Source organism: Hypomesus transpacificus, unplaced genomic scaffold (assembly GCF_021917145.1).
Source record: "Hypomesus transpacificus isolate Combined female unplaced genomic scaffold, fHypTra1 scaffold_159, whole genome shotgun sequence".
In the NCBI taxonomy this organism is placed as follows: Eukaryota; Metazoa; Chordata; class Actinopteri; order Osmeriformes; family Osmeridae; genus Hypomesus; species Hypomesus transpacificus.
Window position 1 is genome coordinate 266711 of NW_025813724.1, and position 113372 is coordinate 380082.

Genomic DNA, 113372 nt, shown 5'->3' on the forward strand with positions numbered 1-113372 from the left:
TCATACAGCATCACATACCTGCATGTCTTTCTTTGGATGTTTGTCTGGTTTTTGCATTGTATGAGCAAACATCTGTTCCTCTATCACAGAGTTCAGTGTCACCAAGTCTTCCCCTTATTTAGAACACTTCTTTCTTTCTTTCCTGGCTTCCTTCTGACCGTCCTTCCTTCTTTACTGTCTGCCTGTGTTCTACATGCATTCCTTCCTTCCTTGCTTTCTTCCTGTCATGGGGATTAATATGACACAACTTGATTTAACAGTTATTGGATTCTGTACATCATTCATCAGACTAACTAGCCTGGCTGCCAGCCAAACTTATCCCCGCCCACAAATATAAGTTGGTCGGGAAGTTGGGTCTGGAGGGGCTCGATTGCGGAAAAACTATATCCGAACAGGAGCTGTTCGGACCAATTAAATTGTCAGGGCGGGCTGTATACGATGATGGACAGATGATCAACCGTAACGTAATCAACAACGTCACCAAAGAGCGCTTGGGTTGAATTCGTTTTCAACAAACAACATATTACGTTGTTCTGATTGGTTGTAGGTCTATCCAATTGAGCGAAGTGGCATTTGTTTTACGAGCTCGGTTGACACACGCCCCATAGTCATTATGAGTATGACAACGTCAGGCTACAGACTAACCTTTCCTTCAAACAAAGAGACAAGGATGCGTGAAATATTTTTGTATTGGAACAAGCTCCATTGCATGTCTGTCTCAACTGTTTACTCCAGGGGAGTATGCTGATTTGCCAAAACAAAGTTCCTTACTTACACATACAGCAAGTTGTTGTTCATTCAGAGATGCTAAGCATCCAAATAGATCCAGATAGTTTAAAGATGATCAAAAAACTATCCAAAACACAGTAAACTAAGTTGTTTTTCACAGAACAGGTCAGCTTTTGATCACTGTGATTGTTAGTCTTGCACTTCTGTGGTCTACCTTGAAAAATAATGTTTCTCCCTGGGTTTAAAGGAGTCATTGATTGCGTAACAGATTTTACGTTGTCATAGGTGAATAAAGCCAGTTTGGTGGGTAAAATGGACATACAGTGAACCTCAAAGTCAATTGACACCTCTTTCCTATCTAAATCTCAGCTGTAAAACGATCTGTTTCAAAAAAGTATCACCTTTGTCATGCCCCAACGTTTACATACAGACCAGCCCTCTGGTGTTCTAGCCCAGGATCTCAGACACTAGTTTAGCTGCGTGCTGCTCTGTGTACTTCCACGCGAACAACAAAGGAGAACATTTGAAAGTTAACGTATATAACTACTTTAACTTTCAAAAATATAAAAGTATATTGAAAATCGACCATCGTAATTCAGAATTAGAATCAGAAAGGGATTTATTCGCCATGAAAGTTTGCACTGACAAGGAATTTGCTTTGGCAGGAAGGTGCATACAATAAACATATAGGAATCTTACATTTAAATATGTGGTCTAACTATACTAAAACGAGCAGTAATAAGTGGAATACACTAAAATAGAATAAAAGTGGGCATAAAATAAAATATAATTTGACAAATTACAATATAAAATACAATATAATTGTCGTGTTCCATGCTGTACTGGGAATGCTGACACTTTTCATAATCTTCCCAAGGAACCAGACACTCGACGGGCATGGCTGATGTTTATCTATGATAAGATCCCTGGGAAGTTCGACACTCATTTATTAATTTGCTCGAACTGTAAGTTTGATTTCACCAAAGACAGTTTTGAATGAAAACCTTGGACAATTTAAAGAAGGATTTGCTAAGCCGCTGTTGCTGAAAAGAGGTGCTGTTTCAGCAGTATGCTCATCACAAACGCAAGCTGTAAGTATGATTTTGTCGCTAACAGTTAGCCTATTAGCAATGCTAACGTCTCCTGCATCTAGCATAGGTAGAATGCTAAATACGTTTCTAAACACATCAACATACCTTACTTAGCAAATGACTCTAGCTAGACTAGCTGAAGTTGGCATTAGAAGGGAAGCTTCCAAAAAAATTGCCAGAAAACTAATAGCAGTCCAGCCTATTTCTAACGCCTATCTAGATTTTCTATTTGAAAGAACTGGAGAAAGGCAGGTGCTACAGGATACGTTAGCATTCCTAATAACTGTTACCGACAAAATACTACAGCTTGCGGTTGTGATGAACATAAGGTCAAAACCCACCTCTTTTCAGCAACAGCTTCATAGCAAATCCTGCTTTACATTGTCCCAGGTTTTCAAAACCATCCTTGGTGAAATGGTTTGCGCAAATGTGTCAAAGGTCGAACTGCACAGGGATCAGTGTATCCCACACATAGACTAATTTGTGGTGTTGCGCCACAGAATCAACACCGGCCGCTATTAACATTATTTCGGTTAAAACACGCAGCTGCATTTCCTTTCCCTGCCCATCAGCACACGTTAGCAACAATGCATATGCTTACCCGGCATCATGGAGCCAACCAGTTTAATAGTTATTTAGTAGAGCTGTCAAACGATTAAAATATTTAATCGCGATTAATCGTATTAATGTCATAGTTAAGTCGCGATTAATCGCAATTAATCGCACATTTTTATCTATGCTAAATGTCCCTTAATTTATTTTTCATCCATAATTTTTTCAAATTTTTATGTTCTTGGCCGGGTTTCCCAGATTCGTGAAGAAGCTCTTAACGCTAAGAGCCTCTTAAGAACGTTTTAAGAACGCTATAGAACGCTCTTAGAACGTTCCTAAGAAGCTCTTAGCGTTAAGAGCTTCTTACCGAATCTGGGAAACCCGGCCCTTTTCAACATGGAAAAGTGGTTTGGATTGCTTCGTGCAAATGTTTTTTTTTTATTGAAAACAACATTGCAATCGCCTGGCTTTGACGAGCGGGAGGAGAATTTGCATCAGCTGTGTGCTTGGCCATCAAAATGGTATTTTAGACTCCACGACGTGCTGCGATGATAGCTTAGTTCACAACGACAGAACACACTGATCACTTTGGTCTTGTCAATGGAACCATTTGGCAACCTTTTAAAAGTAAACTTTCCATTCAGAATCTTATTGGCATCCATTTTGGCGTCTGGCGCTGGCAATCAACTCAAAACGTAACATTAGCCTACTACCAGAGAATGTCTCATATCCGTAAGCGGGCTCTGCTACTACTCTTTAGCCGGCTCGCAAGCCCAAACAATTGTGTGTGACGTGCCTGTTGTTTTGTTTCCGGTCTAACTATATCCGGTGCGGTATTGTAGGTTTTCTAACGTCAGTGGTTGTTGCAACAGAATGTGAAAAAACTACAAAGTTTGCTAGGTCAAAAAGAGCGTTAATCGCGCAATAAAAACATTTACGCCGTTAATTTGGGTTTGCGTTACCGCCGTTAATAACGCGTTTAACTGACAGCCCTATTATTTAGCACTAGTGTTGTTACATTTGCATATGCAGAAATTATTTGTTGGTTGTTGTTGATTTTGTGAAGATGTGAATCATTTTGTATTAATATCTAATATAATAAAGTTCTGTCGAATTATTACCAAATTAATTATTTTGAACCCCCCCCCCCCTCTCTGACATGGAACAACCCCAACCCCCCCGCCACAAATAGATTTCTAATCTGTGGGAAACACTGGGGATCTTCAACGCTACGGTATAGACAAACATCAGCCATGCCCGTCGAGTCAATGTTACCTAGACTCTAGCTCTTCTGCTTTTTATTTACCCTGATTTGCAAGGAATGCAAAAACAGTTGTTCCTGACTGTGTTTCATTCAAATAAATAACCCATGTTGTCATGTCAATCTACAATCTGATCTATTTTTCAGCAAGATAGCTGGAGCTAACTGAAGCTGAGTTGAATCACGATAGTTTGTTTGCTAAGCTGTAGTGCCAACGTTACCCACCTAAGGCGATCCACAATAGATTTATTTGAACGTTTTTATTTCAAATCTCCAACTTTGTTGTTTCAGTGAGTGCTGTTGGCCATGTTGCGTCTTTGCTCCGCAGCTTCACTCGTTGTAAACCAACCAGTCAGCGCGTAGCTCATCTACATATTCATGAGTATACCCTAAAAGGAGAAACCTAGCGTTTTTTCCCGGGAAAATTTAACTGAATTTATCAGGGGGCATAGAACAGCACCCGAGCCATTTTCAGCCCAACCAATGTTACATACCCTGTTGGGAAACCTTAAGGAAGAGTGAAATACCCCCAAAACCCAGTCAATGACCCCTTAAAAATAAATTGAAATTACAAATATAGCTGCAAGCAGCAATGAGGGGGCCAAGCAGATCAAATGACCCCCAAAAAACATTTTGACATCTTCAGAACAAGGTGCCGAGTACAGCAAGTGTTGTGTGAATCCATCAAAGATTTGCTGAGAAACGACCCAACTTACTGTTTAGTGGCTCTGTTGCCTAAATTGACTGTATTTACTGGACAAACGGTTTCGAAAATCAAAAAACCTTGTGACAACTTTTGTGAGGTTTGGTTTGACTTTTTTTCATGAATTGCCAGCCGCATCAATATGGCTGATATCACAAAGTTAACATGCCAGATATGGGATCTCCCAAGACACAAGACAAAGGAAACACTTAAGTAAGGCAAACAACTCAAGAGTTCAAATCAAATCAAATTTATTTGTATAGCCCTTTTTACACGCAAGCATGTCACAGAGGGCTTCACATGCGCCCATAGAACTGCCCCTCAATCAACCTAAACCCTCAAGGAAGACAAGGAAAAACTCCCAGAAAAACTCCCACCGGGAGAAAACTCCCACCGGGAGAAAAAAGAGTTATTGGCCAAAACACATTTTTTCAAACTGTTGTTGAGATATGTACTGTAAATTGTATAGATTGTATATCCTCTACATCTATCTCACTCTCTTGAATAAAATTGCCATGACAACAGCTCATTCTACGTAACTGATATTTTGATGAATTGACAGATGGCCATTAGAGTATTATATTAACATGATTTGGGGATTGAGAAGGCTGCCTTGTGGATTTGACCTACTTCGGGACCCTGTCTTGGTGTTATGCTCCTACACTCGATGTCACCACCACTCCCCAAATAGGAAGGGCTCCTTGACCCCTTCCTGTCAAAGCAGGAAGCTGCATTGGTTTGCATTTTCACAATAAGGTCATGTTCATATGAATGAATATTTTATAGTGTAAGGTCAAGCAATGCTTTTGAAAGAGGCTTAATGCTCTAATGCATTGCTTGTCAAACTTGTTTAAATACAAATGTCAAATACCTTAAAGTATAATTTTCCTCAGACTATAGGGTTTTTTCCTTTGTCTTCAATAAACTAAGAATACTTTAATACCAGATTAATACTTAACTAATGGTGTTTATAAGTTGTATTTGACCCAGGTCTAGTTGTTTGCACATGAAATGGGCACATGGCACACAGAGTATGAGTCAGATTTGTCATACTGTATTGTGTTGCTTGACATAGGTCATTTTCCTTATTATTAAGGCTTAGGACAAGATTTTGTAAGAAAAAACGTTTATCCCAAGCCTACATTATGCATACCGGACTGTTAAAAACAAATCAATAATTTCTTAGGGTGAAATTTAGGGCTGCTGGCTCATTGGAATTCTGTGAACAGCATGATTCAGTAATAGGTTTGCTGGAAAACCTTACGTAGAGGGTTGATTCAGAGATAAACAGTTTTGCAAATGCATGGATGACTCGTGTCATGTTAACAATGCAGTCGACTTTTGGGTTGTTCTAGTTCAGAATGATTGTCATGGTAGTCGTTATCTTGCACAGATGGGATTTTCTGTACAGTGCATTGTAGTCCTGCCAAAGCACCAAGTACTTAAAAAGTGTCAGTTTAGGCTACAAATGTGGTCTTTCTGCAGTGTTTGTGTGTGTTTTGTGTGTGTTTTGTGTGTGTCACACTAGGTATGCACACAGACTCAATCATTTGAGTAAATCTGATTAAGATTATGTGTTTGTCTCTGTACTTGCATGTCAGTGTTTATGCCTGTTTGCTAGGCTTTATGTACTTGTACTGTACATGTACTCATGTGTTCATGTCCATTTTTATGCCTTCGTTTTGTTGTGTTTGTGTGCCGACGCGCGTGTGTGTGCATGTCACATCCCTGCGTGTCTGTTTATATTAGACTTTCTTATCTGCCCTGGATCTCGAGATAGCGGCCACAGCTGTAGCCCAGAACGCTTTGCGCACAGCACTCTGGGACACACAGGGATTGCTCCCTGCATCTTTTTTCTCTGCTCCCCGTATAAATAACCTCTGAATATATGCAGAGTATCACACAGTTGTACCAGGAGGAAGCCTAAAAGTAAAATAGCACAAGGCTAGGTTATGGTGCCATGGCTGTCTTATTGAGCTGCTCCATTTTGCGTCATAAGATGAGAAAGAAATGCCTTATTGTACACACAGGGTGCAACTGTTGAGTGGAGACATGTGGAGCAAACCCCAAACCAGGAATCTAACTCTATATTTATATATTTTATCTTCTTAATTTTGTATTGTGACAGATACTTCTTAATAAAACAGTGCTTATTTGGTTGGTGCTTGCCGCATGTAGTTTGCAGGTTTCATTCAGTATGAGACCATACAATATCAGTCCATACTATTCAAGTCCTTCTGTTCCTTAAGGCCCCGTCACACCATAACATTCTGTTCGACGTTCTATGATATTAGAGGAAACGTTGCTAATCGTCCATGGTCACTGGTGTAGCGCTGGTATAGTGCCAGAAGAGCGTTGTGTGGACGCTGGTGATGCCGGTAATTGGCGGTCATTGTCGGTGATCGGCGGAGAACGCTGGTTAAAAAAAAAAGTTTTGAACATGCACAAAGGTTCTCATTGAGACCAGCATTTTTTAAACGTGCAATTTTAAACGTTGGACACGGTGTGGAACGTTTGACAAACGCTGCACGCGTTTGGCTATCGTTAGTCAGTCGTTACCCTAGCGTTACTTGGTTGTTATTCATCTTTTGCTTTGTTTTCATCGTTTGCTTTTGTCTCATGTCGTCGCGACTCAGTGACACGTCATCACACGCTAATAGTTTTCAGGGGTGTCTTACTTGGTCGCTGTTACACGCTCCTCATGCGTCAGTCCCACGCTAGTCATGCGTTATAGTCACACGTTAGTCTTACGCCAAATGTGTCCACCTCGCCCTAGAACGCTCAAAATTGAACTTTCAGAGAACGTTTACCACAACTTTATGGTGTGCCTTTAAAGAAAAAGTACTCTTTTGATTTTCTTTAACAATTTGTATTGTAAATAGGGCTGTCCCCGACTAAGATTTTCTTTGGTCGACCAAAACTCGACTAGCACTTCTGAAAATCGACTATTTGACAGAATTTGAAACTTCTATACATGTCACAATGTTTTTTTCATCAAACCATTTTGTGTGATGTTTTACCTCACTGTTTTAAGAGATAATATGAAAGAAATACATACGCAAGAAGGAAGATTGACAACTCAACAAACATAAATGTACAAACATTTTCCCGATCTGACTCACTTTTTGCCACTAAAACATTGTAACCTCCTAAACCGTGCAACGGAACGTAAATAAAAATACAAGCAACTCAATCGAGACCAAGACGAAACTTTTGACACCTGGTTGTCTATGTAGTCCAAATATTTTAATCATTAATCAATAAATCATTTTATAGCGGCTGAATTGGGATAGCTGAATAGCTACTGCTGGGCATTCCAAATTAAGCCCCTATAAAATAAGGTATTACAAATAATAAGCCTCATGTCACCAGTCCTGTTGTTACCAAATGCCGATATAATACAAAATGCCTGATTGGTTATTATTGGGTGTGCTCACACCTTCGGCGAGCACAACCATTGTTCTCTCAAATATATATTATTATTATTCTTTTTGCCCCCCTAAGCCTCAGTCAATATTTGGACTACATAGACAACCTAGGTGTCAAAAGTTTCGTCTTGGTCTCAATTGAGTTGCTTGTATTTTTATTTACGTTCCGTTGCACGGTTTAGGAGGTTACAGTGTTTTTGTGGCAAAAAGTGCCTTTAGTCAACGAAGGGTACTCAGTGCTAGCTACGTCACCACGTCAGCACACGTTAGCAACGACGCATGGATACAACATGCATAGACGTGCTGTTGCACAGCAAGTATCATGCCGTGTTGTACAAGCAGCACATGTACATTTAAGCAAATCAAGACTTGCATGTACAGTAAGTAGTGTCACATTAAAAAATGTATTTAAACTCAAGCATGTGTGGTGCGTCGCTGTCTTCAATGCCATAGCCTAAACTTTATCTAAAGAAACATTCTAATATCTGGCGCTTTCAAATAATCCCCTTCGAGACGTTTGGCTAGCAACAGCAGCGAGCTAGCTTGCTCGTAGCAAACTTCTTTTGAATTAGCCATTTTTCCCTAAATTAATGTCAAACTTATTTACGTTTTTGGGGGCATATTTTCAGTTAGCAGACGGTACTGTTTGAATCGCGATTCCATCTGAAATACTGCCGGTGACAACGTTGTTACAGTACTTTGTTTCAAAGGGGGTTTGCTTGTTTCACGGCCCGTATCAGATTCAAGACCCTGGTACTGACCTTCCAAGCGGTGAACGGGACTGCACTCGACTACATCAAGTCTCTCCTCCAGCCTTACATCCCCACCCGCCACCTACGGTCTTCTTCTGACAACTATCTGGTGGTCCCACCGCTCAAGAGCGCCTGGTCCCAACACAAGCTCTTCTCCTGCCTGGCCCCCCAGTGGTGGAATCAACTCCCCACCTCCATCAGAAACACTGGCCGGGTTAGGAACGTTCCTAAGAAGATCTTAGCGTTAAGAGCTTCTTAACGAATCTGGGAAAACCCGGCCACTGACTGTCTGCCCACCAAGAAAAGGCTCAAGACGCACTTGTTCCGGGAATACAACGCTACCTATAGTACCTAGGAACGATTTGCTGGACATGATGTTAGTTTCCTCCAGGATCACAATGACTCTTACTTAGAGACTTGTTGCTCTTGTTGGTTAGCTGTAACTGATTAAAAATGATTGTATTCGCTGTGAAATATTTTACTATTGCTTGCTTTTCTACAGGTACACTCTTGCACTTCTTTGAGGTTCATGTTGTTTAATTGTAACTTGTTTAACTACATGCTCTTATAGTTCTTCCCTTTGGCACTTATTTTGCTTTTTTTCACAATGTATGCTTCATGTTTGGCTACCCGCAATGTTTGGGGATATCTTGGTGTTAGGATCAGTGACCTATGCACTTTTGTAAAGCTCTCTCTTGGAAATCGCTTTGGATAAAAGTGTCTGCTAAATGAATAAATGTAAATGTTTCAAAGGGGGTTCTTAATGCTTGAAAATATCACTAGAACTGAAAAACTTAAGGGGACGGTTTTGTTATAAAAACGATAAACCACTTCGAAATATAAACCGCACCACCACAAGAAATATTTAAAATCAGGTTATGAACTGCGGTTTTGACCGGTCTGACCCGTAAAGTTAGGTTTGTATGGCTGGGACAAGGAGGGCAAACAAAGGTTAAAGAGAGTTAACTGACACATGCAACCATGTTAAATGGTTAAACACACTCTTCCGTTGAAATACAAACCCCTAAAGCCAGATATATACTTAGGTCGCCGACACTTTTGAAATGGTCGCCGACAGAAATGATGTAATGGTCGACACTTTGAACCCTTGCTTGGAAGTGTCGGCTACCAGGAGAAATTTCTACTGGCACTGATGTCGTCATATAGTGTCGTGCAAGTGTGATTAGCTAGATAGACAGCACGCGTCCTTGACTTCATTGTTTGAATTTTCAGCGAGCGCTCAACAGCTGTTCCCCCCCCCGGGAGCGCAAATCGGAGAGACACCCACCCCACCTCGGCGCCCTCTGCTGGTGGTGCGGGATGGTTAATTAATGGACACATTTCTGTATTTGGCGCCCCCTTCTTCATGGCGCCCTAGGTGGCTGCATAGTTCGCCTACAGCAAACGTTGGCCCTGCCCAAGACTTAATTCATGGGGGGAGATTTCGGAAACAATTGACTTGACGGTAGTGGAAATTCGCTACAGCCATTTTCTCTGATCATCACCTACAAGGCATTGACAATGTAACGGAAAATAATTCAGTTGACGTTGTCCGCCTTCGTCAGTACATCGAGTGTCACGCGAACGTTGAGCACAGACGACTGTTCGTCGAAGACAACATTGTTGTCGTGTTCGACGAAATGTTGACACATTTGCAACACAGTATTCCTACAGAAATACCTAGAATTTGTATTGATGACACTGTATGGTGTCCAAACTACATTTGAACACTGTTGCAAAATTAACCTATTGTATAGCACTTTATCAGTATGGAACAATGACTGTCCAGTAACATTGCATGTACTTTTTCAATCACTTGACTAGCAGAAAGGTTCAATGGTTGCTGAGCCGTATTATCTTCATCTGATAACTCCAAAGTAACTTTAATCACACATGGAAACACTATTGAGATTGTATGTCAACGTCACACCATTTTATTTAGAGAAATAAAACTAGTTTTTTGAGGGCACAGTGAGGTATGTCATCCCAGTGGCTCTGTCTCTCAGTGACTTCTTCTCAGCCTTGTGGTCTTCAGAGATTGGCTAAAATGAGTGGGGCATCTATCACAACCGAGGAAAAAGTGGTAAATTTATCACTCTGAAAATAGGGCAGAGCCAAGTACCAAAGAAAGAGAGTAGTTTAATTAGGCCAAGGTTAACTTGTGCTAGCCTCAGACACACATAGCATTTTCACCAGTATTTTGGCAGAAAGGATTGGGATTATGTCAACCTTATCCTTGGAGGCTGATGTCCCTTTAGACTATTAGCTAAATGAATTATTCTCCTTCCTTCCTATATTTTCAATAATTTCCTTCCTTTTTCTCCAAAGATCTGTGTCTGTGAATAGTTGTTTGTAGCCTGGCAGCAGCAACACCAACTAATTGACACTAAATTCTGGGGATGCTCTTTGATACTGTACCAATGAAGGGAACGCCTTCTGTGCCAATGTGCTGACTGACTTGTGTGTCACCCATGTGAGTTTATGTGGGTCTACATGAAATAGGGTTAAATGACTTCAAAACCGATCGTGCAAGTCCCATTGCTTCAGACTCTACACAGAGGAGCACATACTGTGTAGTATTCCTTTCGATTTTTTTATCCTCACTTTTACATCCTCACACTTCTTAAAACACATACATAGCATACATCAGCACCTTTATGTTTTGTCTCCACTTCAGTCAGCACGAGACAAATTCTCCCAAAATCATACATAAACTTTTCCCAAAACATTTGGTGGCATTATTGTATGCATCTTCTCATCACCTTATCATCTTAATTCCTCTTATTGCGACCCTCCTTGTTTTCTCATCCTGTCACTTCATTTTTTCTCCCTATCATTCTAAACCTCTCAATTGTCTTTAGTGGTACACACATGGGTAAACAACATGTGTTGTACATTTTCACACTCCTACCTCCCTTTAGATCTGTCTCATTTTCACCAGCATTGCGCCCCACACATTTTATGTGTTACTCCCCCACCTCTCTATCATTTTCATGGTACCAGTTTCTCTGTTATGTGGTGAGTTTATTCACATCATTCATGCACATACACGCCTTCAACTCCACGCACTCTACCTCTCACACGCACATGGTGCCCTCCCCTTTTTCTCACACTTTTTTCCTCACTCACTCCCTCACACACACATGTACAAAATCTCTCCATCTTTCTCTTCTGCCACCATGGTCCTGAAAGCTTATAAAACAGATGGGTTCTGAGCTGGGTCACTGAGATGTGTTCTGAAAAACGTCTCTGGTTGTACAGTTTTGTTCAGATGTGACTTTGCCCTTCTAGGGCTGTGCTGTTTCTCATGACATCATACACAGTCCTTCTTATCTGCATCTGGCAACCCAGAAGCCCAGCAGTCAAGAGCAGACCACATAGAGATCCACAGTGTGGATTTGACATAGGGGTTTGTAGTGTGCAACCCATGGGCTTGATATCTTCACCTGGCAACCAATTGTGTACTGCTCTGGCAGGGTGTTTGGACAAGAAACATATCAAGCGGTACTAAATGTACGGTCAGTTCAACAGTACTTTCAAAGTGCACAGTTGCTGTTCAATCATTTTCAGGTTCAACTCTGCGACACCATCATCAGCTTTCTTAATGTCTTTCAAAACGGTTTATGAGCACATTCTGCTGCCTCTGAAGACACTGGATTTTAATCCTACACCTGGATTGATCAGAGCTGTTCTTACACTTTGTCCGTGTGCCCCTCTTCTATCGTCAGGGTGAATAAATAGCAAAACAATTATGGGTGTGAGCTATGGGTAGTTGTGTCCAGAGGCAACACCATTATTTTTCATACTGTACATAGGTCAGTATTTTTGTTTGGAACCTAGCACCCCCCAATGGCTGAAAGGATTTTATTTTCCTGTCCCGGTGGTTGTGGATGAAAGGATGATGATCAAGGACTGGACACCATCCCAAACTCTTCTCCCCATTGGACAAGCAGATGGCAGCTCCCCAGTGCACAAGGGAGGGTTATTCTGCCCCCATAAGTTCAAAGCAGGGTGTACTCACACAGAGAAAGACACACAAACACACACAGACATTGCCTATAGAGGGACACTAACATGCAAAGTCTAAAATGAAAGGGGATTGTGAATGCATTAACATGCATAGACAAGGCCAGGTTACATAAAGTGTATCACAAAGCAACCAGGATCAAGTACTGTCTTCTGGCTTTGTTGTGTTCACCCTTCAGAGAAGGACAAAAATAAGAGAGGATAATTGTGGTAGATAATCTCTGTCTTGCTGATTTTTCCCTTAGTTACGTTTCTGAAGTCTACTAAAAAGTACATTCAGACCATATTGACCTCACTTCTCAATGGCTCATCATAAATAGAAACCTACTAAACCACCCAATAAAAAAAAAAATCTACAACTACTGCCTCAGTATGCTTTCGAGTGAAGATTTTTACACGAGCCGCATTTACAGTTTTTCTCGATTGCTTTGACCACACAATTGTCCACTCACATTTCCAAAACGGATTACATTCAGGCTAAAACTGAAGCTCAAAGGCTAAAATGGCTGTAACACTCACAAAACATTAATAACATGCAACAAAACTAAATATTTCCATCAAACACCACAACTTGTGATGACATTTATTATATTCATTACACAATGGACAACAAAAACCAAAATACAGCTATCAATATGAAATATATGATACAAACTCAGAAATGCTAATACTGTTAAAAATATCAAACAAAAGAAAATTTACAAAAACAAATAAATAAATACTCGGAACTTTAGATTTACTCCATTCGTTCCTGACTATTATGCCACAGGTTCTCATCAACATCACACTGGATGTTTTCTCTTGCAAATCACCAAGTGAAATGCTTCCTTGCATGGTGTATTGATCCCTGGCAGTCCTCTTCACCTATTGCCAGGCAACCAGTATTCATTGCCTCCAGGAGGGACATCTGCTCATATGGCTGGTGATCATACAGCTTCTATCTCCAAGCAGAGAAGAACTCCTCAGTTGGGTTCAGAAAAGGAGAGTATGCAGGGAGGAATTGTATCATCATACAATCGTGGTGGTCGTGCTGCAAACCATTCATTCACAAGGCGACTGTTGGAAGGCTACATTGTTCCAAATGAAGACATACAGTCCAACAACAGCCCTCTCTCTTCAGGTGGAGCCAGTCTTTCATTCAGTGCATTAAGAAATGTGATGAGGTGTTCTGTATTGTTTGGGCCGATAGTTGGTATGTGGCAAAAGACACCATCATTGGAGATGGCAGCACACATGGTCATATTATCACCCCTTTGACTCGGCACTGTAACAGTGGCCCTGATTGCTGATTGAAGAGTTGTACAAACAAGTTTCACACAGGTGCATTAGAGATTCATAATTATGCAAGTACTTTCTCTCAGCTGTGAATATATGTTTTCCTTTTGTTCAACACTGTTAATCCAATAGAGTTTGGGGTATTTCAATGAGATCTGTGGTAACTGTTGTCACAAAGAGTGAAAAAATGTGTCAAATAAATTAAAAAGTGTGCACGACATTTCAAGAGAAGACTTCTGCTGTGCTAAGAAGGTGATGATGAAGATCAAGTGAATCCCAGTTTCATTAAGCTTGTCTTAGCATGAGAAACTGTAATAATACATACAAACAAACATTTTCGGCTGCTTTGAGTGCTTCCAGGTCTTTATTATAATTTCCTTACTTCATGTTGGGCAATTATGAATGATCCAAATGAACTAAGTATATATACAGTATTAATGTATTCGAAGAACAGTCTAACTTAACAGTCTACTACAGATTGTTATTATACAATTGAGCCTAATATTTGTCAATGACAACAGGACAGCATTCTGGGAGTCTTTGTGGCTAACGTACAATGAAATACAGTAGGATGACAAACTAACTGTGTTGTGATGGTAACCTGGCCCTGGCTTTCAATAAAGTAGTAAATTAGTGTCATTATGTACTAGTGATATGGGGGAGATTTTACATATGTGTAAAGATGTATGCTAATCTAACAGCGATTAAACTGCTCATGTTCTTTCTGGCTTGTGAGTGTTTAGACAGGCATGTATCTGGGTGCCTTGTGTGTGCTCGCAGTATTGAGTTCTTAGGACAACTCAATTGTACCATTCCCTGTGGTATTCTTCTATATTTTTATATTTTTATAACAGGGGTGCTATATAATTTAACAGTGCTGGGGGATAACTGAATTAAATGAGTTTCAACATATTTATTGCTAGCTTTTACCACATTTAGTTAGCCTAGCTGCCAGCCCAACTTCTCCCCGCCCACCAAAAAATTTGGTCGGGAAGTTGGGTCTGGAGGGTCTCGTACAACTACAGAAAACCAGAATCGGGACGGACCAATGAAATTGTCAGGGCGGGCTTTATACGATGATGGACAGATGATCAACAGTAACGTAATCAACAACGTCACGAAAGAGCGCTTGGGTTGAATTCATTTTCAACAAACAACATATTACGTTGCTCTGATGGTTGTAGGTCTATCCAATTGAGCGAAGAGGCATTTGTTTTACGAGTTCGGTTGAAACACGCCCCGTAGTCACAGCCCAACGGAGAGTTTTCAGACTCATATTCTGACTAGAATTATGAGTATGACAACGTCAGGCTAACATTTAGTAGCTCCAGACATCATGCAATTGATCATATTATTTCAACCACCCAACTGAGAGTACTGTGCAATGCTGTTGGCATTTATTTGCATAATTGAGAGCAAAATGTATAACCTGTGTCATTTGTCCATTTTTACATTAATACATGAATCAATTTTGTGAGATTAATTTGCCCTTTGACAAATGCAAACCATGTTGGGTCATCTCATGGTCTCAATCCCTTGCTCTCATCCCATACTCTCAACCCTTTCCTCAGTAGGCATTGACTGGTTAAACATTTTGTTGCTGGAGCCAATATAACTTGACAATGCCAGTTGTGTAGCCAACCAACTAGGTCTTAACACTGTTGTTAAGTTACAGTGGTTGACACCTCTGCGGATGACACATGAAATATTAAATTGCTTTGTAACGTTGGTGGCAAAGAGTTACCACAGCTTTGCCTCAAGGTAAAAGTCAGAGTTTCTACTTTAATCTGACATTGTGATACCTCAAAATCGTTTCATCCTGCACAACTCTTTAACACTGCCATGTTTATTTCATGAGACTATACAGACTGGAGGCATTTCCTCTCCTCCTCCTCAAGCATTGCCACAGCAGGTTTCCAGATTAATACTTCAAGCCTCCTCTCATTTATTTTTTTATTTCTGTAGACAAGCAGTGTTTAAACATTAGGAAGTTTGTTTTGTGTGGGAAAATTGTGTGTGGCATTTTTCTTACACAAGTGTTGAGTGTATGTGGATTGGCTTAACATTGTTTTTCTAGGTGTACAATCAAATCATTGCTCAATATTATTCATTTACATTGCAATTTGTAACTGTCATACCACTTTACCAGGGAGGGCACTAGCACAGACTGTCTGGGCAACAGGGAGGAGCGACACTGGCACCTGCTGACCCAATCCTCTTTATTCACCTGCCGGATGCCAGGTTGGCATGCATTTGCACATTAGTAAAAGAGAGAAAGAGAGACAGATGGAAAGAAAAGAACCTGGGGGGAGGCTTTTCTGGGGACTCCTGGAGAGATCGGGCTGGTTATGTGTTCTATCCAGTGCCTCAGGGGCGATGCACTGGGGCTTATTTAATACTTTTCTAGCAAAAGAGGTTCTGTCAGAGCTGATCTGGTTTTGATGGTAAAATCCACAAAGGCGTCATATTTTATCCTTTCTCTTTCACGACATAGTCATGCACGAAAATGAGCCCATAGTTTGATCATCACTGAAAAAGGACGTTGTTGTTGTTCCATCCATTTCCAACATTTTATTGCAGATGTTTACTGTGGGAGGTGGTGGGAAGTTTGAACGTTTATTGTTTGTGTGCAACGTATGTGTGTATGTGTATATGTGTTCATGTGCAAAGTAAACTTCTCTCTCTCCCACAGGAGTCACCTTCTAGGCAACTTGTCTGTCCCTGGCTGGGGAGTCTTCTAGAAGGAGGGGGCTCCTCCTTTCTCCGAACATCATGAAAGGCTTGGGAGCCAATCGCAACTGCCACTTGTCAGACTCCTGTGAGCCCACCTCGGGACTCCCAGAATCCCTCTACCCCCATAGGGCCACCTCTCCAACAAAGAGCCCCTATCTCCGTAGTCCTACTATGGACCACTACGGAACCATGGATCTACACCAGTACCAAGGCCATAACCAGGGCCCCCTACCTCCCGACTACATGTTGCCTCTCAACAACCAACTTTCCAACAGCAGCACCTTCCCCAGGATCCACTACAACTCACACTTTGACGAATCGGACTTCTCCCCACCAGGAGGGGACAGCATCGGGGGCATCACTACTGGCACTATGGGCACCTCTATGTCCATGGGGATGGGCACGGCTGGGTTGAGTGGACGTGGTCCGACCATGATTACCAGTGGTTCGGCAACCATCTCACATGGTTCAAAGAATCGCTTGCCACCAAACCTCCTGGACCAGTTTGAGAAGCAGCTCCCAGGAGGTCGCGACGGTTTCAGCACATTACAGTTTCACCGGTCGTCTGCTGTGGCCACTGCCAAACAGCGGACCGACAGTCCAGGGCGTATCCGCTACATGCTTCACTCGGTCCAGAAACTCTTTGCCAAGTCACAATCCCTGGAGAGCCATAACATGAAAGGTAGTGTCAATGGCCGCTCCGCCAACAGTGGTACGTCGTCTGGAACTGAGGACAGCGGGAAGCAAAATCGTCGGAGCAAAAGCAAAGATCGGACCACTGCCAAGTCGGACGGAACCGCCAAACGGCGGCCTCGATCCAACATGTCTGGATACTGGAGCTCTGATGACTTGGACAGCAGCGACTTAAGCAACTACCGTAACCCCATGGCCATGATGACCCTGGGGCGATCCACTGGTCCCGACACCCAGGGTGCAGGGCAGGAAAGGTACAACGTCCACGGTGCCTACAACACAATCAGTTCTTCGAGGAGCAATGTTGAGATGAAGTACCAGGCCTTGCCGGGACCTGGGGTAGGAAGTGGGGGTGGGGGTGTTGTTGGGGGAGGATATGGGGGAAGCATGACTGTGAATAGTGACTTTATGAAGGGAAGTTCCTGGTCCACTCTGACAATGGGCCAGCCAAGACAGGTTCTCCAAAAGGGGTCAGCAACCCTGGATAGGTCCCTACTCAAGTCCAAGTCCTGCCAGCAGGATCTAGCCTGCCAGTACCTGCAGGTGCAGAGGAGAGTAAGTACCACGTAGAAAAGTTGGCACCAAAATTGTAATGATTACTCAAATTATTAATGTTATGATCTATTTTGCTTGAGCTTGTTATTGTGCTTCAGTTATTCTTTTAAAGAGGGGATAGTAAAGTACAAAATTGATCAATAATTAGATAAATAAATAAATAATTTGTAACACTTTTTGGGGAATTTGATTCATTACTTTAGATAAAAGGTCTCCGACACTTTTCCCGAAAAGCTACCTTTGTGGAAGTTTTCGCTCCAAGTATCACACACTTAATTAATCTGGTGTCTTTAGGGAGACTGGAGCAGCACATTGGGTCGTAGCAGCGGAGCCAATGAGATTCCATGTCGGCGGATGCGGAGTGGCAGCTACGTGAAGGCCATGGGCGACCTGGAGGACAGCGATGACTCAGAGGGTAGTCCCAAACCATCACCAAAAAGTGCAGCTCGTCGGCAGAGCTACCTAAGGGCTACTCAACAATCTCTGAGTGACCAGCCACCCCCACGCAAGTAAGTCATGAATCTGTCAGCTGTTCAATCAGTCTCAGATTTTAATTGGTACGCATACATATACGAAGCTACGCACAGGGTAATGTACATCAACATCCATGTGAAAGAATGAGCTCAATTTAAAATACAGATCTATGAATCCAGTTATAAAGGATTAAAGGAAAGAAGGCAGGATAGAGAATGGCACCCTTCCCCTTTAGACATACACACAGCAAAGCCAAAGGCACTATTCCAAGTAGAGGTGTGACATAAAGAGGGGAGACTGCCAGGCTTTATCTCTTGGCATGCTAATGAGCAGTCCCCTGCACAGCATAATGACTACACACACAGTCAGGCAAGCTGCGCTCTCTCATGTGTGGGATTAAGCACTGACACTCAACTATATGGTTTCCTCTACAATCCTTTTCCTGCAACGTAACTGCTTGGCTGGAATGATGCAGACACCCCAATTACAGATTCCACCATGTGACACTGCCTTCTGCTTAAGCATAGACATTGAATCACCTTAAATTTGCCATGTCTCCCCCAAATGACTGGGTTTTTGTCCCTTTGTCTTTCAATGACATGCTCTCAGAAGGATGCATATGTAAACTGTGTTGACCTCACCGTTGGATGATATCAATGAAGAATTGAAGTCACATTACCACCTGTTCATTCTTTAAATGTCAATTCCAAATGTGTTTCGGGCAATGAAAGTTTATTAGGGACCTCCACCACAAACAGCAGAAGTGAGATACAAATAAGTAACTTAGTACAAAGAGGCCGCATCAGCAAAGCAAACACAGCCCTAATCCATAAATGTTTTATTTATTTTATAACAAAGTTTTTGGACATATTTTTGGGAAGTGCAGGGGAGCAAGCAAATTTCAAAAATAAAATGTAAACTATTTCAGTGACTCAAATTCGACATTAACCCTACTTTCCCTGCTAAAAACCCAAACGTCCACTGTTGCTATCCCTCCATGGCATGCCCCACCCTGGTTGGCATAAACAGCAGAGCCCTGGATTACGCCATGCGGCAGGGGGAGCTGGAGGCTCTGTGGGCTCCTCTCCAGAGTGTGTCCTCCCTCCACCAGCTGGGCAGGTCAGTGCAAGACTAGCCAGTCACCACAAGGGGGCCTGCTTACGCTTGCATCTAATTGGATGATGTTAAATTGATCAATCAACTATTGAATAAATCAATCAAACATTTGTCTTTGCCCCTAAACAATGCCATGCCAAATGTCATGTAATCTGCTGCCCACTTGAAGCTCTATCCACCCATGTGCTTTTCCTACCCCTAGATGACTCAAAAAGCAAATGGTCCAGTCTATGGCCGAATCCCATTTCTCTGTCTTACCCTTACCCCTTACCCTTAGTTTTATGCGTTCACGTGAGAGTAAGGGCTATCCCAAATCTCGTCGAGGGTTTTGATCGAGGGTTAGGGCTAAGGGGAAGGGGTAGATACCCCTTAAAACCAAGCATTTTCGGGAGCTTACTTGAAACCAAGAGGTACCCAGAATACACTGCACAACCGGCAACAATGACGGCCAGATCATCCAGAGTCCCATTATGGAGCCCCCCCAAAAGTTTTATTAGCCCCCCCAGATTTTTTCAGATTTTTTTCTTTCATATTTTAAATCTAAATGTGTTCATTTCTCTTCCTAAAGCCCACTAGAGGACACTATTTAAAAATATATTTTGAAAAATGTATTCTGGGGAACATGCCCCCAGACCCCGCCAGTTTTGCTGGGTCACCGGAAAAATTACAGATTTTATCTAGGAGCTTAGTCCCCCAAAAGTGGGAACCTATATTTGCCCCTGGGGCCGACCCTGGTCCCATAAATCTATTTTCGGCTTAAATAATAGATAAAAAAATTACGACAGTCTTGTTTTGTGCTGTACACAGTCCTGTACATTTTGCAACCATGTTCTCAGAGCTGCCAACTCTCACGCATTGGCCAGCAGACACGCATTTCAACCAGTTCACACGCTCTCATGCCACACCTTGTATTTCTTACGCTGAGAAGGCAAGGCCAACCAAGTAGTCCTGCCAACGTTGTAACCAGTAATCGATGAGGCGCAGGTACACGGAGTGAAGCAACATAGATGCACAAACACCCGTGAAAGCTTGTCTTGGGGTTTTTTACTTAATTGAAATCGCCAGTTTGCCATGTTAACGTTACAGTGCCGATTTGCACAACAGTCCCGCAGTTCTCTGACTAGCCTTGAATGGACTCCATGCATATCTAGAGTTTGAACTAAACTCCATTCGTAGCCAATTTCGTTTGATATCAGTGAATAAAACTACTTGCTATGGAAACATCGATACGTGCTAGATGACTTAACCGTAACCAAGTGGTGTCTCATTTCATAGGGGTATGTTTTCACCCATAGCCCTCCTCAGTTTCGAGGGACAAGGGCTAGGGGTAAACTAAGGGGAAGGGGCGGATCTACTGGGGTGGCATGGGGTGGCAAATGCCACCCTAAAAATAGCCTTGCCACCCCAGCTGCCACCCCAGTTGGCAGCTTTAAAAACAAAGACAAGTTGTGGCTCATCGGACATTTGCGAGAGCAAATTTCTAATATCCCCCTGCAGTGCAAGTGAAAGCAGCACTAGAGACTCCAACCACCTTCCCCACTCCGCCGAGTCGGACATTTGCAAGAGCTAATTTCTAGTATCTGAATTTCAAGTAAATACAGCAGAAAGGACTCCATCCACCATCCCCACACCGCCATCGAAGTTGCTTTCATTTGAACACAAGGAAGGCGCGAACTGACCATAAAAGGCTCCAACTCGGCACGGACAGCAGACCACACCGGAGGAATGAGATGTTAAGTAATTATCTATTGATCACTAATAGTTAGAAAAGTGCAGGGCTTACGTTACTTTTCCTGCTGAATTGAGGTTAGTAACGTTAACTTGTGAATGCTTTGGGAAAGCAGCAACAAAGATGACTGTGGTAAAGTTAGTTTGAAGTTCGATATTAAACAGATATTCGGACGTCCAGTATTGTGTTATTTCAACCGGTGTTTAGCACTGCTACGACCGGCCGCTTAGCCAAGGCTTTTGGCTGCCTAAACAACGCGTAAGTTTAGGGACCGTCAACAAATTAGGGGAGAGGTGGGCCGAAAGTACAATTTTTCAGAAAAACGTAATTTTTAAAGAGAATGTTTTAGACATAGATATATTTTTGCTTGGGTCTATAACTTATAAGTGTGGTCTATCAATACCAGATGGTATTTTGTACAAATGTCGAACAACTTCAATATAATTTCATTTTGAACACATGTTGCACATTGTTACTTTCGACCCCATAAGTTGGGACGAAAGTAACACAGGTGTGGGTCAAAAGTAACACAACGATACAAGCTAGATTTTTTGTGTTACTCTGGTTTTTATTACATATACATGACTATGACCTTGTTAATAAGTAACTGCAAACATATTTTGTCCATTAGTTTTGCAAAAAAATCATAATATTTGTTATCATTTTTTACTGAATCAGACCTCTGTCTGTCCCCCACTCTTGGCATATTCTGTTGATATAATATGACATAAACATGTTTTAATAAATGCTTTCCACAAACAGAAATTCACCACATACTATTGCATTAGCAATAGCAAAAGTGTTACTTTCGTTCCGACAGGAACTTTTAAACCAGATTTACTTTTATACTGAAAAAGCTCTGACAAGGCAACCCTCAGAATGTATTAGAGCACTAAATAACCTGTAGATTGATCTGTGACTGTGACACATGAAACAGGAAACACAACTTCTAATTAGCAAAAAAGGACCGCCTCAGTAATTTACTTTGCGCACTTGAAAAGTGCTTTCCGCACCTAACAGCGGCAAACGATGACGAAATCACGTGAAATTTGGCAGTTCCATCAATGGTTGCATGCTGAAGGTGCTGTCATAACTTGGAAAGCAAATGAAGCCAGGGCTCTGAAAGAAATCGCTTTGTTACTTTCGTCTCGTGTTACTTTCGCCCCCGCTCTCCCCTACACATTTCAAAAGTCAATAGCTTTTCATCAACATGAACTAGGAGTGTCAAAATTATGTCAAACTGTTGAAGAAGTATGCATTCATGCTGCACAGCCTCTATTTTGTTCATTTTCATCTCAGGTTATTACAAAATATTTTTTTATTCAAAATAAATCTTCAAAATTCCATTGCTTTTTGGTCATGTGACCTATAATCCTCAAAGTCATTTCAGTGTTCACTGACAATGCATACATGTTGCACAGCCTTTAGTTGTTTAATTTTTATCTCACTCACTTTTGCCATGGGGTGCCACCCCTCAAAATCTCCTGCCACCCTCTTGCCACCCCATGAATATTTTTCTAGATCCGCCTCTGGGAAGGGGTAAGACAGAGAAATGGGATTCGGCCATATATGTCGAGGATTCTGACAGGACAGAATGGGGTCATATGATTATCGCTTTCTGCCAGATAGCTCTTTAGCCGAGACGTCTTTCACAATTTCACTGTTAATGGATTAGGATTAGTTTTTTACCTAACTCTCTCATGATTATCATATGGACCTGAACATCAGAACGCTTCACCAGGAATCATCAGCTTTGCACGCTTGGGGCAGTACGGGGGAATGCTGTAATGAAATGTAAGAGAGATTCATAGACTTCAGGACCTGACGACAGGTGTTCATGAATACGTTAATGAAGTTATTAACTTAAATGTGATATTAACGTGATAATAATGTCCCTGATTTCTGGTTATTCTCCTCTACCCTTGGACCTTTTTCTCTTCTTCCCTCATCCAGCTGTCTGCCCTCTTTGAGGGAGCTCTCCAACAACCGTAGCCTGGACAACCTGGATTGTATTGTGAGTTCGGGGGGCTCTCCATTCAACCACTGGGATGAAGAGGACTTCAGTCAGGCCTGCAGCACGCTGGGAAGGAGCAGCTGCATGGGGCAGGTCAGAGGTCATCAACAGGTGGGATAGGGTCAAGGTCTTACACTTGAAATTGATTTCCTTTCCTTTGAGGTTCCTGTCTGATTTGATATCCCTATTTTTTGTTTTCAACAAAACATTATTCTAAAGGTAATAAATGGTATTCTGATATTACAGTAGTGGCAAGGTCACTAGAATAATGAGGATTCACATTCAGAATACAGTCCCGTTTCTTTCAAAAGGGGCTTGTCATATTAGCTACTACTTGTCTTATAGTACATGTTACAGATCATGGGGAATTGTAATTTAACTTGGAGACATTCCTCTGAGTGACCAAGTGAACACACATATAGGTACAATCAAACAGTTGAATCCAATTCAAACTATACTTAACTGGGTGCTTTTCACTGCTGTTTATTGCGATGGACAGTACTCTAATGAATGAGAAAATTCACCCTAATACATTACGCCTACACTGTAGCCTACACTCAGGCTTTTTTTTGTCCTACAGGGCTATGTGAATTATTCAGTTAACAAGATATTTTGAACAGTCTATGGAGTGACTGTGGTTCTTAAAATATTAATGAATATCACTATTTTTCAACATCTTCAACAAGTTTAATCACATTTCTTTGTTTGACAACTTGATACAAATGTGATGCAATCGGCTTTAAAGTGAAGGCCTTAAGATTCAGAATACAGTTCGTAGGATTGTTAGGATACAAATAGACTTATTTTATCATGTTATTTTCTGAATGGGTTAAAGTCTCATATTTGTATTTTGTCCAGAAAAACATTTCTTAGTGTGTGTAGCTCAATGAATGGCAGTGTACTTTTGGATCCACTTTATTGCCCTGAGTTCCCATCTGAACATGTCACCTAGATGTGGCTAACTATTTACCAGACCCTCAGCTGTACTGCTCCTGTGAGAACCCCAAACCACTGACATGATAAACCTTCCCTATCTTACCTTACTCGGAACAGCCATGCAATACTGTGCAATTCTTGCCCCTCAAGCCATCCTGCCAACCTGCCTCTCTCCTCGTTCCAGCTACGAGACTTGGAGATGAGCAATCGCTACGAGGAGCACTGCTCTGAACCAGCATTTAGAGATTCTCGGACGCATTCCCAGGACAACATCGACCCACCGGATCTGCCCACCCCCACGTGCTTCCGCTCCCGCAGCCATAGCTACCTGAGGGCCATTCAGGCTGGCTGCTCCCAGGACGACGACACTGCTTCTGTGGACTCAGACTCGCCCCCACCCACCGCCACCACAGTTCGCACCTATAGTAATAACACTGGTGAGTACTCCAACACTAGACTTAGTTAAAGCCATTATGTTTTCAAAATATTTGAAATGCTTAAATTGTCCTATGTTCTACTTGTGGGAATACAAAATATATTTGATTGTTCCTGGAAGGAAAACAGCACCACAGCACAACAGCATTTCACATATTTGAAAAAGATATGTATTTGACCCAGGTTAGGTAGGCTAGGACTTTTAAAAAAGGGTGGTAATCATGAAATAACTAAGCGAGTAGTGGTATGTCGGGAAGTGATACACTTACCTAGACTATCTTGATGTTACATTCTTCACACACTTTATTTTGAAAATTGTCTCCCCGTTGGATGGAATTCAAAAGAACTGACGAAGTAGCCCTCCCCACCAAGTTGTGGTTCGTTGTTCTAATCACACTCCTTCAAGTGGCGCCACGTTTTTATATGGAACTGACTATGTTTGTCAGCCACAGCGCTCAAAACTGAGCAGATCAGGGATTTTTGGCTCCAATGCAGCCTTTTTCACCCGCGCTAGGAGACCTTCCCCTCCCATGGAAGATATGGAAAGAACAGTTTGGCTCTTACCTGATAGCCTCCGGATTGGATAAAGCCCCAAAGGAGAAACAGCTTGCAATTTTCCTTCAACGTTTGGGGGCGGAGGGACAGCGCATCTTTGCCACTCTCCCAGGTAACAAAGTAACAACTTGTGTTGAACAACTTGTGTTGAATCCGCCCCCCCCCCCCACACACACACACACACACTTCTCTTGTAAGCATTCAATTTGCGTAGAGCAATACACTTTGAAGAAATTCATCTGGCCAAAAGTAAATGGCACTATTGACGCAACTCTCTGTCTTCTATGTCAAAAGTATGAGTATAACTGCTGTTTGTTTTTCACAATGTGAAATTGTACCATAAAGCCAGATATAATCGTGGGGATACTTCCGTACTGTATAAAGCTTTCAAGAGCTTATAATAAGATATATATAATAACATTCAAACCAATTTTCTGTCTGGCCTCCAGGCACTCATGTAGGTAAATATACTGTAATACTTTACAACTAAAGTAGATTTTTTTTAACTTCCGGAACTTAAGAAGATTGCTTTTATTCACCAGCAAGACAGAGAAGAAGTGAACAGTTTTATGGTTGATCGACTTGCCAAGAATAAGACTCAGAAGACAAACACAGAAGATGGTGATTGAATACATGTTTTATACACCAAACCATGTGAATGGTTCAACACAGATTTCATGTGCTGCCCTCTTGAAAGCTCAAGTATTGTAAGTATTTGGGGATTTCTGTTGTTGTTGGATAGTAATATTTAGAACAATATAAAAGCATGAAAATGTTATTTTAGACTTATTACTTTATCTGCCATTGTAACATGAAATGGTAATTGAATAGGCTGATAGAGTAGTACCAGATTCCTTATTCTTCATGCACATCACATCTGACCAACCTCTCTTGTTGCATTAGTGAGTGTAGAGTGGGTGTGGGTAGTTGGTTCCACTATCTATCTCTCTTTCCCTCATACACATGCAAACATGGGCGACATAAAATTGTTTTGGTTAAACTGATTCATTCATTTAACTTAATGTAAATGTTATACATTCATGAATGACTTTTATCTCATATTTTATCATTTACTTTTAGCATTTTTAAATATTTCGGTTTCATATTTCAAATCTAAGGCTGTTTAATTGTGGGGTTAGTGCCGTCAATGAGCTATTTTACTGGGTGTATTATTTCCTTTCAGAAGTCTAATCTTTATGTCCAAGATCAGTGACATCAGTGCGAATTGCTTTAGTAAAAAGTAAATATATGAGAAGCGTGATTCTTAACCAAATGCTGGAACAGATTCCAAATGTATGACTGACGCCCTGTCGCCACAGTTATTTTTCTTATGGTACCCTTTGCAAAAGCAATGTCCTAGAAGTAGCCGTGCGTCTTTGACCCGTACTGGCGGGTTAATTCAAAAGGCGCTACAACGTTACAAATAGTCTCATACGCGCACGTGCTCTGAAATATCGTTTTAGATCCAGACAGTGGCGCTACTCAGCAGAAATCGCCACGCCTCCAACCTTGTCGCGTCAGTTTAAATTAACCGTTCTGTAGGCAAAACAAAGGCAAAATCAGCTGATCTTGTTATGGAAAGACGCTGTGTCGACACGGGTTGTTTTCAAATGCTCAGTTCTTTCAAGCTGGTCACGCCATATCGATGCTTTATTTTGTTCTCTTACAGGGTGAGTGTTCACGCTTCCTGAATCTGTCTTGTCTTGCCCATAATACCTACAATGTAGACATTCTCAGTGATGTCAGCAGCTCTTGACGGCTTTATACTGTATGTGTTTTACAGTTATGTTTTATATATTTTTTCTGATGTACATCAGTGTAATATTGTAGGAATTATTGTTACGTAGACTCTGTGATTTAATTGTGGTTATATTCTGAGACACATAATCGGTGTAACAAATGTAGTAGGTACAGTTAACTTAAGCTTTGTGTAAATCTACTTTTGTGTATTAAGTCTCCGACTAACACAGTCAAGTTTGCATATGCTCAAATGTCTTTGTTACTCCCAGAGATTGAATATGCTTAGAATTGTATAGCCTATTAGCAATCAATACTGGGAAAAGACAACTTTAGTCAATTGAATCATGTAATACGGCGGTAATATAAACAATTCAAATATTTGTATTGAAGATTGTTTCATGGAGTTATCAATGTCATTGTCGTAGTTTGACATAGGAAGTAACTTATGACCTGGCAATTTAATAATTTGCTTTACTACCCATTTTTAGTTGTATCTATAGCATGTTGCAACAGCTCTTCCATCCAGCATTCTCTTCTCACTCCTCCACTATTAAAATAATGCTGTTTGTGATTGGTGGCAAGATCTGCTGGAAGGATCTCCCTCCTATCACAGGGCTTTCTGGTGCTGACAGCAGAAACACATGTGCCCATTTGTTCATTTTAGTGTATGTAGTGTAACTACTGCCCTTTCGCCTAGTATGACACATACAGTGCTTTGTCAAAGTAAGACAGTACAGTATCCTGTGACTTTTACTGCAAAGAGGACTAGAGGAATAGAGAATAGTGGGAGGAAAAATCAACGGTTTCCTCCCTGTTGCCAAACGGCCCACTGCATCTCTATTGCTGTGGTATTAGGAATGGAATGTGTTGCTGATTGTTTAAGTTGGTTGATCTGTGAGCATCTGTGAAGCCCGCTGTGACATTGCTTGTAAAAAGGGCCATAACATTTTTGTTTTTTGTAAAGTATTATTCAAGCCTTTTTTATTCTGAAAGCTAACCGTTTTGGCAGATGTCTGATCTGATCTGATGTTTTTGGCAGCCAGAGAGCAGCATAAGAGGGATGGACAAGGCTGGCAGTGTATCGTGGTTGTTATTAGATTAAATGACACAAGCGGGTCAGCAGGAGAGGCAATGGGCCACTTGGCAACAGGGTGGAAACCGTTGATTAGAGAAAAGAGAGGGGACATAATTTTTCACTATTACCCCCACCATTCTCTTTTAGTCTACTCCTCTCTGCAGCAATATGTCTACTCCAAAGGACAATGAATACTGTTCAGCCCTTGAATTGTTGGAAAGCACTGTCTAATGTGGATAACGATGTGGTTTAATTGAAAATATGTTGTAAGGTACATTAAATGAGCCATTACACCTTTGTCCTGTGTAGTTTCAAACTGAACTGTGGAGGTTTATGAATGACTCTCTCAGTAATCCTAAATACTTTATTTCTACCATAAATTATGCCCATCTTTGTGCACACTAGCATGCACTATAGTTGTAATCAGATCGAGGTCAAGGGTCAACAGCCTTCCTGGTGAAATGTCTCAACTGGTGTAACGAGTGGATGAGCATGAATAAAACAGACTTTAGACAAATAGTTTATTTGACAACAATTTTTTTCATGCTAAATCTACATATGCATTTGTAATTACATGGGACAAGCTTTCTAATGGTACTGAACATCTGAAGATGGATACTAACATTTAAAAAAAAGATTCTGTATATTTTCTGACTCTGGACCCAAACTATTTCTGACTATAGTCTCAATCCCAAAGGTATGATGCTTCCCTTAATACCAGATTTATATTTTAGGCCCTTTTGGTTGTGACGCTACAGTACATTGCATCAGCTGTAAGCAAAGCTGCAATTCAGGAGACCAACCCCATCTATAATACCACCCTCAACCAACCTCCAACCAGGTTTTCTGGCAGGCAGCTCATCTATTCATGGTCCTGAATCAGATAATCCTATTTCTTATTGGATCACATCTTCCATGAATTGGCTGGAATTTCTTTGTTTGGTATTGTACTAGGACACATTTCTTTGTTTGTTATTGTACTAGGACACATTCTGTAGCCCAGACTAAAATGGTGTTTGTTTTGCTGATGGCTGGGGTTGGACTTTCAGTCAGTGGATTAAGGTCTAAGTCCTTGCCATCTTGAGGCAGCTTGGAGTACTTTGAACCAGTTTTGACCAGAACATATTGCTTCCGCACAGTGTTACGTCTATACTCAATAAACAAGTCCAATTCCATAACCACTATAAGAAGCATTAATAAAGTGAAATACTTAATAACATATTTTAGGAATGATGAGAATAAACAAATCAGAATAAGTGTACAGTTTACTGTACATGTTTGAAGTTTGTCCCATTTGTGTTAATTATTTGTACTGACAGTGTAAAAATTGCTGGAAAGCTAACACCAACATCTGACCTCCAGTTCTGAAAAGGTGATAAATCTGCTTGTTGTTGACAGTGATGGTGGCCACAGCCGAAGAAAATCAAACATGACTGCTCCAGGTCTTATTCAGAAATTGCTGAGCTGCGGTGAGAGATAGGGAGTGTTATGAAAACAAGAGGGGATTAAAAAAAGACATGCATAGAGGGAAGAGGAGAGCCTGGCTTGGTTGTAAACTTTTAGACAGGGGTGTTGTTAGACACTTTTTAGTGGGGCATAGCCTGAATACATGCACACCTCATTTTTTTAAGGAGTGGACCATGATGAAACTTTCTTGCATCAAAGATCAGAGAATGGTCCATAAAGTAAACATCTGTCCTTTGTTGCTGCGAAGCCAACTGTCAAGTAACACAGAGTCAGTTAACAATGTGTAATGTATGCCGTTCTCATTGCCTGTGCACCAGACATATCTTCAAGCTCAGGCTTTATTTGCTCTGGCAAATGGGTCTGTAAATCCTCGCATTCCAAAGGGTTTCCATCCGACTTGAATCTGGTCCGGCCAATCCCATCTCGTTAATCTGAGAGGTGACGGGTTTAATACAAAGACTTTACAGAGGAGCGCCATTGAGGCATTTAGGTAAATAACTAAGATTATGTTTTGTTGTCCGGATTTGGTGTATCAATCCATTTGTGTTCAGAAGAATTTTGGTCTGCACCTGTTGATAACGCCCCTTAGAATTGAACGTAATCAGAGAGATTCCAGACCAAATATTAATTTGCAAATTGGTCTAGCGAGGCCAGGCTACAGCTCTTAGGCAAGCATTGAGCTATGGGCAAAGATATAGGGAACAATAGACAAGATGAGACCAAATGTATGACTATTTTTGTATGATAAATGTTTATTATACATTTGTGAGTATTTACCAAATTACCTGTATCTATCCAGTAGTATTTGGTCCATTTCAACCAAACTGCTGTCTTGTTGGTGATGAACTTCATGGCATGTGAAACAGCATTGGTGTCAGGTGACTTTCTTGTTAAGAGGCAATGGCATTTCGACAGGCATTCCGGACCATTGCTTAGGCTTAAAATTCCATGCATCCCTCTGTCAGGATCAAATGAGATTTCCAGAAGGGTATCAAATGATGTGTCATATTTTAATGATAAAATGGCAATCTGTGTTAAAGACAATAACAAAACAAATATATCCTCTTGTCTCCTGTCCTCTTTTCCTTTCCTGTAGTCTCAACATGCATAACGACTTGTAAGAAGGCAGCACCCCCGCCGGTGCCCCCCCGCACCACCTCCAAGCCCTACATCTCTGTGACGGTGCAGAGCAGTACTGAGTCGGCCCAGGACAACTACTTGGACCGGCACAGCGAGGTCAACAGCCAATCCAGCCACGCTCACAGCAACTCGTCCGACAGCCTCGACAGCACCCGTGCCAACAGCCTGGCGAGGGGCATCTCCCGTGCCCCACAGATCATCCCTGTGCCCATTGCCACTCCCCGGGACCACTTTGTCCCCACTGTCACAACCAGCACTTCCACAGACACATCTGACGTCGGGCACGAGCCACTGAAGACGAGCACAGGGAAGCTCCATTTGGCCTCAGAGGATCTCCTAGTGGACTTGGTACCCCGGAGGAAGCTCTCCTCCATTGGCATTCAGGTGAGGTGGTTGTGGTCAGTCCTGGTTCGGTAAGCCAATAAGGGTGTCAGTACCATTACAGGGTAGTCTGTAAGGCTGTATACAGTCGTGGCCAAAATTATTGGGAACGATATACATTTTGTGTTTGCAAAGCTTGCTGGGCCTTGGCATAAAATGACTGCTAATATAATTTCAGTAAGTCATATCATCAGCACAGGGGAAAGTGTGAACTAGTTCTAGCCAGGTGAAATCTATGGAGTTACATTAGTTTCATAATTCAAACAAACAAACGCAACACGATTCAAACAAACTTAACACGATCCAAACAAACGTAACACGATTCATACAAACATAACACGATTCAAACAAACAAACGTAACACGATTCATACAAACAAACGTAACTCGATTCAAACAAACAAACGTAACACGATTCACAAATAAATGAACCTATTACATTCGTTTGCAACCTGACAAACACAAGTTACAAATCCCTGCATTCGTTGGTGTGAATCCCTGCATTCGTTGGTGTGGATTTTTGGAACTTTCCAAAAGAGATTCACAAATGTATTTTTCTAAAAGATATCCTCTGCAGCCTATCAGATGTCTCCAATTTTAGCCAATCACCGGAGAATGTCTAATATGGGTAGACGGGCTCTGCATTAGCCTAGGAAACACGGAAAATGACTAAACATGAATCCTGCCATTCTCAACAATATTCAATCACGTATGATCATCGGTTTGATAGAATTAACAAGCAACATTTCACCTGCACGCTACCAGACGACATTGCTCGTGATCTGAAGGAGCTGATGTCCGTCATTATGGTAGGTTGTTGAAGACCACATAGGCACGTTAATGTGATTGGCTAAAATTGGAAGAGACGATCTGATAGGCTGCAGAGGATATCTTTTAGAAAAAATGCATTTGTGAATCTAAGCGCGTCAGGAAAGTTCCAGAAATCCACACCAACGAATGCAGAGATTCACACCAACGAATGCAGGGATTCACACCCACGAATGCAGGGATTTGTAACTTGTGTTTGTCAGGTTGCAAACGAATGTAACAGGGTCATTTACTTGTGAATCACAAACAAACGTTTGTTTGTTTGTTTGTTTGAATCGTGTTACGTTTGTTTGTATGAATCATGTTACGTTTGTTTGGATCGTGTTAAGTTTGTTTGAATCGTGTTGCGTTTGTTTGTTTGAATTATGAAACTAATCTAACTCCATAGAAATCACTCTATCATTCTAATTGGATTTTAAGAGCAGGTTCACTGCTGTAAAAGAGGGGACTATTTGCATAGATTGAACATTTTCACCCCAAAAAAGCTTTGAAAAATATGAAATGTGCCTCATTGTATTCCAGTATTCTATACAAATATGTGAAAACATTTTCCTCAAATACTGAACCAGCAAACTTTGCAAAACACAACATTATGTATTGCCAAAACTTGCCACGACTGTACTATCACTAATATACATTTTAATTCACAGATGATTCAGACCTGTTACAGTGTGGTGCAACAAAATACCCAGACATTGTTTTTGAGACAAAAACAAACAAAAAAGACACTGTTTTTGTGAATTTGATTATAATCCTTTAGAAAACTCTGTAAACTGTCAATCCAGATTTTGTCTTTTGTTTTTTGTTTTTTTTGCAGAAAAAAAAGAAGAAATATCATTTAATGTTTTGGCACTTTACGATTGTTTGTTAGGTTGATTGTATTCAGGAAGTTCAGCGAGAGGAGACACCACCATTGGCCAGATTCCAGTCAATCGGAGTGCAGGTGGAGGACGGGTGGCAGTAAGTATGAATAGGCCATCTATAATTATAATATACATAATTACTATATGATAAGATTTTCATTACGGTTATTCATTGCAGAATAACTTAGGACTCCAAAGATGTTTTGAATGCCAGGAAGTCCCTCATGGCACACATAACATTCCTCCCTTATTTTCCTAATTTTCAAACATCGCTTTTGCATGCACAATAGTCTGCAACTAGGTATGATAAATCTCCCATTAATTTGAAAGCATCCAAATGTGCTAGTTTACACACAAATGCATAGTCATTTAATGAACAAATATCTAATTAGCTCTGCCTGTATTATTGAACGACTACTGAAATTGTAATCTCGATAATCTATGTTGTCTTGTTTGCATCTCCAGGCTCAGTCGCTCCAGTAGCATGGCATCCAAGCAGGAAACTGACTCAGACACAAATGACATCCCTAGCACCTCCTTCCAGACCAACTCCATCACCTCCAAGCTCACAGAGAAGAAAGTCATGGTCAACAGTGCCAGCCAATCCATGGACTCACCAGTGGACCAGAGTCCCCTCAACAACAGGGATCCTTTCCATGAATCCTCACCACCACCTCCCCCTCGTCAGATCCTCAACCGCTCAACAACACGGAGTAGCTCATCTTCATTCTCGGAGAGCCTTGATCCGGCACTGGACCCCTCCTCCCTGCCCCCTCCCGATCCCTGGCTGGAGAGTGGAAACGGGAGTGGATCTAGTGCGGGACCCTGCGTTGCCTCTCAGGGTGGTGGAGGAGGACCACCCTGCCGGAGGGACGGCCACTGGTTCCTGAAGCTGCTGCAAGCTGAGACGGGTCGCATGGAAGGGTGGTGCCAGCAAATGGAGCAGGAGACCAAAGACAATCAGCTTTCAGAGGAGGGTGAGACTGAAATACTGTGGGCCATCCCTTACTGGACATTCATCCATTAAAACAAGGGGTATTTATGTTGAAGAAATTGGTTTGCTCATATAATCAAGTATCTTACATACAAAATGTTGGCCTGATCGGTAGGTTTAAAGGAACGGAAAATAGGTTTATTCTCTGTAGACTCTCTTCACTCTCAGACACACAATCACCCACAATTTGTTGGATGAGGCATTCATATATGGAGTTAGCACACAAGCAGGCCTAATCTTTTGCATTACAGTACACTAATCTAGTCTGGACCTGATTAAACCACCAGATTAGATCAGTGCTTTAACATAAGACTGATAAGTCAGACAGCAGAGCATACTGTAGACAAACACACACACACGCGCATGCGCATACACACATACTCTAACATGCAGGCCTGCAAAGCATGCTCGTATCAGAAAATCTAGACCAAGAACATAATAATGCTAGTACTGTCTTCGCCAGAATGTGTGTGATAACATGTTAACTCATTTTAAGACTATAGATTTGTAAAACAGGTCTTCAAAAAATACCCCATATTATGATTGCCATAAAGCCAAAATCCCAGTGAATTGTTTGTCTGAAGACCCTAGATAGATACATCATTAGTAGGTTCAGATGCATTGTAAGAGGATATTACTGTCCATTATACTGTAATCCTCTTGAGTGCCACCCAGTGGAGTCCTTATGACCAGGCAGTGGAAAAGCCAAATCGTCTATCTGTTGTCTAGACATCATAGCTTTGTTTTTGTTTTTTTGCTTGTGTCAAGCACAGTGTTAAATCTACCTCTTCGGAACTGAAAGATCCTTGTCTGGTGTGCTAGTTGCATGCCCAGTGTAGACCACTTGGTAACTGGCTTGACTGCAGTAGAATCAGAATTAGAAGGGATTTTATTCGCCATGAGTGTTTGCACAAACAAGGAATTTACTTTGGCATGGAGGTGCATACAGTAAACATATAGGAATATTGAAACTTAAATATGTGGACTAACTATAAAAAAGGAGCAAAGTCTAGCTAATACCAAGGGGGGTCTAGGTAATACTAAGGGGAATAAGAAATAAAAATATAAGTAGCATAAAAATATAAGTAGCAATTTACAATTTAACCTAAGAATACCCAAAATACAGATAGTGCAAACGATACAATAGTGCAAATTGCAATGTACAGGGTGTCATTGTGCAGATTGTGATTTAGAGTCAATGTGAGTCCTTGGCCTTGTTAAAGTGGCCAACATCGGATGGGAAGAAACTGTTCTTGTGGCGTGAGGTTTTGGTCTTGATGGACCGCAGCCTTCTGCCGGAGGGGAGTAGCTGGAACAGGGAGTCTCCAGGGTGAGATGGGTTGGCCACAATCTTCCTCGCTCGCCTCAGGGACCTCGAGGTGCGCAGATCCTCAAGGGAAGGCAGATTGCAGCCGATCACTTTCTCAGCATTGCGGATGATACGCTGCAGTCTGCTCTTGTCCTTGACAGTGGCATCAGCGTACCAGATGGTGATAGAAGAAGTGAGGATGGACTCAATGATGGCTGTGTAGAAGTGCACCATCATTGTCTTTGGCAGGTTGAATTTCTTCAGCTGCCGTAGGAAGTACATCCTCTGTTGTGCTTTTTTGGTGAGGGAGCTGATGTTCAGTTCCCACTTGAGGTCCTGGGAGAGGATGGTGCCCAGGAAGCGGAAGGACTCCACAGTGTTGACTGGGGAGTAACTCAGGGTGATGGGGGTGAGTCCCCCAACCATCTCCACTGTCTTAAGAGCATTGAGCTCTAAAGGCCGATTTATACTTCTGCGTCTCCGTTAACGGACAGACGCACGCACGGAGTCGGACGGAGTCGGACGGACTGGTTGAATTTATACTACTCCGACGGCTCTGCGTGCTGAAAGCAATTCACCGCCAGAACAGTAGATGGCGCTGAACTGCAATGCTAGCTAGGTTATCGAAAGGTTGGAGCAAATTTACAAATGAGCCGTTTCATCAATAAAATAAGCACATTTTCAGCAACTACACTGCCCATTTCTCGTTACATTTGAATTCAGATGCTGATTTACATGTACTGTTTAGCTGAAATATGAATTGTAAAAGCTTACAACAATGGCGGTCAAAGGATTCTGTTCTCTTGTTGGTCACGGCAACCCCGCCCCCACCCCTGACGCAAGCGGTTCTTAATACGGACCAATCACAGCCAAGGGGTATCGTAAAAAGACGCACGGAGAGACGGATAGTCAGGAAAATCAGGAGGCGCACGCAGAGCTCTGCGAGGACACGCAGAGGGTATTTTTTACGGAGAGGGAGTTCCCCGTGTGCATGTGCGTAAAAACGCAGAAGTATAAATCGGCCTTTAGTTGTTCTGGCTACACCAGGTCACCAGGTTGTCAGCTTCCCACCTGTAGTCAGACTCTTCCCCGTCCGAGATGAGCCCAATGAGGGTGGTGTCATCCGCAAACTTCAGGAGTTTGACAGACGGATGACTCGAGGTGCAGCTGTTGGTGTACAGGGAGAAGAGCAGAGGAGAAAGGACGCAGCCTTGAGGTGATTCGGTGCTGATGGACCGGGAGTCAGAGACTTGTGTTCCCAGCTTAACGCACTGCTTCCTGTTAGACAGGAAGTCTGTGATCCACCTGCAGGTGGAGTCGGGCACGTTCAGCTGGGAGAGCTTGTCCTGGAGCAGGGCGGGGATGATGGTGTTGAAGGCAGAGCTGAAGTCCACAAACAGGATCCTGGCGTAGGAAGCTGGGGAGTCCAGATGCTGTAGGGTGAAATGGAGGGCCATGTTAACGGCATCATCCACCGACCTATTGGCTCTGTAGGCAAACTGCAGTGGGTCCAGGAAGGGGTCTGTGATGGATTTGAGGTGTGCCAGCACAAGACGCTCAAAAGACTTCATTACCACAGAGGTCAGGGCGACAGGTCTGTAGTCATTAAGTCCTGTTGGCCTTGGCTTTTTGGTCACTGGGATGATGGTGGAGGACTTGAGTAGTAGGTCAACAATATGGTCTGGACTAAAGTTTAAATAAAACACATCAACACCAACTGGCAGGTACATAAAATATCTTAATAATTATAGCTGTTTGCATATAGTACATGTGCAGAATATTGTATGTAAAAAGTGTGTTACAGTACATTTTAGGGTATCTGTACATTACTTGACATTAGTATTTGTGCCTACTTGACATGTTTACATGTAGTCAACTACACCTTTTACATAATTACATCAGCTTGCTGTTTGTAGGAGAGTTGGTGTATGCAGTTTACTGAATAGTGTTTCCTGGTGTTGAAGTGTCTTAAAGCATGTGTGTCTGTGTTTCAGTTTTGCTGGCGTCTTTTCATGTGTGTTTTGTAAATTGCAGTGTTGGGAAAGGTCCGCAGTGCTGTAGGCAGCGCTCAGCTCCTCATGTCCCAGAAGTTCCAACAGTTCAGAGGACTGTGTGAGCAAAACTTGGTAAGGACCAGCTACCTCATCCCAGCACATTCATCATCACATCAGAAGATACATCACATGAACATTCCTTCACAATCAAACCAAACCATTTCCAACAAATCTATGCATAGAATCTGATCAAACTTGACAGCTGATACACACACAAATTATGTTTGTAGTAACTACTGTTAGATGTGTATTTCAAGGTTCATGGCGATACTGATATATGAAGACATTTGTCAATAGCCAATATTCAAGATGTTTACATGTTGAGTAATTTAACTACATGTTTACGTCAAATTGCTTTTAAAACAAGTCATCTTATTAGTTTATTATTATTATTATAAGTAGATGTTCTACTGGTGTAGAATATAATCAAAATGTTGCTTTTCATAAACAGCAATAATACTCATTTATTATATACTTCCAGATTAACCACTTTCTAGATTACTAGAAAAGTAGTTAATTTCTTTGCCAAACCTTTGTTAAAAGATTGACAGTGTCAACCTTCCTGATTGAAACAGGAAGTTGGTTTAATTTGCAGTAGTCGTGCAATAGTCCTTTACATTAGATGTACCTGGCATTACCTGGCTTCCACCCACAAAAATCCAATCGACCAATTACAGATTTTGTCTAATACAGTGAAATTGACTTTAGTCCATTACTCTTGTTTAAATCAAAACATAAATCGCACTGGGGTGCAATCATTGTTTGAAATAAGTTGTGAAGACGTTAAATATAAGATTTTTAGGATATCAGGACCAAAATAGAATACGATGTCAGTCTGATGTTGTGTGCATGTTGATTAAGTGTAGTGTGAAATGTGAAGTGGTGGCTCTGTGTCAGAATTGTCTAAATACTATACTTTTTACACCATTCAGAGATAGAGGAACACCCGTGGGAACTCAAAAATAACAACAGCTAGTGTAAAGAAAAGAAGTTGGATGAATACTAAACGCAGCCCTTGTATTATATTACGGTGTAATATTTAATATATGGTCCTGACAGCTTTCTTTCCAGTCTAAGCACAGGGCACGGGTAATACACACTGTGTAAAAAGGGGCCTACCTTCAAGACTGCAAAATAAAAAATAATTTAATTCAACATTGCAATATGTAGAAACAATGGATATTAGAATGTTAAATTTCTAACACACTACTGTGGTTAGATCTTGGTTAAATCAATTGAGAATCATAGATTACATACATGGAAAACCAGTATAGTTAGGTCCATACATTTTTGGACAGTGACACCATTTTCATTATTTTGGCTCTGTACGCCACCGCAATGGATTTGAAATGAAATAACCGAGATGCAATTAAGCTGCAGACTTTCATCTTTAATTCAAGGGGTTGAACAAAAATATTGTTATGTATAATAGCCAAACATGTATCGTGAATTGTAGATTTACATGACAACACAGGTTATTTATTTGAATGAAACACAGTCAGGAAAATGAAATAACGTCGGCCCCATTGCCAATAAACTAAATCATCACACGTTCTACCTAAGCTAGAAACTGCTAATAACTGTTATAACTGTTAGCGACAAAATCATGTTTACAGCTTGCGGTTGTGATGAGCATACGGTCGGAACAGCACCTCTTTCCAGCAACAGCTTCTTGGCAAACCTGCTTTAAATTGTCAGAGGTTTTCAAAACTGTCTTTCGTGAAAAGGTTTGAGCAAATGAATAATTGAGTGCTCTTCAGGGATTTCACAGGGATCTTCTCATAGACAAACATCAGCCATGCCCGTCGAGTGTTTGGTTCTTTGGGAAGACTATGAAAAGTGTCAGCATTCCCTGTACGGCCTGGAACACTGCATTAACAACCGTGGTCCATTTTCAATATAGTTGAAAAACTTCCAAACCTTCTTCTTTGTAATTCCTGTGGAAGTACACAAAGCAGCCAGAGCTATACTAGTGTCTGAGATCTACGCAAACCCTGAGATTGGGGTGTGACAAAGGTACAGACCAGAGCCAAATAGGGTGGAGCTTTTGAAACCGATTGTTTTACAGCAGCAGTTTCAAATTGTGAGATTTGCATAGGAAAGAGGTGTCAAGGTTCACTGTATATCCATTTTACCCACTGAACTGTTGTTATTCAACTATGACAAGGTCAACTCGGTTTTGCAGTCAATAACCCATTAAAGTTTAGTCTTCAGCAAGTGAAATTCATGCTCAATCAGGTTGAGATCAGGTGAACCTTCTGTATTTGCTATCATGAAGTCTTCTCTTTATGGTAGACTTGGATAATGTTATGTCTACCTCCTGGAGAGTGTTGTTCACTCGGCTGGATGTTGTAAAGGGGTTTCTCTTCACAATGAAAAGGATGCTCCCAGTGGTGCACAGGAAATTAATTAATTAATTCTCAATGCAGATACCACAACCTGGAATCAACTCCAGACGTTTTACACACTTAAAGATCCTGTAAAGTGGAATTAAAAACGTTAATTAACAAGTAACAAGTTCACCACACCACAGAATAATGTGTTTTTAACTACACATCCAAATTCGAATGAAAAAAAAAACACGGACAAGTATGTTAAATTAGGCTTTGAAATCGTAAGAAAATCAGCAGTCTTCTCTGTTCGAGACTGGGGGGGGGGGCGTGTCGCCTGAAGGAGCTGAAGCTCGGCCCCCTCGCCTCTAGGCGCCGCCTCTCTCAAGTAAGCTACCAACGACCCAGATAATGGATGCTACGTCAAGCCGAACAAAACAGTATAGAATTATAATGTATTTGTTCAATGAGTGAAACATACAGATGCATATAAATGAAATGTTCCCCTGAGCTGTAACCAGTGTTGGGGTAGTTATTCAGAAAAAGTAACTAGTTACAACTGAAAATTGTACTAGATTACTTTACTAGTTACTGCATTTGAAAAGTAACTTCACTACTAGTTACTTTACTTTCAAATTTTTTAAGCAAATGTCCAAATGTACCGCAAAGATACATGGATAAACATCATGGACCTTTCATTACTTTATTTTTCAATTTTCAATAAAGGGCATCTCTTAGCCTTTCCACATAGTGTATTGTAATTCTAAACGTATAAAGCAAAATGGCATATATAACTCAGCAATTCACCATTAAGCCTGTCCACACTATCTGACCAAAGAAATATGTCTCACCCTAAAATCTTATTGAGTTGACAGCAGTTGAAAGACACCTCTCGCCTGGACATAGAGCACATTTTACTGTAATATTTTTGACCAGCAACTCCCTTAAATCACTTAAATCGGTCTCTGTGGCAACGGTGCCCAGACAAGCAAGCATGCAAGCGCCACTACTGAGGGTTTAGGTTGGTTGAGGGGCAGTTCTATGGGCGCATGTGAAGCCCTCTGTGACATGCTTGCGTGTAAAAAGGGCTATACAAATTAATTTGATTTGACTAAAAGAGAACTTTTCGGACCAACAAAAATGGCTTGGGTAACGCAGGAAAGCGCGTTCCTGAGGTCTAGTAAAGTAGTGTAGTTACCAATATTTTTAGTGTAATGCGTTACCAGAGCCTGTTTAAGGAGAGCTTGCCCACTCCCTATTAAGCCCCATTGTACCGAATTTTGTTGCAGTTCCACCAGAGTTCCACCGGGAGTGATCGCGGTCAAGTGCAAAATGAATGGGAGTCTATAGAGCTAAACGGCTAAATTTGTCTCTTTCGCCTGATTGTCGTTGATAAATCTCAGATTTGATTATAGTTTTTACATGTTCAACATGGATTACAGGTCAAAAGTTGAATGAACGAGTACTTAGGTCCTTTCGATTTCTTACGGGGTAAGTCGTTGTTGCCCATAACACACTAGCATTCTGCTAACGAATGTTGATTGGTTAGTGAAGGACTGACTACGACCAGAGATCCCGCTTGATGGCATCCAAAGCAGAACCAGAATGTCAGAGCATTAGCAACATTAGCAACAACATTAGCAAGCCAAAACTCTTTCTAGCATGTGTATTGACAGGGAGAGCCTAACCTGTCAGCTGTGTTGTCGATGCCTCGAGAGTAAAGTGGAAGTAACCAGAGCTTCCTGTCAAGCAGTAGCTCTGGTCGTACGATGTGTATGACGTCAATGCCATTTTCAAAGGCTTTTTAGAACAGAAAGGCGACTTTAAAAAAATATGACACCCGGTGGTGTGTTTTTTTTGCCTCCCCTTTCGATTTCAGAATTCAAATTACTAGACAAAAAATGATATCCTGAGAAAAGTGGATTTTGAGGGGTATAGCTCCATAGACCTCCATTCATTCTGCTCTCGACCGTTAGCGCCCTCATATGGAACTTGAGTGGAACTGCAACCAGTTCAGAACCCGGAAGTTTCCCGAGAGTGGGAGTTCTCTCTTTATTAGACATTCTCTGGCGTTACTTTACTTCTTTTCCAGTTAATAGTAATATCGTTACTGTAATTCGTTACTTTGTAAATCGTTACCCCCAACACTGGCGGTAACACAGGAGTAACATTTACACCAGAGACAGCATAAACAGTAAGCTCTCCAACTAGGTACTTCTAGCACATTAGCTACCATTTCACCAAAATACCATAATTCTACACCGAGTAGCCTAATATCAAGTTAGCAGTTTGCACTAACTCATAGCAGAGATACCTCTGGAAAAGTTATCTAGTATAATTATAACAAGCACACAGAGCTGAGTGATGAACTGCTGGCGGCGGTGGATGGTCCAGGTGCGACCGGAGGATGAACGGCCGGGGGGGGGGGGGGGGGGGGGGGGGGGGGCGATGCTCCTTATGATCATCAAATGATGATCATAAGTCCTTGAAAGAAATCGATGCCATTCAATATACGAATGATTGGAGTGGATAAGCGTCTTCAGACGGGTACGTTGTTAATGACACATTATGATCACTTCTAGTAAACTTGTTATATTAGCCAGTTTTCCAGAAATACATTTCAAGCTAATTTATGTTTTGGGGGGCATATTTTCAGTTTGCAGATGGTACTGCTTGAATCACGATACAGCTAAGATACTGCCAGTGACAACATTATTAGAATCCTATTGTTTCAAAGGGGGTTCTGAAGTAATGAAATGCAGTATTAGGAGGGGCGCCGGCAGGAATTTTGGGCCCCATGAAAAAAGAAAAAAAGAAAAGTATCATTGGGGTGTGCTTGCCTTTCGGCGAGCACAAACCATTGTTATCTCACATATATATTATTTTTATTATTGTTTATTTTCGCGCCCCTAAGGCTCAGTCAATATTTGGACTACATAGACAACGTCGATGTCAAAAGGTTCGTCTTGGTCGCGATTGCGTTGGTTCTATTGGGATTTATGTTCCGTTGCACGGTTTTGGTTTTAATTAAGTTTTTGTGGCAAAAGTGAAGCTAACGGTGGCTAACTTGCTAGCCACAGTCACTGACGCTACTGACGTCACTAACGTCACGAAATATCGCGTGACTACCTCTAGCAGAACATTAGTTTAGCAGCTCGTTAACTTCTGGGAGATAGCTAGTAGTGATGGGAAGTTCGGTTCTTTTTACTGATTCGGTTCTTTGAATCTCGTTCAGTAAAATGAACAAATCTTTTTTCGAGTCATTTGTTCATTTCAGGGGGGGGGGGGGGGGGGGTTGGGGGCTATACGTCCACTGCAAAGGACGTATAGCCCCTATACGTCCACTGTAGGTTAGTGCATGACATGTGCACCAGCAAATACTATTTCAAAATAAATTCCTGCATTAAAATAATGTATCATGAGTTTGTATGATTTGGTCATGTATTATCACACTAGCATTTAATTATCACGTCAAACAATTACACTGCACTAAACTGTAAGTGTAAATGTAAAGTGAAAATAACAAAACCAGTCAGTATGATGACTTGAGCGAATATCATTCATTCACGTCTTACTAAAACAGCGGCCACGCGAAAGGGAATAAGGAAACTGTTTCCTCTACTAAAAAATACAATGCGGGTCACGTGAAAAAAGGATCCAAAGACTCGTATAAAGACCGAGTCGGGGAAGGAACGAATCATTCGTTTCCTCTAGCTACAGAGCCTATGCAGGTCACGTGAAAAATGATCCAAAGACTCGTAGAAAGACCGAGTCGGGAAAGGAACGAATCGTTCGTTTCCTCTTGCTACAGCCTATACAGGTCACGTGAAAAATGATCCAAAGACTCGTAGAAAGACCGAGTCGGGAAAGGAACGAATCGTTCGTTTCCTCTAGCTACAGAGCCTATGCAGGTCACGTGAAAAATGATCCAAAGACTCGTAGAAAGACCGAGTCGGGAAATGAACGAATCACTCGTTGAGAGGACTCGTTACTCCCGAGTCCTTATAAGGATTCGTTCAAAATGAACGAATCGTTCACGAACGACACATCACTAATAGCTAGGCTAACTGCTTTACTGCAAGGGAGGAGCAGAAACGCCACAAGCAAATAGGCCAGGGTGAAAACTATTTAGTCATTTTACTTTGAGATACTTTTACTTTGTGATATGAAACACAATTGTGAAGTGTAATGTACAATATAAGCTGATATAAGGAAGTAGTTACGTCTACTTTCGGAAACAGTAGTCTACTATTTCACTGAAGCATTAGCATCATGACATTAGCCTCTGTTGCCCGGGCAACACATACTACAGCGGTCTATGATGCATCTGTTTTCAATTGTTAAAATAAACATTCTTCTCCAATACATTTTCGTTGTAGGATTTATTATGACATTATATTACAAGTAAACGATTTTTGGGTGAAATTATCATTACCTGTGGTTTCAAACTAGTGTAGCTCACTGCAACACTGTACAGTAGCCTAGTAGGCTACTAACAGACCAGCGCTAGCGGCTAGGTAAAGACTACTAACAGAACAGTGCTAGCGGCTAGGTAGCCTAGTAGTAGGCTACTGTAGCTAACAATAACATCTCCACAGCTGTTTACAGTACTGTAGGAAGTCAAACGGCGGCACATGTTTTTGGTGAAACTATCTGACTAGTGACTACTAACCTGAACTCCATTGCCACAGCCTAAACTTTGTCAATCTGTTCATGAAAATAATTCATTTCAGCCTAGACCGTACAATGGAAGTAACGTTAAATCGAATTCAACCAACGCAATCGCTACCAAGACAGTCTAGTAGTAGTTGTAGCCTACAATCTACCGGGGCAGCTTCTCCACACAGCAGGGCTATATATCGCATTTTGCCTTGTTACTGACAATGATCGCTACCACTGACATTCTTATGAATGAGTGATTTTCCCCTAAATAAAGGTCAAGCTCATTTACGTTTTTTGGGGCATATTTTCAGTTAGCAGATGATACTATTTGAATCGCGATTCCATCTGAGATAGCTAGCTACTGCTGGTAACGTTGTTGTTAAAATACATTTCAAAGGGGGTTCTTTATTAATGAATGAATGTAATATGAGTAGGCTAAATGCCTGAAAATATCACGAGAAGGGAAAAACTTACAATGACGTTTAAATCATAGAGATTAGGTCAATTTTTACACCGGTCTGCCAAATGTATTCGTTTTGATTCAACTATGAGGTTGCTAATCACCATTCCCTCTTGCAGGGGAAATGAGAAGACAACTATTTCATCCTACTCTTCACTCTTAGTATTTTGAGTTGTAAATGAGCAGAAAAAAATATGCTTTTAAATCTATGTAATCTTTATAAATAATAAGTAGGCTATGCATTTTAATATAAAATATACAGAAATGTAATTTAAATACGGACCCCTGCAACCAACACAAGTAAGCAAGCACACACTACAATTTCCCCAGAAATTGTACCATCTCTAGTTTCTATTATTTTTTCCAATTTTTGAGGCCCCTGTCCGTCAGGGGCCCTTTCCCTGCTATACGGCACCCCTGAATATGAGTAAATGCAAAAAAAAGCGTGAGAGGAAGTTTAATTCATTATATAGGTTAGGACCATTTTTACAATTGGCCAATTTCTTCATTTTGATGCATCTGTTTCAAATATGTGAGGCTGCCACATAGCCTGTCACCATTCCCTCTTGCACCAAGGCAAAATGAGAGGAGAACCTTGTTTCATTCCAAGTGTAAATGAGCAGCAACAATATATGCTTTTATGCTCATAATTAATAATAAGTATGCATACTTATTAAATATATACAGAAATATTAGTTGTAAAAAATGAAAAAAATCTGACCTATCTGCAGCGGACGCAAACACACCTCACAATTTTCCCAGAAACTGTACCCTCTCTAATTGATGAAGAAATAACAAAGAATAGTTCACACCTGTCCATGTAACAGCTTTTGAGTCAATTGTCCAATTATTTTCCCTTGAAAAAGGGGGCTACAAATTACAGAGCTGTAATTCCTAAACCCCCCTCCAATTTGGATGTGAATACCCTCAAATTGAAACTCTGCGCTCTAAGCCTATATTCATTATTTAACTGTAACTTAAATATATTTTGACAAAAAACTTGTATCAGTGTCCAAATATTTATGGACTTAACTGTACCATACCCTCACCGCTGAAAACACTACCTGATTTCAGTGTAACGTTTTGGCTGCAAACTATGATCTTTGATCTTGAGAGTTTGAATGAGCATTATAAAAACCTGGTTTTGCTCCCCCATCTCTCTCTCTCTCTCCCTCTCAACCTCCCCCTGCAGAATGTGAATGCCAACCCTCGGGCCACAGCTCAGGACCTGGCTGGTTTCTGGGACCTGCTGCAGCTCTCTATCGAGGACATCAGCCTCAAATTTGACGAGTTGTACCACCTCAAGTCCAATGACTGGCAGCCTGCGCCTACCTCCTCGGCCGCTGCCCACTCGCCCCCAGAGCGGAAGGTACTGCCCACCTCTGCTGCCCAGTGCCCTGGCTGGGGTAGGAAAGCCGTCGAAACCGGCCTCTCTCCCCCCCACCAATTCCCTCTTTTTCATACCTCCCCCCTGCCCAACTCACCACCTCGCTGTGTGGTGAGCCCTTTAGGGCTTTGTACCTCAACGTAAAGGGGGCGTCTGGACAGAACCAGTTCCTTCTTACGCATGCATGGAAGTTTGTGTGGTGTCTTTTTTGGGGTTAGAAACCCCACTTTGGACATGCATGCAGTGGTACAAGATGTTGGTTTGCAGTGGAGAATGGCAAAGATGTATAGCCTCATGGAATGGAATATTCGCTAGCTTTCTGTGTTGGTTGGGAGATTGTCTTGTCTATTGGCATTCTCAGTTTTATTTGAACATCTGCTCTAACATGTTGTCATTTACTGTATGTCCTTCAAAAAATTGTTAATATAATAACCATGTTTAGTCTAAATGATTTGTTCTGCGTACTTTAAATGTGTGTCTTTTGTATGTATGAATGTATGTATCTATATGTTTGTTTGTATCTATGTTGTCTGCCATGTTTTTCACACTTTAAGCCAACTTAGTAAAAGGCTTAGCACCAATCATCACCATTGTCCTGCATCTTCCAATTTTATTAACAAAAGCTTCTTATTACTACACTCCCTTGCATCCTCTCACTTTATCATCTCTTTCCCCTCTCTACCCCTTTTCTCCTTCTCACCCTCTACCACCCCCTTGTGGTCTGGCTGTTCTGCTGCAACCTTGCAGGACGACCAAAAGCAGGTTCCTCCAGTGCCAAAGAAGCCTGGTAAAGGGAGGCCAGTGCTGGGCCGTGAAAAGAGCGCCGACTCTGTCTCCACCTCCTCGTCGGCCTCAGCCGAGAAGCAGCGACAGGATGCTCGCAAGCGGCTGCTGGCCGCCAAGAGAGCCGCCTCTGTCCGTCAGAACTCCGCCACAGAGAGTGCAGACAGCATCGAGATCTACGTCCCTGAGGCCCAGACGCGCCTCTAAGAGGAGACCGAGTGACCGAGCGAGAACTATCTTCATGATGGACGTAGGAAAAATGGAAAGAGTGGGGATTCTCATCTCAGTGGAAGCAATAGATGGTTACAAGGAGGCAGAGAAAGTTGAGAAGGAGACCACCAGGAAGGTTTCTCAGAACATGGGTGGCGAAGGGTGTCATGGTTACACATGCAGGTATAGGCTGTCCTGGTGGGAATATTGATAGTAAAATAAAGTGAGAGAAAATTAAAAGTACTTTGGGGGTGTAGATGAATATGCGTGAAAACTCTTCAGGCGGCCATTGAAAACCACAGATAATGAACTTGGTTATAAATTGTTACTATTCTTGATTATTAAAATTATGAAATTACTATTGAGAACAATATTGTTATCATTATCTGCTAAAGAATATATATAAAGACTGTTTTAGATATTCCTGTATCATGGCTATAAGAGATCTTCTAATAAGCAGACCGAGTTTAAAAGCGTTCATGCTTAACCTTCTTCCTGATAGACTAGTTTGCACAACGCCACTTTGGGGCCATCGCAAAGTTTTACACATTTACTCAGAGAAGCACTTGCACATATACACACATACACACACAATACAAACTACATATGCTCAGCTATTAATGTCTTCCCAATCCTTTATGTTTGTTTACTCAAATTATTTTCTTTCTTTTTTTACATTGTATGATGTAAAAATGCTGAAATGCTTGCACCCAGAAGCAGGTTTTTTTTTTAATGTATTTCTTAAGTGAGAGTGAGTTGTGAGCATTTAGACAAGAAATATTGTTTTCATATAGTTAATTTTATTTCAGAAAGTCTACCAATTCAGTAGTCCTTTAACAAACAACACCATGTCATTGATCATCTGTCCATGGCCAAATTGAGGTAACCTAAAACATATATATCTTTACCCTTTATATAGAGTACAAAAGACCGACTGACGGATGGGCAATGAGCATAAATCCTACACTCTTTTACTAACCTTAATTACTTTGTTAGTTAATTTAATAATTGCACACAAAAAAACTACTTTTGAGCAGCATTTCCCCCATCATTTCAGATCAGAACACATATTTGTAATAGAGTTAAGTCAGTTGGGATATGCACAGTACAATTGAACACAATGATTCTTCATAACAAACCAGTTTATTTCAGACAATCTCCTTACGTTAAAACAGTATCACAGCAATATTCTAAGTGCATGTCAGGGCTTAAGAAGTTCTGCCTACAATCAAAACTGGTGTGGTATGGCCAATTTAAGGAGAGGTGAGGGAACGGCTTAATTCAAAGTAAAACACAATACTTCACTAAGCTTGTGTGTGTGACAATTGCAACTTTATCAGTTATATCAACTAAAATCATGCACGCTGTGTCACATTTCTCTGCTTTGGTTTGCCCACCAGAGGATTGTTTTTGTAACTAAAGACCCTCAGTTAGAAAAACATTGCTCCGCATAATTCACAGTTAAATTCATAAGAAGTCATTTAAAAACAATAGGTCTATACTGCATTACACCACTTTTCATTATTTTGAGACAATTAGTTGTTGGTTGGAACAGCACAACAACACAATGCCATCACCGTTTCCAGAGCATACCATTCCAGAACTGGTGCACATGAGTTTAATGAGCAGAAAATCAGGCTGCTTGGAACAGAATTATCTCAGATACACAAAAACATGTATCTTCATTCAGCACTAGTGGGTGCTCATGTACAATTAGTATCGGTAAATTCAATGTTATTTGAGAGGGAAAATTTAAGTGAAAAGTGTCTTTGTTGTGTTTCATATACATTATTGATATCACAGATGGAAATGTTCCTGCAAAACCAATTGATTCCACATTGTGAATCAAATTTTATAAATTGTTTGTTTACATACTATGTTTCTGACTCCTCCAATATTGCTGTCTTTAAAAAAACAAAGCACCTTAGGGGCTCAAATTTACAAAAACGAAATAGCTGAGTAATTGAAATAATTCTTGAAATAGTAGTCGCAATAATTTATTTGTTACATGACATTAATTTATACTCTGGGGAAATCCCTTTTGTTTAGTAATTACCTTGAAGCAGAGAAAACAGTGTCAACAGTTTTCACACAAAAAATTGATCAGAATATGTATCCTTCTGATTTCAAATTTGAACAGAACCAATAAGAGCAAAGGTTCTTTAAGTTTATTTCAGGCAACTCATGTTGCAACAGTATCACAACAATATTATAAGAGCATGTCAGGGCTAAGGAAGTTCTTCCTACAATCCATACAATTTCCATACAATTTCAGAGATCAGTTAGGGCATCTATATAACCACTGTATTCTAAGTATTGCTTTGCTTGACTTGAATTGCTTGAAACTGACTGACTTTGCTCCTGCAAATAAGACCCTTTGTTATTATAGTGCACCTTTAATTTACACCCAACACTTTCCTTTGTAATAGAGAGGTTTGGCCCAGTGGGCCTATAGGTCACCATTCTCTCCTTGCACGCGATAGCCGTCTCTTGATTGCTGTCTATTGTCTGCTGTCGTGTGTTTGCCTGCAAGAGAATGGTCCTTGCTGTTGCTGCTAATGGTGGGGTTGTTTCTTGCCCCTCTTTCTAAATCTTCGTCTTCCATCCACCATTTGAGACTGGCGTGGCTGTTGTAGGATTGCAGCTTCATGTTGATGTGATTCCTTACCAGTAACCAAGATACTTGACATGGTGAACATTAAAGCAGTGGAGAAAGTGGTAAACACAGTCCTGATATTGCACATCTCTTGTACCCTGGGTTAATTTGGCTGCCACTGGAACTTAAATTTAAGTCCTTGATTATTTAGAAACTCAGATCAATCAAAACAAATTAGTCCTTAACCTTGGTTTGAACCATGTGATTGGCTTGGAAGCTAACTAGAAGGACATGTAAGTGGTGTGGAGTTTCATGGCTGACTCCTTTAAAGCCTTAGCATCCAAGTCTTACCTGGTTTAGTGTCGCAGTTTAACTATCAGTAGTATCAGTTTCTGTTGCAATAATTTAAAAAAGGTTGTCAGTTTTCTGTATTGAATTCTAATTTAGTCTCAATATACATTATGCTTTGTGAGGTGTAAAGGTATGTTAGAGTCAAAATATGTCCCATAACTCTCCATATTGTAAGTCTCATATGCAGAAACATTCACGAGTCTTACTACTCTTTTGATGTGTAACAAACTGCTTTAATTTGTAGCAGAACAGATTTAACTCCAAGGTTCTGCCGATTCATTATGTGATAACGATTAGGTTTTATGTGGCTAACCATCAGCCATATAGGTATTTAGTGTTTCTTGCATTCTACCTATTCTATTTTATCTAAATTATCGAGGCAAACAATATTAGTTCTTACTTGTACTTGATATGGAGTTTTTGAAAGTAAATCAATTACAAGAGACTTTGTATTGATCTATTGTACATCAAACTGGCGGCTAGCCCAAGTCAAGTGACTTGTTGGGTTGTCTAATACGTATTGTACCCGAAGAAAAATCTGTTAATTGGTTCAATTCATCTGAGTACCTGGTCCATTGGCTTGATTAGTCAAAAGATGTCTCTTTTCACTGTATTGTCTGCCTTTCTCTATAATGTCAATGATGTTTTGGAAATGGTGCAGGAGCACCAATGTTCTTACCACATGATATAAAATGTAGCAAAAATGACTATAATAATGAATATTTTATGAAACAAGCACATATTTTACTGATGATTAATTGATTTATCTGCAATTGATAATGTTGTAAAAATAATCAATTAACTGTGTGTTTGGGTTTTCAGTTAAGTATAGAATATTGAGATAGATATGAATGAATGGATGTTTTGTTCCTAAAATGATGATGGTTCCAGTCAATATCTGCTCTGGTTACATTAAACTCATATCATGCAATACAAAAGTTTAGTAAACTGGTATGTTATTAGGATTAACATGAACATTTTGCAAAAATGTAGCCTAATTCCCTACATTCTCATCATAATAATCTGCTTTAAATAGAACAAAATGCAAATGAAGAGAATTAATCTTTTACAATACTGTAGATTTATTTATACAATTTCTGAGAGCTTGTTTGTTCAAATATGTACATCATGTATGATCTAGAGAAGTATCATTCAATAAAATGCACATAATACTTTCTCAAGATGTTTATCATGGTCATTGCTTAAAATTATTGCCTGGATTGGTGCTAAATTATTGTTAGGTTTGTTATTTAGTTTTTGCTCTGCCCCCTGCCTCTAAAAAACATTTTGATAAGCACATTTTACTCTCAGGGATTTTCCATGACATGTGATGATGGTAGATTGTTTGGCTGCAAGCCATTTTCTTACAGTAGCCATGATTTATGCTGCATTTACAATGTATTCTGGGCATACCGTCTCATGCATTGAGACCCGAACAAGCTGTCTCCCCCACAGGCACTTCTTTTTAAGGAGTAAATTCTTGCATAGGAAAGAGAATGTATATATCAGAAGAATGAGCAACCGTGCGAAAACACATTGGGGCTCCCCTATTTTTTTTGAGCATTTACCATTTACCGTAACATTTAATTAAGTAATCCACCACAATCGTTTTCTGATGGTTCGTATTCTATGCCATTTATGTAACAACACAGTCTCCGTTACATAAACGCATTTACCGACTAGACCACGAAGATTAAATTACACAATTTACATGGTCAACCTTAAACGTTGTCAAAACAAAAGCGCGGATGTCTAAACCTGGAATTTCTGCAATGTCGGAAAACTAACATTCTTCAGTCAAGAGTTGCAGTGAATTTTGAATGAAATGCTTCTCCTGTCAGTCAACCAGCAATGATGACACAACCCCATCTACTGGGAATAAAACGCCGTCATTGGCTAGCAAGTGAACCGGAGGCGGGATCAATCCAGTTTCGACTGTCAGATTGGCAAAGAGTTTGTGTTGCTGCGTGCAGGTAAAGAGCCGAGCGACACACAAATAATTTTATGTGACCACAAAGGGAACGCGATGGGAAGAAATTGCTCCACCAAACAACATCACATGTATGCTACAAGAAAGAGGAACTGAAGTAGTGGAAATATAACTCGTGTGTAATATCTAGATAATCTGGAAATTAAATCCCGTTGTGTCAACGTTTGGCCCAGGGGGCACACATTGTACAAGGAACTTCGACAGCTGCGTGTTTTCAACCAAGCCATCAACAAAGAATGAAACCTATCAAACGAGGTATATTTAAATTGAGCAATGTTTTAAATTATGAGGTTTATATTGGCTGTGCAATAGCCTGTCTCTGGGCTTAGTGTGTCTGACTGTTGTTTTTAAATGGAATGTGGTTTTTGTTGCGAGCAAATGCAGCGTGTGTTTGTCTTTGAATTTGGAGGGACAGCTAACCAGCTAGTTATCTTTGGAAGCATGGTGTCCATCTGGCGGAGCGACAGAGAACAGTCATGCATGTGGAAGGGCGTGCGTTCAGGGTTTCTTTGTATGCTTGCAAACACGATGTGAACTCAAGATTTTGCTTGCCCAACTTCAACAACCCAACTTGGTGTTATAATAGCGGCTATTTTTAAATTGCTAATCAATCAGAATGAATATACCGTGGGAAAAAACGAGGTTGTATACGGAAAACCAGAAGGCGAAACTGAAAAGAATGTTGAGTCGAAATTTGATTCGAATTTCGAGCCATTGTGTGTTGGCTAGCTAGCTAGCCTTGTTTTAAGTTTGATGTTGGTCAGTACTTTGTTCAGAGCCAGTTCGCTATAGCTACTTAGCACGTCGAGCCATCATGGTGATTTAGGGGTAACCACAGTATCCACAATATGATCGATCAGCTTTATCCAGAAAAGTACTTTTAGTTAGCTTAACTTGACGAGTGTCAACGCATGGCGATCTTTTATCCAAAGATTGTTTTTTTCGAAAACATAGGACTTTATTTTCTCTTTCTTGATCGCTCAAAACAAATCATTTTTTGTCAGTCTATCTAGCAATCCAACATAATTGCCACTGGAGAAATCAACTTGCCTCATATTTAAGATGTTCAATAGGTGTCAAATGTAGGTAATCTTTTCTCATTGACAAAAGAAATGCAGTTATATTTTCAATTGGCTTTGCATGTGTAACAGGAACTCTTATCCCAGCTAGTGTCAGGACAAACTGGTCACATGTGGAAGTATGTGCAGAGCATTACTTTCATAGCTAAACTTAATATCACAATTACCGTGGTAAAACATGATCACATTAATGATCCGACTAAGAACAAATTGTTTATACTTGTATTACCTTCATAATGTCTGAGCTAAACAATTGAAAACGGCCCCCTTGCATGGTCAAGACTCCTAAAAGGCCGACTGCAGGAGATGGGTGATTTGCACACAATCTCCTTTGTGTGACCAGGGGCTGCCCCAGGGGTCAGATTTCACCCAGGGGAAAAGACATTTGCTGCATTCTACAGCCTGGCCTGCACCCCCAGGAGTGCATGCTCCATTTTGAATTTACCGAAGTTCTAGACAAGAACATTTGGCACCTTTTGCTTCAATTTTAAACCAAACAAGATTTTCTTATTTTAATCTTAGTTGTACAGCATATGTCTTTGGATTGGCTGTTGCCTGGCTATTAGTTGGATGGTGTGATCTATGGTGGTCATTATATCAGGCAGTTGTATATTATCTACAGATGGACTTTCCAGAGAATCATTCAGCAGTTACTCACACTATCGTTGTCTCTCCCTTCAGCTCTAGAGGAAGAGCGTCTTCGGGAGCAGGAGTTATCCTGGACCATGTCGGACAGCGACCCCTTCGAGGACGATGGCTTTCCCCTTGACCTATCAGGAGCAAGGGGCTCGGCCAAGCGCCGTCGTCGCGGCAACCTGCCCAAGGAGGCAGTACAGGTGCTGCGCAGCTGGCTGTATGAGCACCGCTTCAACGCCTATCCCTCAGAGCAGGAGAAGGTCAGCCTGTCAGGCCAGACTAGCCTCTCTGTGCTCCAGGTGAGACAAGCACTCAGCCTCCCTCTTGAACCGTACTTCAGTATAGGAACCTGCACTCGTACTGCATCTGTCCATGGGTCTGGCCCAGAAGACCATTATTATATTTTGATGCTGGGCTTATGTGGTATATTATCTGGTAATTTGTTTTAAATCCTTGCATAGTACATGTTTTAGTCTAGTTCACCGAAGTGCATCAACAGGGCTAAATCAAAACAGAAGGTTTGCTAGTTACAGGGGAACTCTTTATGGGGACAGGCCTTATGAAAGCTGGCAGAACATGTGATCATAGCCAAAACATTTCCCCAGACTGGTCTACATTATTCCAGTGTATAGGATATACATTTTCATCGGCCTTAATGACTTCGATGATGATTTTTTTTTACCTGAATTGGCAGAAATATCTGATACTAGGAAGAAAATGTATTGAGATATGTCATAAGATTCCCATAAAATCTCAGCTTTAGGCTGTCCTGAGAGGAGCAAAACTGTGTTCAAATATCATGAACAGTACAGTTGAGCATGATATTTCCACAGCCATCCCTTTTCACAGCACGTTTAATCATTTTCTCTTGTCCCTTACACACACAGAGAATGGATGTGATTTCCCCTTGCAGGACAGGCAGAGATGTAGCCAGTGCAGTCGAATGCCTTTGCATGTGCTGGGTGGCTCAATATTTTTAGCTGAGACTTCAATATTTCCAGCTGTCTGAGGTTTCCCTTAGCTAGGTCTGTGTGGGAGGTTCCTCCACCAGAGGGAGGCCCAGTGGATCCAGAGATGATGGAGACCTGTGCGGGTGGAAGCTGATGAAAATGGTTTTAACCCGTAGTCATGTTATTGGCCCCGCTAATTAATTAATTATTAGTGTCTTGACATGGCTAAACCGAAAACTGATGAAATCTGATGTTGTTTACAGAACTCCTAATTTGCTCAGGCAGAGAAAATGGCTGTTCACTTGTGTTAATTCAAATTTAAGGATCCTACTTTCTTCCATAAAATTATTTATGCAAATTATTAATAATTTTGGGGGTTAAGCCTCATTAAATGTGGTGGATATGTTTACCAAAGCAGAAAGAAAAACAATCTTTAAACCTCCCTGTTTCCTTCAGATCTGTAACTGGTTTATAAATGCCCGGCGGCGCCTCCTTCCTGACCTTCTCCGTAAGGACGGCAAGGACCCCACCCAGTTTACCATCTCTAGACGAGCCTCCAGGGGTGAGGGGCGCCCCTCCACAGGAGGAGCCAGCGAAGCCAGTTTACCTGGAAGCCCATCGTCTGCCCCTCCACCGCCCCGCCCGTATGTCATCTGCCCTGGCCCAATGTTGGACTTGAGTCTGCTGGGCAGCACTGCCACAGCCATCCTAACAGGAGCAGGCTACCCTGGCCCTGAAGGGTCGGTCCAAGCGCTGATGCGGATGGATACGCAAGTCCTGCTGAATAATGAAGGTGAAGGGGTGACTGGAGCTAACCACCCGGGAGGGCTCTTTAATACCCCTCCCCCTACTCCTCCAGAACTCTTCCCTACGCACGACTTCAGTGACCTGAGGTTGCTGGTGGATGCTGCGCTGCAGAGGGCCGCAGAGCAGGAGAACGTGAAGAGGCTCCAGGAGAGCCAGAGCAGGGCTACAGAAGGAGCTTCGAGAGCCAGACAGGTCATGGAAGTGCAGAGAGTGGATGGCAGTGATATGGGACTAACACCCCCGCCAGAGGACACTAATAAAGGGACCAACTCTCCCAGAGAATCAAGTTCTTCAGAGAAGGCTTTTCTGGTGCCAGTTTCAGTTCCAGTGAAAGAGTCTCCAGCATCAGCCTTGGTTACACCACTACAATCACTGTCTCCAATCCCCTTCAGTGAAGTCTTATGGAGTCCAGTGAAAAAGGCTATTTCATGCATGAACCAAATGCAGCTGAACCCGGCCCAAATGCCAGCTGTATTGCCATTGTCAACTACAGCGTCTGTCTTGGGTCAGATCCAATCCCCTACCCCAACCATTGTCCATGCAACAACTTGTAGCTCCATGTTTCCAGTGTTAATCCCGGCTTCAAATGCATCCCTTGCCACAATGCCAACTACATGTTCTGTTTCAACCCTGGACCAAGATGCGTTACAAAGCATGGTGTCCACTGTTTCCACAAGCCCAGTCTCTGCTCCTACAGTGGCCCTGACCCAAACCCAAGCTCCAGTGCAAGTTTCCACCCGTACCCCAGCCGCAGTCCCCATCTTAAGTTCGGCCCATGATGCCTCGCCCAGGTTTCCAGCTCCAGCGTTTGCTCCTTTCCGGGGACTGGGCCCCCAGCTTCCTGCTGCCCTTCAGCCCCTGGCTCCCTTGCCAAGCAGCAGCGGCCAGAGGCCCCCTCCGGTCATCCCCAGTGTGTGGAGCGTGGTCCACAGTGATGTCCGACAGCCCACCCAAGCCGTCCAGATGCCAATCTCTACGGTGTGGGGGCCACAGCACACCATACGGGCTGTCAGCGAAACGGTCAACTGAGGCAGATTGACTACTATTGTCTACTGGCTAAACCTTGTGCCTACGTTCGGAATTCTGGCAAACGGTTCCTACATCAACAACTCCTGTATAAAACTGTTTTTTTTTTTTTGGAGGACTGGCTTTTTGGCCATATTTTATCAGGACTTTTCCAAGGAGGCTACTCCTGGGTAGAACATTAAAACATGATTTATCAAGTAGCGTTCCAGGATGTACGACACATGGTATATACAACATGTCTTTTGATGGTTTTTAAATTCCACTTTTCAAACACTTTCTTATGTACAGTTGGTCTGTCTAGAAGCCACCACCAGCAGAGGAAGCGTCTTCAGTAGCAGGATTAGACTTTGTTAAATAGAGTGGGGACAATTTACAAGACTGTCAACCATTTCCTTCAAGGCTATAAAGGTGGCCTGCAGCAACTTGTGAAAATTTTTTATTTGACACTCCAGCGCCATGCTCCTGTACAGTTGTGCACTTTAGATTTTCTTTTTTCGTTGGCCTGGCTTTAAATTGCAAACATTCCACAGCCACTCTTTTCCCCACACCATCTTCACATTGTGTGGCAGAGGCGTGCGTAAGGGAAATTGGCTGTACTGTAGTAAGCCTCACTGCACAGGTAAACTCCGGTGTCTGTGATCTCTCTCCATTTTTATGACTTTCCTCTGTTTGCCTTAAAGCTACTCTGATTCAGGAGCCTGCATGGACTCAGAATTTGATGGATTCAGATAAATACCACTTGTATATTTGACAACAATCTACCTTGGTGGTTTTGTTATCCATTCCCATTTCCAAAACAGTTTATTAGCAGGTAAGCAGTATTCTCTATGTATATATGAAAATGGAATGTTTTATATGTTACTCTGTGCTGTCTTAATGCATTGTGTATGATTTTCCAGGGTGTATTTAATGTGGATGTTAAATGTGGACTCTGTATTTGTGAGTGAGTGAGTGTGTGTGTGTGATAAAGTAAGAGGTCACGTTGGTGCTGTTGCAGAAGTCAGTTCAGTGGCAACGGGGGGGGAAAACACTTGGCTACGATCTGGGTATTTGCTGTGAAGTGACCACAGTGTCATTTCCTCTACGGATGCAACCCAATTACTAACATTTCAGTCCCCAACTTTCCCCGTTGTTAAAGATTGGAACCATATGATTTGTTCGTTTTGATTTAAACCGCAATGTCTTAACGGAAATGCCTATAGGTGTTGTTTTGGATATGTCGAGTGTCTTGACAAACTTTGTTCACACAGCCTATGTATTGAAGGAATGGAACCGTGAGAGCCCACTATATCTAAAGTAATTAGACCATTTCATTCAGAATCCCAACCATCCCTTTTAACAGTGTATATAAAAAGTATATTCAAGGTTACACACCACATAGCATGTCAATACTTCAGGTGCACACAAGTGGTTACGTTGATCTTCAGTTGGAGGCCCAGGTATGACATGATCTGTATACTGTATTGATGCTGTGATTCTTATGTTGTCGTTAAAGGCCAGTCAAAATAGCTTTAACTTGCAATGCTTATCTCGCCTGTATTGTTTACCAGTGCCATGCATGTTGTTGACAACCATGGCCCATTTTTATTCGTTTTTATAATCTAATGCTTGGTAAAACTAGAGAGAAAGGTGGAATCCTGTGTAATGTTTTGTCTAGCTAGACAACGAGCATCGAGCATGGATCACCTTGTCCTCAATGACTGAAGGCAGATACTCATTCATATTTGATTTTCATGTCTTGATATTGAGCAATCCTTTGTTCATAAGGAGGAAGCCTGGTCTCACAGGTACTCAGTATTAGACGTGCTTTATATACCTCAATGTTCACATGGTTAGGAAAGGACGGTTCAGGCTTGGGTCATACTGTACACGAAGCAGAGAATGTTTGTAAATGTTAGGTATATACTGTATAGAACACAAACAATCCAATCAACTGTTTTCAGTACCATGTACGCCACTGTGACTAGACTGGAAAGGTGAAATAATATTTAGAAAAGGCAGGTTTTTGAAACATATTTTAGATGCAGAATAAAACTCGGGGGCGTAGCAGGTTTTTGAAACATATTTTAGATGCAGAATAAAACTCGGGGGCGTAGATGTCAATGTGAAAACATGTAAATATCAAGGTCACGCTATTTTTGTTTTGTTGCATGATTTGTCTTGGAAAATGCAATATATAGCATCTCTGTAAGACCAAATGCATTCTAAAGTATTTGGACATTTGGTTGTATGAATCATGGCTGATGTGCTTTGGACAGTATAACTGGCTATTGTGCCTTAAACCGGGGATTAAGGGAGCATACCCCCTCTACATAGAATTTGATTAGTCTGTGCAATATATGCCTTAAACTTTAAATGTGTTTTGTACATGCATTTCAGAGAAATAAAAGTTACGTTTTTTCATAGTAAGGGTCTATCCACTTTTCTTTTATTGTACTGTAGACAGATGCAAAACTACATTAAGCTATACTGTCATGACTAGAACCCCCCCACCAGATGAATGGAACAAATTTAAGGCACTTCACAATATTGTGATGTGGCAGATAGCAATTCTCAAAGTATTTACTGGTCAGTGTCGCCTTGTTGTGTTATCAAACCCTTTTAGACACCTTGAAGTATTTGCAAAGACGGTAAAGCCTGGGTGCTGTTGCCATTATAGACGGTGTGAGTGGCCTTCAGTTTTACAGCTCTGGAAACGATTTGCACAAATCTTAACATTCAAGCTACAAGACATGTTAAGTCCTCAAACTATTCAGATTTTTTATGACAGTTTGACAGTCGTACTTACATACATACAGGTATATTTTAGTAGACGTGAAAGGATACACACAATGAAGGTACATTATGGCATTACCTGCTCCGTCCAAGCATACATTTGTATAGCTGTCTTCTCAACATGATACAGCTCAATAATGGATGCAGAAGGAGAATTTATGATTGCAGGTCTGTTTATTAGTTGTGGAAACTGATGTCCACATACAGGTTCTGGATGTAGTTCAAAAGTCAACCTGGCTTCCTTAGCACATAATGTCACGTATATTTGAATACATAAAAGCCATTTGTTTTTATGTTGTGGGAATGCACCTAAATATTAAGCCATGATGCACCACTCTTCAATAGTCCACACTTTGTACATTTTAGCAAAACTAAAAAGGCAATTTAAAATATTTTCTTATGCAATTGACTGCGTTGGCCTGGTATGATGGAATACTCTCAGATGTAGAACCCATGACAGTCCTCCTATCTGACCAGGTTAAACCAGAATAATTTCCGATATTACTTGACCCCGAGTCTATACTGAAGAGGGTAGGGTCACAGCTGCTCAAGCACCTTCATGTATGTGAAGCTGTCAGAAATGTGTCCTCTACATGTCGTCCTTGTCCTTAGCGCCGTGCTTGAGGATGCGGGTGAACTCTGCATAGTTGAAATTGCCCTTCTTGTCGATGGGAGCTTCACGGAACAGCTCGTCCACCTCCTCGTCGGTGAAGCGGTCTCCCATGGTGGTCAGCAGCTCTCGCAGGTGGTCCTCGTGGATCACACCTGCGGAGCATGCAAAGCTGTCAGCCTCCTGATCCATCACTCTCTGCAAATTATTTTGAAATACAGCCTTCCCTCATGCACTTTCATGTTTAGTTCTGCTCAGATCATTAACTGCACAAGTCTTTTGACATTTTCATCTTATTTTATAAACTTGTGTATTTGTTCAGTGCACCTGGATTGCCTCCAATTTCGTTGTACAGTGTACAACGACAAAGTTATTCTATTCTATAAACTAGATGTAGACTTGGATTTTTGAGCATTTCACCTGATCCTTCCTCATCGAAGCAAGCAAAGGCATTACGGATGACATCTTCTGGGTCAGTTCCGTTGAGTCGTTCTCCAAACATGGTCAGGAACATGGTGAAGTTGATTGGCCCCGGTGCTTCACTCATCATCCCCTCCAGGTACTCATCCGAAGGGTTCTTGCCTATGAAGAACCCCATATGGTGTTTAGTTAGTCTGATAGTTCAGTCTTGGTGCTCATGTTGACCAACAATGAAAGTATGAATAATACAAATTTTACAGCAGGATGTTCTGTATTATTAGTGTGGAAGTTTGTATTACTTCCTGTGGTGATTCTACTACACTAACCAATTGCTTACTTTTGTGAAGTCAATAGGGTGAATAGGAGTCCCTTGACATGTGCCTTACCCAGAGAGGCCAGCATATCATGCAGATCCTCTTTGTCGATGAAGCCGTCACGGTTCTGGTCGATCATGTTAAAGGCCTCTTTGAACTCCTGGATCTGGGACTGGTCAAACATGGCAAAGACGTTTGAGGTGGCCCTCTGCGGGCGCTTCTTTGTGGTCTTTCCCTTGGCACGTTTGCTCGACATGGTGGCGGTTTGGATGGAGCTGTTGACAAAGGTTGGATGACATATAATATCGAAAGTCAGGACAGTCAGTGAAAATTGTTGAGGGACTGGCTAGTTACACTAATGATTAAAATACTTATTTCAAAATATGCCAAACATCACAAAGAAATCACTCAACAATGGGACATATTGTATGTCCAATACTGATACTCAATGTTGCAGAAAGACTCATGCATTCCTAAAATGCCTTAAAAAAAACATGACTTGTGATGAATCTCCACGACTTTTCCAGGCTTAGACATTCTTTTCTTACCTTTTCAAGTTAACGTGATTGCAGCATGTGTAATACAGTCTGCATTCAGGAGTTATAACAAGGAGAATTTGTGTCACGACAAGGAAAAGTACCTTTGAGTTTGAGCGATCACATAAAACAACACATTTAAGTTAATCTTTCTTCTGTTAGAAATGTAGGAACCACTCATGTCTGCAGTCTGCCTCGTGTTTATAATCAGACCACAAATTATTACATATTACTCTCCAAATAAGTATGTTCAACATCGCAAACCATGTTTCTCATCTTCAGCTATAAATTATATAGTTTTAGGATTCGTACTTCATACACTAGATGTTTTGACAAAAATGTATGATTTATTTGTATCATTGTACTTTAATATTTGGTCCATATGTCCTAATATTATAATCTAAATATTATAACCAAATCTAAATGTACCCATGAAACGCAAACCTTCCAAACCCCCCCTCAAGTCAGGAAATACAGCCGTGTACTTTAAACCTGATGCTGATCTATTTCTGGACTTGTTCATTTCAAAAGGATTGAACACCCATACATACCTGTGCACTATACTATAATAAAAAAAAATTAATTGTATGTGATGATGATGTTGGTGATAACATGTATGAAACACCTGAGACTCCTCTCTACCTGCATTCACAGCTGAGCCATTTCGTTTGAAGTATTTCAAATGGATCCTTTTCTTTGTGTGTTTATTTAGCCAGTATTAAGGATTACATTTAGAGTTAAATGGTATTTCAGAGTTAGTCAACTCTGACATAAAATAACATTTCATGTAGCATGTCACAGATGCTTTGACTGCTGGTGAGATTGAAAGTACAAAGTGATTAATAGTACACACAGCATCATATCAGTTATGAAGGTAAGGATCTAATGATTAGAAATAGTATCTATTTTGTCATGAGCAATTTAATTCATCTCTCACTATGGTATTGTTTCCAGACTTCCATAACTAGATCTTCAGCGTGCTTCAGCAATATACTGAAGACAGGCTATACATCTGGTAGCAACTTACCTACAGTAAGTAAAAACATTACTGTATTTCTTTGAGAACCTGCCAAAATTAGGCTTGTCACTCAAGTTTGGATCTCATGTCAGAGTAACTATGTGAGTACCCAGTGTTACATAGCTTCAGGCTCTCTGTGATGACGGAAAGAATACATCAGAACTGTAATTACAGTGGAGTCATTTGGAGTTCTAAAAAGAGCAATGACAAAGTATGATATCATTCATAACAACTTACTGTGGCATTGGTGATCTAGAGCATCCACTTGGAGTGACCTTTACACACACAGCTAATTATGTTTTGTGGAAGGATAAATGTACTTTAATTCTGCATGTATGTAAGGAAATGCAAAACAATTGCTATAAATGTATTTTTGCCCCTTCTGGTAGTTACCGATTGCTTGGTTATCATGTTATTCACAGTTAATTAACCTCAAGCATGTCAAATTCTGTGTCCACACTATTGCTTCAGTATAGAAGACAAAAATATGGTTTCTCAGGCAAACAATAATATAGTTGTACTGGGTGATTTAATGGTTTACCTTCCTTTACAAATGGAAAGCTCTATCTAGCCAATTTGTTCCACGGAATAATAGTCAGTATTATTATTTACACGGTAAAGGTTTCTTTACAGTGTATAAACCATCTTTTGTGGACTGATCAGCTTGTTTGACTAATGGTTCTTTATCAGGTTTGTTTGATACAATGGGCCAGTCTTTCTCCATGTACTATCTGTCAAATTAAGTATCCAACATCTACTTCAATATAAGGCCACAATTCCACCTTGGTCTATCTCCAATGCAAAGCAGTCCAGTGTCTAGGGTTATCAGTTACTAAACTGTACTGTAAGACATTAAAGAATAAAGCCACAGTGTGAAACCTTAAAAAAAAAAAATGGATCCAAAAACTACTGAGATGACAACATTGCGCTGCTATGTCCTCCACCCATAAATTAAGGCTATCAATATATATCTACACCAGGTGGATATTTGTTCTTTTAATGTCTACAATGGCAGAGTTGTCATTTGCTTCACTTGCTAGTTCTTTGTCATTTGTATTTGTTTACCATTGACTGTTTGAGTCTCTCTTTAAGAGATCTGGTAATGTGTCCCCTTTCATACACTCCATGCTTTTATCTAGAAACTCACTATAATTACAGTTATGTGTTAGAATGTCTACATAGTCTACCTTCATGTACTTGTCTCTCATAAAATATCATTATTTTTGTGAATGTTTAGAGTATGTGGATCCAGAGATAAGACATAATCTCACTCTGACAGCTACTACTGTATTTTTTTGTAACTCAGGCTCCTGGTGTGAAATGTACTATCCTTGGCTGACCAGTGATTAATGTTTAAATGTGAACCCAATTTGGTATCACTCAGTTGAACATTTGGCTAGCAAATAGCATGACTTGTACTTTGCCTGATTTGTGTCTGTCTCCTTCCTTCTGTCAGCTAGGGTTCAGACACACATAAGTGCACATACACTTATGTCATCAGACCATCACTATTGACCCTAACCTCTGACCACGCATCAACACTCCGCACTCTCCAGAGCCAAACCCAAAGAATGCCAAAACCAAACACACTCAAATGTAATTACTTCTTTCAATAAAACAAAACACTTACATAATGACAAGTGAATTACAAATGATTGCAAACAACAAGAGAAAGAGAGCGAAAGAAAAATGTATCTGAATGGGTAAAAGACCCCTGTCTAACCTACCATGATAAGAGTTTGAGTGTAGCCTTAATTTCCATTTTAAGAATCCTGGAGCCCTACCTTGATCAGCAGCTGATTCTAAGGCCAGGGGTGGTAAGTTTGGGTATTGCTTAGAGGAGGGTGAACTATTTAACTCCATCTCTCCTTTGCCCCTCACTACTGAGTCACTTGCAAGACCCTGATTACCTAAAGTAATTATTTTAACGCAGTGCTTTTTCTCTTCCTCTAAAGTACTAAAAAAGACAAACAATAATATTAATCCATCTCACCTTGGCTTCAGGTAATTGTATTGGGGTTCCTTTACACACCTTTTCTCTTGGTCTTTCACTACAGAAGGAAGATGCATGCAGTCCCACTGAAAAGTTGTTCAAAGCATCAGCCTGTGAATGCCCCTCCCTTTTCTGCTGCAGCCAATCACCTCACCAGGCTGTCCCAAACAGAGCCGTCCTAGTTCAAGGCATTTACCCATACAAGGGAAAAGAATGTGCAGGCTGAGGCTTGCAACTGCCACAGCACAGCTCGGGATGTTTGGGAAGGAGAATGAAATGACAGGAACTACGATAAGCCTGCCTTATTTAGTGAAATATCGGAAGGGCCTGGCCGTTTAAAGGAGCTTTCTCTTGTTTGCTTCTCGGGATGGAGTGGATGGAGGCGATACCAGTGGCTGGTGTGTTTTAAAGCCGGAGCTCCTTGCTTGTTTATGAAACTTGAAAGGACTGCTTAAAAAGGCAATTTGCTCTGACTGACTAGTGTCTGAGTCTAAGGGAACTTATTTTGCTATGTCAAGGTTACAGCATCCGTTGTATAGTCATAAACGAATTATCTGCCATAATATATTTAAACAAAATAAGCAGATTGTATTTCCTTTCAATCAATGTGGGAGAACTAATTACAACCACAATTTAAATGTTTCTGGTCATACATTATAGGGTTTTGGTAATAATCTCCTAAACCTTTTAGAATTTAGTATGAGGAATTCCCTTAAAAAAATGCCTGTCAAGAATTTATTTTTGTAAAGAGTTGTTTTTAGTATAAAATTTAATAACGTATTATTTGCTTGATTAGTATTTAAACGTTTCCATTATATTTTTCATGGTACTGAGAGAAATATCATCTATACATCCAAATAACAAGTTGAAAAGGACTGTGTTTCCAGAGGTACACAGATTCATTATTACTATATGAGAGATGTGATACTCCATATGTGATCATTCATAATCATAACTCATATTCGTATTATTCGTAATTATTAATGTAAATCAATAGCTGTGCTATTCGAGAGCTGGAATGATCTCAGAATCATTTCAAATATTTCAAATATGATTCCCTAATCCTGAAAATTGAGATTTTAAGTAAAATTATTAGGTAGGTTATGTTTAATAAATCATATATCATTAATACATATATAATATTTATTATTATAGAATTGTATTTTTCGCAATTACATCACGCCCAGGCCCATGAGACAACATCATAATATCGTTAGTAGTTAAAGTATGCCCTCTGCTGGTTAAAATTATATTCTCATGAGGCAATTTTATGGGTGGACTCAGTAAGCTATTCATCCTCTTATACATATTTAAATACTTCACCTTAGGTCTACAAATAAAATACAGGTATTTTGACCTTCATTTAACTTTCAGTAGATTAGTCTGAATTAAGTTGGATTAATTTAAAAGTTTAATTCACCATCTATCTTGTGAAGGTGTCGTTTTTTGTATCGTTTCAATTCAAAATAACAATGTATGGCTTTTGTCGGAGACTTTTCATAAACCAAAACGCTAAAATATATATATTTAGGCCTGTAGGCGTAACTTTATTATTTGTAATCGAGAAGCACTTAGCGATAAAAGCTTTGAACACAACAAACAAAAGACGCACGTTTTTGCTTTCCTTGTATTCTCGTTGGTCAAAATGCGGTGTGACGTGCCTCTTGTTCTGTTTGCGGCGCAAGCGCAGAATGTTAGCTAGAAGAAGCATCTTTGAATAATTTTGGGTAACTTGATCAACAAGGTGAGAACAAACAAAAGTTCCCAAATGGTCTTTGAACTAACTTCTTCGTTTAATTATCTTGTTTATGTAGGTATGCAAATACGTGGCAGGTGGTGTGTAGAAGTATTTTCTCAACTGTTTTGTTTTGTATTCCCAGCCACGTCGCCAAATAAATAGGATGACTTGAAGTTAGCATAATAAGTATTCATACTAATGATTTCTGACATAGCCTACTGTACAGTGAGCTAACAGCTTGCAAACATTTCCAAGCATGGTGGTGCTAGCTTAACTTGTTAGCTATGCCATATAGTAAATGTGTGATTTTGTCATTTTAATGGCTAATTGTGTTCGATGCTCTTTTCAAGCTGTGTTACTAAACGCGAAACAATATTGCGAGATCTAGCTCTAGCTAGCTTAGCTACAGTGATTTCCTCAATTGGTTACTAGTACCTCGCTAAAATGTTAGGCGAACTTGGAAGCGATATGTAGTTGTTCAGTAACAATAGACAGTGCAACTTAAACCAAATGTCTTTTGTACCATATGTAAACCTAAGTAAAAATGACGAGGAAGACACAAGATTGGAGCGTTAACATTATTAATATTAGTTACTATAAAGATCCTCGGTCAGCTGGAGACAAATTAATACAAATCATGCGCTTTGTTACTATTTTCAACCTCCGATCAAGCTTTAACGCCAGAGATGCACAAGCTTGACGTTGAAGATTATAAAACGTCCTTGGCGTTTGGGTTTCATTTGCTCAAAACTCCATCTCATTACTTGACACCCAACCGGAAAAATGACACAAGCCAGCATAAATCAACTATCGAATAATTAGGCTTACATTTTATTTAATTTAAGTCAATGTGTTACTTCACCCCCCAGATGAAGTAAAATACTCTAATTACCACAAAAGTTACTGCTGATATAAGCCTACTCTTCCTTCACGGTAAAAGCACTCGTGAACATACTTGGCTGATTCTTCAGTGCAGTTATGAAATATTGTTACAATAGTACAGTTGGCACATAGCTTCCCACATAATCAAGACGGAGCTTAGTGTTGCAAAACACTATGTAGGTTAGGGTTTACCCTTTCTCTTTAGTTTCAAATTAAGACCAATTCTTAATTTAATCTAAATTTTTATCACCCCACTTAATAAGCCTCCCATCCTTTCCCACGGTCCAAATCTCTTTAGTTTTTGTCTCAGCACGTTGGGCCACATTGTCTACTGTAGGCTTTGTTTCAAAAACTGCTGACCTTGCAGATTCCATTACAAAATTGTGGAGCCTTTTCCCTTCCCCAAATACAAATTGACTGCATCTAGTCTGGAAAATCCTGACTGAGCAAAGAAAGAAACAATTACGCACTAGTCAATGCGCACCAGGACCTTTCCAGTGGCCTATTACAGTAGATAGACTAGTTCTCCTGATCTGACCAGAATACAGTAAAACAGTTAGAACTCTTCATTTGACCATCAATGTAGGTCTGTAGAGGCTATCCCTGAAAGTCAAGTGCCAGACAAATCTTGTGTTCCGCATGTATTGTTGCCAACATTACAACCTTACCTTCAAGCAGTTTATTATTTTCGTCCTTAAAAGTGTGTCATCCAGACTGTTTTCCAATGTAAATATGGTGTTGATGCTCGCAGCGATGTCCTCCATCTTTGAATGAAAAGTGAGCTGTGGTGAAGCCCAGAAGCTGTTTGGTGACTAGTTGATTTGTGTGTGTGTGTGCGTGTGCATACCCGTGCAAAGCATTGGTGAATAATAGAACGACCTCAGCCTTTCAGAAACTGCTGGCCTGGCTGTCATGTGCAGCATGAGTGGGGAAGTGTGAATTTGATGGGTGTGTGAGAGTGGGTTGAGTGTGAATGTGCCTTTAATGTATGTGTAAGTCATTGAGGGAGCAGTGTCGAGCGTAAATGACTAGTGCTGTAGCCCTACCCAGCCCAGAACACACAGGTCCAGATATAAGTATTAGAGACTAAGTATTTGCCTACTACTGTTAAAACAGTAGAGCAGGTGTACCTGATTGAGTAGACTTCAGATAATTTATTTGGAACTTTCCTTGCTAATTAATTGTAGCCTACTACAATTGCTTAAAATGTAGCCTTATGTGTGTGGGTAAAGTGGACCTACTCCAATGAAGAGTGCAGAGGATTCTGGGGAATGAAAAACATTTGGGCAGCTGATGGCGGGGGGGTCGAGGGAACAAGACTTTTTAGGGAAGGGACACCTTCACCCTTCTTTATGGGTAAGAGCTAAACTCTTCTCTAAGACTCTGGGCCTTTAGCATGTTTGTTAGCCTACAACTTAAGGGCTTTGTCTGTTTTCTTTTTCCTGTCCTTAGTACTCTGAAGCTTTGTGGTTACTTAGCACTGTAGCTGGTAGAAATTGTGTTCATTAGAAAGGCACTTTTTCCATTGCTGAGGAAATAAAGCACTGTGAAATTAGTTAGAAAGGCATAAATCCTGCCAATCAGTATGAGGGCAGTATTAATAAGTAGCTTGAATTTGGGTGCTAGCTATGCAGAGAATAGCCAACAGGAACATCCCAATTTTCTGCATTAGGAAAACCAACCAGGTGAGCAAGGCATGTTATTTTCCAGTGTTGACAAGGTGTGTCCTGAAGTCTTGCTTTTGTCCCTGGCTGAGATGAAGTGAGGGAAACCCCTCTTCAATTCTAGGCTTGATTGTTACCTCACGTGGGGTAATGAGGTTTAGGTCTTGTAATGAGGGGCTAAAGAGAAACTTTAGACCTTGATTTCCCTACAAAGCCATTGATCTGGCCCCTTAACAGATTATTCATCATGACTCGTTCCAAAGGTCAATAAAGGTTGTTTATAACATACAGCTCAGCTTAGTGTGACAAAACGTTTCAAGAGAACACACATCCTGGTAAGACTGTCAACCTTCTTGAGTATGGATACATATTTGTATATGCTTTTAAACTTGTATTACTTGGTTCTGTTATTGAAAAAGGCAAGTTAAAAGCTAAATTATCAAATGGCCTGCCTTCATTGATGGCTGTTGGCCAATGTGTTGATTTCACCAGTGAAGTTGTTTTTGGCTAGTGAGACTAGGGATTTTACAAGGAAGACTGTGATCTGCCTTCCAAATCTCCACCCTCTCTGAACTGTGCACAGCCACTTACAAAAGCATTCAATGGTTGTCATCATGATTCCCAATACAAAAAAGAGTCTGGGAAAATGACAAGGTGTTTTTTGTCTCTCCTTTGTCTCCCTCCAGTCTCAGACCATGAACTACGTGGGTCAGCTGGCGGAGACGGTGTTTGTGACAGTGAAGGAGCTGTACCGCGGGCTCAACCCCGCCACACTCACCGGGGGGATTGATGTCATTGTGGTGCGCCAGCCTGATGGTTCACTCCAGTGCTCCCCCTTCCATGTGCGTTTTGGGAAATTAGGGGTGCTTCGGTCCAAGGAGAAAGTGGTGAGCATACTTGTACACACACACACACACTTACCCGAGGCATCTCTCAAGTACTAATAGCTGCTTTGTGTTGCAGGTGGACATCGAGATCAATGGGGAACCCGTTCAGTTGCACATGAAGCTAGGGGACAATGGAGAAGCTTTCTTTGTGGAGGAAAATGAGGATTTGGAGGTAGGGGTGTGGCACATTGGGTTCAAACATACTGCCTTTATAGCAGCTGAAGACTCTTTGCCCAAGACTCAACATGTTTTAATCGATTCTCTCCTTCCTTTTAGTCCAGAGTGCCAGCACACCTCTGCACCTCCCCAATCCCTATGGAATTCCCAAAGGGAGGCGAGGAGACTGCTGATGTTCTGGCTAGCGTGGGGGGAAGCTGGCGTCGGAAAAAACGCCGCCGCAAACGCATGCGCTCAGACACACACTTGTGGGAGGACGGCAGCTCGTCATCTGAGGAGCGGGAGAGAGAGAGGGAGAGAGAGAGGGAGCAGGCAGACCTGGAGAGCCCTACCAAAGTGCCCACTCTGAGCATACTAGCCAGGTCAGAACTGAACCTATTAGAGGGCTACTCCTGTGCATTACTAGTTCTGATATTGAAATGGTAATCTTTAGCCATTAGCTTTCAACATCATCATTTTTCACTTAAAGCCATTTCAGAATTTGGGGAGTGCAGTCCAATACCCATTTGTGTCGCAAATGGTTGAACTTGCTTCTTTAAAGCCAATACACTTTCGTGGTTGGAGGGATCGGTAAATAACATCTGTAATATGTCCTTCATCTTATCAGTAAGTCGGTGTACTACTCACTGGCTGAGGAGCCATCTGAAGTGGGTGCGACACAGAGCCGAGACGTTCACCCCCACTCAGATGGCGAGTGGTCTCCTTCAGAGAGGTGAGAGCCCCTCGGCAGATTCTGTCTCCCTTTCTGTTCTCAACTGATACTCAAGTTTAACCATGAAATGGTCAGATGTAACGAGTACCCTTGTCATGTTCGGACTCCTATTACCCTTTTTTACACAATTCTCTCTCTGTCTTCAAGCACTGTGTTCTACAGTCGCCCATCCTCTCCCAAGAGTGACTCTGAGCTGCTTGTGAAGCAGCAGGAGTCCTCCAGACCACAGATGCAGTGGAGCTGGGGAGGCTTCCCCAAGGTACACAGGCAGGCGCGCGCAGGCACCTAAATCAAGGTTTAGAGCTCACACTTACTGTTGATCACAAAATACACTCTGTCCTTTCCCCCCGTCAGTTGGAGAGAACCCCTTCCGAAGTGCAGCGTGCCTCAGGCAGCTCTCACTTCCGCACCATCCACAGGCAGGACTCTTTCGACACGGACTCCGAGGCCACGGTCATCTGCAATCGCATAGACCGGGTGATCATGGTTAGACCCCAACCCAGGATACTGTCTTCAGATTCAGAACATCCGTATATCGAAAGGATCCCTTTCACCCTTGATGACGGACCTCAGTCCTTCCACTCCAGTACTAAAGATCCATCCACATTAGCATCATTAGCAATGGGTAGCTTAGATAGGATCCAGGTGCTTGAACAAACCTGGGTAGATTATTCACAGACAGGGCTGAAACTAGTTAAGCAAACCCCATCCAATTTAGAGGTTGAGGAGTCCCCGAATGTCATTGGAAAATCAGTTTGTGTTGAGTATAGTGAGAATGCTACGAGTCTAGTTACCGAAGAATGTACCGACAGTAAGGATGTCAGTCGCCTATCTGACACTGCTAGCATATCCAATACTGCTTATTTAGCTAATGAGACACAAAGATCGAACACTACCTCTTTAGCAAACGCCATCAGCTCACCTAGTACTGCTGACTTAGCTAATGCAGCTAGTTCAGTTAACTCAGAGTCACTCGTTGACATTGAGAAGTCCGAGCAGCAGAGTGCTTTACTGGAGCTAAACCATCAAGGGCTCATGAAAGGAGTTGTTTTGACTGAGGCGGACAGAGGAAATGAACCCTGCACTGGGGAATGTGACCAAAACAAGGAAGTGGCAGGGATCGACATGACTACCGAGGCCACACTGACCAACCAGACTGCAGAGAGCGTTGGGTTGACCGAGCTGGCCAATGAAACCGGAGGGGAGGACCAGTCGGTAGAGGGAACCTTAAAATATGAACAGCAGGATAAGACAAAAGGTGAAGACATCTTTACATACATATTATAAAAAGTACATGGTTATGTTATAATTCTCATAATTTTAATGATTCTTGTAATCGTAAGTAACAATAAATCTCAATAGTTAAAATGTTATATCTGAGTCATCATCTCTTCAACCATCAAATTCAGAGTTTGGCCATTGTTATGGTTGTGCTGTACTCATTCAGTGCTTTGTGTTGGAATGCAGGAAAACGCAGCCAGCACCTGGGACCTTCTGACATCTATTTGGATGATCTGTCTAACCTCAACCCTGAAGCGGCAGCTCTCTACTTCCCTAAAAGGTAACACAGGAAATTATCTCAGTCATTTCCACTGCTAAACTGTTGGGCATAAACATCATAGTACCGTTGTCTTAGAATTAAACAACATTCTTGCCCCTTTATTTTAACTGGATTACGGCCATTTCGAGTAAACATGGTGAGCCTTTAGCATCCGTTAATTTAAACATCTGAAAATTTGAAAACTAGAATGGAACAAACAATATGCCCTGATTGGTATTATTATTAAAAAAGAAATATTCTCAAAACGATGAGCCACCAATAAATGATGATATAACTGAAAATGTGTGCAAGTACACAAAATGTAAAGTAATGTTAGTGTCATGTTGGCCTAAAAAACTTAAAACACCAACATTTGACACACAATTGTACAACAGATGGCAAGTGAAACATTGTCATCAGGCAAAGATGCATGAAACTAAAATCCCTCTGTCAATGGCAAATGAAGACAAAAGTCTTCAAAACGAAATGTTCAAAAACAACAGTGAATCTATGTGGTGCATTTGTAATGAGTTGAATGTATATTTGGTTACCTGAAATGTTTGGCCTCTCCCCTATTTATATCATGACATGGTCCTGAGTAATCAGTTACTGTACAGTCAAGGATTATAGTGCATTAAATGTGGCAAGATAGATCTTTCCCTCACTTTTTCCAAGTAGTGAGGAATGTTGGCTTATCTTATCTGTGCCACAGAGGAAGTTGAGGGCTGACCTAGGTTTAATGCCTTATAAAATTAACCTAGGGGTGTCTGCTTTCCTTAAAACATTTGCACACAAGGATGTTTAAGATCCTTAAAAAATATTTCTGAACATTTTGAACCATGACAGAAAGTTAACTGATACTACCTAACATTATCTATTAGCGGTACATCTCCATTTGAGTAATCTTAAAATATTTGTCCCTGCCTGGATAGGACAGTGACCAGACACTCCTACGGCAGCAGTGTTTCCCACAGATTAGAAATCTATTTGTGGCGGGGGGGGGGGGGGACGATTCTGAAGCCTTTTCAGTACAGTCACTGACGTTTATAAGGACCATGTGTAAAAATGTATCCACAGTCGAGTTGAGCTTAACAAACTTAAAGAACTTACTGTATTTGGAGCACGTTCGGTAGATAAATTGTGTGATGTCACAGGAGTGTTTTCATCCCTCCAGTGAGACGGAGGGCTTGCCGCGGCCGGGTCCGGAGCAGGGCTCCACGTCGGGGACCCAGTCCCCGCAGTCTGTGGGCAGCGGGGCCATGGACAGCGGCACAGAGTATCTATCCGACTCCACGTCTGACACCATGGACGCCAGCATGTCCCTCTGCGGACGCGTCTCTGACACCAGCCTCATCAACAAAGGTGTGTTTCTGTGTGCTCGGTTTGTGTTTTTTGGTCAGTTTGTAATGTGACATTCCCAGGTGGAAAGGGGAAGAAATTGACTTTTGCTCATACTTGCTCACCATCTGACGGAGGTCAGGTGGCTGAGCGGTTAGGGAGGTCGGCTATTCATCAGAAGGTTGTTGGTTCGATTCCCGGCTGTGCCAAATGACGTTGTGTCCTTAGGCAAGGCACTTCACCCTACTTGCCTCGGGGGGAATGTCTCTATACTTACTACAAGTCGCTCTGGATAACAGCGTCTGCTAAATGTAAATAAACAACATGGTCAAAAGTCTGTGGACTTACTAAGAAGCCTATTCGGACACCTAATTGTCGAACATCTCATTCCAAAAATGTGTTTGTTATGAAATGCTACTATCCAATCGATTGCATTGACGACCGAAAAGCATTAGTGAGGTCGGAACATCAATGTGGAGAAATGAGGCCTAGCTTGCATTGACGTTAAAATGTATATCAAAGGTGGATGCCAGTCAAGTTCTTCCACACCTCTCCTCTCTACAGATAATTTCAGTATGGACCTCACTTTGTGCACTTCCCCAAACTGTTGCCCCAAAGTTTAAAGCATTAAATAGTATAGAATGTAATTGTATGGGAAAAGGCCCCGGGGAAGACCCAAGACACGCTGGAGAGACTATGTCTCTCGGCTGGCCTGGGAATGCCTCGGGGTCCCCCAGGAAGAGCTGGTGGAAGTGGACGGGGAGAGGGCAGTCTGGGGCTCCCTGCTTAGGTCGCTGCCCCCGCGGCCCGACCCCCGGATAAGCGGCAGATGACGATGTAATTGTATGCAATGAAATTGTATTGTATATAAGCCTCAACCATAAAAACCACCCAGACTATTATCGCTCCTCGCAAACCGTACAGTTGACAGTGCATTTGATCACGTAGCATTCTACTGGCAGCTATCTTCTGGCATTTGTCATAAAGCGTAATTATCAGTTCAGAGAATGTATTTCCTCGACTTCTGAGTCTTAATAAACTTTACTTCAGCAAACGCTTTGCTGTGTCAGGGGATCATCTCAGGAAGCTACCGACAAACTGTTCTTGTACCCACTTTACTTCCAGAGGTTGTTCCGAACTCTAGTGTTTACTACTGTAGGGCAGGCTACTGTAGTGATTGTTGCAAATGAAGACGATGTTTGAGAGCTAAGCCCTTCAGGACTGATTTGAAGGTGTGTCCACACATACTATACTTTTGGCCGAATAGTGTACATATAGAAAAGGTCGATAGTTTTAATCAGAATGAAATTAACCATTTGTCTGCACATAATTTGAGGCGCTTTCTACTAGTTGTTGATTCAGTCATCAAATTATTTCATTGCCTTTCCATTCAGATAAGTTCATGGAACACATTGTGACATATCAGGATTTTGTGAACAACCCTGGAATCATTGATGATCCAAACCTGGTAATCTGCATTAACTCAAAGTAAGTACAGAAGAGAAGCAATTCATAATTTCATCATGTTCAATTTCATGACACTTTGGGGGTGTTTATAGTGGTCATTTGAATTTTCATGTTATAAGTAATGCTGGTTCCGGATCAAATTTGCATTGACAGTGTTTGTGAAGTTTTACAGCTCTGGAAAAGACCACTGCACTTTTCTTTCATTTAAAAAAAAAAAAGTTAAGAAGGACAATTTTGAGTGAGGAACACTTTAAATTGTCCTTCTCAACTTTTTTTTATGAATCCAGAGCTGTATATAATAACACACAGGTAGGCCTAGAATAGTAATTTTCTTATTAATTAAACAGTTTTTAAACTGTACCTTAAAGTCCCTTGCCAGTATTTGTTGAAACAATATTTATTTTTTTGACAAGCTCAGGTTCAACTACCAGAACTTAATGTGTTTAGATCAATGTGCCAACTTAATTTGAAAATTGAAAGCTGAAATGTCTCTCTGGCCAATTGCTGTCCATATGATACACCAGAGGACCATTTAATGATTCCACCTATATGATGAACAAATATCCACTGACCTAAATTGCGCAAGAAAAATATAAACTCGTGGTTATTTTGCCACGGGCATTTGTCATGGTTTAAAATGATTTTTGCCAGGTACTGTTATCATTGTCTTTATTAAGATTGGGCTTTGAGTCACATTCCCTTTATTGCAAGTCATTACAAAACCAAAGGTATGACTGAATGAACAGTCCTAAGGTCCCCCTTATGATTGTTCACTCAGGTATTACAACTGGGCGGTGGCAGCCCCCATGGTCCTGGCAATGCAAGCCTTCCAGAAGAACCTGCCAAAGGTATTTCCTGTTTCATAAGGACAGCTTTGCTTCCTCAGTTATCTGCCTTAGATCTCAAACTCTGACAGAATTCTACCCTTCTTTTGTATATTAGTTTTGATGCTGATGCATATATATTCTTAACTTTTTTCTTTTGTGTGTGATGCTAATGCATAGATGCCAGGTCGCAAACATTTCACCATCCTGATGATGCTGTGTTATTCAGTGCATGGGACAAATAAACCACTTTGACTTTGACAAAGCTTAGGGATGAATACTTTCAATTCCGCATGCCACTGTTCTCATCAAGCAGACATTGATAATGGTTTTTGTGTTGCCTCTGACCCTGTCTGAGCAGAAAACCATAGAGGAGCTTGTAAAGGTCAAGATGCCCAAGAAGTCTGGGCGCTGGTGGTTTTCCTGGAGGAGGAAGGACATGGACGCCAATCAGGTAGACAGGCCAATCACCACAGGGTTAGGGCTAGCAGTAGTGTTACATACACATGGACATGAACAGTAGGGCAATTAATGGATACAATTTACTGGAAAAGTACTTATATGTGCTTGTTTACAAGCCTCGACCCTGACTTTCTGCAGGCCAACTCAAAGCAGAGCCCTGAGGAACCTCAGACAGAAGCCTCCTGCTCTGTGTCTATTCCTACGACTGTAAAGTGAGTTACCACCTACACACACAGTATGGTAGCAACATACTGTACTTTGTGATGAAAATGTGTTGCTATGTTTTGCCCTTTAGGGCCACTCTCGATGATTTGTCCAGCGATGAGGAGGAGGGTGTTGAAGAAATTGCGATTTCCTGTCTGGGTAGACAAGCCAGCCTATCAACAGAGACCATGACCACAGCACAGTGCATCAGCCAGATGTACAGAAAATCCCTTCGTCTCACCTCTGAACAGATCGTGAGTTTTACACACACAAGCTAAAACACACCTTTCACCTCCGAGCACACTATGTGCCATAGACATTGGATATCGGTTAAAAATTATGTGTTGAAATATGGGTTCCCAAGATCACAAACATTCTTCTTTATCTTGTACATATTGACTGCAAATGCTAGTGCCTACATCTTGATTGTGTAAATGAGCACAGACCATTGTGGTTGTGTTGTACAGGAGCGGTTGAACCTTCGTGAGGGGGCCAACAAGGTTGTGTTCAGTGTGACCACTCAGTACCAGGGCACATGTCGCTGTGAGGCTGCCATCTACCTTTGGAACTGGGATGACCGTGTTGTCATCTCCGATATTGACGGCACCATCACCAAGTAAGTGTTTGTGTATGTGACATTGTCTAATATAGTTTAAAATGGGACATTTTAGTAGTGTCCACACACGGACACAAGTATTGTTGTTTAGGGTATGTACAATAATACATTTGGATAAATAAAATAAAAATACTAAATAAAAAACACTTTTGGGCCCCTATACACATTAGGCCATCTGAGAGTTGTTTAGCAACATAGACGTCTCAGTGCCAGCTCAATTTCACATTGTGTGTGGGAGTGGCCCACTACTTTCCAGACAGTTAATTTCCAGCAATCCTGTTCCTTTGGCAAGTCGGGCTTTCCTCCTTAGATTAGTTTGGGAAACAACTGTCAAACTAGAGCTGGAGGAAATTAGGAAGTTCAGGCAAAAATTGTAGGGTGCTCATTTTAATTCATTTTATAACATTGCCTATTGCAACTTTAAAGGTTGATGGGTAAGTTTTATATAGATTTTTCCATTTAGTCAATTTGTTTGTTGTGAATATAAATTAGCGGATTAACATAAAGTAGCAAGTCCTATTTTAGTATAATTATATACTTGCATATCCTTTTGAGATTGTGAGAGTGTGACTCCTTAGCATCACCCAACTTCTGGAATTATGTTTCTATACTGTCTCAGAATAATTAAGTGTATATTCTGCTGCTAAATTTTCACGGAGCCACATTGAAATGCATCGTTTATAGTATCAGCTTGTGCTCATTTCAAATCCAATGTGTTGGGAGTGCAGAACCAGAACTAACCCAAACCTCTGTTCTGTCACTGGATTAGCATTTAATTGCGTGGGATGTGTGTTTCCTTTCAGGGGGTAGTGGATGGCTGTTGTGTTTGCAAAGCCATCAACTATCTGAGTACATGTACTGAGTATATGTCATTTCTTTCTGGATTTATTCAGATCTGATGCCTTGGGACATATTCTTCCACAGTTGGGTAAAGACTGGACACATCATGGGATTGCCAAACTCTATCACAAAATCCACCAGTAAGTACTGTACAAACACCCTTTTTTCCGTGATGGCCATGTAAAAATTACTTCCTAGAAATGTATTAGAGCAATAAAAAACACGTTAGCATCTATGTTACTTACATTTATTCATTTAGAAGCGACTTCCAAGAGAAAGCTTTACAAAAGTGCATAGGTTACTTACCCTTTCTCCATTGTTTTAGGGTTGTATGTTTTTCTCCAAACTGTTTCAGACAAAAACACCAACAGTCAAGTGCTGCTTTGAGTGACTTCTGACTCTGACTTGCCCTTCTAGAAATGGATACAAGTTCTTGTACTGCTCGGCTAGGGCCATCGGCATGGCTGACATTACCAAGGGCTATCTGCAGTGGGTGAATGACAAGGGCACTGTCCTCCCCAAGGGCCCTGTGCTCCTGGCTCCCAGCAGCCTCTTCTCTGCCCTGCACAGGTACAGAGTCCCCACACTATCCTGCACCACGGGAAAATGGCTTCACTGGTCTGCTGTCACCTACCTAGATGTTCAGGCGAACTGTACTCTTCAATCTTTTACTTTATGTCCTTCACTTACCCATGCCAGAGAGGTGATAGAGAAGAAACCAGAGGTGTTCAAGATTGCTTGCCTGACCGACATCAGGGACCTTTTCAATCCCCAAAGACAGCCCTTCTATGCAGCTTTCGGCAACAGGACCAATGTAACCTACACTACAATGCTTATTTACTTGTTACTGTGTTATACTGTGTTTTATGCTAATGATAAAAAAAACAAAGATGATGGCCTCAAGCTACAGCCTGATGGTTCTGAGTGGTGTTGTCTCCTTCATCTGCAGGATGCGTATGCCTACAAACAGGTGGGTGTTGCTGACACTAGGATCTTCACTGTGAACCCCAGAGGGGAGCTGATCCAGGAGAACACAAGAGGGAACAAATCATCGTACGTAGCCAGCCGTGAGACTCGTGTGCTTGCTAGTGATTGGTCTGTGTGGGTGTGATTGGTCTGTGTACTTACGATTGGTCTGTGTTCTTGTGATTTGGTCTGTGAGAATGCACTACAGGCGTTTTGTGTTTGAATGTTTAAGAAGTTTTGTGTATGTGTATCTATTAATTCAAGGCTGTGTGTGTGTGTACGCATTTAGTTTCCAATGATTATCTGGAGAGCCGGGCACTCTGCAAAGTTCGAAATGTCGCAGGTGTCCTTTTTATAATCCGACGAAGGCAGTGCGGCGATTGACGTTGTTCGGATCAGCATTTCAAAAATATTATCACCAGCTGCATCACGGGCACGGCACTATCTATAATTCCAGAAATCAGTGTGTGTCACCGACATCAGCGCTGGCACTGTGCCCTATAATTCCAGGAATATGTGTGTGTGTGTGTGTGTGTGCGCGCGCGCGCACCAACAATTTTCTCATGGGCACCATATACACTATAGTTCAAGTAATCTGTATTTGTGTGTTTCACTGACATCTTATTCACCGAATGTTTTACCAGCACTGTCTAGTATCTGTAACTACATGTACTGTGTGTGTGTTTTCCAGGTATGCTCAACTTAGCGAGTTAGTGGAGCACTTCTTCCCGGTGGTCCATACAGAAGGATCGTCATGTTCCTTTGACTGCCCAGAGTTCAGCCACTTCTCCTTCTGGAGAGCCCCTCTCCCTCCACTGGACCTGTCATCCCTCCTCTAGCTCAACACTCAAGTTCCTGCTCTGTCAAATATCTCTTTTTTTCAAGCAACTTCAAGAATTAATTAAAAACAATTGTATAGGCAATCGATATCCAGTTGTATCTAAAGGCTAGATTAGAAATGTGATTAAAGGCTACAAGAGTATGGCGATAACGGCACAAGCACATACTGTGTATACTTGTATAGTGCAATGTTTGACATGCAGTTGGGTATCATGAATGGAAGTGATAATTATTTTCATTGGTATACTTTAATGCTACTAGCAAAATTGCAAAAGGCTTAGGCTACACAACTGGAGAAAGTCAGAGAAAACAAACATTTCCTATCTGAAACTGCATATATATATAGATATATATATAAATATTCCACCCTCAATATTGATTTATTATTACCACACTGTAGCATTGTGACATGAACCAAAAACAAATGTATATGCTTTCAAAGACTTTATATAATGGAGGTGTTCACACCTAAACCCTGATTGCCCAAGGGAAACTTAATGCCTCATTTATTTTGGGTGACTGTCATCCAGCATCCCTATTTTGACCATCAATCACAATAATTGTACATACAGCTATGCAAAGATATTGGTATTCAAGTGGAGAAAATAATACCTGTGCTAAAAGTAGCATTCCTATGGCCACAAAATGAAAAAAAGTATATGTCAATGTTTGATGAACGTGCCTTTTTGTTTTATGAGAACTCCTACAGTTGAACTAACCTGGCAACATTTAACTATTCCCAGGTAGCTTTGAAGCAGAGCAGTATGCGGAGTGAAGTTGTGGAACATTTATAACTAGGTTTGAACATGGTTCTTTAAACGAAAAAGGACAATGCTTACCAAGCATTAGCTCCTGTGTTTTATTGTAAGAGAAGTGTGGATTGCAAGAGGATGTTATTGTTGAATGTGTGTTGAATTTTACTAGATAAGTTCTACAGTCTTGGAGGTACTGCACTACAGTAAGGATGTAGACTAGTGCATGTTATCGGGTGGTTTGGATTCATATACATTCCAGAACGGAGCTAACATAACTCTTGGGGAAACCGAATTGGTTATAGTCGGGTCTGACATTGTGCCTTTTGTGGTAATATTGAATATTGTATTTATTTACTTTTCTAAAGACTTTTTATCGCATCTAAAGTGATGGCATGAATTATATACATATATATACAGTGCCCTCCAAAAGTATTGGAACAGTGAGGCCAATTCCTTTATTTTTGCTGTAGACTGAAAACATTTGGGCTTGACATCAAACGATGAATGTGAAACCAGAGATCAACGTTTCAGCTTTTATTTCCAGGTATTTACATCAGGATCTGATGCACAAATTAGAAAATATCACCTTTTTGTTCGAACCCACCCATTTGTCACGTGAGCAAAAGTATTGGAACATATGACTGACAGGTGTGTTTTGTTGCCCAGGTGTGTCCTATTACATACATTATTCAATCAATAAATACCACTGAATGTCTACACTCAGGTTCAGATTGGGTAAGATAGGTTTTGTCTATGCAGACTGTATTCAGAGGTGAAAACAACATGAAAACCGGAGCGCTATCTTTGGGTGAAAAACAAGCAATTGTGAGTCTTAGAGAAGATGGAAAATCAATCAGAGCCATTGCAGAAACATTGGCCATAGCCAGTACAACCATTTGGAATGTCCTGAAGAAGAAGAAAACTACTGGTGTACTAAGTAACAGACGTCGAACAGGTAGACCAAGGAAAACATCAGCAGTTGATGACAGAAACATTGTGAGAGCTGTAAAGAAAGACCCTAAAACAACTGTTAGTGAGATCAGCAACAACCTCCAGATGGCAGGAGTGAAGGTATCACTATCTACTGTTCGCAGAAGACTTCATGAACAAAAGTACAAGGGCTACACCAGAAGATGCAAACCACTCATTAGCAAGAAGAATAGGAAGGCCAGGCTGGAATTTGCCAAAAAGTACAGAGATGAACCTCAAAAATTCTGGGACAAAGTTTTATAGACTGATGAGACAAAGATTAACTTTTACCAAAGTGATGGAAAGGCTAAAGTTTGGAGAAAGAAAGGAACTGCTCATGATCCCAAACACACAAGCTCATCTGTGAAACACGGTGGAGGTAATGTCATGGCTTGGGCTTGCATGGCTTCTTCTAGGACGGGCTCATTAATCTTCATTGAGGATGTAACACATGATGGCAGCAGCAAAATGAACTCGGAAGTCTACAGAAACATTTTGTCTGCCAATTTAAGGAAAGATGCAACCAAACTGATTGGCAGAGCCTTCATCATGCAGCAAGATAACGACCCAAAACACACTGCCAAAACAACAAGGGAGTTCATCAGGGGCAAGAAATGGAAGGTATTAGACTGGCCAAGTCAATCTCCAGACTTAAACCCTATAGAGCATGCATTTTACCTGCTTAAGAGGAGACTGAAGGGAGGAACCCCACAAAACAAACAACAACTGAAAGAGGCTGCAGTGAAAGCCTGGGAAAGCATCAAAAAGGAAGAATGCAAAAGTTTGGTGACGTCAATGGGTCACAGACTTGCTGCAGTTATTGAAAGCAAAGGATTTGCAACTAAATATTAAGTCTTATTCACTTAAATATGTTTTAAGTATATCTGTTCCAATACTTTTGCTCACATGACAAATGGGTGGATTCAAACAAAATGTGATATTTTCTTAGTTGTGCATCAGATCCTGATGTAAATACCTGGAAATAAAAGCTGAAACGTTGATCTCTGGTCTCACGTTCATTATTTGATGTCAAGCCCAAATGTTTTCAGTCTACAGCAAAAATAAAGGAATTCGCCTCACTGTTCCAATACTTTTGGAGGGCACTGTATATATAAAAAAAAAACATGCACTGGAGGAGGACCACTGTTGTGACTGTTACTGTATGTTTTTTTAAATCTTATTTCTCCAAACATAAAGTGAAACACTCATCCCCAACACGGCGTCCTATGTTTTAAGTGGTTAGTAAATACAAATGGTAACATTGTGTCTTTTGCTTGTAAATTACACTTAAAGGACACGCACATCTGTGGAACGTGAGTATATTACTGCGTCCTTTACCATGCGGATAGATAGGGTTGCCAACAGTCCCGAATTGTCCGGGACATCCCGATGTTATGGGGGATTTTGATTTGTCCCGTCAGGGACAGCTCCAGTCCCGTATTCCAATCACAGCCTCGCCGGCCAATAATAGGCTACTGTAAACGCGCCAAAACTCACGCAAACGTTGCTATGGGACACGGTTGTTGCCTGTTGGTGACAGTGTGTGTGAACTGGCCACTGGTGAGGTGAGCGTTATCTTGTGTCAAAATGAGAAACTTGTAATAATTGTATTGACTATATGAACAATACGTCCAAGCGAGTACAGTAGTGGTTTGCCAAAATTACACAAATGAGTAAGTTTATGGTATGGCTAATGAAAGCTTGCGGTTTTCGTTATTGTCGGTCAGCTATTGTCATGCGCGCGTGCACCTGGAAAAAAGTGTCCCTCATTTGGGGTTGAGGAAGTTGGCAACCCTACGGATAGATGATTTGTATAATTTAATAAGAGCAACTGAAATGTTAATTATGCGGCGATATAGGACTACTGACTTTTGAGATATACTTTTTTTTATGGGTTTTTCGTTTCCAGATCATGTGATTGGGGTGAACTGCCAATATTTGAACAGAAACCATTGTCTCCGCTGTTTCAAGACTGTAGGTAGCAATGTAACAACAGGTGTCTCAAAATGTGTATTTCATCGCTGCAATTGGAGTAGGCCTACATCGCAGTAAAAGGTTTTAAAATATATTTGTGACTCCATAACATCGTGCTGTTTTGGATCTTGAAGGCTACTTTTGGAATCATATAGGCCTACATACGCCCAACTTTCGAGACAGGTGCGCACCTTGCCACAATGTTTCTGTAACCAAAATGTTATTAGGGGAATTTACCTTTTCAAGCGCGCGGGACAGCTAACGTCAACGATTTGTAACTTTTGTAAAGGTACGTGTATATATTTAATAGCTGTAATTTCTAAGGAAATCGAAAGTTACCAACAGTAACGCCCACATTAATCGTGTCTTGGACTTCGTTCCATGACTCATCAAAAATGAGCCAGTAGCCACGGCTACTTAGTCGAGTAAACACGAGCTGGAGCAAACCTGTTGGATACTATTAACATTTTCCAAACATTTGTAAATAATGAAAAAATATAAGATTAACTATCAGAAAAATCGCTAAAATGACGGACAAATCAACAGCGATTAAATGTATGTTACAGTTGCACTTAAAACGGTACACATTTGGTTGTTATCACGCACAGTTGCTTACTTTTAATAGATAGTCTATATACCTTTTAATTGTATTTTTCTAATAACATTTTATTGTTTTTCTCACAATCAGCCACCATGTCACTTGGTGAGATGGATGGGCCTCTGGCATTGGAGCTGAGCTGTCCTATCTGCCTGCAGTTATTTTTGGAACCAGTGTCTTTACCCTGTGGCCACATCTACTGCATGGCCTGCCTGCAGAAGGCAGTGGATGCGGACCACCATCACTGCCCTGAGTGCCAGACAGAATATCAAGGAACCAAGGACCTGAGGAAAAACTTCAAGATGTGTAGCATCATTGAGAGATACAAAGCCACAGCAGGAAGCCGTCCTACAAATATTGAACCCACGTCTGACACTGACTACACAGGTACACCTCAGGTGGTCCAGCAGGTGGCGGTAGCAACTAACCCGACCAATTTTGATAGCTCAGGGTGTCCTGAAAAAAGGCAACAGGAGTCAGACCTGGGGGGCAAACAGGCTTTTCATATTGCTGGTCCATTATCCAGCTCCTCAAATAATGAACTAGATAATCCCAAAGCCAAAACAGAAATGGATGAACTAAAAGACAAACTAGCATCCCAATTGGCAGAGCTGACACACAAATTACAAATGTCAGAGGAGCATCTGAAGAAGGGAGAGGTTAGGGAGGTGGAGGTGAAGGCCTACAACAGCCAGTTGAGAGTTAGGACAGCCAGGCAGCTGGAGCAGATAATGGAGTTAATGCTAAATTACAGCGAGGGGGTGACAAATTTAATTGAGGTAGAACTTAAACCCATTGAGGAGGGTATGGAAAGTCGCAGGAAACAAGCAGTAGAGGTAACCAAGCATCTGAGCGAAGCACACTTCCAGGCTGAATCCTTATTGACTGAGAAAGATGAGACTGTGTTTAACACTGAACTCCGGATGGTACTGCCACGCATCGCAGAGCTGATGGCCCAGCCATTGAAAAACTGGGATGGTAATCTTGAATCCCAAATCAACCCAGACCGGGTTTGTTCTGAGCTGGAACGGAAAAATGTTGAGTTGAGGATCGGACTTGGGGCGGCTCAGCGCTCTATACGAAACATCCTCAACCCCTCAGAGTTGACCTTTGACCTTGAAACAGCTCATCCCAACCTCGTCCTATCAGAAGACCTAAAGACGGTGACCTATAGTGCAGTGAAACAGGCCTACCCAATCCTGCAACAAAGATTCAGCAGTTTCCTCCAGGTGCTCAGCTCCCAGAGCTTCTATGGAGGCGAGCATTGTTGGGAGGTGGAACTAGACGGTGCCCCCTGGATTGTAGGTGTATGTTACAGCAGTAAGCTGGAACGTAGCGGGCTAGCTAGTGCCTTGGAGAGCAGCCGCAGTTCCTGGTGCCTGATGTGGGTTGATAACCTGCTCAGAGCCTTTGAGCAAGGCCATGATGTTCCACTGAAGAGGACCACAATGCTGCGCAGGATGGAGATCAGGCTCAGCTTCAAGACCAAGAGACTGAGCTTCTACCATGTGAGCCCTTGCAGTGGGAAGACTCACATGTACACCTTTAAGGCCAACCTTACGGAGCCAGTCCACCTGGCCTACAGGATGATGGCAGGCCAACCTAAGGCATACATCACAGTGCGTTCGTGAGAGCCTAACTGTGATGGCAGTGTATACGTTTAAGTTGTTAGAGTAACAAACAAAAAAAATAATTACACATTTTATGTGAATGCAGTACTCAGTGCTGCAATAATATAATCCAGAATAGTTTTGCAAGATTAAAATAAAATGTATAACTATTTAGGTTGGTTTAAGCGCATTTTAGGCATCTGTGAAGTCACATTGCTTGCCAAAAAAGTTTTACGAATAAAATTTGATTTGAAAGGGATCAAGGTTGGTTTGTTGTTGTTGATTTTATGTGTCTATCCAATTCATTTACATGTTTTTGGGACATTTTTTGGGACTGTATGTTCTGGATGTAAACATTGATGCTGGTTGCAATGTATTGTTCTAGAAACATTTGTATCTGTGGTGACATGAAAACCAGAGGAAACAATAAAGTAATCAAGTTTAACACCTATTCATATTATTTGCATGCAATAAAGGTCAGATGTCTCAGACCAATTAACTTAACATTTTCAAGTCACTGTCTTTCAGACGTTAACTGCACCACCTTTGGTTATTGCCTGTTTTTGGGGCTTTGTATATTCATTTGCATTGAGTAAACATGTTTTAACTGCCAAATAGTAAGCTTAAGTATTTGGCAGTGTATTCACGTGTTGAAGGGAAATTAGGAAAGCTACAGTTTTCAATCTCAGTCCAGGTACAGCAATACATCAAACCAATGAATATACTGATATAACTAGAGGGTACAATTTCTGGGAAAATTGTGAGGCGTGCTTCCATCCGTTGCAGATGAGTCAATTTTATTGCTTACATTTTACTACTAATATTTCTGTATATTTTAAATAATTATGCATAGGCCTATTTACTAGCCTATTTATGATTCTAACAATGTTGTCACTGGCAGTCATGGTCGTAACTACCATTGAGGACACCGAGGTCGTGTCCTCTGTATTTATTTTTTTGCTTAAATTGTGGTATATATACTCAAAATAAAGTACACGTGAAACTGACTGCAGGAAGATGATCTTGGTCTCCCACAAACCGTATTGTGATTTTATACTTGGAAGAGCCAAGAGTAGCTCGAGAGTTTGGACATACGTGCTGCATGTCATCAACAACACGCACTGTCGCTATAATAACCATCACACACAAGTCGGGCACTAATGTTAAGTGAGTTCAACATAGACTGCGGCTGCATGAATTGACCGGCCAGAGTAGCCGCTTGCAGTCGGGGAGGAGTTAAAAACGGCTCTGTGAAGTCGAACATTCCAGCTTCTCGTGGTTTCCTGCGTAGACGTCAGGCATGGCCAATCAAGCGCTGTTTGCTTACTTTACTTTATTTATAATTAAAAGTAGTCTTTCCGTTAGTGAAGAGGCGGATAAAAACCCTTTCTTCAACAATTATTTTATTCAATTAAACAGTTTGGTCCGGATTTGAGCATTGGCGAAACTTGAGGTGTCAGAATAATTACAAAACACATGTCAAAGTTGTCCTGTGTGAGTCTGGCCAATCATGAAATAGCTGTGTCGTCATTAGAACCCGTGCCAGAGAATGTCTAATATAGGGTTATTAGGGTTATGTTTAATTAGGGTTATTAAATAATAATAATAATACTAACAAAAACAACAGGTTTCCTCCTACTGGAGGAACCCTAACTAACAAAAACAACAGGTTTCCTCCTACCTAGAAACCCAATATTTTAATGTTTTGGGGATTTGTGGTGTTCTAAAGAACTGACCTAAATCACACGCAGTTAACTGTTGTCTTTCATTTCAGTGAGTCAGGACCAGGGACAGCCCCCTCACTGTGGTGGATCGTCACTTCACGGAACCAACCTGTGTCAAAGTGTCTAAAAACATTTGTATGAGCACACATGAAGTAGACCTACAAATAGCCTTAGCATGTAGCCTAAAGACTGCAGAGGGAGACCTGCACCATCTTAAAATGGACAACAATAACTTCTGTGTACTTTTTGTATATATTATCCCTCTGTCCCAGGACAATTAATTTTCTTTTTATTCCTAATCCATGACTTAATAAAATTCATTCTCCAGTTTTAAGTCTTAGGGTGATGTTCTCTGATAACAAACAAATAAACCTATTCAAAAGTCATAATGATTATATTTTTGCTCCTTAAGACTCTGAAAATGGCCAGATTTAAATAATGTAATGATTAAAAAAAAAACCCGAACCCGCCTAGACGTTCTGACTCAGGACCTTTGGGCCCTGCGTACGGCACTGTGAGTAATATTATTACAGTTACTTATTTAAGTAACATGCATTACTACAAGTACCTGCATGAATTCAACAAATGACTTAAATAGCCTTATAAATACAGATTGTTGCCTAAACGACACTTCTTGGGCGCAGTAGGTTGACAGTTTGCATTTGGATCACGCTGCAGGCAAACACAACAGCAATCATGGCCGCAGAACGTGTTACGTTTTCGGCGTGGAAATATTCACGCTATTTCGCTTTTATTGAAGATATTAGAAAAAAAACATTTAAGTTAAATGCAAACTGTCCCCCAACAAAATATTATCTACTGCCAAAACAGCACTTCAAACTTCTCGAAAGTGTCCACAGAGAAACAAAGCTGGAAGCTAGCGAAAAATCCACTTTAAACTAGGGGTGCACCGATCTGATATTAAGATTGGATATCGGCCCCGATATTAACAAAATAGCCGGATTGGAGACTGGGAAAATTGGAGATCCACTGGCCGATCCATCCATAATTTTTTTTTTTTGCAGCACATCATGTCATTTGTCAGCAGCATGAGTTAACCGAACCTTTAGATGCGTGAGTTCAAAATATTTCCGACGGTCTCCACAGCTAGCATAATACTCGTAGCAATGCTACTAGCATTCTAGTGTTACCTGTTAGCCTTCTCATTAGTACATTTTGAAGCCATACAGCGTTTGTTGCATAGTTTTTGTCTATCGGAAATTATTCATTTGGAATTTTTGAAATCGCATATGCGACTCTACGCTGTGAGACCCGCATTCAAACAATCACATATGTGCGACGCTACTCCTTAAAGGGTTAATCTACACGTAGATTCTACAGTAGGCCTATTAGTAGAGTTGTTGAGCTGCAGGAATGAGGCGTGCTCCTAGCATTGTGCTTTTGGATGTGCTTGATTATGTTGGTGGTAGGCTATTGTACTTTGCAGTACTACCACCAACCCTCACCAACATTTACTTTGCAGACATTGCAAACAGCCAACGAACTAGTTGGCGTGGCAAGCGTGAAATATCTCCACACAGCCTTTTGCAAAACGACACTATTTTGTTTCTACTGCCACATTTATTTATTTTAATACGTTTGATTACATTCTATTTTCGAATTTGAATGCATTATTGTTTTTAAAATAACAAATAAATAAGAATTCAGTACATTACGTCGGTTATTTTGTCTTAGTTAGGAAAGTAATGTTTAATTAGGAAAGTCTGGTGCCTTTAGTCTCTTCCACATGGTGGAAGGAAGGTATAAGGTGGGAGGTATACAGTTTATTATTAATTCAACAGCGGTATCGGATCGGTATTGGGTATAGACAGATACACAAAGCCCAGGTATCGGCATTGGTATCGGGACTGAACAAGTCGGATCGGTACATCCCTACTTTAAACCATAAGAGAAATGGCGACCCGTTTCCACAACTCGCTCCTAAAAGTTATTGTAAAAGCAGAGTGCGAATTATACATTGACAATCGGGGGAGTCAACTTCTTCCCCAGGGCATTAAGTAATGTTTACGATTACAGGTAAGCACGATATATAAATGTATCGACACCTTCGACCTGTTGTGTTTACCTCTTTTGGGGGGATCCAAGTCTTAATTAGAGGGGTCAACCCCCCCCCCCCCGTATTACTTATAAGTAATATAATAAGTAATAATATTACTTTGTACAGAAAGTAATAATGTAACTTAATCACACTACTTTTACTGAACAGTAATTAGTAATAACTAATATATTACTTTTTTGAGTAACTTCCCCCAACACTGGTAGTGAGTATAGGAATGACTATATAATAAAAATGGTACTAAGCATTTAAAGGTGTAGGTTATAACAAGTGTTAGAAGGCACATTATAGGGGATGACTGGATGTTGTTAAGGGTTGGTTGAAGGTTGTGTTCCTAAAACAAGCTCAATCTGAACATTCCCTAACAAGCCGAATATCTGGGCTTGAGCTATCAACATTCAGAAACGCGTATCTTCTTCAACTATTTTCAGATTTCAATGTATGACACATCATTTGAAAGCTTACAACCTGCACTTTCCCAATCTGTAAAAACACTAGAAATTACATTGGCAGACAACGCCCCTTTTCACCAGACCGTGTCACAAATGTACACAGTTGTAAACAGTTCCTATGTAACTACAGTGTTGTTGCTATAGATATGTGCTGTGTAGTTACATGGTAGTTAATGTACCCTTAATGTAGAGAGTTGCATAGCATACCATTTCAAAAGCATGTGGCCCGAGAGGGCAGAATTCTAGTATTTCATACAGTTCCATAGTAATAAATGTAATAATTTAATGTATGTATTTAGCAGACCCTTTTCTCCAAATCTACAAACAGATTTGAACCTACAACCTCTTGATATGCAGTCAAGTGTTGTAACTGCTGAGGTAAAATCTGTCTTATAGCTGAATTCTCATACATTCTTTAAAACGGTATATCTTTGGAGTATCACATTAGTGTTGGGTAACATGTAAGGTTTTTATTTCATGAACAAAGTTTCCAGCTTGTTAATAATAATTCAAAATGTGAGGTTGAAAAAGGTGGATTATAAAAAAAATTGACAAATCTTTTCTTGCAACTGTATTTATTATATGTATTTATGAATCACTTAAAGGAACTAGTCTCCCCAATGACAGGATTGTTCTTGTCATAAAAAAAAACGTTTTACTTCCAAAAAGGGTTGGTCCATTTAGCACACTTCCTTTTATAAACTTTAGGCATTCTTAGCAAAACATAGAAGGCATCTAAAAAAATATTTACATTGTGTAGCATTTTTTTTTTATTAAACCTTTCACAACACACACCTTTGATTCAAACTGGTTCATTGAAAATATGAAAACAACCAAATCCAAATTTGGGTTTCCCCTAAACTTAGAATTCAATGTTGTGCTGTCTCAGGAGAGCTCGAAATTTAGAGTTTTCCTGTTCCTAAAAAGAAAAGGAAAAGATATTTAGGATCAAAATGTTAGAACCTGGATAATGGATGCTTGGTACACGACAGCACCTAGCACAAAGCATCCATTATTGTCATAACCTTCTTTTTTACATTTCTCAGTATTTGTTAGACACATCCATCCATAAGCTCAGTTGAACAAGTCTGTAAAAACGAGCCTTTGTGTTGTTAGACGGGACTCTCTTTTCTTTGTAAAATGACACAATTTTACCTTTACACACACATTATGGGCATGGTGCATCCATAGTTACTTTGAGTTGGGTCACTTCCAATCAAAATCCCCTCGAAAATAATTGCTAATATTTCCGCTGTATCACAACCAATTGTAAAGCCCTCTGCTACATCAACTCACATTGTAAATACCCAGTTACAGCAAAATGTTATCCACATCTGTTGGGTAGTATTCGGTTGTTGCACATCACCTTATGTTTGTTGTACTGGACTCAGAATCAAATGCAATATTTTTGTTGCTATTTGTAAAAATGTTCTCACTGATCCAACAAACGTAAATGTTCTGAAACTCCTGTAGGAAGCTCTTATCTGAAAGCTCAGGGTGTTTGAATAATATTCGCCTGAAAAATAAATATACCTTGACAGGGCTCTCAAGTGTCACACATTGAGAGTGACAGTCACTCATTTCGGTCTTTAGTCACGCCCTCCCGCCACACATTGTATTTCTCACGCCGAAAAAAAAATATTCATAATATATTTAATATGTCGCAGCACCCAACCAAAATTCCTCTGGCCGCCCCACTGTCACTATGGAACTGGCAGTCAAGCGCGTCTTATCAGCCAATCAAAAAAAAGAAAGGGTCTATACAATAGCCAATCGGAAAATAGCACCATTGTATCTGGGTAAGATTTAATGCAACAACCAATGGAAAAAAGCATATCCTGTAATTTTTCGGGATTCTGCTACGTCTTCCGAAAGTTTTGTTCACCTACAAAGCAAACCGCTGGAGCTCGAGCATTACTTTGAGCACAGTCATGATCTCCTGTTTTAATGTTACAACAAATTCACAACTTGTTTGACACAAACAATGTCAACTTGACTGCTGTTAAAAAATGTTTCCCAGATAATTAGCATCAGTTTTTCACGAGTCTCTTAACCAACAGATTTACAGCCTGTTCACTGACAACACCTGCTCAGAACAAGTAGTTCATAGATGTAGCCGGTGTGTATCGGTGAAACTCACTCGTCAGGTAAATAAAACGCCACCCGCATCAACGATTATCTAGCTTTTCGTGGGCGTAGTTGGTAGTGGCGCCGCTTGAGATGTCAGAGGTGGTAGGATCGAATCCGGTGCGGGATGTATATAGGCCCGAATCCTTTGACTTTTAAAATAATGTCATATTTTATTATTATATCCTGGCCATGGATGCATTAATCATTGCTGCCTTTCAAAGATGTCAGGTAAAAAACAATTAATTGAATAATTTTGACTCCCTGACGGGGGGGGGGGGGGGGGGGGGGGGGGGGGGGAATGTCACTCTTGCCTGTCTTCAAAACTTGAGAGCCCTGCCTTGAGGATTTTTTGTGTTTTTAACATTGAAATTAGTTACTTTGACTCACCATTTTGAGATTGCACTCTTGTAGTTCACCAACACGTTGGACAAGATGGTCATTGCTCTCCTTCAGCTTGTGAACTTTGTGATCAGCACGGTTTTTCACAGATACAATGATCCCTGCGAAGACATGACAGAGTAAATGTCTAAAATGTATGTCCAATGAACAATAAATCTGTTCAAAATGTAAATGTTTTAGTGTCATCTTACATGTGCTGAAACAAAAGAACCCATAAATTTGCCATATGCACTTTTTTTTTCCACAGATTACTTTGTATATTTATCATACAATGCAGCTCTCATTTTACTTTGAATTCTAGAGACGACAATTACGTATGTTTGAAAAATAATTTTTGTGTAAAATAATCTATAATATAATTAAATACAGCGTATACACACAATGTTTACAGAATACAGCCCTTACTCAAAATATCTTACCAATGTCACCATCAAGTGGCAAGTTCAAGGCTCTACTCTGAGGTCAACAACTGGTTTGAACTCAGTATTAGCAAGAAACCCCCCCCAAAAAATGGTTTCCATCCTTTTTATATACCTACACAAATACCTATAGAGTATACAATCAGTCTGATTGTTATGCTTTGGAAATTGTGTTGTTTGTAAAATACCTTAGAATATTCTTTTTGAGAATTGTAAAAATGTTCCAGTGATCACAGTCCATAGATAATAGTTTTGTCCTCACAGTAACTACATTCTCATACATTCTAAATGTATTAATTGAGCAAAGTTGTGTCCTTAGATGAATGCCAATCAATTTCTCACCATTAACAATCCTTGCAACTCTCCAGAGTCTAAGGAGAATGAGAAGCCCCATCCCGTCAGACACATCCTCATGGGAGATGAACACTATGTCCAGCACAAAGGACACTATCACCACCAGCCCGTCAAAGATCTCAAACTTGTGCATGAAGAACTCCAGGCGGTAGGCAAATATCTTCCCAGCTAGCTCCACCATGAAGAAGGTGAGCAGAGCCAGACTCAAGTAGTGAAATACCTAATAAACAGTTGTTTTGTTGTTTTACTGAGTAAAGTGCATTTTTCAAGTTAAAGTTATCAAACTTAAATCACATGTACCGAAATATGGCAATCAGACATTCTTAGTGTGGGAATTAATAATATAAAGTTATACAATAGCCATAAAGTAAAATTATTGATCTATTAGATTTGAAAACAAATTGCTCTTTCTTCTTACCTCAGGGGCTAAGTGCCCATGTTCCAATCTGATGATTGATAAGTCAATCAGCAGTTCAGCCATGACAAAGATTGCATCCAGAATGACAAGGCACACCACAATTATCTGTGAAATAACAGTGGCTTTAAAATGTCAAATAAAGGAAATTCATCGTGTTTTTGGGGGGATCCAGAGTAACCATAGAGATGCTAATATATGAATTACTTTATAAAGTGAGTATACAAGAATACTTGGGGATTCGAAAGTCCGAAAATCTAAATTTAAAATGTAAATCAATATGAAGAAGTAGATCTGAAGATTAGGGATGGGTATCGAGAACGTTCCCAGTGAACCGATTTCTTGGAATCGTCAGCCAAATTCTTTAACGATTCTGCTAACGGTTCTCTGTGCCGTTGCGCATGCGCAACTTTTATAGTTTATTCAGACTACAGCAAATATGGCAACTGGGCAGAAGCGTTCTACAGTTTGGTTGTATTTCACACAACAAAATGACAACAACGCCACTTGTAATGCGTGTAAAAAGTCTATTTTGTCGAAGGGAAGAAATACAACAAATATGAAAAAGCATTTGAACACAAAGCATGGAATGAAGTTACTGGAATGTCATGTGTTCGATACATGCAGCAGCGCAGCTAAAGGCCCCGTCACACCATAATGTTCTGGTCGACGTTCTATTACGTTAGAGGAAACGTTGCTAATCGTCCATGGTCGCTGGTATAGCGCTGGTATAGCGCCAGAAGAGCGTTGTGTGGACGCTGGTGACGCTGGTAATCGTCGGTGATCGGCAGAGAACGCTGGTCCCCCCAAAAAGTTTTGAACATGCACAAAAGTTCTCATGGAGAAGCGTTTTTTAAACATGCAATTTGAAACGCTGGACACGCTGAAGAACGTTTGTGGAACGTTTAACTAACATTGCACGCATTTGGCTATCGTTAGTCAGTCACTATCCTAGCGTTACTTGGTTGTTATTCATCGTTTTCATCGTTTGCTTTCGGCACACGTCGTGGCGACCCAGTGACACGTCATCACACGCTAATAGTTTTCAGGGGTGTCTTACTTGGTCGCTGTTACACGCTCCTCATGCGTCAGTCCCACGCTAGTCATGCGTTATAGTCACACGTTAGTCATACGCCAAATGTATCCACCTCGCCCTAGAACGCTCAAAATTTAATGATTAGAACTTTCAGAGAACGTTTACCAGAATGTTATGGTGTGACGGGGCCTTAACGTTCGCGCTTCATCTCTTACTATCCAAGGTAGAGCTAAAACTCCTCCAAAGTGATCACAACCCAGTGTTCCACACAGACAAATTTGTGGCGGTGCGCCACTGAATCAACACCGGCCGCCACATATTGCGTTTCGTGATTTTTTTTTTTACACTATTTCGGTTAAGACACGCAGCGTATTCGTTCAGCTGCATTTCCTTTCCCTGCTCTCCCTCTGTCTTTGTCAGTCACGGGTCTTTCTCACATACACACACAGTCACAACGTCAATACACGTTAGCAACGATGCATACATACGCCGGTCTAGTAAGACAGACATCTATATCAGCGAGCCTTCAGCATTAGTGCCGTAGCTAAAGGTCTAGGAAAGTTGAGGCAACTTTTTGCTAGGTACCTACGACAATTCCCTTTGTTTTTGGGGTAGGAAGTTGACTACATTTGCGTGAATTCTCCTATTTCACTCCTCGTGAGCTGTGTGGTGCTGGGAATAGCATTTACTTCCTTGCATATACTGTGCGAGCAGTGTTATGCTAGCTAGTTTAGTTTTGATTGGCAACATACTGACGTTGCTCCTCCACCTAATAAACGCATATAAAAGGGTTCACTTCTCTTGTTAGGCTACTTGTTTGTGCTACCAGGTATCTCATTGTGATGTGTCCATGTAAGGGCTGAACGATTTCTGAAAATAAGCTAATTGCGATTATTTTGACTAATATTACAATTGTGATTTAATATGTGATTATTACATGATTTATTATTAATAAATAAATATATGTATATCAAATTTATTTTAAACAAAAATATAATGATATATTTAACAAAAGGTAGAAGAAGAAAAAAATAGTGATAATTTAAATAAGACTTAAAAGTTAGAGGCTTGATCATGAAAACAGGTCAAGGGTGTTTACAGCAGGCAGCACAGACATATTCCTCTCAGTTGGATTTGAGCACAACACTGATGGAACCATCTTAAGCAGTGGTCACAGCCAACCCGAGATTTGGGATAAACATAAAGATTAATTTGTGGAATTATAATGAATGATCAAACATTAGGAATGGCAAAAACTGTCACTGTCACCTAAAATAACATTACCTCTTACACAAAGAAATACCAATGCTTCATTATAAATGTGTGTAGTAGTGAAAAAAGTATTGTATTCAATACCAGTTTACAAGCTATTACCAAGTTAGTGTCGCCATCCAGATTGTTCACATCCCCGCATAGTTGGGGGGTATCAGGTGTTATAGTCCCAAGATATGGGCGGGGGGGGGGGGGATTTCAGCAGGTATGAATAACAGTGTTGTCAAAATCCTACTCCCCTTCTAATTTTTACATTTATGCAACTACATTGTTTCCTCTAGGATTTGTTTTAGCAATGGGGGCAGGTCTGTCTGACCCCCCCCCCCCCCCCCCGCCCCCATAAATGCTGCCAATTAATAAATTGACCTAATACAGATTATAATCTAATCGATAATAATAATAGTTCGATTTAAAAAGACCAAAAAGGTAGAGGAGGACAGCCTTTAAGAGAGAAAGTGATTCCCCATTGATCTGTTGCACCAGAATTTGCTGCCTGCCGTAAACAGCCCAGACGTTTTTTTTTTCTTCTACCTTTTGTTAAATATATCGTTAAAGTTTTTTGTTTAAAGTAAATTTGATGGAACCAATCAAAATGTAATCATTTATTAGATGTTTTTCAATATCCATTCACAAAGGGAAGGTCCAGGCTTGACTTATCAGGTACTAAAACCAAGCACTGTATATTGCAAGTTAGAAGATAATTACTAGGCTGTGGGAAGCAAGATCTATAAAATGGATATGATTGTCAACACAAAACAGGTTAATAACGTTAATAACGCGTTGAACTGACAGCACTTATGGTTATGCATGTGACCAATAACATTTATTTGAATTGTATAAAATATCCTGAAAATTTCTAATTAAATTGCTGGACAATTCTCTGAATAACCTGGTCAGTTATACTATGCAGTACCCATGACACAAGAGCAATCACATGAGCAAGATTACAAGTAGGTTTTCTTGATATTTACTAACTTTCTTAAAGTTGAGACTTCAATCTTGAAGAAATATCTCAAATGCAATGAGCCATGATCCAAATCTCAAATGCAAATAGACATAATCCAAGTAAGAACTGTCATTGTATTTATACATTGCAATAACCTTTCGCAAAAGCCATTCTTAAAGTCCTTTGTTTAATGTATCTACAGGATTTGTTATAACTTATTTGATCTCAATAGCGTTTGTTCTTTACTCTGTCCCAGTTTGGCATCAAACTGCTCTAATTATGTTTAGGTTGAGACACTGAGGTGGCTAGTAGGAAGTAATTGTACCGTAGCTTGAATATTAGAATATTTATAATCGGTGTTTGTGGTGATGTGTTTATGTAGCAATGAATGTTACCTGGAAATGATTGGAGCTGTACAGTCTTCGCATTGAATCTTGGAAGGTAAGTCCTTGAAATGGTCCCGTAGCTGGGCCCAGCTCCTCACTGGCCTCATGCAGTTCTTCATCCCACTTTACACCATGATCATCGCCCACAACTGTAAAATGTCTCAGGAACCGTGCCATAGTGCTGTGGAAGGAGGAAATGATTAAAGACGGTAACCTATTTAAGAAATGTTCAATTATTTGTGTGTGAAACATTTTACAAATTGAGAAAACAGTAATCTGATGTATGTAATTTATGTGTTAATTTATGTAATTTGAAATAAATTAGCAAATGTTACAAGCTTTAACAGTTAATAACGACAACGATAAAGCTGATCACTTTTAATTAGTCTCACTAGATGAAAAGTAAAACTTTTAAATTGTGGTTTTAATATAGTGAACTGGTTCCACATATTTTGCCTTCTAGCAGCTAATCTGGCGTAACAGTGGCTGCAAACAGGTTACTGTAACTTCCTGGGCTTTTATCACGCTGGGGCAACAACATTGTCTCTGTTGCAACAAATGTAAGAGATGACTGTGATGATCAAAACTGTAGCGAATTAATTGTAAAATATGCTCAACTACAGAGGGTACAATTTCTGGGGAAATTGTGAGGTGTGCTTGCATTCGTTGCAGATGGGTCAATTTTTTTTACTTACATTTTACCGCTGATATTTCTGTATGTTTTACACCTCACACCACGACTGGGAACTGTGTCTGTATTGACGTGTCCCCTGGCTTGCCAATTGTTTAGCAGGGTCAACTTTGCTGGCCTGATTTAGCACTGACATAAATCACTCAGACGCCAGTCAAAGTTAGCAATCACTGGGGTAATTCCTCTCACTTTAATAGTTAGACTGCACAAATGTTTGGCCACATACAACTTCCTTTGTTGGTGGGTTTTGTTAGCATATTTCATGTATTTGTAATCCTAGTCATAAGGAGAAGTGTAGATTGTACAATATCTTGCAATATCTGCCAAATCATTCTGACTTGCAACCTTATGCTAAACCTAAAAGACTAGAATGTATGTATAGGTAAAAATAAATTGTGACTGTATTGCCAATTGCTAAATGGGTGCTTCAAAAACAGTAGTTTAACCCCACATGACTAGACAAATTACATATCTAAAAAGACACAAACCTGTCTGTACAAGATTTGACAGTTACTAAAACCCAGAACCCCAACCTCAGAAAAGATCCTAAGGTTACAGGTAACTGAACTGACCTTGAGAGCATTTGCAAGAAATAATGAGAGAAATGTCCCAAACTCAGGTGTGGAGGCTTACAAGAAGGCTCCAAGATGCAATTGCAAAGCACTTTTACAAAGTATTGAAAAAAGGATCTAAATATGAAAGTAAGATACTTCTCTCAGTAAAATTCTAAACATTTATAAAATAATGTCTCCTTGTGGATTGTAGATTTTTGAGCAAAAAGGCATTAAATATATTTTAAAGTTTAACTACTCAGCAAAATGTGAAGGGGCCAATAAGGTTCGACCAGTAACCGACTTTAAAGAAGAAAGCGATGGGAATGTTACCTGAGTATACAACTTTAGATCTTGGTCAGACGAAAAAAGATTGGATAGTCCTCTTCTTTAGATTGGCGAGAAAGGCTTTTAAATTGGCATATCAGAGGTACTTCGTACCTGCAAATGTATTTAGCACTTTTGGATTGAAGTTTACAAGAATGGTTAAACATCCTCCTTGGCCACGGGACCCAAGCTCCGCCTGCATGTGCAAGCCCTTTCCTACAGGAAGCGTGTGACCAATTTCCAGCCTGTAATGTTTCTTCTGACTGTCCGTACTTCGTTGGGAAGTACAGTTTAACTGATGTAAAAATGTGGACAACTGTTGATGCTCACGTACTTGCAAAATTACGTAGTTTCTTGCAGTGGTGGTTCAAAATGATCCAACATACGTCTATATTGAACACTGAATACACAGTAGCCTGTTACTTTCAACCTTTCGGTTCCGCAGTGGCGATTTCTTTAAGACTGCAAGGCATTTCAAAAAAATTCATGGTCAGATATTTACTATTGTGTTAACATTTTAAATGCTTGTTTAGAACACGTTCATATCGAAGACGAGTTCGTTCAGAATCAGCTATAGCAGGTGACTCCTGACTGAATTCCTTCTCATACATTCCCGTAGTAGTTCCACAGTGCGTTTTCCTGTTGAAGCTCAGCTTCCATGGACTTCAATGGGACTGGGCTGCTTTGAACAGTTTTTTTTCAGTGCTTCGAAACTATACGGTCATTGGATAAATGCTGCAATTATGTCTCCAGGGCTCTCAAGTTTTGAAGACAGGCAAGAGTCACATTTGTTGTAACATTAAAACAGGAGATAATGACTGTGCTCAAAGTGATGCTCTATGGAAGCAAATCGTGACCAAAATTCAAATGAAAATGCATTTCCAGAAATGCATTTTCATTTTAAGAATGTGGCTGCATTATTTGACTCATAAATCAAATTAGTATTCAATCATCCTATTTGCATTTTCATTTTCTTCTTTAAGACTGCTCATTCTTTCCCTTAATTAAAATGAAAACGAAAAAGACATTTGAAATTTAATTTTCAAAATATGCCCCAGCAAATAGATACCAAAATTCTATTTGAAATGTAAAATTTGAAAATGAAAATGCATTTCCAGAAATGCATTTTCATTTTAAGAACGTGGCTGCAAAATCGTGACCACAATTCAAATTCAAATGCATTTCCAGAAATGCATTTTCATTTTAAGAACGTGGCTGCAAAATCGTGACCACAATTCAAATTCAAATGTATTTCCAGAAATGCATTTTAATTTTAAGAATGTGGCAGCAATATTTGACTCATAAATCAAATTAGTACTGATTAGTACTGAGCGGACATTGCATTTTCATTTTCATGTTCTGCCCGCAAAGAACTGCCCATAATTCGAAAACGAAAATGCATTCTGAGCGGCGCAGTAGAGTGACGTCAGTAGCCGCTCTTCTTCAGCTCCCTGCTGACCGAGCTACCCATCTTGTTCGGTAGGGGGCGGTGTGCACATACGCATTGCATTACATGGCAAATGTGCCGGGAAATTGATTGAATTGCCGGGTCTTTAGAGGACGCATCACAGATCATGGCGCTCCCTCAAATTGTGCAGACACTGATAGAATTAGCTGAGCTGGTAGAAACTAATAATATATCTGAGTCTGATGCCCGTGACCGAGTAGAACAAGTCACAGAGAGCTTGGCTGCATACTCTGCCGTCACAGACGTACACATTAATGAGGTTGCCATAGTAAACCTCTCTTCAGTCCTGGAACGGCTGGATGCTGTGGAGCCTCAAATGGGACGGGGACGACCAACCATCCACATCCCATTCGAGTCCATCGAAAACTATTTATTAAATGGTTTAAAAATAAAGGACATAGCGGAGCTGTTGTCGGCCACCAGACCATCCGTCGGAGGATGCAAAGCAACGGATTTATGGAGCTAGAAAGCTGACAAAAGTATCTGAATTTGAATATGAAAGATCTGAAATATTTGTGTGTCGAATTTCATAAAACTGAAATATATTGCTGTTGAATATATAATATCTGAATTATTTGTATGCCAAATTTAATACAACTGAATTATTTTGATCCAAAAATAAAACATTCTAAAATTCAGATTGCAGGAATTCAGATTCTTAAAATGAAAATGCATTTCTGGAAATGCATTTGAATTTGAATTGTGGTCACGAATTTGCAGCCACGTTCTTGAAAATGAAAATGCATTTCTGGAAATGCATTTGAATTTGAATTGTGTTCACGATTTTGCAGCCACGTTCTTAAAATGAAAATGCATTTCTGGAAATGCATTTTCATTTTCAAATTTTACATTTCAAATAGAATTTTGGTATCTATTTGCTGGGGCATATTTTGAAAATTAAATTTCAAATGTCTTTTTCGTTTTCATTTTAATTAAGGGAAAGAATGAGCAGTCTTAAAGAAGAAAATGAAAATGCAAATAGGATGATTGAATACTAATTTGATTTATGAGTCAAATAATGCAGCCACATTCTTAAAATGAAAATGCATTTCTGGAAATGCATTTTCATTTGAATTTTGGTCACGATTTGCTTCCATAATGCTCGAGCTCCAGCAGTTTGCTTTGTAGGCGAACAAAACTTTCGGAAGACGTAGCAGAATCCCGAAAAATTACAGGATATGCTTTTTTTCATTGGTTGTTGCATGAAATCTTACCCAGATACAATGGTGCTATTTTCCGATTGGCTATAGACCCTTTCTTTTTTTTGATTGGATGATAAGTGGCAGGCTCGACTAAGAACTCCAGGGGAGACGCGCTTGACTGCCGGTTCCATAGTGAGAGTGGGGCGGCCAGAGGAATTTTGGTTGGGTGCTGCGGCATATTCAATATATTATAAATATTTTTTTTCGGCGTAAGAAATACAATGTGTGACTAAAGACCGAAATAAGTGACTGTCACTCTCAATGCGTGACACTTGAGAGCCATGTGTCTCTCCTAGGACGCTCAGCGTCTCTGGGGTGAATGGAGGAGTAGGCTGGCCTGGACGCTGGGCTTCCGCTTGATGATTGGAGGGTCTGTCAAAAGACTGCATCTCCTTTTGATTGACAGTAATTTTGTACTATAAAAAGACATCGAAGCTATTCAAGCTCAGTCCCATCGTGGATTTTGCAGCTGTAGTTGAAAGACAAACTGCAGCAACTTATTTCTTGGTATTTGCTTGGCGAAATTGCTAACCAATTTTCATCATACATTTCATACAATTATACACCACGTTCCTTTTTTCAGTTTAACCTAATTTCCACCTTTCCTCCTACGAGATTAATATTGTTTTCAGCTAAACGATTGGGGGTGTTATTACTTCCGAACACCAGAGGGCAGCAACGACCTGTGATCTGTAGGCCTACACTCTTGACGACACAGCAGCAGGTTCTTTAGTAGAAGACACACCAAACTGGAGGCACACGTTAACCGAGTTTGCTAGTTGCTACTTAGTTAATAAATCTTTGATGAACCCAAGTTTCTGTAATATATATTAGAAACATTACAAGACGGGGCTCCAGTGTGTGTTCAAACAAGGCCAAAAGGGCCTGATGGTATCAGTTGAAAAAGACAATCACACCTGTGCAAGAAACCCTACCCAACCCTCCCTCCCCCCACCTAAATTACCGCTTTCAGCTCTGTTGTACGCTTTAATGAAGTGCATTGAGGCAATCAGTGAGCAAATCCTTTTATTAATAAAAAACATAATATTTTTCTATCAATGTACAACACATTTTAGCCAACATCAATGTATTCATAGGCTGTTACACACCATTTTAAAATGTCCTTAGAAAGAAAATTACTGTTCTGCTTGTGACGATTTGTATATTAGCCTATACTTCTGTGCTTAAAGTTAGTATACTAGCTTGAGACCACCGTAGCCACGGGAATGAGAATGAATGCAATTAGAGGGGCGGCTGTGTCTACATACAATATTTCTTGTTGTTTGTTCACAATTTAAATATTAAGTAAGTTCCAACCAAGTAGGCCTACTTTAATTGTACAGGAGGCATTCCATGAGTGCTGATATTTGACAGCCTCAGACAGCGTGTCTGCCACTGGGCCTTATGAAAAGGCTCTTGTCTTGATTTGCAATGTAGCTAGGGGAGGTTCTAGACCATGGAGGGGGGGGGGCAGTTACATTGGGGCCAGTGGTGCTGTTAGAAGGGCCAGTTACATTAAACATTATTGTTGTCATATCGTTTTCTTCATTGCAGTGCAAGCATTAACAGGCAAAAGTAGTGGCACACCATATGGGGCCCCTGAAATCTTGGGGTGGCACTCCAAAATCAAAAGCCATATCTCAATTTTAGGGATTGTATTATGCTGTTGTAGTATATAAGTTAGTTGAAAACAGCAGTGGGCTGGGGAAGGGTGATAGGATCTGAGTGTGGAGGTATACATGGATTGATATGCCGGATTGTTTTGATATACAGTACACCAGAGGTCGCCAACCTGTCGATCGCGATCGACGTGTCGATCTCGGAGACTTTCCCTGTCGATCTCCAAAATAATTTCAGAAATACTGATCTCCGACTAATTCATGAACGCGGAGGATTCTTAAACTGAACGCGCGTTCTCTTGTACCTGGATTTGCATATTGGCCTGTGCGTGTTGCAAAGCAATTCACCGACAGAATAAATGGGCGTTTTTTCCCGAAGACGACCTTTGAGAGACCTGCTATCCCAGGATACCTGTGGGCGTGGTTGCCGTTGGTTTGTTTATTTACCCGGCCGTGTTGTCCACATAGTGTTAGCAAGCATGGCAGAGGCACCACGAAAGAGGGCGAAAAACTACAGTTTCCATCATGAATGGGAGGAGGAATTCATCTTTACCTTGGTAAAAGACAAGAGTGTGTGTATGTTGTGCCACCAGCCACAGGCACTGTCTAAGCGAGGGAATTTGGAGCGGCACCACAACACTAACCATCCGAAATTCAAAGACTGCTATCCACCAAAGAGCGCAATCCGCGCCAAAAAAGTTCAGGAGCTGAAAGTGGAGTTGAAGGCTCAACAGTCGCTTTTCTCACAACCTACGTCTCAAAGTAAGGCTGCAACTGAGGCGTCATTTCGTATTAGCCACATTTTGGCTAAACACAAGAGACCTTTTACAGATGGGGATTTGTTTAAGGAACTATTGACCGTCACCGCAGAGACTGTTTGCAGCACCTTCAAAAACAAAGAGGACATAAAAGCTGCATTCCGTGCTGTGCCTCTTGGTCCTACAACAGTGACACGAAGGATCGAGTTACTGTCGGATAACGTTGGTCAACAGGTGTTGGAGGACTTGTCACTCTGTGAATATTTTTCACTGCAGTTTGATGAATCGCTGGATGTAATGGACACGGCTCAGCTTGTTGTATTTGTCAAAATGGCTTTCCAGGACTTTACAACAAAGGAGGACTTCCTCACTCTTCTCCAATTAAAAGAGAGAACGAGAGGTGAGGATATTTACAACGTTTTTAAAAGCTATGTCCGTGAAAAGAACATCCCCATTCAGAAACTGGTGGCAATCACTACCGATGGGGCACCGGCAATGTGCGGTGTGCACGCTGGTTTTATAGCACTGTGCCGTAATGATCCGGATTTCCCCGACTTCATGAAGTATCACTGTGTGATTCATCAGCAAGCCTTGGCTGGGAAAGTTGTGGACTTTTCTCATGTCATGTCACTGGTGGTCAAAGTGGTAAACTCGATTCGAGCAAAAGCGCTTCAGCATCGCTTATTCAAGGCGTTATTGGATGAGCTCGATTCGGCGTATGGAGACCTGCTTCTGCATGCTGATGTCAGGTGGTTGAGTCGCGGAAAAGTGCTGCAGCGATTTGTTGACTTGCTGCCTGAGATTAAGACGTTTCTGTCGAAAAGGAACGAGGAGCACGAGGAACTTTCAACGGATGCGTGGCTACTGGACCTGGGGTTTCTGACGGACCTAACCGGAAAACTGAACTCGCTCAACCACGAACTCCAGGGAAAAGACCGGCACCTCCTCCACATGATCAGCGCAGTGAATGCGTTCAAGGCCAAACTCTGTGTCTGGACCACGAATCTGAGGAAAGGGACGCTGACACACTTTACAAACCTGGAAAAAATGTCACAGTCCATCAAAGACTCTTCTGACTTTCACCCTGAGCAGTACTGTGTGCACCTGGACAAACTGGCAGCGGAGTTCAGTCGACGTTTTGGTGAGTTAGAAATCATGAAGGATATTGCTGCATTTCTTTCAAACCCATTCCTGCCTATTAATACAGAGGAGGTTGCAGACCAATTCGAGAAAGCATTTGCTTTGCCAAGTGGAGTGGACATGGAGATGCTTGATTTGCAAAATGACATTGAGCTGAAAGCCAGGTCAAGGGACAGTGACTTTTGGGGACTTGTCAGCCGAGAGAAGTTTCCTCTCCTCAGTGCATGTGCACTAAAAGTGAGTGCCTACTTTGGATCGACCTACCTCTGTGAAATGGCATTTTCACAGATGAAAATCACCAAATCCAAGTACAGGAGCCGGCTTACTGACAGACACCTCACAGACTGCCTCAGACTGGCTGTCTCTGCTTATGAACCAAACTACAAGGCACTCACAGACAGTGTTCAGTCACAGCCATCACACTGACTTGTCACATGAGAAATTTGTCAGTGTTGTGTTGTAACTTCAGTTTATAAATAAAACCGTTCATATCCAGCCTGCTCATTGCAAAAGTGTTTTTTCTTGTTCATATTGTTCACAAAGTGTTTGATTTCATTCAATTACAATAAGGCCAAATATAAAGTTAAGTTGTAAGTTCAGTCTGGAGTCTGTTCTGTCTCTCAACGCCTCAATAGGTAGATCTTCGGGTCACCAAGGCAAAGGTCGGTGATCTTTGGCCTAAAAAGGTTGGTGACCACTGCAGTACACAGTCATCTTTTATGCAGGATACAGAGAGAATAGAGTATAGAGACTTAAACAATTGGAAAGCGTGAGAAGGTAAAGTGAGTGGAGAAAAAGAAAAGCAGAAAAGTGTAACACCTTCCCATTACCATTATCTCTAATTCACTCTCCTCAGTCTCATCTGTGTTGTATGTCTGCAAACTGCTATAGTATGGGCCTACACACAAGTTATTAAAGTCATCGGACTTGTGTGGGAAGGATTTGACAAGTGTGATGACTGTATTCCTCCACAGATACCATGGGCTTGGATATGGAGTTGGACCAGTGACTATTCACTTTGACTTGATGCCTGTGACCTGTGAAGAATGAATGGCACCATACAATGGTGAAGGGCTATAACCCAGGGTTGATTGCAACTGGTATTGGAAAACACATGTAGTAGGGCAGAATAAAGGAACTGGTTCGGCCCCTGGTTAGTCCCCCAAAATGTTGCAGAAACAGCAGAAAATATGACATAGCATTGCATCAAGGCCCAATTGGAGCAGAAGTCATAGGTTATTTACAATTGTAGTAGGCCAAAAGATTTGTTTTAAAAGTTCAGGGGTGTAATTTGTTGGATATAAAAGGTGTAGCACAAACAAAGGAAATCTGATTTTCCTGTGAACCCTCTCGTTGCTGCTCCGTGCTGTTTTTGGACTTTAAAGAAGTTGAATTTGGACATTGAAAATGATCAGAACTTTGAAAAAAGTATCCACAACAGTGCCTCTGTCAGTTGTGTGTCTATGTAAAATGCAAAGGTAGCCCACATGACCTCAACTTGCTCACTATGATTGCCTCAATGCACTTCATTAAAACGTACAACAGAACTGAAAGCGGTAATTTAGGTGGGGGGAGGGAGGGTTGGGGAGGGTTTCTTGCACAGGTGTGATTGTCTTTTTCAACTGATACCATCTGGCACTTTTGGCCTTGATTGAACACACACTGGAGCCCCTTCTTGTAATGTTTCTAATATATATTACAGAAACTTGGGTTCATCAAAGATTTATTAACTAAGTAGCAACTAGCAAACTCGGTTAACGTGTGCCTCCAGTTTGGTGTGTGTCTTCTACTAAAGAACCTGCTGCTATGTCGTCAAGAGTGTAGGCCTACAGATCACAAGTCGTTGCTGCTCTCTGGTGTTCGAAAGTAATAACACCCCCAATCGTTTAGCATCTCTCCCTCTCTCTCTTTTTCACTTGTGCCAGTATGCCTAATACGGCCGATCAAACAAACGAGTAAATGGCTCGTTATACTGTTTGTGTTATATGGATATTCCGTAATTCCAAAATGAAACAAAACAACGGAAACCAAGACTTTCCCCATAATCTGGTTCTGACCAAAATGGACAAATCGCTATTTTAATTTTTTGCAGATATTAGCATAAAGGATATGGAATAATCAAAACAACGATCAATGGCTCGTTATACCATTTGTGTTATATGGTTATTTCATTATTCAAAAAAACCCGAAACAACCAAAAACAAGCCGTGATACTTAAATGTGTGTTTGAGTAACTAAAATGACAAAACGATATTACGGCCCTATTTTGCGTTTGTCAACACGGGTTGCAAAATAGAAAAACCAATGGCCACAAGGTACACGGACCTAGCCTGGTCCTAACCAGACCCTCGTACATTTCATTTGTACAGAGGGTCTGGGATCTCTCCATTGACAAACGTTAACTTCCTTGAAGGCGGGTCCTCTGTTGAAGTTTAAGACTATTGGATCCGCCCAGAGCCACTCTGATTTGCCATAACCAATCGCAAGCGTTCGCCTTAGCCAACTCCTTCACCACTACTGTAACGGAGCTAGCTGCCGTAGTTGGAAAATCAAACTTTTCCCGAACCCCGTGGGGAGGAGGGCCACAACATCATGGCCACCAACAAAACTCAGCAAGGAATGTTCTTGCTTTAACCTATGGATATTCGGCAGCGTTGCCACAACCGCAGAATAGTTTCGCTCGCATCTTTCTCCGCCGCCATTACTGAACTACTCAAACTAGTGCACAACATTAACGTCATCGTTCTCAGCCACTCCCTCTGTTCGCTGATTGGACCTACAAAAAATGTGTTTCTGTAAACCGACTTCAGAGCCGAGCTCCCAGACCTAGTACAGAAGCAAAATCCAAATTGAGTGGAAGTACGTAGGAGGGCAGAGCCAGGCTAACACGGACCCTTCTCCTCTACCAAAATCGGCAGTTGTTACCAAGTGAGTCGAGACAGAGTCGGAGGGCGGCGGAGACCGATGACATGGAACAACTGGCAAAGCTATAGCCTATATATTTATGTTCTGTTGTTCTCTTTTTCTGTGTTGGAGTTCTTTTAAGAGCTTGATGGCATCAACATCCAGCCTGATATAAAATCATGAACTTCAATTGTGTCTCTTAATTATAATACCCACACAGAAAATCCAGGTTGAATCAAGTCACGCTAGCTAGCTACTGTATTGCTAATAGCCAATTTTGGATGGTCAAGCATATTTTTCATTGTCTCCTTATTCCTATCAAAGTCAATGTTCAGCCTATAGGCTATGTTAATTTCCTAAGTGACATTTCAGATCGGTTATGGATAGTGAAATATTTGCTGTCTGAGAGATCGGACATAGTATTTAAAAGCATAGATATAAGGAGTTATCTATGGTTAAAAGTGTATATCTTAAGTGCGGCCGGCTGCGATTTGATACATCGTCCACACATCGTCCGGAAGTCAGTTTCGATCAAATGCCAATGATCTCCATACTAGATCTTGCCGACGTATCTTCTACACATCGGGACGTATGTGTGCTATCCAAGATACGTATGTGTGATCTGGGTCTTCCTCCAACTAGCAACTCAGTTTGTTCTTAAAGTTCGGTCGTTCTGAAATCGTCTACTTTTTTCTGTGAAAGCAAGCTGTTTCACCTTTGGCCTAGTTCAGACAAAATCGGAATTTCCGCAATCTGAATTTCAGCAATCTGAATTAGTTCAGACAAAATCTGAATTTCCGCAATCTGAATTTCAGCAATCTGAATTTCAAGAATCTGAATTCCTGCAATCTGAATTTCAAGAATCTGAATTCCTGCAATCGGAATAATTCAGTTTTATTAAAATACGGCATACAAATAATTCAGATATTATATATTCAACAGCAAAATATTTCAGTTTTATGAAATTCGACACACAAATATTTCAGAGCATCTGAGGAATCTGCTGCGGTTCTGGATTGGTCCATCCACAATCATGATACAGACATGCAACTGTCCCATGTCTCTTCTGTCATTGGCTAACAATCCTGCATAACAGCTGTTTAGCGTCTTTGGAGTTTTTACCAAATGGCATGCTGTAAAGATAAGCTTGGTTTCAAACCATCTCCCCCTCCATCATAACTTTTCTTCTCCATGTCCTCAACTCCTCTCTTACCTCCGGCACTTTTCCCTCTGCCTTCAAACAGGCCAGAGTTACCCCTCTACTCAAAAAACCCTCCCTTAACCCTGCCGTCCTCCAGAACTACAGACCGGTATCACTGCTACCCTTCTTCTCAAAAACAATTGAGCATGCTGTATCTAACCAACTGTCTTACTTTCTCTCTCAGAACAACCTGCTTGACCCCAACCAATCGGGCTTCAAGACTGGCCACTCCACAGAGACTGCCCTTCTTTCAGTCACCACTGCCCTCCAGTCTGCCAGAGCGGCTTCCAGGTCATCCGTCATCATTCTGCTGGACCTTTCTGCAGCGTTTGATACGGTTAACCACCAGATCCTGCTCTCCAGACTTTCTGAGATGGGCATCACTGGCACTGCACTCCAGTGGATCTCATCCTACCTGTCGGGAAGATCCTACCAGGTCTCCTGGGGAGGCAAACTGTCAGGCCCTCGCCAGCTCTCCACTGGTGTCCCACAGAGCTCCGACCTTGGCCCCCTCCTCTTCTCTCTGTACACCACCTTACTTGGACCAATCATCACCTCCCATGGCTTCTCCTACCACTGCTACGCTGACGACACGCAGCTGTACCTGTCGTTCCCCCCGACTGATCCGGGGATCTCAGCTAGGATTGAGGCCTGCCTCACAGACATCCCCGCCTGGATGACCGAGCACCACCTCCAGCTGAACCTCGCCAAAACAGAACTTCTCATCATCCCGGCTAAACCCTCCATCTCCCATGATCTGTCCATCACCCTGGGATCTACGACGGTAACCCCTTCATCCTCTGCCAGGAACCTTGGGGTTACCATGGATGACGAGCTCTCCCTCACGGCCCACATTGCCGCAGTCTCCCGGTCATGTAGATTCACCCTCTACAACATCCGGAAGATCAGGAGATACCTGTCTGAGCACTCCACCCAGCTGCTAGTCCAAGCACTGGTCCTCTCCAAGTTGGACTACTGCAACTCGCTGCTCGCTGGTCTCCCAGCATGTGCAACCCGCCCTTTTCAGAGGATTCAGAACGCAGCGGCCCGCCTGGTCTACAATCTACCCAGACGCTCCCATGTTACCCCGCTCCTCATCTCTCTCCACTGGCTACCCATCAACGCCCGTATCAGATTCAAGACCCTGGTACTGACCTTCCGAGCAGTGAACGGGACTGCACCCGACTACATCGAGTCTCTCCTGCAACATTACAGCCCCACCCGTCACCTACGGTCTTCCTCAGACAACCGCCTGGTGGTCCCACCGCTCAAGACTGCCCGGTCCCAACACAAGCTCTTCTCCTGCCTGGCCCCCCAATGGTGGAACCAGCTCCCCACCTCCATCAGGGACACTGACTGTCTCCCCACCTTCAAGAAAAGGCTCAAGACGTACTTGTTCCGGGAGTACGGCACTTAGGAATGCTTGGCTGGACCTGTTGTTAATTTCCTCCAGGATCACAATGACTCTTATTGAGTGACTTGTTGCTCTTGTAGGTTAGTTATAACGAAGTTAAGTCTTGTACTCGCTGTGAAATATTTTACTATTGATTGTTCTTCTACAGGTACAGTCCCTCACTTTTTTGTGGTTCATGTTGTTTGAATTTGTAACTTGTATAACTGCATGCTCTTATGGGTCTTCCCTTTTGGCACTTGTTTAGTTTTTTCACAATGTCTGCTTCATGTTTTGGCTGCTTGCAATGTTTGGGACTACCTCGTTGTTATGATCAGTGACCTATGCTCTTTTGTAAAGCTCTCTCTTGGAAGTCGCTTTGGATAAAAGCGTTTGCTAAATGCATAAATGTAAATGTGATGTAAATGGTCACCCAGACACTCGTCTGGGACAGTTGTTGATTTGCATGAATGCTAAAATGACAATCACACCTTAATGACACACCTCTGGAGAGGTGGTCTCAACAGTTGAAGAGGAAGGTGGACAGAGGAAGACTCTGAAATTATCATTAAAAGTTGAATTCTTGAAAATAAGGTTCTAAACAGTTTTAATGTCATGTTTGATATGCTTTTGTTTCTTATTTCATGTATTACATGCTAGTAATAATTTTAATACTGTAACATGTACAGGGTTTACAGTGTTTGTGCCTGCAGCAGACCAATATGTGTTTAACATATTCCCTTGTCTTGCAAGGGCCCACTTGGTCTACTACAGCCTTGATTAATGATCCAATTTGAATTTGTACCCGTTACACAACTTTTCAGTCATGTGACCGGTGTCCCCATTTTAGTCAGGTTTGGGTGTATATAGGAAGACGTTTTACCAATCACTTCAAGTTCTGTTTACGATACAGCTCCGGTGCGTTAGGCGCCTAGTCTTCATTGTGAATACCTTTGTTAACCATTGCTCTGAAGGTATGTTTTGTATTTGATGATATTTCATTATCATTGTATTGATTATCTTACTATTTAGATAATAAACTATTAATGTGCATTTTGAAGTTACTTGTTCTCCTTGAAACATATCTATCAAGCAACGGCGGTGAAAACTTTGATCTAGTCTAGTTGATGCGGCTAACTGATTATAAACATAGACTTTTGGAGTAGGTTTTAACTAAAGGCCTTTGAGTCACTTACAGTGGATCTCCACGGTCCAAAGGAATTTACCGGCGCCTGAGTGATTGATTACATATCCTACTAGGTCTACTATGGTCAAATCCATATTATAGGAGAGATAAACGACTGTTTAGTGAACACGCATACTTTAGGGTCGGTGCTCTGATCAAGCAGACGATTTTTACCTACGTCAGAGTTTCATGTCATTAACTGTTTAGCGCTCGAGGTTACGGGTAACGCACTTGTGCACATGTCTTACAATTGGAGTCAGATATTAACGAGTCAGTTATCTCCCAGAGAATCTAACCGAAAGTGAATTGTGGTTCCCAATCCAGGGACAAACACCAAGCGTCTCTGGCCTTTCAATTCACCGCCTACAAGTCGAAACCATGATCCACAGCAGGAGGACTGCCAGCTAGCATCATTGGCTTACATCGTTCATGTTATCAGTGATGATGGATGTAAAGACACCAGTCAAGATGACCTCCGCGACAAGGCGGCAGCCTCAAAACCATCTCACTCAGATAAGAGGGAGTCTGAGACAGAAGGTCTGTGTCACAGACTTCAGCCACCCGAAGCGCCATGCCACAGACACAGTTCACCTGCTCGTCGGTCAGCCGCTACCCCGGCAGAGATGAAGGGTATCCCCGCCCCCCCTCCACCTGTTGAGGCGGAGGAGAGAACACAAAAAGAGGCTGCAAATCCAGCTACCTATAGCTCGGATCCTGCACTTTGGGATAAAATTCATGAAGATCTGAGGGAATATTGGATTAAAATGGGACCTGAAAGTTCCCAGAACAAAGTTCTGATGTTGCTGCCTCAGAAAGACAACATAAACACCAAAAGAGGTACTTTTCCAAAACCCTGTTTACAGTAAAAGGAAGCCAAGAGAATGGCTGCTTTATTCCCCCTCAACAGGCACCATGTTTTGTTTCGCGTGCAAATTATTTGAGGACAGTGATATTCAGTCTGCATTGACAGCAGGCTATAGTGACTGGAAAAATGCAGCTGTGCGCCTAGCTGAACATGAAGGATCAGAGAGCCACAGAAAGGCAATGCTCACGTATGTTACGCGCTGTGCAGATGGTGGGTGGATAGATTCAGAACTAAAAAAACAATTTGACAATGAATGCAAATGTTGGACTGACGTTTTTGCGGTGGTGAAGTTTTATCATAGCGAGGACTACCGCTTAGGGGACATAGTGCAGATTTTGAGCAACTGGATAATGGGAACTTAATGGGTGTGCTGGAAGTTATCAGCGAGTTTGATCCCTTTTTGAAAGCGCATATAGAAAAATATGGCAATGCTGGAAAGGGAACGCCATCATACCTCTCGTCGACAACACGCCTGGAATTTATTGAACTGATGGGGGAACAAGTCCTCGCAAAGATAACCAATCAAATTACAGTAATAGTTAATAGAGAATGTTCCTGTACTTACTGTAAGTCGCTCTGGATAAGAGCGTCTGTTAAATGACTAAATAAAAAGAAATGTACTTACAAATAGTGTTAAAATATCGTGTCTCGTTCTCGTGAACCAAATATTTTGTATCATCTCATGAGCTGAGTGTATCGTCACACCCCTATTAGATGTTGATTATTTGATTGGTGATCTTTACTTGAATTGTGGTTTTGTAAAAGAGGGAAAGAGGAGGAGTGGCACACCAATCCCAGGAAGGCTACAGCGCCACACTCTGACACAGAATGAATGAAACAGAAACAAATGCAGAAATTCAACAACGTTTATATAAGATTTGAGTAGCACAAATCTTTAGTCTTTATTTCGAAATGAAATTTCATATTATAAATTTCAAAATATTGTTCATGGACATGTTTAGAACGTTTCTCCTAAACCTATGTAGATAAAAAACATACAGTACATGTAATCTGACAAGAATGTCATCCTCACATTGACGGGGCACAGGAACTAGGTTAGCCAGCTTTACTAATTGAAGCCGGAGAGACACCATAAAATAAATCCTGTCAATCAACAGAGGCCGCGGCAAACGCCTCCAAAACATTATGTAGATGATAAAAATATGCTATGTGTTGTCAGACACCTAAGCTTGACTGATCTTTTCCTTAAAACGGGTATTGCCAGTGCCAGGTCATACATTGACGGCCTTCAAATTCTTCTTTTTAGAAGAGCATATTGTACAATAACAGTATTTTGTTCTGCATTTGTTCAGTCAATTTGTGTCACCTTATATCATTATGACACAACCTGAACCCCCCAAGGTTCAGGTTGGTTGGTTAGAGGCAGGAGGTCACCACCTACCTCTAACAGATATTGCAAAGGACAATAAGAAAGACAACTGTCTAAGTGTGAAAGGGGATCAGTGTTCTGAGTCTTTCTTTACATTATCTATATGACCTGTTAAACAATTATTTAAATTATGTTTGTTAACCAGGGAACTTTGCCCATGCTATCTC

At 41.0% G+C, this 113372-nt stretch overlaps 6 protein-coding genes across 14 annotated transcripts; 4 read left to right on the forward strand and 2 right to left on the reverse strand.

Annotated features, from left to right (window-relative positions):
- The first annotated feature begins 16589 nt into the window (after positions 1 to 16589).
- Positions 16590 to 47098, forward strand: dlgap4b (discs, large (Drosophila) homolog-associated protein 4b). 3 transcript variants are annotated; one of them, XM_047051542.1, is made up of 12 exons: positions 16590 to 17798; positions 18093 to 18307; positions 19302 to 19397; positions 23065 to 23224; positions 24252 to 24504; positions 25017 to 25169; positions 30436 to 30863; positions 32559 to 32647; positions 33016 to 33527; positions 36888 to 36979; positions 45552 to 45728; positions 46494 to 47098. In XM_047051542.1, the coding sequence occupies exons 1-12, from the start codon at positions 16590 to 16592 to the stop codon at positions 46734 to 46736; spliced, it is 3627 nt and encodes a 1208-aa protein (XP_046907498.1). In that variant the 3' UTR covers positions 46737 to 47098. The 3 variants fall into 3 exon arrangements, with proteins under 3 accessions (XP_046907498.1, XP_046907501.1, XP_046907500.1); XM_047051545.1 differs by lacking the exons at positions 19302 to 19397; positions 25017 to 25169 and having other exon boundaries at positions 16590 to 17809; positions 18092 to 18307; positions 23071 to 23224; XM_047051544.1 differs by lacking the exons at positions 19302 to 19397; positions 25017 to 25169 and having other exon boundaries at positions 23071 to 23229; positions 24203 to 24504.
- Positions 47099 to 51629: 4531 nt separating this feature from the next.
- Positions 51630 to 58305, forward strand: LOC124488971 (homeobox protein SIX5). Of its 2 annotated transcripts, none has more exons than XM_047051549.1 (3): positions 51630 to 51931; positions 53437 to 53690; positions 54798 to 58305. In XM_047051549.1, the coding sequence occupies exons 1-3, from the start codon at positions 51913 to 51915 to the stop codon at positions 56175 to 56177; spliced, it is 1653 nt and encodes a 550-aa protein (XP_046907505.1). In that variant the 5' UTR covers positions 51630 to 51912; the 3' UTR covers positions 56178 to 58305. The 2 variants fall into 2 exon arrangements, with proteins under 2 accessions (XP_046907505.1, XP_046907506.1); XM_047051550.1 differs by lacking the exon at positions 51630 to 51931 and adding an exon at positions 52021 to 52758.
- Positions 58306 to 59104: 799 nt separating this feature from the next.
- LOC124488972 (myosin regulatory light polypeptide 9) lies at positions 59105 to 63948 on the reverse strand. Its single transcript, XM_047051551.1, has 4 exons — positions 63841 to 63948; positions 60366 to 60568; positions 59980 to 60141; positions 59105 to 59714 (listed from the first exon to the last, which is right to left on the reverse strand). Exons 1-4 carry the CDS (start codon positions 63915 to 63917, stop codon positions 59539 to 59541), a joined length of 618 nt encoding a protein of 205 aa, XP_046907507.1. The 5' UTR covers positions 63918 to 63948; the 3' UTR covers positions 59105 to 59538.
- A 274-nt stretch (positions 63949 to 64222) lies between these two features.
- Positions 64223 to 79080, forward strand: LOC124488970 (phosphatidate phosphatase LPIN2-like). 2 transcript variants are annotated; one of them, XM_047051548.1, is made up of 20 exons: positions 64223 to 64238; positions 68811 to 69011; positions 69088 to 69183; positions 69288 to 69550; positions 69796 to 69900; positions 70048 to 70159; positions 70255 to 71158; positions 71368 to 71461; positions 72615 to 72802; positions 74173 to 74266; positions 75024 to 75093; positions 75431 to 75523; positions 75670 to 75743; positions 75827 to 75989; positions 76203 to 76351; positions 77245 to 77331; positions 77609 to 77761; positions 77891 to 78005; positions 78141 to 78244; positions 78849 to 79080. In XM_047051548.1, the coding sequence occupies exons 2-20, from the start codon at positions 68820 to 68822 to the stop codon at positions 78994 to 78996; spliced, it is 3204 nt and encodes a 1067-aa protein (XP_046907504.1). In that variant the 5' UTR covers positions 64223 to 64238; positions 68811 to 68819; the 3' UTR covers positions 78997 to 79080. The 2 variants fall into 2 exon arrangements, with proteins under 2 accessions (XP_046907504.1, XP_046907503.1); XM_047051547.1 differs by lacking the exon at positions 64223 to 64238 and adding an exon at positions 65501 to 65584.
- A 3122-nt stretch (positions 79081 to 82202) lies between these two features.
- Positions 82203 to 85703, forward strand: trim107 (tripartite motif containing 107). Of its 4 annotated transcripts, none has more exons than XM_047051527.1 (2): positions 82203 to 82286; positions 83384 to 85702. In XM_047051527.1, exon 2 carries the CDS (start codon positions 83389 to 83391, stop codon positions 84922 to 84924), a length of 1536 nt encoding a protein of 511 aa, XP_046907483.1. In that variant the 5' UTR covers positions 82203 to 82286; positions 83384 to 83388; the 3' UTR covers positions 84925 to 85702. The 4 variants fall into 4 exon arrangements, with proteins under 4 accessions (XP_046907483.1, XP_046907485.1, XP_046907482.1 ...); XM_047051529.1 differs by lacking the exon at positions 82203 to 82286 and adding an exon at positions 82320 to 82878; XM_047051526.1 differs by lacking the exon at positions 82203 to 82286 and adding an exon at positions 82327 to 82984 and having other exon boundaries at positions 83384 to 85700.
- Positions 85704 to 89911: 4208 nt separating this feature from the next.
- hvcn1 (hydrogen voltage-gated channel 1) lies at positions 89912 to 98704 on the reverse strand. 2 transcript variants are annotated; one of them, XM_047051539.1, is made up of 6 exons: positions 98089 to 98704; positions 96523 to 96694; positions 92877 to 92981; positions 92447 to 92678; positions 91674 to 91786; positions 89912 to 90075 (listed from the first exon to the last, which is right to left on the reverse strand). In XM_047051539.1, the coding sequence occupies exons 2-6, from the start codon at positions 96688 to 96690 to the stop codon at positions 90019 to 90021; spliced, it is 675 nt and encodes a 224-aa protein (XP_046907495.1). In that variant the 5' UTR covers positions 96691 to 96694; positions 98089 to 98704; the 3' UTR covers positions 89912 to 90018. The 2 variants fall into 2 exon arrangements, with proteins under 2 accessions (XP_046907495.1, XP_046907496.1); XM_047051540.1 differs by having other exon boundaries at positions 92877 to 92984; positions 96528 to 96694; positions 98089 to 98554.
- Between the last annotated feature and the right edge of the window lie 14668 nt (positions 98705 to 113372).

What these genes read in the sequence shown, in the direction of transcription:
- LOC124488970 (XM_047051548.1), top strand. Translation starts at nt 68,820, where the DNA reads ATGAACTACGTGGGTCAGCTGGCGGAGACGGTGTTTGTGACAGTGAAG. An exon ending in TCCAGAAGAACCTGCCAAAG is followed by an intron (nt 75,094 to 75,430) that starts GTATTTCCTGTT and finishes CTGTCTGAGCAG; the next exon opens with AAAACCATAGAGGAGCTTGT. An exon ending in CTCTATCACAAAATCCACCA is followed by an intron (nt 77,332 to 77,608) that starts GTAAGTACTGTA and finishes TTGCCCTTCTAG; the next exon opens with AAATGGATACAAGTTCTTGT.
- hvcn1 (XM_047051539.1), bottom strand. Translation starts at nt 96,690, where the DNA reads ATGGCACGGTTCCTGAGACATTTTACAGTTGTGGGCGATGATCATGGT. An exon ending in ACAGCTCCAATCATTTCCAG is followed by an intron (nt 92,982 to 96,522) that starts GTAACATTCATT and finishes GTTATTTCACAG; the next exon opens with ATAATTGTGGTGTGCCTTGT. An exon ending in AAGAGTGCAATCTCAAAATG is followed by an intron (nt 90,076 to 91,673) that starts GTGAGTCAAAGT and finishes TTTTCTTTTTAG; the next exon opens with GAACAGGAAAACTCTAAATT.
- LOC124488971 (XM_047051549.1), top strand. An exon ending in CTAGCCTCTCTGTGCTCCAG is followed by an intron (nt 53,691 to 54,797) that starts GTGAGACAAGCA and finishes TGTTTCCTTCAG; the next exon opens with ATCTGTAACTGGTTTATAAA.
- dlgap4b (XM_047051542.1), top strand. Translation starts at nt 16,590, where the DNA reads ATGAAAGGCTTGGGAGCCAATCGCAACTGCCACTTGTCAGACTCCTGT. An exon ending in CACCAGCTGGGCAGGTCAGT is followed by an intron (nt 19,398 to 23,064) that starts GCAAGACTAGCC and finishes TCTTCTTCCCTC; the next exon opens with ATCCAGCTGTCTGCCCTCTT. An exon ending in CACCTATAGTAATAACACTG is followed by an intron (nt 24,505 to 25,016) that starts GTGAGTACTCCA and finishes CACCCGCGCTAG; the next exon opens with GAGACCTTCCCCTCCCATGG.
- trim107 (XM_047051525.1), top strand. Translation starts at nt 83,223, where the DNA reads ATGACGGACAAATCAACAGCGATTAAAT. An exon ending in CAAATCAACAGCGATTAAAT is followed by an intron (nt 83,251 to 83,383) that starts GTATGTTACAGT and finishes TCTCACAATCAG; the next exon opens with CCACCATGTCACTTGGTGAG.
- LOC124488972 (XM_047051551.1), bottom strand. Translation starts at nt 63,917, where the DNA reads ATGCATCTTCCTTCTGTAGTGAAAGACCAAGAGAAAAGGTGTGTAAAG. An exon ending in TACAATTACCTGAAGCCAAG is followed by an intron (nt 60,569 to 63,840) that starts GTGAGATGGATT and finishes CTTTGTCAACAG; the next exon opens with CTCCATCCAAACCGCCACCA. An exon ending in CTTCGATGAGGAAGGATCAG is followed by an intron (nt 59,715 to 59,979) that starts GTGAAATGCTCA and finishes CATGCTCCGCAG; the next exon opens with GTGTGATCCACGAGGACCAC.